A 144,179-nucleotide genomic window follows, 5' to 3' on the forward strand; every position below is an offset into this window, starting at 1 on the left:
AGCCACACAGTTGAACAGTGTACCAGAATTTCCTGTTTCCTTAGGAAACTGAGAAAAAAAAATATGTCAGTGTGAAAAGGTTCTTGATTGGTTTAAGGAAGAAATTTTGTTTTCTTGTCCTATGCTTCTTCTTGGTTATGAATCTTCAAAAATGAAATTGTGTGCCAGACCTCAAAACAGAAATTTGTTGAACAGCTAGCAAACTCAACTCCAATGGTAACAACCTGAACAGTTGTTAAAATATCTATTTTAGTACATAATTACATATAATTTTTTCCACCTCTCATCATTCAATATAAAGGTGTTACCATTATGCAGTTTTGTATCTGAAAAGTGGAGTATCAAGCTAATGTATGGTACAAAAACAATTGTCACACTGAAGCCACACAACCTCACAAATCAAACAGTGTATAAAAAAAAAAGTTAAAAAAAAAGACAAGAATTGGCCAAAATAGTCAATTAGATTTATTTTTCCCTTAAAACTGCAGAAAAATAATTATTAAAAGAATGTAACCTAACTTGAATTTGAATTGCATTAGATCAGAGTCTGTCAAAGTTGACCACTGTATTTTGAACATATGCATTTTATCCCTTCTGGGCCAAAGATTGAGTGTTGTGATGTCACATTTGGCATAGATCCCCTTGTACTGTGCTCTATCTAGGACTAGCATATAGATACACCAATTAGTCCATTCCAATTGAATACACACATTAAGGGATTATTTAACTGCCTCACTCCACCCATTTCCAGTGATCAAGGTATAAAATACCTTACAATGAGGCTGAGCAAATTTTAGTGGAGAACAAAATATGTATTTAGGGTAGATTTTAATGTGCATGAGGTACATTGCTTCAATAATGAAAAAGTACAGTGTTCAATTTGATTCAATTATGGAGAAAGAATTTAAGTCTGATGGGATTTACAGAGTATGAAAATGGGAATCAATAGGGCTAACTGTGGAGAGAGTGTCAGAGGAAAAACTATACTAGTTTTCAAAGGAAACACAATTCTTTTCAAAATGGCTTAGTATGAAAGTAAAGGGGAAGCTGGTTTAGATTTTGTGTGTGCAAAATTGTCAGGATTAACCCAAAGCAGACACATGGGGCATGACAAAATTGGCCACTGCAAGCAACCTTGTCACCAGAAGTGAGGTGAAACAGGATTTGTACAGTAGAAAACAGAGAAGGGCCTGGGAAGTTGATACATAAATTTGTCAGAAAGTGAAATCAAAACAGGCTGTAATTTCCTTTCGAGGTCCCTCAGTAATATCAAAAGCTTTCAACTACTCCTCTGATTACTGTAGCTCAGATCTCAATGTAAGGGGTCTGGATTATTAAAGAAACCAGTCCAGGGAAAATTCACACCCTTGCACAGTTGTCAGAAGCATTTGTTATCAACCACCATTTGTCCTGAGTGTGTTTAAAGTCAATAAAACAAAACCCAAGGCATTTGCACTGGGTTATATATAAAACCGGTAGAATTTCTGCTGCTTGACTCTAACTTCTAAGCAAAAAGAAATATCATTTTCATGTATTTTCTCTTTGGTAGTCTTTCCTGTTTTCAGTGATTGTATTTACTTTCTCAGGAATAAATTATGGTAGTGGTTCAAACTGGATTTTCACTGTCTTCAGTTTGTTTTAATCTTACCAAGAATGACTTGGACAAAGTCTCTAGTTCTAATTACTTCTGTCTCCTTTGATTAACTTTTCCTTTCTAAGATAAACTACCATGGGCTATTGTTATTTTTTTTTACAGAATTAGAGAAGTTATTGCAAAAAACACAAATGAAAATCCCCGTATTTTCTGTAGTGTAATGTATATTAAGCATTGGAAACACATAACTAAGGGTAAGGGGATGTACAAGACCATCCTGATGGGATCATCTGGAAGTGCTGTCTTGCTGTGGGACAGGACAACCTCGAAAATCTTTTCATACAAAGAATGTCCCATCTTTTGTTTATTCTCCCAGTTACATTCTTCTTGCCTAATATATATAATGTAGAAAGAAGTATTACCCATTTCCCAAATTTTTTTTTAATTTCTGTGAAGTGACTTCTTGGAAGAAATATTGTATTGTTTCTGTCTGACATGACAGAATTTGAAAGAAGTCTTTGAAAGCCTAAATATTGCCAACTCCAACAATTAAAAAACTCTTAATTTAATTTAAAAAAAACCAAGCTTTTTTTAAATTTTATTTTTTACTTGGGGATATTTTTATTTACTTTCAGTTTAAAAAAGTTCAGACATGATGGGGATGAAAAACTGTCATTTCAGCTAAAAGAAATATTAGAAAAGTGTTAATTATTGAAATATATTTTTTATTATAGACACTATAAGCACCTTGGCACCTTGTTATTTACTTTATATCTATCCAGACAGAACACCTTTGTTGCAGTGTCTCTATTTATTTCAAACCTTGTAAGCTTTCCAGAGTTGGGATATTTTGGTAGTACAGTATGTATTTTATAAATTTATAAATTTATAAAATTACTAGTGAAGGTAGAAATATATACCTAAGCATTAATAACGTGAATGTTAATGTTATGATTCATGATTGTTATAAGAAAAACGGAGATTTCCTTGACCCTTAATATGAGAAGATTTCCTCAACTCTTAGTGATTTATGTCTGTCAGTGCCCCAGGGAAACCAAGACCCTTGTGCCTGACCAGTCTGTCAGCATTCTGTTATGGGAACCCTTCACCTAACAGTTCTGTTGGATCAGAGAGTGATTTGACTGCCCTTTTCAGGAGGCTAAGCCAACAGCATAAGGAAGGCACCTCAGCTGATCTTCCCACTTTATCTGAGTGTGTTACATGCTGTCGGCAACCGCTAGTGCCTGTGAAGGACTCACACTAACAGTTTAAAGAATAACACTTTTTATTAATATAAACCTGTGGCAGGTTAAGGTTTAAAGATTGCCAGTGATAATATCTGACTGCAAAAATGTATTTAAAGCAAGACAAAGCTCTAAAGACAAGCTCTAATCCCAATAAAAGTATACAGCACACACGGAGAGCACAATTCTTACCCAATAGGTGTCCCTATGAGGAAGAGGACAGGTTCAGCCTGTCAGCTGATCCCAGCAGTTATGATGCTGTCTTCCCTCACTTTCCCCTCATTCTTGACTTACTTTTATACTATTTCTTTATGTGTAGGTGGAACCTGAGTGACCTTAGTCATAAATACTTTTGGTTTTGATTAGTGTAAAATTCTCTTGCTTTGCTTTTAAAGATACAATCATAAAAGTGTGGAGCATGTGCCCAGTGTGGGGTGGTCATACCTTAGAGGCAGGTAACTTTGGGATAGAAGCATATATTAATATTACAACTAAGCTTTAAGGAATCAAGTTCATCTGAGGAGAATGATTTCGCCACCACTGTTGGCTCAGCAGCAGGACATCTCCTCCTATCTTCCTTGGTTGACCAGTGCTATGCCGGTAATCATCTGCAAAGTACCATGCAAGGGTTTCCACAGAGCCTGACTCTGGTGTGTCCACTCTGCTCCAGCCTTCATTCCATCTCCCTTAGCAGGTGCTTACTGTCGTATGGAGGATCATTGTGGCGAATTTCAACCGGATACTACCCAGTGAGTAGCAGCTGCATTTTACCCTATAATTTCCATACTGTTATAACTTCTCTTAGGATGGGAATATAACTTCTCCATTTACTCTCTGTATAGTACTTGGTGATTTCTGTACTTTGAAAATAACTACTGTTGCAGTAATTAACTTCCAATATTACTTACATGGCATACATATTTTCAAGATAATTGAGAAGACGAGTTAATGATTTCTGCCAATATACATAGTTTGATGTCAGTCTCCTTGTTTATGATATCATTATAACTGATATTTCTAGATTAAGACTACTGGAGGTGTGTCCAAAAGATATAGCCTTTAAGAATTATGAATTTAGGAGCAATTTGAAAGTCTTTAATTTTTATCAATTTTTTAAAAACAACACATTTGGATCAGAGAGAATTATGACAGAAATTAATTTCTACAGTGTGTTATGAATTGGAATAAAAAAAAAACAAAGCTGAGAAAACATCAATAAAGTTTTGGTTTGGTTTGGTTTTAAATGGGAACAAATAATGATAAATATTTTCTTTTTCTTTTCAGAAGCAAACCAAAAAATAAAGCAATTCCTGTTGCTTTCAGCTATAAACTGAATGTTATTTTAAATAAAGAGTGAAGTATTCCTAAATAACTATTTTCAAATTTGCCTTCTGTTTCAATATCATATGCTCTGCATGTGATTGTGGTCAATGTGACTGTGTCAGTTCTACAAAAACCCTTCAGGTAGACCCAGACTGTTTTGTAATGCTAAATCTCAAATAAAGGGGATCAAGATGAGCACATATTCCTGATTGTCCACACTGTTCAACTGTTTAGCCTACACCACCACTCTCCTTTCCTATGTAATTTCAGAACAAATCTGCTTAAAGGTACTTTATCTAAACTTTATCTAAGATGTTCCATTGCTTCCTTATATGAAAGAAAACATACCTGTATATGTTGACAGTTTAAACCCTTTCCATGCTGGAAAGTGAGTATTTTCCTTGATAGAGAAATATAAAAGAGGTATAATGTTTGTGAAGTAATGAAATCTGTCACGAAATATATACAAGTTTTATTAGGATGCGACTTAATTGCACCATAAATTCTCAATTTTCTCAACTAAGGAGTCACAAAATTTTAATGGAATGTGAAAAAAAATCATTTAATGAAACTCATAAGAAAGATAGCATTTCCCTGTCTAGAATTTCTTTTGGTGAAATTGCTTTGAGGTCTCTGTATGGTGGCCTTAATATGAGAGGCCAACTCACCTAAGTACAATAAGAAATTTAATTCAGAATTTTTAAAGTTTTGTTTTGATTTTATAGTTTTCTTGATGAAGTATACCTAAAGCAATACCTACATCCAGTATCAGGGGCTTTTCTCTCATTGTTTTATCTGTCCTGATGCCAGTGGACTAGTCCCTTTTTTGTTTGTTTGTTTTCCCAAAGGATTTGAAACATAATTGTTTCCTTCATACTAAAAAAAGAAAAAATATATTCCCTTCTTTACATTCATATCCTGTTACTACTTTCATAAAAACTTTGAATGTACAGTTGTGATGTATTTTACCAGTTATGCAATACTGTAAGTGTACTGCACAATAAGAAATATTTGAAACAGAAGCCAGAAAACTAAGTCATCCACTCAGTTGCTCCTCTCTTCGCAAATAATCTCCAGTTGCAAAGAGAAAGTGGTGTCAATTTCAGTACATCACTAGGACAATTTCACTGTTTACAAGTACATGTTTTATTAGATTTTATTTATAGTTCATTACATTGTCTATTTTAAATGGTCTTGTTCTTAAAAGAAGACAAAATTTAAAGTACAATATATCTCAGAGACTGTTCACATCTCCCATATTTTCATATTAGAGATTTTCCTATTACAAAAAATCAGAACTGGACCTCTGGTGACAACAGTCAGAGTTAGCTTACCAAAACGTGGAAGTAACGTCAAATGAGCTAGCAATTGTCAAGTACCCTTTCAGAAAAGCTTCACTCATTTGTTACTGATTCAAGATTTGAAGAAGTACACTTCAGTTCTCTTTGCAAGTCTTTGAGAAAATTTTTGGTTTGCATTGTTACTTTGATATATTATTATGCTCAAGCAGATGATTAATAGTTCTGGATATTCCTCTTAAAATGAATTATCATTAAATGTCATGAAGTCGATGAATTATGGTGAAGTAAACTTGTCAGATGTGAATAGGACTCAATAGTGCTTTTGGAACTGTTGCTCACTAAAGTGCAAATAAGGAAACAGGGAAAACAGTCAGAAATGTAGGAAACTCTTTATCCTTACAGAATATGTTTTACTTGTTTGAACTTAAGATGCCACTTAAGAAAAAAAAAACTTTCTTTTTGCATTTAGGAACATGGAATGAGATTCTGTTTTTGTTTAGTTTTCTTTATTTTCATTTGTTACCCCAAGTAGTCCTCTCTAAGAACAGGAGTTGTCTTACATCAAGTAACATACCAACATTCCAATAAATAAACTAAAACAAAACAAAAAACCACAACACTGAATATATTCTATTTGAAGATTATATATACTAAACAAAGTTCAGCCTACCCTTCCAAAATTTCATAACAGAAGGATATTAATCTTCATTAAGACTTCATTTAATCATTAGTGGTGACCTATTACAGGTCATAATTTCCTCTCCTAAATATTTAACTCTGATTTTATCTTGAGTACTCCCTAATAATATGACTACACAAAATCCATGAAAGGTTTTCAGGAAGTCAGAGAGGGAAAGTGAGCATAACATTTCAAAAAAATTCTTCAAAATACCTAAGTTGAGGCAAAGATGATCTCTTGCTCTTTTCAGTAGCTAGCTATAGTTCACATCTGGGAATACAGTTCACAGTATAATTTTTATAGGTTATCTGCCTCCCTGCAATGTCTGAAAAAGAAGTCAGAGTGACCAAACTTCACTTGAAATGTATTTTACCTCCAGTTGCCCATCTGCAAGATCAAGCATCTCCCATAGGTCCTTGTTTGTTAGGCTCATGTGGTTGTTTTAGGTACCCAGGTCACCTCAACTGGTATTGGGCATTTTAATGTAGCGTATTAATTGAATCCTCAAACTTACTTTAGTATTACAGGACCTTAGACCTTAATCCTGTCTGTGAACACCTATTGTAAAGACACCTGAAAGTACTTCTCTCAGTCTGAATGAACACAGGACTGAATTGTTCAAACATACATCCTACTGGAGTGTTATACCTTTCTGGAGAGAAAACTGGAGTTCAAGTAGAATACTTTTAAATGGCTTTTGTGCATGACCAGACAGACAGAAGAAGAACATACATAACAGTATTTTCAAATGTTGTTATTTTTGTTATTTTACTGAATATTTTCTGAAAATTTGTTTCTTAGCTTTTTTCTAAAAGAAAAACACTTTCTCTTCCACTAAGAAACACAGATAGTTATGAAAGGAAGAAAGGAGCTAAGTCATGTCTTGAAGCTGAGCTATTTGTGCATTTAAAAAGAGGAGAGGGACTGTATAGAACTATTCAAGATAATCAAACAGATCAATGGCTCACTTCAGCAGAACAAAAACCTTATAATGAGTGTAACTATAATATAATCTGCATTGTGTATACTATGTCATATTTATTTAGTATAATATAAAAATATTTCACCATATCTTGTTTTGAATAATAAAATTAATATGATTATCTTTCCATAACTTAGAAGCCTCCTACTATAAATAAATAACTTTAAATAAATATTTGCTAAGTAAAAAACCTAGAAACTCTTAGTCTTGAGTTTTGTTTAGGAACTACAAGCAACATATATATTATTAGATGAACATTTTTACAGATCTTATTAGCATAGAAATGAATGTTTTATTCATGACTGAATGTGCAGGTCTGTAAAAACCCAACATGACTTCATTGATTTTTATAATGGAGGTAAGCAAAGCTTTTCTTCAGGATGCATTTATAACATAAATGATTCATATGTCATATTTCCAGCATAACTGTGAAAAGGTGTTACACTTCAGTGCCTTTATTGGAACCTTAGAAAATTTTATCTTCCTGTATGACTATCACTTGTACATTTATCTGATTTACTGCGACATCTTTTTCTTATCTACCTTCTCCCCCATCTGGCTTAAACCCCATCTTGTTGCTAAACAAAGGTCAGTTTGCTGCGATCATGCACTGGTGGTGAGTGAACACCCCTTCTGCACCGGGCTGTTCTTATGCAGATTAGAGATTTCACCATCACACACTCAAAAGCTCTCCTCCTCCCATTTGACTGAGGGGTGCAAACCTAGTCTCAGCAAAGCACCCTGCCGCTTTTGCAAATGGCTGATTGTTTGAGTCATTAACCTTTAACATTTCAGTCTCTCACAATAAATCAAAAATTGTCAAGGGTAACTTCACAAGAACATCCCAGCACTTACAGGTAAATCCTTTCAGGGCCCAAGTCTCGTTTGCTTAAGTATACCCTGATCTCTTCCTCTTTCTCTGATGGTACATCTTCCTTGCTCCAACCTTTCCCCTATTCTTTAGGATTCCTAAAGGCTGGTCTTGATGGATTGTTTATGCTCTGCTGTATTGTCCATCCAAAAGATATAAGGGGAACTGAAGTCTGACAATGAGGACCAATGAGAATCTGTGAAAAGGAGACTCTTTCCATCTGCCTGTACAAGGTCTCATCCACTTATTCTTTGTGATTCAGTGTCCTACAGCAGACTCCCACTACAATGCCACATCTCCCTGTCCTCTCTTTAATGCTAACTCATAAATTCTGTCAGCTCTTCTCCAACCGCAGGCAGAGCTCCAGCTTCTCTCTCACATAACGGGCAATACCACTGAGGTGTGCTAATTTATTCTACCCTCATAACTGCATATAGTTCACCACTAAATCATATTCTAAATGGTTTTTTTCTCTGAAAGTATCCTTCACTTATACTGGGTCTGGCTGGGACAGAGTTAATTTTTTCTATAGTAGGCTGTGCATGGCACTGTTTTGGTTTTGTGCAGAAAACAGTATTGATATTACAGGAATGTTTTCCAATTGCAGTCAGGGAATAGGAGACAATAGCTAATCATACAGTCTACTCAATGATTATGTAGGAGGAGGAATTTTCCTTAACTTCATAAGCTCTCTGTATATAGACCCTGTGTACAATTCATATATTCTTTTTTCCACTGGAATGAGGATGTGTGGAGATCTCTTTTCTCTCAAGTATTTTCTTTCATTCCATATTACAGCTGTTTTAAAAAGACTAGATGGAGAGTACAGAGACTGGATAAGGTTATCCTTAGTATATTGCCACTCAGGAGTCCATGATACATGAAAATAGACAGAAAATTTAAGTTTCATTGGTAAGTATTACTCCTTTATTTCTTATTACAATATTTCCACATCAGAATGAAGTATATTATTGGCAAAATTGAATGCCAAAGAGCAGAGTAAGAAGGGTGCCCGGAGTCTCTACTGGGGCATATTTACCAGGGCAACAGGCGGTGTCACTCACTCCTATAATGAGAGGAGAGGAGAGGAGAGAGCATACTAGCTTTCTGGTTCCAGACCACAAAGATATTGCAGTGTTTATTAACAAATATGAGTCATAAAATCTCTGTGGTGATATTTTCAATATTCCTGTTTCCTTGTATGTATTTTCCTTGGCATATATACTGGCTTCTTTTTTTTAAAGAATTGCATTTTGCGTTCCTGACACAGGTGTGAAAATAACTGGGTTTCATAGAACTGAAATAGGAGTTTATTGTAATTATATGAAAGCATGTGGCTTTAATCAAAAGTTACTGCAAGTTCTTCAATTACTTCTGTTTTGAAGCATATATAAGGATTTATGTTTCATATTAAACAGCACAGGGCTTTTCTGGCAAGCAAAGCATGGGAAGGGATCAAAAGCAATTTTGTATTCAAACCAAACATTGAAATTGATAATTTCCATATATTTCCAGATTTCACATATCTAGATTTCAGATGATAAGCAAATACAGTAACAGACTGAGAAACTTAGATGTAAAAAATTGCTTTATATGAATAATTAGAGATAATGAGTTCATGTTGCTTCAGACGTGTCTGTTCATGTTCTACCTTTGTGCTGATAGAAGTGAAATAAAAAAATTAAATACTGTACAGCTCCTTGCCTTCCCAAAGGCTAGAAACTGCTATATTTTTACTAAAAGAAATATGCCACCAGGGTATATGCAATTTAAATATATCGTCATAAAGTTTCTGACTTCTATGAAGTGTTAACAAAGTCAAATCCATTGTTTTGACAGTACATCATGTATGATAGCTATAGATCTCAGTCCTTTTGTAATTAGCAAGTTTATGAGGAAGTAATGGGCCATTATTCTCTACTGAATTGTTTGAAATTTGTCCTGACTTTAGAAAGGGTGACTTTCAAATTCACAGTATATTGGTAGGTGTGTTTTGAATTAGGATGTTCTGAAATCAACCAAGGTGATAGTAACAGTAGAACAAAACACAACAAAACTCACCTTACAATCTTTACAATAATTCAGATTTTTAAATAATTTTAAATCTTTTAAATTATGAAACTTTTCCCTCAGCTCCTTAAGGTAAATAACTTTTTTTTCTCTTTCAAGTGTTCTTTTTCTCTTTTGCTTTCTATTGCAGAAACTAAAAAAAAAAAAAAACAACCTGCATTTGATTTTAGTGATTTTACATACATATAAAGTGCTGTTGAGAAAGTATACTAACAAAGAACTACAATTTTTTAAAATGTGAAGAAAGATCTGATGGTTTGACATGAAAACATATGAACTGAAACTGGAAATATGGATTTTTAAAGACAGTGTGATTATATTTCAAAATTACAACACTCAAAGACAAATTGTAGCCAGTAAGGAGAAATTGTTGGGTTCAGCCGACATAATTCACTGACTTGAAAAAAAACCCCATATTAGTACTACTTAGGTATGTTATTTACCTGCATGTAAATGACACGTTGCATCCAGATTTTTTTTCTGGTATTATATAATAGGGTTCCACTGCCTTTGCCATCTTCATGATCACATTCTCATAATTGATTTTTTCCAGTGTCCACATTCTAAAATTCCTAATATATTGCTGTTGCTTCATTCATATCACCCTCAGGCCAGATTCAGTTCCTTTTGAACTGTTACTGAAAAAGAATGTTGAAATAGAGACGAAATTTGCCTATATGTTAATCAAAAGCACAGGAATTTTGTTATCTATGTGTACCACATTCAGTTACAATGTTATTTTATATTCAAGGTAATGTAAAAATCAGATTGGGAAGAATTTTCAAATAAATCTTTTATTTATGTTGTGGTTAGTGTTTTTACCAATGGACAGTAGTTAGCATTTTTGCTGCTTTTGGAATTCTATTTAATTTCTTTGTATTAGAATTCATGTTTGTTTACTTAATTCAAGCAGATTATTTCCTCCTAAAAACCTGTTATAATTACTGGAAACAATATATGTGTACATTATATACAGTAAATTTCATTTTTTCAGCCTGGAGAAGAAAAGACTCCAAGGACACCTTGTTGTGGCCTTTCAGTTCAAATGAAAAAAGGAGAAAAACTTTTCATCAGGGTCTATAGCAAAAGGGAAGTGTCAGAGGTTTTAAATTGAAATAGGTTAGGTTTGGAATGGACATACAGAATACCTTTTTTTTATTATTATTATGAGGGTAGTGAGACACTGGGAAAGATTTCCCAGAGAAACTATCATAAGTAGTTCTGGGTCATGTTGGATGTGGTGTTGAGTAACCTTATCTATTGGAAGATGTTACTGCAAAGGGGGTTAAAATAGATGATATTTAAGGTCCCCTCCAATCAAAATCCTCCTATGATTATGTGATTCTAAGATTACAGTCTCACTTTCTCACATTCTTCAGCTGTATAGTTTCATTAGATAATTTCAGCAGTTTGGTTCATAAGTTAAATAAACCAGCTGTTTTTAAATATAAGAAACTGATAAGCTTTGAGTGAGTGACCAGATTTGAATGGACAATATATGCCCATATATATTATTCTCCAAGGGCAGTACATGGCATTTCTTGCAGTTGAACTTTATGAGATTCTACTTAACCCATTTCCTCAGCCTGTTCAGGTCCTTCTAGATGGCAATATACTCATCTGACATATCTACACTGAGTTTTGTAGTGCTTGCCATCTTACTGAGGGTGCAGTTTGTCCTGTCACCCAGGTCATTAATGATGACATTAAACAGTGCCAAATTATTGATCCCTGGGACACATCACTAGTGACTGGGATCCAACTGGACTTGATGTTGCTGATCACAGCCATCTGAGCTTATCAGTTCTGATAATTTCCAATCTAAGACTGAAACTTTGATCTAAGACAGTGATATTCATTGTCTATTTTCCTATTTTTAAATAACACATGGATGATAACAGTAGAAAACTTCTTATTGATCTCCTGGCTTGAGCTATTTAACACTGGTTAGGGACAACAGCTAAGTTGCTAGAAAATGGTCTAGGCTTATTGGGAATATAGTTTTGTTTAACCTTCTTAGCCTGATGAAAATGGAAATGCAATTGAAGTAAGATTTATATTAATCAGAAACATTCAAATTATTTTTATTTTTTACTATTGCAAAAGATGATTTCCTCGAGTCTTAGAATTTTTTCTAGTTATTTGACTAGAAGTTATTTGACTAGTAGTTAAGATCATCATTCTATAGAGATGAATTTTTAAATTGTGTGATTTCTGATTTCTTGCATGAGTCATATAGAAAAAAGCTAAATCAAGTATAAGTGTCTAATAGTAATTGTGTCTAGATTCAAAATGTTTGTACATCAGCTTGTTTATGTTACTCCCTGCACATTTTGTTCTCATTAAAATGTCTCACAGAATCTACTTCGAATAAAACAAACTAAACAACAAAGCCATGCTTGAGATTAATCCTTCTTTTGGAAGAAACACTTAATAGGGATACACATATGAAATCTACTCAGTCTGTCCACAATAATATTCGTGATCCTTATTAAGAATATGAAAATATAAAGGTATGAAATATAGTTTGCATTTTACTTTCCATAAATTAGTGCAACATTTAATGAGTTACGAAACTCCCTCAAAATTTACATCAGTTTAAAAGGTAAGTTTGAAGAAGTTGAGCTTCACTGCTGACAGTAAACAAATTCATACAGAAGAAATTCTGCACTTGACTAATATGGTGAATTACGTTTCAGTCTCACAGACATTTATTTGCCTATTTAAATTTTCAAATAACTTAAAACCAATCTTATTAAAATACCAGAGAATTCTGACAGTATTTTTAAAAGATCTTTTAAACCAAAAGCTGATCATATATATAAAAGTATATACATACAGACTGCCTTGATACTTCATAGCAATTATGGTGCTTTTACTGCATAGATGTGCTGATGATGTCTCCTCTGTTACTTGCCCTGGGCTAGTGCCAATTCTGAGTACCTTATCAGGGTAAACCCTGAACATGCCAGAAAATCAGGTGTATGGCTGGAATTACAGTACAGATGATTAGTGAAATCTGGTGTGTAATCTGCTATGTTTTAAGAAAAATGACCCTAGATGTACTAAAACCAGAGAGGTACCTTTAATTTAATCTCCTCCTCTTCTGAAAGTGTAGAGCACATCTCAGAGGACACTGGTGGTCTCAGCAAACTGGCTTCTGATAATTCAATATCAACCTTGAATATAGCAGGCAAATGCAGAACAAAACTTATCTCAAATGTCAAAATCCAAGACACTTTGAAGGAGTCTTAACTTAGAATTAAGGTAATAAAGACATTTTGGGAAGGAAGATTTCTTCGCCCTAGGATGAGACAGTGATTATCAGTCTGGATGATATAAAAACAGAAATCCTATGGTCTGAGTGATTTTTTCCTGTCAGTAGATGATTTAGGTAGTAAATACTGTGAATGAACTTACTCCAGGTAAATTATAAGCAATTTTGAACATAAAACTAAATGTTGGCTGCTTGCCTTGATCAAAAAGTTTTAGGGGTGTAGACTATTTCAGAGATTATAATTGAATCAGAACTACTTAATGTTCACCTAGTTCTAACAAGAAATATTTTGAAAGACACTTGTCATGAGAATTTAGCAAGATGATTAGAAACAGAAAAAGAAAATAATTTGCAAAGTCATCTGATATCTATAAAATAACATGCAACAGAGAACAATATGCAATATTCCAATTTTGTTCATTTCTGAAGTAAAGACCCATCAGCTGAAAGTCCTTTACAGTTTCACTTTCTCCTGTCTTCTTGCTCAAACCCTTGTTCAAAGATAAACAACTAATGTAATGTGACAACTGTTTGAACTGGAAAGTACAGAGTGTATCTAGATCATGACATTCCTCACTGAATCAAAGAAAAAATGTCCTTTTTGAAAATCAGAGACATTATTCAGTGGAAAGGAAGCAAAAAGAAATAAACCAGGCAGCTTAATCTACATTCATCCTGCATTAATTGAGCACCAGTTGATGTACTTAAATTATGAGCTTAGCTCATTTACACTTTCCTAACCTCACAAAAGAGGTATCTCCAGAGGACAATTCAGGTTTTAAATTTAAAACATTTTTTGTAAAAAATAAGGCTGGATTAACTCTGTTCCTTGGTTAACTTTTTTTGATATTTACCTAAAACACCTTTAGATTCCTTTTTTTCCCCCAGTATCTTTTATGTCATAATTATAGTTTCAAAATTTATTTAAGTTATCATTACCTTCATTAAAAGTTGTAGACAAGAAATTTCTCTTGCCCAAGCATAACTTACATTGGTTTCCAATTCCTATGAAAGAAATATATATGGAAATTTGAAACTATTTTTCACCACTTTCGGATGTATACATGTACTCTGTTCTTGTTTTTGATCATATAACTGAATTTACATGTCTTGTGCAAATGGAATTTTAATTTCTGGGGTTTAATGAGAATTTGAAGTATAAACAAATTATAAGAAATATAATATTTCAGTTAGTTGCCAGTTTAATAATAGTTAAGTAGTGAGTAATTTACAGGAATTTCTTTGTTTAAATGACACTTTTTGGAAGTCTTGGTCCTATGTATACCAGCGCTCAGTAATGATTTGTGTACTAACATGTAGCTCTAAAACGATATAATCAGGTCCTTTTAGATTAAGTGCTTGAAGACATAGACTGTGAAGTAGACTTTTATCAATCTGCCTCTAAATGTTTATGAATCACTTATTATGTCAAAACAGTTCTATTATATTTGAGAATGTCTTGCCTGATTCATGGAAATGACAAACTCTTATGCTTCACATGTGATCCAGAGTTGTGCGTGAAGCAGCCATCCAGCGGCAACCACCATCCTGAGGTGGAACGTAAGCAGCTATACCTTGTGTTCTTGTCTCACTTTGCAGACTCAACAAACACAATAATGTTTCCATCTCTCCCGTTATTTCCTCAGGACACAATTTACTCCCTGTGATGAGCCAATGGAGGAGTGAGAGTGCAACTTGAATACTCCTCTAAATACAGTATCTGCGATTGCCCCCTTGATTGTGCAAACACCCTTCCTGTAAGTAAGATTTATAAAGCTACAAAAGACCCAAGGAAAGGTAACATTGGTAAAGCTTGCTGTGGAGATAAGTCCAGATTCATTCTTCCCTACTGTCCACATTCTTCTATATTTAAATTGTGAGGCAAGAAAGTATGAGTTATGATTGGGAAGAGATATTTTCATTAAAAGTGCACCTTCCTGAGAGGTGGACCACTGGTAAAGGGGGAAAAAAAAAAAATTAAAAATCAGTCATTTTTAAAATCCAAACCATCTTGTCTAGCCTGTGCTTTAGACAAGAAAGTTTGAACCTAATGACCCTCGGTAGCCTACATGGTATTCTATGATTTTAGGAATACTTAGCTTCACTCAGTTGAATCTAAACCTTTTTTTTTTTTTTTTTTTATCTCACATTATTTATGTCACAAATTTTGCATACTGTGTCAAAAGTTATTAAAAAGTGCCATTTTTCTGGGCATTTAACAATGAGTTTTCAGGGTAGTTCAGCTATAGTGCCTGTCATGATTCTCCAGATCTTGTGAGTCTTGTGAGTTTCGGACAGGCTACATTTATAGCAGAGAGCATTCCAAAATGCACCTTAATCGAGCCTGGGACAGAAACAGGCTTACAGAATGCTTGTATTTCAAGTTGTCAATAAACATCAGTTCTCACACCAGAGACAACTCACCAGCCTTCATATTTGGCTTTTTGAGAGTTGACTCTTCCTGTTCAGGTAGTTTTAAGCTACACCATCAGTTTCTGTATGTCTGTGAATTATTTTAATAGCTGTTCTAGCAGCTACTTTCATCTTGGTTGGTGTGGAAATGATATGACTACAAAATAGATGTACTTTTTGTTATACTAAGTAAGTTCTAACCAGCCTTTCCTAATAACATTTATCTACTTATATTTTGAATGCTGCAGCTTTGAAAGAAGCATAAAAAAGAGTACAACTGAAGGAGACTTAGTGTATAAACATGGTTTTTCTCTTATCTTTCCTTCATCACACTGTACACTTCCTCCAAGATGGGAGAATGTAATATAGTTTGCAAAACGAAAGACTCAAAAGATTGGAAAAGCTGAAATGGAGCTTGTGCATTTTCATCCTGATACTCTCTGGAGCTGATTAATTTTCTGGCATTTTTCCAGTGACATCTGCCATTAAATGTCTATATTTAATATCAATACTATACATTAGTTCACATTTTAATCTACATGCTATGCAATATAAAATTGCAGTTCTTAAAAAGCATGGTGTAAACTTCACCTGCACGTTTAGAAACCTAGGTGACCATCACTAATTAGACTTTAAAACCTTTAAGCTGCAGATGGAACCTAAATCTTTCTTTGACAGCTATTGAAATGGCACGGTGCTCAAGATTTCTTTTTTAGGTAAGACTGAAGTTATCATGTGATTCATGAATTTTTTGAACAGCTTTTTCTAGAAAGATTAATCATATCTGCTTGTGTTACAAAGAGCAAAAGGACTTGAAGGACTCCATGTATGTCTCCTTGACATAGGTAATTTTCTAGGAATGCAACAAAAATAAATTGTTTTCATCTTTAATGGAATGCAAAATAAAAAATACATGAGTAAAATAATACAGTGGAATTTAACTCTGCACAATAAAAATAGACCATATTATATCTAAAAGTAGACACTAAAAGAGTTAGGTCACAGGAGATGTAAGAATGATATAATTTTTAAAATGAAGACATAAGGATTGGGATAGTGCTAGATGGAGGTGTTATAGTAACATTAGAATTCAGGGAAAATGCAAAGACTTCAGCAAACTAGGAAAAGACAAGGTCAAATATGTTTGTTACAAGACACAGTAAAAAGAACAAGAGACATAGTTTATTTTTCTGTTAATTTTAAAATTATATTGTGAAGTGATAAAAAACTCTTTGAGTTGTGTCCTCATTTATATTTGTATTGCATGCATGCATTTGCTTATGTGTATCTGTGATGAGCATAGGTAATGTAATTCAAATCTACCTTTTCTGAATTCTCTGATTTTTATTCACTTTAAAAATTTCTTGGTAACAATTGTGCTTTTTGTTATATTTTAATTTAAAAAAAAGTTACTGCTATAGCTTATTGTCAAGATTGATTTGAAAAAAAACCTTAATTTATTTTTATGCCCCCCAAAATTTTGTTATTTCTGTCTTCATTTTACAGCCTGTTTTAGGAAGTTATTAAGAACTACAGATTGACCAAAAAATCCTGATGAGAAACAATCCTCAAGAAACAAATAATAATTCTCTCTCAAAAAATGTAGTGTGGGAAAAAAACCCAAGACAATCTAACAACTATAAAACAAAAAAAACCCCCAAACAAACAAACACACAAAAACAAAACTAAAAGTCGTAAAGTCTGAATGAAAACTGATTTAGAAGTAGGAATTTACATATGTTATTGCCTAACAGTCCAAATCCTCACTTATTTTAGTGCATAAAAAAGTCAGAAAATGTTGCATTCAGATATTATGAAATTCACAAGCATCAAAATATACCAATGAATTGTAAAATGTTGCTGAATAAGCACAAAAGAAGACAAAACTGAAAAAATCCATATTAATCAGATATTACTGTATTAATCAAATGCTATTAGCTGTTAATTAGATAGTATTCAGCATGGGAAAAAGTTTTAAGCAGTATATGTGAAATACATTTATTTTTTCTTCACTTATGATATCCTATAATTTGTCTTTGCAGGGAGCAGAAGTATCATTGCAACCTGTGCTATCTGCAACATTAACTGAAAGCTGCACTCAGGGATGTCATCAATGATCAAGGAAATATTAAGACAGTTTTGCAGAAAGAAAAGGTAATTAATGAAAAGCTAGTTATATCTTGGTTTCTTTCTGACTGTACTTGACTAGTTGTTCAGGCTTTTCAACACAATTCAAAATAATTGTGGTTTTGGTTTTGTTTTTTTCTTTTTTTGCTTAGGGTTTCAACGTTCTTGGAAGATCATTAAACTCTGTTCTTCAAAGACTCAAATATTCTCTTCTCTTCAGGAGGTTTGCTCAAGTATAAATACCTATATGTCACACTCTAACTAATTAAAAGTTTGTATTCCAGTTATTTGTGCTAAGCAGCAACCTTTGAAAACTAGACCTCTTTTAACTTACATGGAAATAAAAAATGTAAAAACACATAAATAAAAAATTACCATTTTATTTTTATTCTTGAATATTTTAGCAACTGGTAGAGCTTATGGAAATGTCCATTCAGAAAGGAATGTTTTATGTTTGTCTCAATATAAGAAATAAAACCAAGCTGAGTAATGCTGTCTTTGACTGAAATAAATTACTCATAAGAATTAGATTGACTAACTCTTGACAAAATTAACATTTCCCAGCTCTACTTTCAGTAATGGTGCAATGTTGTTTTTTAATCTTAATGGAAGCACACACTTGTATATTCCAGATATATATAACAATTGTGCAGAACATTTGAATGCACAGGATCCAATGTGAATAACCTTTGAGCAGCAAAGAAGTCAAATTGTGAAATATATTTGGTTTGATGAATATTATTTTAGTAAATTTTGGCAACAAAATTAGAATGTCTGCCCAAAGACACATATAAGTGAATATCATTGATGAAATTTGATTATTTTTTCCTTGAAACAAAGACAATGAATTTTTACCAAAGACTGTGAACTTTTGCTTTATGTAACTTTTTCTCCACATGACTGATAAATTTATATATAAATCTACAATCATTAAAAATATTTTTACTTCTCAAAACTTCAGTGTGAAAAAATATTTTCAAATTATGATAATCATGAAGACAATTGTAATGGATGTAGGGCTGTTTCCTTGCAATGCACAAACACCATCATTGATTTCCATGGAACTAAGGGGAAGAATAGAAGGCCAAGATTAATGTTTTATTTTGCTTTCTTTGTTTTGTTGAACTACATTGTATGCCAAAAAAAGGTATATCCAGTTCAGATGGGTATGGAAACTTTAGCCTTGAGTACACTAGGGAAACATCTTAAATGCAAAAAGAAATCCATGTGATGTTCTTATTACTGCCACCACTGCTTCAGTTCAGTGATGTGTGAGGATACACAACAGTGCATTCACTGGTCAGAGAGAGCACAGCTTTTGAATGGAAAGTCCTGCTTATCAAGCCTGATTTCCTCTTATGGCAAGGTAACCCACCTAGCTGATCAAGGGAGGCCAGATGATGTAATTGGTTTGGATTTCAGTAAAGCTTTTGATATTGTCTCTCACAGGATCCTTCTGGACAAAATGTCCAGCACATAGCTGGATAAATATATCATACAGTGGGTGAGCAATTGCCTCACGGGTGGAGCACAGAGGGTAATAGTGAATGGGATAACATCAAACTGGTAAACTGCCCCTAGTGGGGTTCTGCAAGGCTCCATTTTGGGCCCTGTGCTCTTCAACAGCTTCATAAATGACTTGGATGCAGGACTGGAAAGGACACTAAGCAAGTTTGCAGATGGCATAAAACTGGGAGAAGCTGTTGATTCCCTCAAAGGCAGGGAGACCCCGAAGAGAGACCTCAACAAATTAGAGGACTGGCAATTGCCAACCATATGAAGTGATGGATTCTGCACCAGGAGTGGGGCAGCCCATCCCAGGAGCAGAATACAGTTCATACAGACTGGGGAATGAGACGCTCGAAATTAGTGCCATGGAAAGGGACCTGGGAATTCTGACTGATGGCAAGCTGAATCTGAGTCAGCAGTACCCTGGCAGCCAGGAGAGCCAACTATGTCTTGGGGGACAACAGCAAAGCATTGCCAGACATTCAAGGGAGGAGATTGTCTCGCTGTGCTCTGCACTGGTGCGGCCTCACCTTGAATATTGTGTGCAGTTTGGGGCACTGCAATATAAGAAAGGTATTCAGCTCTTAGAGAGTGTCCAAAGGAGGGCGGCAGAGATGGTGAACGGCCTTGACATGAAGCCATATGAGGAGCAGCTGAGGTCGCTTGGTCTGTTCAGCCTAGAGGAGACTGAGGGGAGAACTCATCACAATCTACAACTTCCTCTTGAGGAGCAGGCACTGATCTCTTCTCTGAAGCGACTAGTGACAGAACCCCAGGGAATGGCCTGAAGTTTTATTATGAGAACTTGAAGCTGGACATTAGAAAAAAGTCTTTCACCCAGAGGGTGGTTGGGCACTGGAATAGGCTCCTCAGGGAAGTGGTCAAAGCATCAAGCCTGACAAGAGTTCAAGAATGGATGATACTATTAGGCACATGGTGCTGTGCTGAGCCAGGAGCTGGAGTCAATGATCCTGGTGGATTCCTTCCAATTCAGCATATTCTGTGATTTTGTGATTCTGTAATAATGGAGCAGAAGTCAGTTAATGTGACACTTTTGCAAACTACCATTTTTTCTGTTACTTTCCAGGTTGCCTAGAGATGATCCAAAATGAAGAAAGCCAAAATTAGCAGCATCTTCAGTAGATCACTCTTACCCAGGAGACCATAAGTTGTGAAACAGAAGCTATTTACACAGTATGTCTTGAATTCTGTGTGATTGCACTCCACTGATTTACATCAGAATGATGACTCTTCTAATACAACTTGGACTATGACTTGAACTATGTATGTCTTAGATGGTTTCTAGCTCCTGAAAGTCAAAGAATGGTGCTATGTTTAATCCTGTGCTTCATGTTGATCTGATTTGGAATACTAAGCTAGAGGAGACATTTTTAAATGATCACAGCAGTTGTTTCAGAAGATAGCATCTGTCAGAAAAACAAAGGGAAACAGCTTACTTTGTAATTTTCCACTAAATGCCACAAAAATACCTAAATCTCAGGAAACATTTTCAAAGTGCCAGATTTTTTCTTCTTTTTTTGCTTTATTTCACAACTGAATATATATTTATACATATAAATATTTTAAGGTTTTCTTTTCCGGGCTGGGAAATGCATAAAAAACTTTGACCTCTTAAAGCTGCTTGTGGTTGCCATATTCAATCTAGACCATCAAAAAAATATCCTGAAATCGCTGATCTTCTATGTAAGCATGAAGGAAGAAAGCTATCTGCCTTCCAAAAATCCTTTCACAAACCATCTTTGCATAGACAGTGTACAATAATGTCATAGGGATAGACAAAAATTTGGTTTATAGCAGTAAAACAGAGAAAAGATTCTCAAATTATTACTTGCTGAAGCTTGCAGGGGAAAACAATATCAAGAAGCTAAAAAAGCAAGCCAGAAATAAAGAGATAAAAGGTACAAGTAATTTTTTAAGTCTTATCTGTGATGTCTACAGCAGAAAAATTTATGTCCCATTACTTTGGTGTTGATGTTGTGGTTATGGGGGAGAAGGGTGGAGAAAGAAACAGAGAGATTTGTGTTGTATTTCAACTTCCTAAGAAAAACATTACATAAAACAATAGGAAGTTGTTTTATCTCTGCAGACTAGTAAATGTATATTACCATTACTGGTAGCAGGCCAGAGGTTGGTATTTAGCTGCAGGGTGCCAAAGAATTTGTCATCTATGATTTGCCTAATTTGTGAAATAGCCTGGAGTTCTTTTTATCTTTTTTCTTACCGGTAACAACAATTGTCTAACCAACAGAAGACTGATGATTTTTGTTTAATTCATTTTAGTTCTACTTAGCTTTGAGTGACTGTGTGGTGTAACACATTGTTATACACTTATGATATAGTTATGTAATTAATTGATAATGAAATGGGACTCTTCTGTGTAGCGGAAACAGTGAACTGTTTGTTCATTGTAAGTGTAAAGGAATGAAATGTAAAGGACTGAAAACACAGAATGACTGCAGAGGCTTCAAAAGCATGAATGGAAGAGTCAATTGCTGGTTTTTTTTAAAGTAATGTAACTTCAGGAGCTGGGTAAAATTATTTTTATGAAGGACAAGGACAAAATAAAAAAGCAACAGGCATAAACCACAACATGTGAATTCTAGTAAAACCCACAACTGCAGGCCAGTGAATAAAAAACAATGCATAGTGTATGCCATAACATTTGAAAAATTATTCTAAGAAGGCCATAGGATGAAAAAGAAACCACCACCATCACTATCAGTATCATGCTCCTCTTGGTGAAGGTCTCCAAAAGGTAATGACTCACCATAACCTTCCTTCTTTCTGAGGAAGAGTACAACCATCAGTCTTAGATGCACTGAAACTGCAAAAATACCTAATGGATGAGTATAAAAGCAGAAAAGGCAATACATACTATTTTTTCCATCCTGATCAGGAATTCTATTCATGGCAAAACTGCTGTTTGATTTCCACAGAATATTTCGTTTTTGCTGAAATAGTTTTCCAAACTTTTTTGCTGAATAGTTTTCCAAAGCTCTTAAAATCAATAAACAAAAGTATTTGCAAAGTTGCTCCTGGAATGAGTCCAACAGAGGGCTACAAAGTTGATGAAGGAACTGGACCATCTCTCTTATGCTGATAGGCTGAGAGAGCTGGGCCTGTTCAGCCTTGAGAAGACTGAGAGGGAATGTTATCAATGTCTATAGGTATCTGAATGGAGGGTACCAAAAGGATGGAGCCAGCCCCTTCTTGGTGCTACCAAGTAGTAAGACAAAAGGTAACCAGCAAAAACTGATGCACAGGAAGTTCCACCAGAATTCAAGAATGAACTTCTTTACTGTGAATGTGGAGGCACACTGAACAGAGGGCAAGATTCTGGGAGGGGACCCAAGTAGACCAGCTTACCCAAACTGTCCAAAGGAATATTCCGGACCATATGACATCAGCTCAGATATAAAGACTAAGGCAAGGAGCAGGAAGGCAGGCATTCATTGTCTCCAATGCCTGCCTGCTGAGGAAACGTCACATGTGCTGAAGCCCTGCTGCTTGGGAGTGGTCAGCCATGGCTGTTGCTGGGAAGTAGGGTGTTAACTTTCTCTTCACTTTTACACAGGCATGTAGGGGGTGGACCAGAAGAGGCCTACAGAGAGTGGAGAGAGATGCAAAAGAGCTACAAAGAAGGCTCAGAAGAAGAGATCTCTCTCGAAGTCTCCTAGTAACTGCAGCTGCACAGAACTGCTTGGGACTGAACTACAAGGCCATAGCCTTGTAGCTTCTGCAGATTCCCATGTCTCTGCCCCCAGGACAATCCTTCCATTCTTCCCTAAGCTCTCCCTTCCCCCTGCATGACCAGACATATTCCAGGCAGCCTATCCCTCCAAGTTCACTTATCACTGGCTCTCAGGATTCGAGATTCCCTAGCAAGAAACCCACCTCTGTTCCTGAACCTTCTGTATCCCCCTGTATATAAACTGTCATCTTGTTTTAATAAACACCATTTTGTGGGTCACAACTCGTCTTGTCCTGTCTCCCACACAAGATGTGCCACTGGGTCTGTCGCGGGACCAAACCCCACCCGCGATACATGCAAGCTTCCACTTTGCTTCTGCTTTAATAAACTGCCTTATCCCAACCCATGAGTGGTTTTCCCACCTTACTCTCTCCCCCATCTGACTGGGAAGCAGAGTGATAGAGCAGCTGGGTGGGCAACTGGCATCCAGCCAAGGTCAACCCACACAGTGAGGTGCGTATTAAAAACCAGTAAGAAAAACCTCTCACATTGAATTTTAGAGTGGGGACATCTACAGCTGAAGTAATCATTCTACGTGGTCTTTAGAGACAATGAAAAGAGATAGATGCTTTTAGGCTTCCTCTTATCCTAAAGTATATGTTTAAAATAGGTCAATTAAATCTTGGCCCAGAAGACACATTTCTTTCCTCTTTAAACTACAAAGGATATCTAATGTGACCACTGAGAAGTGGAAACTTACGCTGTAGATGGCTGAAGCTATTCAAGATGAATTTTGTTACTCTCGACTAATCATCTTTTCTCAAGCATTTTCTATATTTTCTGCAATGAATAGACAAATAGCATCTTGCTAGGCTGTGCCAGCAGATGACAGGATTTTCCACTTTCTGTGTCCATCTCTGTGCCTTTCTTCAAAGGCTAGGTTTATAACCCAACTCTTTCAATGGACATGTTTTATTATAAAATTAGTCTAATTTAGAATTTTTAAAAAATTAAACTCACACTATCTTAAGGAGGAAAAAAGGCAAAAAAATATTCTTCATTGATTTTGCAAAGAACGGTAAACTGAACTGCAGTAAACAAGAATCCAATTATAAGCAGAGAGTTAAAATTATAGTACTTAAATAAAGGTGAAAAGAAAATATAGTAACTGATGCCTATTAAAAAACTAGGAATATAAAAATTTTTTAAAAGTTATAAAATTTTTTTAATTACAAAATTACGGAAAAAATTGTAAGTTCAAGAAAGCAAAGAATATTAAAACTTTAGAATTGCCCTTCTAAATACTTTTTATAGCAACATTAACAGCCATAACAAAGGCAATTTAAAGTATTTTTATAATATAAAAGCATAGTACTGTAGAAAGCTACAGTACATTAAGTTAGAAGACAAGGATGGAATACTCTTTCCTGTTCAACAGATACATGAACCACCTGAATTAGTACCCTGTTTCTAACGGTGACCGTAAATGGATGCCAGGAAAGAGGAACAGTAGGGTAAATATCTCTCCTAAGAATACATCTCCTAGGAACATTCCAGTCTTAATCTAATTTCACCTCCGGTGATTTCTGCAGATATACTGCTTACTTAGTAGGTTAGTAAAAGTTTATTCGTTCTGAACCTGGTTTTTATTACTTCTATTTGACAGTCCATAGTTCTATATTCTGTCTCTTGAGACGACTTCTGGCTTCCCTGAGACAGCCAGGTCAGTAAAAGTGCTACAGCAAGAAGCAACACACATTTTAAAAGTCTAACCATAATTATTTTGCAGCTGGTGATCTGAAAAGGTTTCCTAATGTGAGTGATGTGAGAGTAGAGAGCAGATTTTTGAAGCAGGTAGGGGTAAAAACACTTGGTGTTGTAGGTATTGGAGGAGGGGGTACAATCCCAACAAATTCCTCTATGTCATACTCAGTGCCTGTCAATTTACCCCAGGGACTGTGTATTTTTTATTCAGTAAGATGGCAGACATGTAAGGAAAAAAAAATTTATAAACCAAAAGTTTATGCCTGCAATAACTGCATCTTTCAGGCACAGAATAAATTATCAAAGACATAACATCTGATAGATTTCAACAATATCTCCATATGTACCTTAACAAACTAAGATTTTCTTTTGTGGCCTTCCCAGAAAACTAGTGATATTTTGAAGTTCTGCAGTGTATTTTCAGACTAAAGCTTTACTTTAATAGATTGCTACCTCAGGGAAGGTGGAAAGATAATTAATCAGATAAAAGTATGACCTGAAAGAATGTAAGAGAGGGAAGCTGACAGTAAGTCTTAATTAAAGGCTAAAATCCAAGATAAGATTTAGATTCAAACTGTTTCTCTATGGCGAATAAGACCACCATTTGGTCCATATTATCTTTTTGAAAATTAGATTCTTACCTATATTCGTTGTCTGTGTTTCCACTAAGGGCTACATTCTACTGAACATAGTGGCCAATATTCAATTTATTCCTCATATAATTTAAATACTGCTTCTCAAATCAGAAACTGACCTTTAACGGTCACACCTGAAGGAATGTAACTCACACATTGTAGTGTGATGTCTGCTATAAACAAGCTATACAAGCAAGATCCTGAATGCACTGTAAGCAGGTACTGTATTGTGCTTCATATCCAGAAGTTATCTTTTTTCAAAAGCTGTTGTTCATCTTCCTCTCCCAAATTCCCACAGCAGAGTAATGTGAACATAGAGGTCTGGATTTGCCTGACCATGAGATTATAAACTCCAGCTAGCCTAGATAGATCTAGAGGATCTGTCTTAAATGAGATGTGAGGAAGAATGGAACTAATAAGAAATTGTGATTTTCCAGCTTGGAGAAGACAGCTGTCTATGAGAAGTTAAATTTGGCATGAACGTTAGAAAGAAAATAAACTGGCACTTAAAATGAAATCTAACTGCATAATGGAACTGTGTTATTAAACAATGTAATTACCCCCTCCAGACAGTGAGACAAGAGTGTGTTGAAGATCTCCTTTGTGATTCTAGTTGTACTATAAAGGAGGGCATGATCTGTTATGATTCATTAATTCCCTGATGCTCTGGACTTTGGATTTTAAAAGAAAAATCAGTGTTCTTTATCTAAGAGCTAATTTAGGAATGTTCAGTTGTGCTTTGAGTTTGGTATAATTAATACACTTGAACTACAAATTTTATTTCATGCAGTAGTCTTTATACTATAAGGCATCCCCTAGAAATGTAAAAAAAATAAATCCAGGGACAAGTATTTCTGAAATTATTAGCAATAATTTCATTGATCAGGTATATGTCAAAGGTTATGAGTTTCATTTTAATGCTGTAATAATGAAGACTTTTTCACTGACATATTTTCCAGCACATTCTCACTTGAAAGTGAGAATTTAAACTTTACAGTTGTTCAAAAAGAACCATATTTTCTAAGAATGGGCAGGCTGTGTTTTAAATGACAATTATTTTCATTGGGCAGCAGTACAACAGCAGTCCGAAACAAAGCAGATAATTATTTCCAACAATGATCTGTAATACTAGTTATCCATCAGGACTTCCATTGACAGACTCCTCTTATGATTTCACTGTTGAGATTCTGTACTCCGTAGTCTCTGAAGTTCATTTATTTCACTATATATTAGTATGCCTGCTCCTCATCAAAACTTCAGGATGTCATTTGTCAAAGCTTTCCAAGACTGGCAAAATAAGAACTAGTTGATAGCAAAATTTTATCTCAGTGGAAGTTCATGTGTACTGCTACTGTATGCTTCAAAAATGTTTGCTATAAATATGAATATTTTTCATATTTTTTATCCAATACCAATCCATAGCTTTTCTCTAACTCTTTTAGAAGTTTCCAGGACACTGAGCAGAAGGAATGATGCAACAGAATCTGACACAAAAATTTAGAAGGGAGTTTATGGGGTGAAAAAATCTGTGGCCTCTGTTGCACACTGGAACCTTTTATAAAACCAAAATAAAAAGGAAAAAAAAGGTCAGTATATTTGAAGTGCCTCCAAGCTCTGATGTTATTGCTCCCAGACTGATGCTAGTAGTCCATAACATTAAAGACACTTGAGAAGACTTGTAGTACATACTTAGTTCACCACTAACAAGAAGAAATCAATCAGACCTGCCATTAAATAATAATACAGAGGTCTGAAAATAGATTTGCTAGCACTCTGGAGCGCTTGAGGACTCTGTGTACTTCCAGAGTGGTTTGTGACAAACTTCTCCATGTATGTCTACACTCCCAGAAGGACCCTTTTTTCAAGTGGTTTTAGCTTTCAGCATCCACAGCTCCGACAGTAAGCCTAACTCCATATTGAATCAAGAACTCCTGTCTGTTTTGAACCAATGACCTCTCTTAATATCGTCTGTTTCACTCTGCTTCTAGTGCTAGAAAAATGATTCTCTGTTCATCTTTGGCATTTTGCAGCTCTCATGGGTTGGGCCTTGTTTCAAAAACAGGGGAGTAGTTTAAGGGTAAGTGATCCAGGATAAATCTGAAAGGGACCCTGCAAGACAGCCTGTAGAGAGAACAGAGAGGACTCTATAAGCCGGTCCTGGGACCACATGTAGCACTCTTGTGCTGACCTATCTGACCACATTGTCACCCATGAAAGACAGAGGAATCATGTCTCTCCAATCATGTCTCTCCTGAACATTGAACTCACCTGTGATTAAGCATTTTGATATTTGAGCATTGTAGTCTTCACACTGTCAATTTAGTCCAAAACTGTGACAGGTACACAGGATTTCAGTTTCTTTTATATCCCACTTCAGTCATCTCTTTGTCATGCTGAACTGTCCTAGTCTGTTGCTGTTACACATATGAAACCATTTATTTATGTCTGGTTTATTTATGTGTGGTTAATGACAGGTTTTTTTGTTTTGTTTTGCTTTTGAGTGAATTTTCTCACTGAAACCTAACTGATCACTCACACACAATCTGTAATATGCATATAACCTGTAATCTTTCAATGTTAGTATGAAGTTCTTGAAGTTTTCCAATAATTACTGAAAATTATTAAGCATAGGTAATAGGTAAATCAAAGAATTTGCAAAATTTCTAATCCTAACCATATGCTTTGTATCTTATTCCTTGTTTTCTTACCCATGATTGAATTTATTTCTACTTGAGAGCTGGTAATTGACAAAAATGTCTTTTTGGGTTAAAACATATAGCTCTGATTTTAGTCTTAAAATGACTGTAGCATATAATAACTATTTAAGCCAATTATCTCTGAACTATTAAAATAATATATACTGAAGAACTATATGAAATACCGATAGTAAACTCACAACTGTGAAACCTGGATATACACCGAATTCTAGGTTGCACTCTGGAAATCTTGCTTCATATACATTTAAAATGCAAAATCACAAGGTATGCTATCATACCTTAAAATATGTAGTGATGAGTTGAAAGGTTTAGTTTTCTGGCCACTGTCTCAACACAAATGTAGGTAAATTTGGCTCTTCAATGCAAACTAGAATACAGTCTTCCTCATATAATAACCAATCACTAATGGTATGATGCTCTGGACAATTAGTTTCACTAATATGGTAGAACATAGTCAAGGTCATGCCTAAAAACTAGATTGATGAGGCAGTAATGTAAACAAGAGGTATTCTTTCAGTTAATGAGGAAAATGCATTATTATCTGGAGCAGTGTAGAGGAAGGTAAGATTTAGTAATATAATTATTACATATTTCAAAGGGATCAGAAATGAAGGAGCATAAAATTACCCAGTTATTTTGAACTTTTTATTTGTGTCTGGATTGTAGGTTGACAGTGTGATTTAATTAATGATGACTTCAATTTTATTTCTCTTCATACAGTAAAGAAGGGTTTTAAAAAAATCACCTTCTTAAAATTTGCATTGTCACACCCTATAAATATTATTCAAAAATCTCCCCTATTTACTTCATAGATTATTCCTGTTCATAGTTGATGTTTAAACTAGAAAAATTCCTTGTTTCAAATAACTTTACCTAATTGTTGAGTTTATATCACATCCTTTATCAAATGCATTGCGTCATTGTCACTAAATGTCTTTGTAGAACTCAAGAATAAAACTAGAAGTAATACCCCTACTTAGAGAGGCTTATAGGCTGAATTAGAAAGAACAGACAATGAGAAATGGCAGCAAACCATGGAGGGAATGAAGAAACAAAATAGAAGGAAGCAAACTGAATGAAGAAAATTACCTTGAGAATTTTATTTAAGAAAATAGAAGTAGTTCCTAATTTTTCTTCATTTCAACAATTTTTCCACCTTATTTTGCTCTTGTTCTTTCACTCTTTGTAAACATGTAAATTCGGGACAAAAAGGGCTCATGCCATCAACTGGAAGATTCTCTCTCCCTCCCCCTTCATCCCATTAATCTAATCTATTACAATTATTTATTCCAAAAATTTAGAAGAATGGAGGTAAAGTTCCAGAATTCCTATGAGAGTAAACATTACATAGATATGGACTTAAATATGAAAAAAAAATGCGTATGAAATATTGGATGTGATCTGTTTCCAAGTTAAGGTTGTTGAGCCTAGTGAACAAGAACTCAGGAAAACCCTCCATACCTTTTGCTCCCAAGGATGAACAGCGTCATGCACAGTGCATACATACACTGCATGCACTTGCAGATCACACTGGATCACTATAGGTCCGGATTCTTCCCTGACTTGACTTAACAGAAACGTAGGTACCTCTACACTATTTCCATTATCAGGAACTGTGAATGTCTCACAGCAATCCCAGAGACAGATGGCATAGATAAGTTTTTCTCTTTATACTTAGCTGTAGTGCAGACTATCCTCTGTTATGAAATTGTTTTACCACAAAGAAAGCTATTTTTACTCTGAGTACAAATTAATGCACATGCTGCCAATTCTAAGAGTCATGCACTAGAATGAAACAGGAGGCAAAGCTACATTTTCAGTATGAACATGCCAATAGGAAATTAATCTACTTTTCAAAACTGCACAGAAGCTTGTCCTCTCTTAATGTTGGGTTGTTAGCTCCATCTGTGCCTGATAAGCATGGTATTTATTAAGTATTTGATGTTTGGGTTATTCAAAGGCTGACTTTAGAAACAGTGAGTTTACAGAATACCAGAATATGCTAAGCTGGAAGGAACCCACAAGGATCATCTGGTCCAACTCTTAAGTGAATGGCCTATATACAGGGTTTGAACCCACAACCTTGGTGTTAGTAGCACCATGTTTAACCAGCTGAGCTAATATCAGGGCTTTGGGAGACAGTGGACAGTATCATTTAAAATTACTGTTTCTATCTATTTCCTTCTATTATTTTTCAGACTTTAAAATAATTTTACTGGTAATTCAAAAAAGCACTTATGCTGCACTTGCTTAATCTTCAAGATATAACAATTTTTAACTGGATAAGTATGGACTAAGCATGTTACACTTACACTAGTTTTATATAAAAATTAAGTGAATTTCCAAATTCCAAGATCTCTAACAAAGTAATTATAGACTAGGATTATTCAACATCATAAAGTAATGTCAGTAACACAGAAATTCAAACTGTTAGAACAATCAGATAAGTTTTTGTTTCCACTTTGTTTTAAAGTATCTTATTCCTATTTACAGGAGTCATGTTTGTTGGGGAAAGTACTATAGTATCGTGTAAACTCTGTTAAATACTATAACATGCAAATCAGTTTCATGTAAGCTAAAGAAAGGTAAAAATATGTCTTAAGCAGTAAGATGTGAGAAATAGAATAGCCCTTTTAAGAACTCAGAAAAGTCTGGATCACAGTCCTACAATCCTACTGGTGTTATCTGAGGAGTTATTTTTTTGATGGACAACAAAGATGAATAGTAATTTCTTTTTCCTTTTTGTTTCTGTCTCTGGCTCCAAATTCATGGTAACTTTCTTTGTGACACCAATGATTTTCATCAGAAGGATTGGCAAGGGGATAAGTATAATAATTCCTCCCTTTTTCTATTGAAATTCTCCAAATAATTATAGTTTTCAGAAATAAACCCTATAAATTTATAAACTAATTATTAAGTAAAATTATTAAATTAATAATAAATCCATAATATTTACTTTATAAGATTTTATTTTGGCTTATTGTTCACATATTCGTTTAGTAAAGCCTAGCCCATCACGGAGTCATTAGCACTCTGGAACTAGAGAAAAGACAGATGTGTTCAAGTTCCACTTTTCAATCAAGCAAAACAACACTTAAAGCACTTACTAAATGCAGTGCCATAATTGCAATAATTTAGTGATAAAGACCTGATATTTCTAACTAAATTTAGTATTTTGATCTGTTTTCTGACAAAAGCTTTTTTAACTGTCATGCTTTTCTGTACTAGGTTTCAGTTTGAGTTTCAATGGTAATTAAAATAATTACAGTTTTTGCTAGCTTTAGCTGGCTCTTAAACTATAATTAAGACAGAAGGAAATTAGTGTTGTACTACCAAAGCGCACAGAGAAATATCTTGATATGAAGGCCAGGTTGGATGGGGTTTTGAGCAACCTGGTCTAGTGGAAGGTATCCCCCATGATAGGGCGTTTGAAACTAAATGATCTTTAAGGTCCCTTCCAACACAAACCATTGTATGACTCTATCATTCTATAATGTTATTTTAATATTATAGAGAGCATTTTTTTTCTAATAAGAACTAGAGAGTAAACAGTAATGAGTGGTGTACCTCCACAGTCTGTGCAGGGACCAACACTATTTAAGATCTTCATCAATGACATGTACAGTGGGATCAAGTGCACCCTCAGCAAGTTTGCAGATGACACCAAGTGAAGTGGTCGATGCTTTAGATGGCCAGGATGCCATCCAGAGGGACCTTAACAGACTTGAGGAGTGGACCGATGTAAACCTCATGAAGCTCAACAACTGGGGATGAAATGGATTGAAAGCAGCCCTGCCAAAAAGGACTTGGGGGTGCTGGTGAATGAAAAGCTGGACATAATCCATCAGTGTGCTCTCACTGCCCAGAAAGCCAATTGTATACTGGGCTACATCAAAAGAAGTGTGGCTAGTAGGCCAAGGGAGGTGATTCTTTCCCTCTGCTTCACTCTTGTAAGACTACAACTTTAGTACTCCATTCAGCTCTAGGGCCACCAATACAAGAAAGCATGTTAGACTGTGGCCAGAGGTGGGTCAGGAAGATGATTAGAGGCCTGGAACACCTCTCCTATGAAGAAAGGCTATGAGAGTTGGGTCTGTTACTCCTGCACAAGACAAGACTCTTGGGAGACTTTATTGTTGCCTTCCAATAATTAAAGGGATCTTGTAAGATATAGACTTTTTTACCAGTCATAGAATCATTCCCTATTTTTCATCTTCTTCACTGGCATATCTCTTCAATTTTATGAAATAGCTAAGTGAAGTAATACTGCCTACATTGCAGTGACAATACAAAATGTCTTTGAAAGATCTAAATCTCATTCATTTAAACCATGGACTCAGGATTCATTAATATATTCAGAAGTTCTTTGGATGACAGGACTGAGATTAATTTCAAGACTGTGACATTTAATTTTAGATGTCTGCTTCCGTTATCATCAGTGGAGATCAATGGAACTCACAGAACAAACACCATGTGAGGGTCAAGTCAGTTAGTGAGTTGTCCGTAGATAACTGATAATACCTTTTGAAAGGCACCAGGATATGCTAGAAATTCACAGAGATGGCAGATATAACACTCAGGACACCAGTATTACTGGAGGACAGTATTAGTTGGAAGACAGCCAATATTTGCTAGGGCATCACTCATCTCCCTGGACAACTCTGTTGAGGCATTCGAACAGAGTCCAGTGTATCTGTTAAATGTCTTCATGGAAGGCCGGTAAAGAATTACAGTTGACAAGACTGAACTTTAAAATTAATTTAGTGGTTCATTTGCACTCTATGGGCAATTTTCTTAATGAAAAGTTTTGACTGATCACCATGACTGGATGTCAGAAAAGCGTAAAACACAACAAAGACATAAAGAAAAGAGTTAGGTGCACAAAAACTTACTCGAACATAAGAATCCAAAATAATCACACACCAAACACTTTCAAAAATACTGCCAAGTCCAAATATCTGCTGATGCAAGGAGTTTCTCAGAGAGAAATAAATAAATAAACTTAGACCTGTTAATAAGTTTTTAGTACTGAAGTATTTTAACATTTTGTCACTCCACTGAAAAGACTAAAAATTCAATATTCTAATTTTTCATATGGATAGATGATAAAATTATGAAATGTCATATATATGTTACAACATCAATGAAAGTGTGATATTTAGTTTCTTATCTACAATTTCATTTTTCTCTCCATAATATCTATTATGCCATCAAGAACCAGTGTAATTTGTTGTAAATATGATGTATCAGCAATTTTATGTACATAGATCATTTTTTATAATAACAGAAAAATAAAGATCGTGTTTTTTATTATATCTTTGACAAAGATATAGGTAGTTACATATAAAAGATTTGCTGTTCATCTGTTGGTCAGATATTTTATAATAAAGGTACCACTAAAATGTGAGTCTCATTGCATTGAAGCAAAATGAGTCCATCTGATTTCTATTTTTTTGCCAATGGTTATTATTGAAATGATGATCAACTTTCAATATCTTGCTATTTATTGTCCTTAAAATATTTGGTAACTCTTTTTTTAAAAAGTTTGTTCTGTGTGCTTATATAATTACACATATCTGAGTGTGTGTATATATATACATATATATACATATATACATTATATATATATACATATATACATGTGTGTGTGTATATATATATATATATATGAGTGTATTTCTACATTATCAGATAATTTAGCCCAGTTTTCTCGTTTTCTCCTGGGTTGTTTTTTTCTGTCATCTCTTTCAAAGGAAAAAAGAAAGTAACTATTTTCTGATCTGTCTTTTGGAATGAATGCATTTTCCTTGAACTAATTCCTGCATACAGGTTTGGGTATAGAACTCTCCAAGAATTTTTCTCAAAATGCTGTCTGGACATCACTGTTTCGGTTTCCTCTGTCCTATGCAATTATCCAGCATGCTCTGAAACCTTCTCACCTCAAGATACCTCACAAAAATTCCCTTCAGATAACAGTTTTCCACAAAAATATTAAGTCTTTCCAGTTATTTCTGTGATAGACTCTTCAAACTCTATATGGTCATACTACCTATTAAATTCTTCCTTGTTTTTGAAATTCTAGGAGTTCCTTTTGTAAACCAACAAATATATTTGAAGCATTTAATAAATTCTGTCATTGAAGGATGCTTCAGAATCTCAGTCATTCTTTGGATTTACATTTGTTTATTATCAACAATGAAGGAATGGGACTGCATACACACAATTCGGTTTTAGGAATTCTCTGCAGATCTCTCTCTGTGTTTCCCTTTTATTAGTGTTATTTGATAAACAAAAGCTGGTGTTGTCATTCAGACAACCAGAATTTCCAGGATTTTGCTAAACTGATGTTTTGACTTCACATGCTATCATTCTGTGACTGTTTTCACCATGGTAAACCATGCACACTATCAAGTACTTTTCTGCTTTGAGAACACAGCACTCTCCTTGTCAAAACACCAGTTAAGGTCAAAACACTCCTTTTTGGTTCTAATTAACTGAACTGCAGGTGCAGGCTGGCTCAGTTTGTTCCCACCATTTATCTTTTGCATACACTTTAGTTACATATGATTTTCTTAGGATCTGTTACTTGGACCCATTTTCACAGTTTTATGGCCTGTCTACCATACTAAGAAGTTTTCCTGTTGTGTGCTCTAATTTTGTGTCAAAGTTCTTAAATCCTGGGAAAGCTCTTTACTTTGAGAATGAGCACTATACTAACTCGTTAAGACAGAGATTTTCATTTTTCACATTGTAGACCTACATGGAAGACAAAGAAAACCAAACAATAGCTAGGAGTAATGAAAGTCCTGCCATGTTTTGTCAGAGGTACCTGGAGAGGAATGAACTCAGATATAAATCATATAATAGAGTCTTCTATTTTTTAAAAGTTTTGAATCAATGGTATTGCAAGCATGCTAATTGAAGTACAGTTTGGGAATCCATGCTGTGAAAAACAAAGCAGCTGTTTTTCTTACTATTGCTAGTTACAAATTGGACACTTGAGGCTATTTGAATTGGCAGAATCAAGGTTTCTGTAAGGCCTACTGCAGAAATTTTTAGAAACGTCACTTCAGGTACTTTCAAATTCTAATTTGCTCATTAAAGGAGAAATGAAAGTGAATAATTTAAAAGTATCTGCAGGCCAAGCAGTTTTACCACTCCTTAGGGATGAAGAAAAATTTAAGAATGTCATCTGTCTGAAACTGTGTTCAGAGATGACAGTTTGATTTTTGAGATCCAGTACCATCTGAGACACTGTATAGATATCTAGTAGACTGTCAGACTTATTCCATATGTTACCTCTTAGTTGCCTCACTGACACCAGATTCTCTGTTTAGGTGGTGGGGCAATTACAGATGTGTTAATACAGACAAAGGGTTTTTGTTTCTATGACCATCCATATCATACTAAAATCATGCCATCAAATATCATTCATGTCTCTTAAAATTACTCATTTCAGCTAGAATAATAACAAATTTTTTATATATAATATGTATTATAACAATTAATTAAGAAATTAAAATAGATAACTGTTAGGTTTAATTTTATTTAGATTCTGAAGCTCAGTAGAAAGACTTCTGCTGCTGCTTTCTGAGAGTACAGTATAAGGCACTAATGTTTTCGTTATCCTCAAATCTAAATGAACTGAACTAACATGATACAACCATATCAGTCTTGACCTCTTCTGTAGATTGGAGATGTACGCCATTCCCCTAATTTTTACTCTATACACATATACAGTATTATAATGCAATTACCTATCTCTAGCAGGAGATGATTATGCTGAAATATTAGGAAACAAGCAATTACAAAAAAAGGCAGAAAAAGAAAAGTCAATAAAAGGAAAGACTAAATGTTCTTCTAACCAAATACACACTTTGGAGAGCAAGATGTGGAATTCATTTGCATAGCTTCTGGGGAATAATTTAATTTAATTATCTATTCTCTTAGCCTTGAAATTCAAATTATTCATTATTTACCTGATAAAAAGAAAGACAAATATCACAGCAAAGTAGATAATTATTTTAGTTTGGAATGCTGAGTAAATAAGAGTAGAATGACACAGACAAGTGAAGTAATATGGTTATTTAAGCTGAAGGAAACTGAAGAAGAGATTCTTATTCTGCAGTGTACATATTATACTCAGAGGGGGCTGTTCTTTGTATTGTCAGACTGTCTTCCCAGCAACAGGACTGGGTAAAATTAATAATAATTTTATTAAAAGTTAAAGGAAACATTCCTTGATGTTATATTTCTAAAATGGAAGACATAACCCTTCTGATGAGAGCAAAATTTAAGATTATCCAAAAGAAACTTCAAAATAATGAAAAAATCCTAAGCTATATATATAACATATTTTGTACTAATTTGTAGTATTTTCCTTAAATATGAAAAAGATGAGAATCCATGCTACAGATCAGGTGGATAATTGATACAAGCTATTGTAAGTCCATTGACTTCACAAAAAATGCATTGAACCAGTGGAAAAGTTGATCTGAGAGTAGAAAAAAGCAACAAAACTCTTCCTGCTGGTTTGTTTTTTTCCCAAAAAAAATATAACAGGTGAATACAGTAATAAATGATGAACATAAGCATACATTTTAATTACTTATTATTGAGTCTTTATTATGCAGTTCTAAATTATGGCAGTGTTGCATCTTAATTAGAGGGCAGGACAGATGGTGAAAATTTAGTCTGTTTTGAAATAACCTCAGGTGTCCACTGACTATACCACTCAACTAACATTTCATGATAAAAGAGCTAATTGTCCAACCAAAATACTTAAGATGTTTTATGGAAATTTTTAGTACAAAAAGTCATTGAAACTATGTCGCTTCTCCATATTTTTTTTCCAGAAGAGTCTAAAGGCAACTGTTCTACCCTCTGCCATGCACGATTGTAAAGATGTGCATTCACTCATGCAAAGTTTATAGCTTTATGCAAAAAATTTTTTGTCTTGAATATCATATGGATAGACTTAATGCCTTAGGTGTCAGGTTAGTAATGGTTCTTTCCTCTGCTCAGAAAACTGATGAATGAACTTATGAAACAACAGGTTTTAGAAAAACAGTACCAAGACCACCACAACAATAAACTGTCCTGTGGCCCACTAGGATACTAAGTACAAACTCTGGTATAACTGCATCAAATATGAGACAGGGAAATGCTGTCTAGCTCCCATATCTCAGTGAACTTAATAATCATGTCACAACAGCTGTGGACGGGATATCTAAATGGCATTGTTATCCTAGTGTAATGGGTTCCTTGCAGAAGAAAATTTCTATATATGAGCTAGAATGAACTGCATGGTATTTTGATATCCCAGTCCAGATGATATTGTAAGATACACTGTGATATTTACCCAACTCAACAATACGGGACTTTGTTTTAAACCAGTTTGACTGTTTCACAAGTACTTTTCTATTATTTCTATATTCTTATGCTGCTATATATTAACAACCCTTTAATTATTTATTATGTGAAAGTAATTATGGGAATTTATGAGAACAAGTCTTGTGAAGGGTCTTATGAGTTTGTGTGTTTAATTTCAAGCCAAGACATCTATGATTCTAAGATAGATGAACCATACTCTAGAATAAGTTTTAAATAACAGCCATGATCTGGATTACTTCAGAAAAAAAATCCAGTCTGATATATTTTTTTAGAAACCAAATCTAGCCTTCAATTATTCTAACAGTTTACATACAGTATACAATGAAATGTTGCTCCAGTGGGGCCTAAACCCCAGATTTACAGTAAAAAATACAAGCAGTTAAAAAACTAGATTATATAAAGGTCAATCAGTCCTGATTAAGCCTATAAGTCAATAAACCTCTCATGCTTCTTTATGTTGAGCAGGCAAAAGTTATTTAAGCATTTTCTGCATGTTGAACATATGCTGCAGCTCTTAGAAGGTCTTGTGCTAATTTTGCTCACTGACAAACAACATTTTTCAAATACGCCTCTGAGGACAATATTCTCCATTTTAAGGAAAGTGAGGTTGCAAATGCAAGTTCAGAACAGCAACATTCATATAACAGCATTTATCACCAAGCAGTTAGAATAGATTCAAATATGCATATTTCCTAACATACATTTCCCAACAGAGTAACAGTAAAAAGCTTTTACAAATTACTTCCCCCACACCATTGTTTTTTTGTATTGTAAATACATAGTGCTTTTTCTAACAGGTTTGTTTGTTTTCTTCATCTACAGGAAATATCTCCCACACTCTCTGCAAGTACAAACAAGTGTAGCAATTCTGAACCATGTGGAGTGCTGGGGAAAAGAAACACAAGAAAACCCCAACAAAGAACCCCAAAGAAAGCAATAATAATAAATATACAGATCACCAGAAAATGGAACTAGACTAACAGATTTATTATTCTTATCTTTACCTCCTTAGCCCCTAGAGATGTGAACTAAGACTGGTGGTGTGCAAACACAGCTGCAGGCAGGCATGTCCTTTAAAACATGGTTTTGTGATAATGGCTCCCCAGTGAGAAGGGATGCCTGTGCCTTATAAATCTCATCATAAGGTGGAGAAATTAAATTACAGAAACAGAGATTGTAACTGAAAGGAACACCTGAGTCATATGAAATTCATATTGAAGTACAAATGACAAAATTTGAAAACAACTAATATGCAGGGAACAATATGCCATTTTGATTCAGCTCAGTGAGGAGATCAGGATGCTGTTTTACAGCTGCTAGGGAAGCCACACAAAGAGTATCTGAACAGTCAACGTGTACTTCCTCATCCTATTAGCAAGAGGGTATTTCTAGGGATGATGCAGCATCAGTTTTAAATATCATTGGTAGAGTTAAACTGATATGCATATAGTGTGATTACTAAAATCAGTGGTCTATACTCAGACAGGGATGATATTCTATGGAATGTTGGCTGTTTAGTTACTGTATACGTATGAAGTTTACAGTTTCTTGAATGTCTAAACAAGGACACTCTTTACAAATTTATAAGTATTCCTCCCTTATGAAGCAAATGCCTACTATCCTCTTATGTCAAAATAGCAGGCTTTGTTTGCAGAATCCAGCTCTCCATAGTTATGTTAATTCCAAGCCTACCACTGATATTACCCATTTCAAATCATAGAATCATTTATATTGGAAAAGATCCTTAAGATCATCAAGTCCTAGGATAAATCTAACACTGCCAAGACCACTAAATGAAAAATTAATTGCAATTGAAGTAAATATAAGACAGATAGAACATGGCCTGAGACTGACACAAACAAATAAGTAGAAGTGCTACATATTAGAAGTTATTTATTATCAGAAGACCATGCTCATGAGATAGAGTATTACATAGAATTAAATTAATCTAGCCCAGATAAAGATGCTCTCTTATGGTAAGACAGATGAGTTTTGATCCTTAATTGATTAATAAGTCAAGAAGTCAATTTTTCTTAACATTTAATTGTCAAAAGCATGTCAGTTCTGTCTGGCATACCACAGAGCTGATGACTAACAGGTGGTTATGAGCAAACTGAAAACAGCTTTCAGCTGTTTATGACTATCTAAGTAGTTCTGATATCCAAATCTCAGGGCCAGAAACCTTCACAGGTTTGGGTTTTTCTTTTCTCTACATTTATAGACTATTTAGATGAGCTCACAGGTGTGTGACAAAAGTTAGGGTTTCCTTTTTCAGCCAGGCTTGCTTACTTGCACAGCATTATTTATGTGGATAAAAGAAGTATTCAGGAACTGGCAATCTCAAAACCATTGGAAGTAGTACAGGTATGTAGGCAGGAAGAAAGATTGATATGCAGGTGGAGGGTTAGAAACGCAGACAGAGACTGGGATAGAATGATACCTACTTCACTAGTACTGTAACAGTTAAAACCTCATTCTTGTTATTGTGTGAAATTAGGGCTATTAAGTGGTTACTGATTTACTGTTTTCATTATAAGAACTCTATTTTATCTCCTATCTTGAAAAAGTTCTGCTTCTGTTACTTTTAATTAGCTTTTTTTCTTCAATCTCCTTGTTCCTTATGCATTTGCTACTCTTCTCCACCCTTAGGATACTAGTTAGAAGATCATAGATCTTCATATAAGCATGAAGGAAGAACCTTAGAAGAATTCAAAAATATTTATATTGAATGAAAGTTATTCTTATAAGGCAAACTCAAAGTGTCTGGTTGAAATTATTATTCTGCCTGGCACAACAGGACTTTTCCCTAAATTAATATCTCTCCTAGGGTGTTAGTCTAGTACTATCTCTTTACACAGGTGTGAAGTGCATATACTTAGCTAGCCTATCTCTCTGACATTGGTACTGTGTTTGTGCATAACTGTTTAAGAACATAGACATAAAGCTTTGGTGCAAAACTGACCTTCTTATTTTTTTTGTTTTTGCTGAGAAATAGTTTGTTCTGGTTAAAGGTCACTGAATCATACCTGCTAGTGTGAGACTTTTTGTGCTCTAATGTTGCAATAGCTGGAAAAGAGAGCATGACTTTTCGAAAGAAAAAGAATAAGGCTACCTTAAAAACAAATCAGACAAGATCATCTGAAAGAAACATAACAGAAAAAAGAGTAAATTATTTTTGGTGTAGATTTGAGGTGGGATGCGATGTCTTTCTTGTATTTGTATTTATTTCCATTAACTGGAGCATGTGCTTTTTTTTATGTCAATGGAAAAAATTCTATTGATTTCCACAGAAACAAAAAAATCTCATAGACTTTTTGGTTTTGTAGTTGTTTTTCATGCTAAGTGAAAGTAACCCTTTTGAGTAGAACATAAATGGCTTTTGAAGAAAATTATAAGTCTTGGGAAAATTAGTGGTATGTTAGTTTCAGAGAACATTTGTGGATGTCTCCATGATAAAGGTTAACTGCATTAGTAGAGACATGAAATCTTATGCATTAACAGATTCACATGACCGCAAGCCATTGATTAGTTATGAAGATGTCATGATCCACACCAGATCAAAAACCACAGATTATACATATACATAAAACTTTCAGCTTTTTTATGTCTGTAAAAACTAGCATAAGACTATAATAGAGCAAAAAGAATGGGTAAAAAAACTCAAACAAACAAACAAAACCGAAACAGCAAAACAACAAAACCCACAAAACAGAAGAAATATTTTTTCTTATTGCTAAAATACATTTTCATTGTGTTAGTTGATTCAGCTGTTATGCACTTGAGTTGGTAAGAAAAAAATTTTTTACTTATACCAAAGTATCACTCATATTAGAAAAATAAGCTCAATTCTTTTTAATATTACTTTTTAAAGATCTATTGTATTAGGATGGACCAAATTTTCAGATTACGTGATTTTCCTATAGTGTCTCCACACACAAATTATTAATATTATTATTCCATTCATGGCATTTAATTTAAGGCCTGATTATCTTATATTTTCAATTTTTATGTCAATTTTATTACCAATTTTGCAAAACAGAAGAACAAAGTCCATGGTGAAACACACTCCCTCAATTAGCTCTTTATTTTATAGCTACCATTGCTGCTCATCCTGCATGTAATTAGTGAAAACAATCTGATAGTAAAATTCAGTAATGCTTTATAGTCTTCCTTTGTACTATTTTATCTGGTGCATACCAGTGCTATTTGCCTCTTTCACACTGTCCATAATTCTAAAAGATTAGTCAGTGCACAATACTGCCAACTGTGTAATATTTTATATTAATCTCTACCCAACCTGCTATAATAATATATAATTCAACTCCTAGCATCTGGACAGCATCCCATCTCCTCTATTTAGTCCTTATATCTATGTTATTTTCTACTTTTTAATATATCTTATGTAAATGAGATAATCCTGATTTCATAAGACCTTTTTTTATCACCTCATTTTGACGAAATATTTCTCGATTACCACTATTGAGCGAATTTTCACCAGAAAATATTCATCCATTCATTTTTTTTTCTTCTTGAATAGTTTGCTATCACCATCTGTTTATGGTCCAAAGTATCCTCAGCTTCTCTGAGTCCTTTTCTTCAATCCTGTCCTGTCACTTCTTTCTTTCCGAACTTCCTATTCAGCTTCCTATGACTACACTTTTTCAGGTTTCTGCTGCAGTAGAATACTGTAATAAGAGAGAAACTTAGATGCTGATTATATTAGTTCAGTGAACTTCGATTTTGAAAGATTTATGAATCTCTCCACTGATTTATATTTCTTTAACATCTATAGCTTTTTCCTGCGTTTTCATTCCAAGCCTTTTTATTTTTGAAAATACTTGCATAGTTAAAATGTTTGTTGCTATTTCTAGGTCTATTATTTCTTATAATAGAAATCCCTCCAACTTAGATAGAGGGATGAAATTCATCCTTATTTCAACTGTTCAACTTTATGCCTATAAAAACAATCATTAAGTAGCTTCTCCTTTTACTTATCAGACATTTAGTCATACAGGTCTTTCTAGGTCTTGACATTGAGGGTACTAGAAGTCTGACATAACAGTAAAGAAAGATAATAAAGGGTCACCTGTGGAATCATTTCTACTTAGAATTTGAATCATAATTGTACTATTGTATTTTTCATTTTTTACCATGAATTATATGCATTTGCCAAATCTCTCTGATCAAATACTCTTACAGTTCCTTTATTTGACACAGCATTCATATGACAAATCTATTCTACCACAAATATACTATACAAGAATGCTCTTGAATATTTCTTTGTATCCTTCACTCTTTTTTCCTTCCCATTCCATTATTTTTAATTCAGCACTGAATAACAGTAATACTATGTTCATCAGATAGTTATTCTCTTGTCCTAGCTCAAGAAAATATATGTTTAATTTTTACTTACTTATTTCATTATATTTCTGACTCTAGCATGGAATCACAGTTATATATGTCATGTATGTCATTAGGGTTTTGCATTGTCTCTTTTCTTTGCTGTAGGCAAAGTAGTCTCATCCTGTATGCTATTGATTTAGCAGAATATATGTATACATGTACTACTCATGTATACACCTATATAAATACACCAGTAAAGGAATTAGAGATCACTGTGATGGGAGAGTTTAACAGGCTAACAAGTCAAGACAATTTCAAACTTTAAAACAAGATCAGATGGACATTTTGTAACAGCACACCTCATGCAAAGGATCATTTTTATGCATTTATTTTATGCATACTTATTACTATGTGGACAAAACTGTTTGTCCATAACCTCCTACCCTCATAAGCTCATCAGATGTGAGTATTCAATGCTGTGGAACTGGTGACATGTCATTACCCTTCTTGGCTAGAGTCCCGAGTCAACAAGGGCAAAGTGATCAGACCAGAGAGATCTTTCTTTCACTGCAGACCCAGAGTGAGCTTGTCTTTATTTCTCCACAGTTTTCTCTCATTCACGGTAGTTTTTGTTGCATACTCTAGTTTATTTTTCCCAGTCCTCCTTATATTTCAGGTAGAACATCCTTCCTAATTGTAGTCTATCATGTTTATCTTGGGTTTTGTTCTTTATTCTTTATCTAGTCAATTCTATTACTTGGGTTGCTATTTTTCCACAGCTCCTAATTTCAACAACACAGTTTTTTGTTTGCCAAATTGGTGATCACCTTGAAAACATCTGCGTGAAATGATTTTACATTGTGTCTCACAAGTGCTACAAAATGCTTATGTGATGTTATTGATTACATTATTTTATTATGCTTATATTCAAGCTCAAGACAAATTAATATTATCTATATCCTCATTAGTGCAACTACAATCTTTAGGTGTCACAGGCCTTCACTTTAGCAGAAAAGGCAGAGAGCTCTGACTATAAGCCAGTAATTCACCCCTGCACCAAAGACAAATAGTTTCCTGGGCTGCATTATGGAAAGCATTGCTGGCTGATCAAGGGAAGCTCCTTCCCCTCTATTCAATACTGATGAGGCCACCTGGTCCAGGCTTGCTAGTAGGACAGAGACATGGACACGCAGTTGGTCCAAAGGAGGGCTATGAAGATGATCAAAAGCCTGGAAAATTTGCCCTGTGAGGAATAACTGAAGAACTTAAGGCTGGCCTCTCCTGCAAAATAGGAGGCTCAGAGGAGACCTCGTCATAGTATTCCTGTACTTTAAGGGAGCTTCAAAGAAGATGGAGGCTCTCTCTTCACTATGAGCCACATGGAGCTCTCCAAAAGCAGGTATTGGAGAAATGTTTAGGATGAGTGTGTAAATTCAGTCTTTCTCTCTCATTCCTTTGTTGTCTTCTTCATATGGCCCCTTGTGGAGGAGAGAGCAAAGGTCAAGAGGTGCAGGTTGCATCAGGAGAGGTTTCATCTCAATATAGGAAAGATATGTATTACAGTGAAAGTTATCAACCACTGGAAAAACTTCCCCAGAGACATGATAGAATCCCCATGGTTGGATTTTTCAAATTGTGATGGGACAAGGTCCTAGATAATCTCATCTAGGCTCACTTGGCCATGAAAGGTTGGACCACATGATCTTTTGAGGTCCCTTCCACCCTGTGCTATTCTATGATACAAAAGCAAGACTGGCAAAGGACCACAAAGATGATTACAGAAACACAGAGTAGTTGAACTCAGAAGGGACCGCTGGAGATCATCTAGTCCAGCACCCTTGCATGGCCAGATTAAGCAGGTTGCCCAGTATGGTGTCCAGTCAGGTTTTGAATATCTTTGTAGGCAGACTTGACAATCTCCCTGGGCAACCTATTCCTATGTTTGACAATCCTTGAAGTAAAGGTGTTGTTTTCCTGATTAAGGGATTGGGAATGAGCAGGGAATTGAAGAATCTGTCATATGAAAAGAGGCTGAGAGAGCTGGGACTGTTCAGCCTGAAGAAGAGAAGGCTCAGGGGGGGATCTTATCAATGTGTGTAAATAACCAAAAGGAGGATAAGCAAAGAAGATAAAGCTAGACTCAGCCCAGCAGTGCTGAGAGATTATAGGCACAAACCGGAATACAGTGTACTGAAATTTACCTATCCTTTAATTTCACCTGCCAGTTTTGTTATTTCTACCTTTAGAAACATGTCTTCCCTCTAATAAAACATTGTACTCACGCATTTAATGAATGCTTTTACAGTTTTCTATACATCTTGATGAGTTGCTCATTAAGCTCCTTCATTTAAAAAGTGCTTGTTTGTTGGTTTGTCTTTTTTTCTTCTGCCAGGAATTTGATAACAATTTGTGTTTGTTATTGCAATGGATAGTTCATTATACTTGCTAAGTGGAGCAGTACCCATAGCCTGCAGTTTCTAATTCTATATATTCAGAGCTGTCCATTCTTTGAAAGGTAAATTTTTTAATACACAGACTAGACACCTCACGTCAGCCATATAAGTTTGAGGTTACTGAAAAAGTTCCCTAGCAATTCTTCAGCAAGCACTTTAATTTTTAAGGTACATAAGTCAATCCAGGCGACCACTACCTTGCTTTAAGAAATAGAAAGTTTAATCTCATGAAAATTCAAGGAAGAAATATGTTCTTATCTTTATGAAAAATGTTATATAAATATTTATTCACATAAACAGCTATTATTCTTTACTGTAATACCTTGACATATAAAGGAAATAAGTAACTAAAAAAAATCTAGATGAATATGATAAAACCTATATCTCTGAGGCACCAAAATTTTCTTTCATTTCACTGTAACATAACGAGAAGTCTTAGGTAAACACAGGGTAAATGAAAATTGGAAACTGTTACCTTTTTCATTACAAAGCATTTTTATTTAAATATTACTACAGAGAAGGAGCCCCTGGTGGTCTAGTGGTAAGGGCGCGGCGCTGTCACCACCGAGGCCCGGGTTCGATTCCCGGTCAGGGCCACTCCCGGGTAGATGGAGCTCGTTAGCCCTTAAAGCAACCCATCTACGTCCTGAGGACCTCGCTGCCACCGTCCAAACTCGCTTGGCCCTGGTAGATGAACCTTAGGATTAAAGGGTGGGCTCAGTTCCGCGCACACTGTGTCTCACCTAAAAAATCCAATGCGCAGGCTGGAAGGTGTAAAGACCTTCCCCGGATCTTCGCTCTCGAAGACTGGCCATTATTACTACAGAGAACAAGAAAGACAGAATTAAACAACCAAAAATTATCTGAAAGAAAAAATTATTTGTAATATTACAGAACAGGGTTGATTGAACTAAAAGTGAGTTTCACTGCCTTTGTTTTTTATTTCTGTTTCAAACTTCTATCCTAGTCTGAATCAGCTCAGTTTCAAGTCCAGCAGAATATAATTCAGCCTTCTCTGGAGATCCAAGAAAGAGTAGTTATAGAGTTATTCCTGTGGAAATACATATTTATTTATTTATGTTTTAATTCCCCTGAGATTTGCACAGAGCCTTGATCTCTCTGCCTTTTTTCCTTTTTAATATTGTCTTGCACCTTGAAATATAACTGAAGTTTTCCATCTTTATTAATATACCACTGTGGAAAAGGGAAAGGAGGAAAAGATAGCTTCTTGCTCGTTTATTCATGTAACTCTCACAGAGGATTGGATGGAAAACTGAGTGTTCAGCAAAGTAAGTATTTATAAACAAAGGATGACATAGACAAAATAAGTACACACTAGTATAGTTTTACCAAGTAAACCCTGTTAATTCCTACTACATTAAAGTACAGATGAAAGAGGCTATAGGACACACCTTATTGCCTAATACTTGCCAGAAATATCATCTGTAATATTCAGGGCTCAAATAGCATTTATCGTGGGTGGGGTTTCGTCCCGTGACAGACCCAGTGGCACATCTTGTATGGGAGACGGAGCACATGAGTGTGACCCACAAAACGGTATTTATTAAAACAAGATGACAGTTTATATACAGGGGGATACAGAAGGTTCAGGAACAGAGGTGGGTTTCTTGCTAGGGAACATCGAATCCTGCGAGTCAGTGATAAGTGAACTTGGAGGGATAGGCTGCCTGGAATATGTCTGGTCACGCCAGGGGAAGGGAGAGCTTAGGGAAGAATGGAAGGAGTGACCTGGGGGCAGAGACAGGGCAATCTGCAAGGCTGCGGCCTTTTAGCTGGGTCCCAAGCAGTTCTGCACAGCTGTAGTTACTAGGAGACTTCGAGAGAAATCTCTTCTTCTGAGCCTTCCTTGTAGCTCTTTTGCATCTCTCTCCACCCTCTGTAGGCCTCTTCTGGTCCACCCCCGACAAGCATCCGGTTGAAAAACGCTTCAGAAAATAACATATATCTCTCTATATAATTGGTAACACTGGGCATCACAAATGGTATTTTATATATCCGACTGTACCATTTGTCAAGCCTGTATGTCACAAGTCTTTATTTAGATATTTAAAAGTAAAAATTACAGTCTTGAGCTGAAACCTGCCCAGAGTACTGAACTAGCAAGAACTTAGACTGTCAGAAAATTTTTTTCTACTGTATTAACATTCATGCTAAATGCTTTTACTAAACTGAGAGAAATGTGGTTCTTTATTCATGTCTGATCTTTATGAGAATTTTGTATACAGTTGATCCAGATGTTTATAGATCCCTAAATGTGTCACAACAGTGTTTTGATCACTTTTTGCAAAGTTTAGTAATGCAGCCTAAGATCATAGTAGTCAGAAAGATGCCGTTAGTTTTGAACCCTATAGAAAGAGACACCCACCTATCATGATAAATAAACCTGCCTATGAAAACTTTTGAAGTTCATATTTAAGTAAACATACTTACATTAACCATAAAACAAAAGTCCCACATTGGAGCAGGTTTACCCTGAGGGATTGCAGACTGTGGAGAGGAACCATGCTGGAGCAGAGGACAAATGTGAGGAAGAAGTAGTTGAGCAACTGTTATGCATTGACGACAAACTCCTGTCTCTCATCCCACCCTACGCCACTTAGAACAGTAGGAGGCAGGGGATGTATGAGAGTTATAAAATAAGAGAAGTTGAGCCTGGGTAGTGTCTGTATTTTTTCACTATCCAACTCCATTTTATTTGGCAAAAAACTACATTAATTTTCCCCAGGCCAATGTTTTCCCCATGGCTGTGATTAATTAGTTACCTTTATCTCAGCCTACAAGGTCTTTCACCTTATTTTCTTCCTCTGTTGAGGATATGGTGTAGTTTAACCTTAGTAGGCTGCTAAACACCACATATTTGCTTCCTCCCACCATGGAGGAAAACAATAAAGGCAATAAAACTTCCGGGTCAAGATTAAACAAATAAACAAATAGTTTAAGAAGTGGAAGAAGAGAGAAGAAAACAAAACAGGGAAGATAAAGGCAATCACTCATCACCTTTCATAGGTAGATCAATACCCAGTCATTTTCAAAGAAACGGATGTTTAATCCTCTTATACCCTTCTATTTTTTCTTTTATTGCAAAGGATGATATTATGGAGGTATGGAATATGTCTTTCGTTTGTTGGAGTAATCTGCCCACCTGTGTTCCCTCCCAATCTATTGTATCTTATTGTGTGTATTTATAGATAATGAGAAGATAAATGAGGTGTTTATAGATAATGGGATGATAATGAGTTCTTTTAAGATGTTTTGGTGTTTTGTTTTGATTTTTTTTTTCCCTTTCAGAGCTAGTTTACAGCAACTTCCCTCTCTTAGTTGTTGTAATAATTCACTACATTTTCTGTTTTTCTATTAAGGTAATAGGAATAATCCTTCCATAAATCTAGCAACACTTTCACTTTTGGCATATTTCCTAAACCGTTTTAAAAATACTTCACTCACATTTCTCTCAGAAAATATTTCTTGTGTGTCTGTGTGTGAGAGAGTGAAATTTACCATGAAAGGATCTAAAAAGCATTCTTTTCAATACAACAATCATGTTTTTTAACGTGTACTTTAAACAGTGTCACACAGCTTTAAAATTCCATATCTCTTCTCATAAGAAAAGATATTATTTTTATTTTTTTAATCAAATTCACTGCTTCTTAATAAAAAAATTTGCAGGCATATATATTTGAATTATTCACCACATAAAAGAAACCTTTGTCTCACCACTAAAACCAGAAGTTGGTAATCGTTTCTGAAAAACTCACTCTCACCATTTGAGTTAAGAGAAGTGTTAAAAAGGACATTCTTGAGAAGTAGATTAGAAAAAAGCATAGAAAGGGGAAAATAAAAAAAAAAAAAGGAAAAGAATGAATTTGTTGTCATGTTTTGTGTTGTGTCAACAATTAACATTTTTGTCATTGAAGGTAGAAAAAAGGATATTCTGACCTTATTTGGACACTGTGGTGGCTACCTATTCTCTGAGAGGTAGGAGAAAATATTTGTTTTATCACACAATAGGTTTTATCAATCAGTTTTACTTGCATTTTGATTGACTGTAAATCCAGCAGTATAGCTTCAAGACATCCAGACTCAGCAGCTGGTAAATATTTGTCAATGTTTCATCGTTGAAGACATTCAAAGTCAGGTTGAACACTGCTCTGAGCAACCTGATCTAGATGAATATGTCCCTGATCATTACAGGGAGGTTGGACTAGGTGACCTTTAAAGGTCCCTTCCAATGCAAACTATTGTATGATTCTGTTACAAACCAAATGTAGAAGGAAATTTGGGTTAGAGTTTTTAAGAATGCTTGTGACTAATGAAGATTCTTCAAATATCTGGCAGAATGATGGAGACAGAATTTCTGGAAAAGCCTCTCGTCTTATTTGAACAAAAAAGGGAGGGTCTGCAGCTATCTAGGCACTAAATGTGATTTCTCAAATGTTCATATGGTTATGCAGCATGCCAAAATTTTTATGTAGATATAACATCCATGATCAGGTTGTGGTATTGTTCTACATCAATTACTAAAAAGACCTTTCGAGGTGTTTTGTATATTTTTTAATTTTTTCTAAAGTATCAAAGTAGAACTACAAGATATAGAGAACAGTCAAACATTAATAACTTGTATATTTTTTCTGTGGTTTATGGTAAAGTTCTTTTTAAATTTATAAAAGTATATTACCTTAGATGCTATATGATATTCAACATTGCTCAGAAATGAAGATATTTGCTGTTGGACAATAGAGATTTAAAAAGGAAACAAAAACCCCTTTCTATACTTTGTGATCTTATAAAGTTTATTGTTCTATACTGTATTTTATATCAGAATTTAGCTAAATCCAATATGGTAGTCAACAAGATTTTCTGTTACATTATTTTGGCATCAAAGTCCATTTTTCACTATCTCTTTATGCAATGTGCATGTACAGATAAACTATCATTCACATGAAGCTGAATATATATAGGCACTGAAGGAGAAAATGAGGTTGCACACACAGAGTGTGTCCACCGACACTTTTTGGCGTTCCCTTTTATTCATATTCTCTTGTAAACAGCACCTGGTGTTTTTCTTTTAGTCAACCGGAATTCCCAGATCGTCCCAAAAGTGACCCAATCCCACACATTCACACTCTCATCATGTGGTGGCTATGTTCAGCCACGAGAGAAAAACACACGCTTATCAAGCAGGCTGTTTAAAGTGATTTTCCACTTTAAGGCATAACATTCTCTCTCTCAAAGCCCTTAGGTCCTCAGGACGTAGATGGATTACCTTACATGGCTAACGAGCTCCATCTTCCCAGGGAGTGTCCCTAACCAGGAATCGAACCTGGGCCTCGGCGGTGACAGCGCCGCGCCCTTAACCACTAGACCACCAGGGGCTCGACTTTACAGTCAACAGAAAACAAGAATGAACTGTATCTTCTCCACTAGATACTTCACAAAGATTTTGAAGAAGATACATTGATATTTTCCAAAACACTGCTAGAATTGTGTTAGTAGTCTAAAATATTTTGTAAATAGATGGAATTACTTTGTGTAGTCTACTTTTGTGTAAAGTGACGTCTGAAATTTATAAATATACACACATGTTTTAATAGAAAATTCCTAATATAATTTAACAAATCATAACATTTTGATTTGAAGCATGAAAATGTAAGTCGCTTAATTAAAACTAAAGAAATTATGAAAAGCATGCTAAGCATTCCTAACAGATGTTCAGAATGTAATGATACACCATTCAGACAAGTCAGCATTAAAGCTCAAGTCTTTGAAATAAAAATCTGGAAAAGCATTTTGGGTCATTTGTAAAGATTCTTTACATATTACACAGCTGCTGTAATTTCCTAGCTTTATTGGAAGTAGGTTGGTGAAATGAAAATTGTTTTTAAGAAGACCCAAGAATGGAGGAAGAAAACAAGACATGAATAAAATAGTGCTGCAGTTTAATCCAAGAATTAACTGGTATTCCTCCTACTTGCAACCCTCTAGACTTGGCAGCCTGAGCTCCTCAGTTATGTAATTACCTCTCACTACATGGATTGGCATTGGTAACAGACCAATAAATCATAATAAATTTAAGGAAGATTTTTTTTTCCCAGATGCAAACTATGTTTTGCTTGGTAGCTTTTCTTTATTTAAATCTGACACTTCAGCATCTGTAAATTATTCTTTGAATAGCTGAACATATTTTTGTTGATGTAGTCTATCAACATATTCTTACTACATCCTAGTACATGAAAGAGATGAAAAATGTCTAAATAGATTTCAGTTCCACACAATGCTCTTAAATTATTAGGTTGGGGTTTTTTTTATTTCTAATGTAGAACAATAAAAAATTCTCTGTAAATCAGAAAGTGTGAAATGCTTCATTATTTTCTCATAGAAAATGTCTTAAGGTAAATTTTTAACAAATGTTAACAGATGTTATATATAGATTTTGTGAGACTGTACACCTGAGTTTGCAAAAGTTTTCAAATACATTTGAACTATTTTATTGTATTACATAACAACAACAACAACAAACAAACTAACTAACTAACAAAACCACCAAAATATGTCTTGAGGAATTCTTTTCTTCCAAGACATTCCCAGATAAGAAGAAAACTTTACTTCAGCTTGCTGAAACAATTAACCTACTTGAACAAGTATTTTTTATGCTGGCACACAGAGATCAAAGGCTTTAGGGCTCAAACATTTGTTTAAAATCACAGAAGAAAACCATTTCTGAGGCTGGAAAGGACTTCTACAGCTCATTTGATCAAATCACCCTGCTAAAGCGAGAACACTAGGAACCATTTACAGAGCACCATGTCCAGATATATTTTGAATATCTCAAAAGAGGGATACCCTGCAACCTCCATGGGTAACTTGTGCTGGTGTTTGGTCAGCCACACCAGGCTATAGTTTTCTGGGTCCTCCTCTTTGACATTTTTTTAAGCCAAAAGAAGAGTGACATTTGACTTCTCCCAGTCCTCAAGCACTTTTCCCAGTAGTCACGATCATTATAAAGTTATAAAAGGAGTTGCGTATCCAGCACAAAACCTGTGTTAAAACAAATCTTCCACTTGTTACAAAGTGAGGGAAGGACTGACTTCCTAGTACATGCTTGCCTGTTGGTAGAAATTTCGGTATAAACATTACTCTTGACTGTGGTCTCCGGGACCTGGTGTTCATCCAGTGTCAGTTGCCAAAGGATATCCCAAAGGGATAACCACAGGCCAGAGCAAGTCAGATGATGTACAGCTCTACAAGACAATATACAGTCTTGTAAATGAGTTCTTATATGAGTTTCCAAATGTGTGCTTCCTTTTCATGAGGCTATTGTCGGCAACATACTGGAGAGGATGTTGACTGTGCCCCTTCTGGGAGCAGCATGTTGAAAGGTCAGCAAGATGATATAGACAGCATTGCAAGACTTAATTCATGGCACTTGTAGTATAACTTTTGTAGAGAAACAAAGTCCTGAGAGGTACACTTCTGGATGTGTCAAATAGACTTCACAGATACCTTGTGATGTGGATGTCATATTTCATTAGGCACATTGCTCTAGGATATCTCTTATTTTTCTGCACTCCTTCTTTATTAACCAAGTAAATTAATAATAATTATCTTGGATATCTGGGTTGAAGTAGAGGGTGCAAATCTTCTAGTCTAAATGAACTAAGATACAGTAGTAGCTTTAATAATCTGAACAACTACAGACATAAAGGCATATTCTACATATTGAGATTCTTTAGTAATCTAGCTATGTTTATACCAGGTACTTGACTTTGTATTTCTCTGATCAACTACATACTTCTCTTAGTATATTGGTCACCTTAGGCTCCCTTTGAAACTAGTAGGAAGATACATACAGAAACATTAAGAAGTTAATAAATAAAACATGTATGTATATGTATATACATAATTTACAAATTGAGTAGCTATTAATGCTACAGGTTGTTGCTATAATTTTTTTAAACTTCTGCAGCAAGTATAACTCTTCTGTGTTCTTTCCCAACCATTTCATTCCATATTTGAAGGAAAAAAATAGTATTTCCTACAAAATCTCCTAAAGCTTTCTATAAAAACAGTGCCTAGTTGTTAAAAACATTTTATTCTAACATTTCCATCTCTCAATATACAGTGTTCAGAGGTGGTGATCAGCAAGAAATCAGAGCATGGAGCTGTGATATACCTTTAGTAGTTAGTACAAGAACAAATGTTTCAGTAATGTAAAACAAAAGCTAATAAGTGGAAACATAATGGGTTTATGTGTCAAGCTGCTAATACCAGCTTTTCCTAGTATAAAATAATTGGTTGAACTAGAATGTATTACACAGTATTGCATTTCTGAAAGGATCAGTTGTCCTTGCACAGGCATACCTGAGTGCATGCATTACTCTTCTCAATAAGTGGTGTTCTAAATAATTAGTGATCTATTGGATCTAAACAAAGAAGAACTTTCAAAATAATGAGTCAAATTCATTAACTTCCAACACTTTTAATCCCAGTATTAATAGTAAATTAATATTTGTCTTCTTCATTTGTTAGTTTAGTTCCTGCTGTATTTCAATACTTTGTTCTGTTCTACTTACTTTCCTAAATTATTGGCTTGTATCCTAAGTCGTTTAAAATCACACTTCTCTTTGAAGCCAATAGACTTCAAAAGTGGGAATAGTCCCAAAAGAAATTCTTAATTTCATTCATTCAAAGAGCCAGACACAAGTTCAAAAAACATAGAAGAGTACTGATATAAAATTCTTTATATTTGAGTATTCAACATCTAGAATGTAATTTTTTATCATTTATAATAGCCAACTCTCAACTTATGCATATGTAAATGCAATAGAAGAGGGAAATAAAGTCATTAAAAACATCATATAAGGAGGCAAATTGCACATGAAACATCTCCGATCTTTTTTTTTTTTTATATATATTAATATTTTAATCTGAAAATTGTGAAAATCCAGAAGATACTTCAAAATGGCAAACTGTTACAAGTTAGGCATCTGGAAACTCAATTTTCAGTTTCTGACTTCAATACACTAGTACTGAACTACTACACTAGTCTTTAGAACTAATGTACTCAAGAAAACTGTTTATAAACACCACAGAAGTATAGAAATATTTGTATACAAAATTTTACACTATATGGAAAACATCTTTTTTGATGTACTTTACTTTTATATTTCTAAGGAAAACTTTATTACAGAAAAAATGTTTTTAACTGCATTGTTTAGGATTTTATTTCTATCATAAATGATGTAATGTTATGTTAAAACTCCCCATTCTTTTACATAGACAGCTTTGAAAGTATGCTTTATATCTGACCAGATACATTCTGCTTTTTTTTTTTTTTTTTTCAGTTTAGCTCTATCATGTTAAAATGCAGCACATAAAGCACAGCATCCTAATTAGGTTGCCTAACTATAGACATCTGTTGTCATTTGAGACCCTCTTGTCTCTGGTACCTGGCCTACACCTTCTCTTGTATGTTGGTGTAGGTTTACCATTGGTTCCACACCATATCTGTCAGCTCCCAAGGGAACAGAGATATTGGACATATCAGAGATAGGCTGAGGAGTTTTAGATGACAATTCATGGAAGTCTAGAGTCAGTCACATTGAGTCCCTCTTACCCAAACTCTCATTTGTGCTCAATGAAGAGTAGGCAAGTATCAAGTGGATTAAAAGTGGATATCTAGTGAAGCTGATAATTTCTACAGTACACAAGATATCAGCCTGAGGCTCACAGATAAGACCTACAAAAACTCGAACCTTTCTGAAAAGAAAGCTGCATACCAGATAGGAAATCTCTGATAGCAACAAATACCTGTGGATGAGCTCCTTAAACTGTAGAAATCCACACTACGTTATTTGAAACCCACCTTAAATGTCATTTATATCTCCAGGAGAGTCTTATGTAGCTTTGATATCTATATAAGAAGTTCTATCAATTAACAATGAGTATATTTTTGCCTAAGTAACAATTAACATTTTTAAATGTGAACCAAAGAACTAAGGCATATTTCCAGAAACAAAGCAAACTTGGCTAGCCATGGGTTTTATAAACACGTTTTACTGACAAATGTTTTGATTTTCTTATAATCAAAGCCTTAAACTTGTATCCATTAATTCATAATGAAAAATATCCAGATTCTTGTGGAGTGAGAACTCTATGCAAAAAATACCTCATTTTGGTTTTATTTTAATTTTTTAATTACAGTTCTTAAATATCCTGAGTGTATTAGCTATTTTTTTTTCAATTCTCAAACATCAAACTAAACATTTTAGCATGTCATTATTGAAATAGAAATATTAACTTCAAGAAATATCTCAATTTTAAATGGACGTTTGTTATTACCCTTTGAAATATGACAGATGTTCTTGATCTGATGCCTGCTATAAGATATAAAGCAGAAGGGCTACAAAATCAACCTGTGTTATTTTTTTCTTCAGTGCTATCTTAACAAACACATTGCATCAAGTCATTCTTTGACACTATGAATGCATCAGTTCCAAAGTATACTTATTATACAGCTTCTCTGTATATTCTTTATTTTATTTTTCTGATCAACCAAGAAGCTTTGACAGCTGTAAGAGAAAAGAAAATACAGTATTTTCTGCACAAACGTATTTGATTTCTTTTTTGATATAGCAAGTAAAGATGGAATGTCCACATGAGAAGATCAAGGTTCAGTAAGAAATTGAGTTTCAAAAATAATAAACAACATTTCCCTATAGACTACAGAGAGAAAGAGAAAAATATAACTAGTTTATCTATGTCTGAGGTGTTTCTCAGACAGCTAGAAAACCCTAATCTAATCTGGATCAAGCTACTCAGCTGAGCCCAGGTTCTCATTTACTCACTTAGGTTTATCCAGTCTCAAATACAGAATAGGACTGATGCTGATGAATCATTCAGTTATTTAGTATGAGAGATTTTGAGGCTTCTTACTTCTGAGAAAAAAAAAAAAAGAAACAAAACAAACAACATACCCACTGTAACTTGTATTACTTTTCTTTTTTACTATCATGACTATGTGTAAAAATGTACTTTTTCACAATTATTGTGGTTTCTTTCTGGGTTGTTAGTTAAGGCCTGGACAATGTACCAGTATTTAAACACTACTGTTCATAAGAAGACTATTTAAAATGTGAAAGGCTATATGAAACTACAGAAGGTATCATATGATTTTTACTGTTTAAATATACAACAGACTTCATTTTAAAGATGTCAATGAAAAAACCTGACTGGTATTTTCAAGGTAGAAAAGATTGGACACATTGTGCTCCATTTTATTCTTTTTATTTTACTCATCTAGTGGGATATAGAACTCAAACTTGTCACTGAACAATGTGTTGTATACATTTAGAATCTCCTCGAGAAAGAGCTTCTCAGATGTTTTCACTTTTTGTTCTGAGATGGACATGGTTAGCAAAGGGCCTTGAATGTTCTAAGATATACCCTCCATAATAATAGAAAGTTTCCAGTAAGAAATCAGGATGCTATTAAGCATTGGTTTTGGGGGTGCTTCTCTATGGACACATTTATTTTACAGATTGTTGTGGGGTTTTATACATTTATGATTTTAAGCTTTCTTTATAAGTTTTTGATTACCGCAAAAGAGTAATTTCATATTACATTCTTCAGTTATGAAACCTGAACTTGTTTCTGGATTTCTATGAAATCAGAGAACTTGTGTATCTCTCCACTAACTCTTCTCTTCTTGTCCTCCTGCCATGAAGCAGGCACCTTACACTTTTACCAAGCAGCAGCACTTCTCTTCAGTCTGGGAGTTGTCCTTCTGACACAGCTGGTTAGCCCAATGACCAGCAGGTGGGGCTCGGAGGAGAGAGGAGTTTTGTACCACTGTGGGGAAACACAGGCCTCTGCCCAGCTGAAACCCCATAGGGATTGCATGGTCTGACCTGTAATTGTGCCTCCTGGTTGCTTTAAGGAGCTACACTCTCTCAACTGCACCTCCCACCGACAGACTGCACCAGCAACTTTTATGGTGACATGGTAGATATAAGGGATGATCAGAAGCAATGATCATCACTGTAGCAGCTGAGCAACGTGGGCCATTTAATAATAAAAAGTTTTCAGGTGGTAAGTAAAAATTTTTTGAGATTAACTATATTACCCCAAAAATGGAACTAAGGAACTGCCATTACTTTGATTACTTTGCTTATTCTACTCCAACTTGCCAAATAATGTATTTCAGTGCATTAAAAATTCCTTTCATTAAACCCTTCTCTCACCTTTAAAGATAAGTGCCTTTTGGACTGTGAGCTCTCAGGGCAGGGACTATGTAATTTTATTGCGTGTGACTGTAGGGCTTTTTACACTATGAGCCCTCCTTGGAAATTGACTTTAATCAGTAGTGCTGCCCAAATTCTTAACATTTAGTTTTACTGGAAAGTTTCCACTACAAGGAAAATGACAAGTGAAACTTGCCCTGATGAATAACAGCAACACAGAAAAGCATCAGAATAATTGTAATGCCTAAGTTCTGCTGGCTGCTGTGTAATGTAATGAAGTCAGTGCCTGCTGTGACCAGATAAATGAAGTATTGCTTTATAGTATTCAGCTGGACTTTTTACTCAGATTACTCATAACAGTGCTACTCTCATCATGGCCATTATGAACAGCACATTGAAAAATTAAATAAATACACAATATGCTAATGTAATTTTGTGATGGTTTAATAGCAGCATGAGAAATGTTCCCAGTTATTACTGTGCTAGGCAGAGGAAATCTTACTGTTGGCTGGAACACAATGATCTATCAATCTTTATACTGCAGTTACCCAAGGTCAAAATAAGAATCTTATCAGAATTTTTTTCTCCTTCTGTGATCTTTGGGCTCAATACACAAAGGTGGGAAACATTTGACAGTGTTCATAATGCAAATGAAACAATGCTATAAGTGCAGTAGGAAGACTGCCATTTTAGCACACACAGAGGCTTTCGGCTCATTTAGGACAAGTAAACTCTTTCTACAAACTTCTTAGGGCACAGTTTCCTCTAACTAAGATAAATGTCCTCATTTTTGATAGTGAAGCTTAGAGTCTGACACAAATGTCATATCTACTTGTCTTGCTATCATTTGAGTCTAGGAGTCTCTAAGTAATACAGCAATAAAGATAGCAGGCAGAATACTGTGACAAGCAATGATAGGACTTAACCCAAACTCCAACTCAGTCATCCATTTGCATACAATACACCATGTGTTTAGAAGGTATTTATACTTGGCTGTCATAATTCATCTGCATATTTGAAAGACTTTTACCTTTACTGATGTTTTATTTACTGAGAAACATTAAAACAGAAAAAAAGCTTTCAACAATATGGTTAAAAAGCTTTTTTTTTTTTTTTTTTTAATCAATCCACCCTGCATATATAATGATAATGGCCAGAAAAAAACCCCAGACCAACACCTTTCTGAGCTTGTCAAAAGCTGATATCTGAGCTTTCTGTTCCCAAGAAGGAACAGGTGCCTAACGAGCATTTGTTCTTTAGCAAACAGCGTTGGAAACTTAGTTTTCTTGCCTGGATAACAATCCAAGTGGAAAAATATTTTTGTTGTTGTACCTTCAATGAAAGTTACCAACTAAAATGGGGGCCAGGATGGAAAATTAATGTGTCCTAAAGCCCACTCTCTTGTGACCTTATAAATAGTCATTCAAAGTAACTCTTCATGCTTGCAATTATAAGGGGCTGGGACTTGTAAGCCCATCTCTAATGACCCTATAAACAGCAGTCAAAAGAGAGATCCTTCTGAGCTCTCAATTCTCAGAAGATAAGGGTCTAATGTGTATGTCTCAAACAAGGATAACCAGATAGCCGTGGAGCTAACCAAGGACTGTTAGTAATAAAAGACAAAAATTGTTGGTAATAAGCAAAGAGTATTGGTATTAACATGAGGAAGAACAAGATTTGGTTAGAGAAGGGGGGTTAGTCACAGGCAGGGCAGCACTTTTCTGTGAGAAAGAACCACAACACAGTACAGCACAAGCATAGGAATGAGTGGCAGAAAGTGAGAATGGGTGGGATTAAGACCAGCAAAGACCCTAAAGCCCTTCTGCCCATTTCCACAAAGACCTCGGAGAACAGACTGTGCATGATAACTAGTATACACAGAAAGTGAGAAAACTGTCATGGGACAGAGAAACCTGTCCATAAAAAGGTACATTCCCAAGTTTGGCCAGCACCCTCAGGACCCTTGTCATCTCATCTGCAGGACCAAGGCAGCTGGATCAACTCTGGAACCAGAACTCTTATCCTCCCTCTCTCTTTCTTTCTGTAATCCTTGCTTTTCCTCTCCCTTTGATTTTTCTTCCTCTCTAATTCCTCTTTTCCCTTTCACCCTACTCCTATATCCAAAATCCATTATCATGCGCTTATATAGCAGATTAGGGACTAATATACCAATTTCCATGCCAAGTGTGTAATTTACTGATAAAAATTTCTGATTGTTTGCATACCCTCTGAGTTTTGTGGTACCTTTCGACCAATAAGCATTTATGAATCTGAGGTGTTTTCTTCCCCTTGAGTGTGGGTCATCACGGTGGGGAAGTTAAGTATACACAAATTAGCATTTTTTGGAGGACAGGTAAACTTTATGATCTGCCAATAGATATGTTTAGGCTTGAAATTTGCATGCAATCTGACCTATTTTTTAAGCATTTTGTATAGAATTTAGCTAGATCCTATCTGCTGGTTTGGTACTTAGTTGCCTACACAGATGTGTTTGGAACTACTTAGCAATAAGTTCCCTAGAGGAAAAATGAGCTCTTCTGAAGCAGCATCAGTGGTTAGAAAAGATACCCAAGGACACCGTATAAGAAGTAAGAAGTGTTTGTCTTCCATTAAGTAACTCTCACCCTCAAACCACACAACTAACAAAACAATTCACTAAATCTTCCTTACTGTCTTTCTAGTATATAACATATTGATCTGTTTAGATTTTATTTGGAATCTATATGTTTGGATCAACTATTCTTTTAAGAGTAAATAATTTTATCTTTTAGTATAAACTTTCAGTTAACATAAACATCTTACAAAGAGATTTGCTCTGTTGCTACATAGTACAAAATGTAGATTTTCAGGCAGTCAGAACCTCACATCTCTAGTAGTTGAAAAGGATTAGGTTTTGATGTTCTGTATCAGCAAACTGTGCTTCACTTGAAGGACTCAACCTAAAGAAAATAATTTTGATAATGAAGAAACTGTTAATGTTCTAGTACATGCTTATTTTTACTGGGATTTTTTTCAGGAAAATTATGTTTTTCTGTATTTCCTAATTTTGCATTAAATGTGAATATGTGATTTTATCAATAGTCCAGTGAATTAATTGTAAAAAAACTCCACTGATACCAGTGTAGTTTGGATCAAGTAATATTCTTCTGCTGAGAAGACTTCTTCTAATTATTTATTTCCTTGCAGTACTAGATCTGCTTAAACTAATTTGTTCATGTGGGGTTAAGGTGCTGTGTGATATATAATAAAACATATGACAAGAAAATGTCATGTATGCTTTACCATTTATGGCAATTCTCCAGACATTTATGATATTAGATTATTTAACTCCCTTCACCCACCCGTGCTGTATTTTCACTTGCATTTGTCCTCTTTTTGACTAAATAATTGTTCTTCTGTTGGTTATTATTTGTGTTTTCCACTCTTTGTTGGCCAAAGTTTTGCTTTCTTGATGTTTAGATGTGATGTGTGTCTGAAAGGAAAGGGAGTTTATAAAATTACACTATCCATCAGCCTGTCCATCTGTCACTTTGACTTGTGAATCCATCAGTCACTGCAGACAAATATCACAAGAGGGCTACAAACCTTAAAGATATGGAATTACTACAAATTTTGTGAGACTGTAGATGAACACCAGTATTTTCAATGTATCCAGTAAAAAAGTAGTTGTATCTCAGCTTATTACCAAACAGGCTGCAATCAGATGGCCAGGCAGCACCTGCTTCTTGCTCTTAGGCTAGTACAGGCATATCTCCAAACCATTCACATAATATATTGCCATTTGTTCAAAAACGGAATATAAAAAGAATTGTGTTTTCTCAGTTTTTAAAAGGCAAGATACTTATTGACATCTAAGCCACACTCAAGGGTCCGTTGTTCGAAATCCTGTATAGCATATTGTTACTAATGGTGTGTACTCCTAAATTTAGATAGAGCTAATCTCATTAATATGGTTTATGTGTAGTTTCCAGTGCTAAGTAATGTAAAATGATAGAGACCTGAACCTTTGTAATTTCTTGCCTAGGATCTAATGACAAAACGTTGGTGTAGTGTAAACCACTCCTACTTCTAATAGTAGCATTGTTATATGAGTGAGTTTTCTTTTACATAGATGTAAAATGAGAATCGGTTCTTGTCCTGTGTTCACCTTTGCAGGAACAGGATCACTATTCTAATATTCCTCTTTTAAATTTAACAAACTTGAGTAGTCCTAAAACACTTTCAAATATTTAGAACTGCTAAATTCCTTCCACAGATTACCCTTGAGAGCCCATACTTACAACCACTGTCCATATTGGAAAGACTCAATGTTTTGATCAACACGTTTATTCTATTTTCTTTGAATAGAAAGAAGAAGAGAGCATTGAATGGGAAAATTTAAACAAAGAAATGCTTGTGCTTCTGTCAATTATTCTTACTAGCTGAAAAAACACTGAGATGGAAGCCTCCTTTTCTTGAAGCTCTCTCAGCTTTTCTTTCTCCTGAGTTTGAGTTTCATTTAGTACCTATGACTGCCAAAATGCTTATGTACAAAGATATCCGCTTTTGATCTGCAGGAGGTGTTTTTCTTGGTGTAATCTTGCACTACTGTTGCATTTCATGTACTTTTTCTCTGGATCCAATCATTCCTTCTGGATCACCAGGTGATTCACAGTTCCCTCTGTGAATATCAAGTTTAAGTCTGACCTCCATGAACCTTATTTGGTTATAGTGATTTTATCTTGCTGGTGCTGGATAAAAGCACATCAGTTCATGTGTCTCCAGAGTTCATTCAGCTCTCTCATTGACTTGTGAATTTTTATTGCCAACAGTCCAATTCTCAATGTTGTCTGTACTTCAGTAGGGTCAGGCTAACTTTCACTACTACAGTTGAAAGTAGGTCAGTGCAGTAGTAAGAATTACCAAAAGCTGAAAAGTGTCAAGAGAAGGAGAGATGACATATGGGGCCATTATCGTTTGACGGAAGGAAAGGCAGAAGAGGTATTCTGAATAAATGGAGCAACTGTTACTGTTATGGGGGCAGTTACCACTTTCATTGAGCCCAGGAAAGTGCTTGGAACAATGTCCCAGGTCCTGAGAAAAGAGCACTTAGGAAATAAAAAGCTAAGAGTTCAGTGTTATGTCTAGCTTTCCAGAAAACATCTTTTGTTAGGTGTGAAGTTTGTTTTGGAAAAAATTTTCCCAGAGAAACTGTGAAACATCCCAAATAACATTACTTTCTGCTATGTGTTGGTAGTTGCTATCTTTGCTGCAGAGACTTTGTCTCCGCAATTTACATTGTATCTCCACTATGTACAATAATAAACAGATGATAAAGTTCATGTCTGCCTGTAAAATGTTGAAAATAATAGCCCAAAACAACGGCATTTCAAACATATCTGAGAAGAGAATGACAGAACTTGCACTCCACAGATGTTACTCCTGCCTTTAATGCACTGCTTCCCAGATGCAGACACGATGAGCACCATAAAAAACTTGCACAGGATGCAGTTAGAATATTCTCTAGTGGAATAGAATCCCATTCAGAAATGCAAAACAAAACCCATGCTCCATTTAACCTCCAGTAGAACCCTAAGAATATGACTGAAGTAGAGCTTGAATGGTATACATGAAAGTGTTTTGTCTCTCTGTCGCAGACTAAATTTTACCCGTGGTAATTCACCGACAGGTCTAGCCTATTGTCATTCATAGTGAAGTGACTAATAATTTCTTCATAACAGTTCCACTTGTAAATTGAAGTGCCTCTTGCTCACAAAGATAAATAGCAAATCATAATCAGTCATGTATTTCCACATAAAGAAGATACATTTTAACTTGGTTATATTCTTCTCTGTTTTCTGCCTGTAAAGAAAAGCTATCTCATATACAGTAGTGCCATAACTGCTTGATATATTTTCATTTATTCTGATGTTGATATTCATTGCATTTTTTTTACTCTGTTTACTACTGAAAATAATTTTTAAAAAAAAAGTAGGGGAAAAATGTGAAAATAAAACATCTATAGTTCTGGTGATTTTGACAGCCTTGACAAATCACAATGAGAAAAGACATTAAACTGTCATGCTGAAGTTTGCACAAGAAATAATGAAGAAAATTCAACAGGGAATAAGACTATTGTTTTACTCTTTCACTTCTGTTCATAAAACAGAATACTGAGAATAGTATATAAAAATAAGTGTTCAAAAACATTTTCTTGATATTTTGCATGTGACTATATTTTGTCCTGGATTTTTGGAGCTATATTTATACTTTTGGTTCTAGCTAATGGAACAACCTGTAACCAAATCAGAAGCCTTTAAAAGACCAATTCAACCTTAAATTATTTTACTGTTTTCAGTTACAGAGTCATTCTTGGGGAAAAAAACCAACCAAAACAAAACAAAACAACCCCAGACCTGAAGGAAAAAAAAATAATATATTCAGCTTTTCATTCACCAGTACTACAAGTTGTTTTCTGCAGGATTGTTCTCATGCCACTAATTACCCAACCTGTATCCATGTTTGGGATTACCACAACCTATATTCATGATTTTATGCTTGGCTTTGTTGAACTTGGACCCATCCCTGAAGTGTATCAAGGTCTGTCTCAATGGCATCCCTTCCCTCTAGAGTACCAACCACACTACTTTACTTGATGCCATCCAGAAATCTGTAGAGAATGCATTCAGTTCTACTGTCCACATTCTCAACAAAGATATTAAAGAACACTTGCCCTGTTAGAAATCCTTGAAGGACACATCTCATCATTGATCTCAATACAAACACTGAGTTGACCACAACTCTTTGAGTTTGAGGATTCCTTATCCAATGAGTGGTTCATCTGTGTCTTGGTTTCTACTACGATAGAGTTAATTTCTTCTCAACAACTGTTATAATGCTGTGTTTTGGATTTGGAATGAGGCTGGTGTTGATAACACACTGATGTTTTGGTTTTTTGCTAAGTCGTGTTTATCCTAACTCAAGGACCACTCTTTTCCTTGTCTCATGCTCTTCCAGTGAAGATGTATGCAAAAGAAACTGAGATGAAGCATAGCCAGGATATGACCAAAGGGCTATTCCATACCACGGAATATCATGCTCAGTATATAAACTGAGAGCAGTTACCTGGAGGGGGAGCCAATCTGGGTCTGGAAAGGTGGGTCTGGCACCAGTCAGTGGATGGTGAGCAATTACATTCTGCATCACTTGTTTTTCCCTTTTTACTGTAATTATTATTATCATTTACTACTATTACTGTATTATACTTTATTTTCAATTATTAAATTGTCCTTATTTCAACATAGAAGTTTTACTTTGATTGTCCTCCTGATTCTACTGGGATGGGAGACGAGACAGGAGTGTTGGTGTGGGATTCTTACATTCCAGCTGGGCTTAAACCGCCACAGTCTGTCAAATCCATGTCTCTATTTCATAGACAAACGTCTGTGGGAACAGTATCAAATATTTTACTTCTAGTCTCTTTGACTTATAGGAAACTGTCCAAACTCTTTTTTAAGATTTAGTTGTACTTAATGAGACAAATATGAGAAAGATAATGTCTTTATCTTAAGGTGAATGGTTATTCTTGTTGAGATCTATGACATAGCTTTTGTCTGAAGTAAAATATCCTGTCATAAAATAAGTTTCTTTACTTCTCTACATCAATTTCTAAGAAAATTTCTCTGAAAGGGTACTTTCATCCTTAAACTTTTTCTTATAAATGAAATTTTAATAAAGCATCTATAAAACAACAATGTTATAAAAATGCACATTATAAGAGCAGGCAAAACAGTCAGCAAAACCATTGCAGGTTGGTTTTTTTTTTCTTAGCTTTTTTTTTTTTTTAAATTATAACAGAAATTATAGTAAAGTTGTTTGGTGATTAATAAACCACTCTCTAAATTCTTCAGTGAAATGAGAAGTGAAAGTAATTTAAGTTTATGTCCTCTGCAGACTGTGCTGACAGGTAAAAATCCAATAACAGAAATTAAAAGGACACATAACCAAAATTTTTTCATATTTTAGAGTTTATGAAGAAAGCTGAAAGTATTGACTTATCATTGAGTGAAATAATGCTTCAATGCCTCAAAACGTTTTATTTTAACCCTGCAATTTGTAAACTGTAGATGGATTTGTAGATAGGATTTAAATGAAGTTTCATCTGTAATTCATTGCTAAACTTCTCTGTAATCTTTTGATCAATTAAGATATTCTAGAGTCCCCAGTATGCCAACACTGTATTCTGGAGATGGAATTTCTAGCTTTTATGCAAACTGAAATCATACTTACTTGTTGAAATTCATATTGAAAGTTCAAAATAAATCATGTGTTTAATGCAAATTTCTGACATTCTCTATGAAGTCATGTTGTTTTTTGGTCAGAATATGTCGCATTGTGTCATGTCCCAAACTGTCCTCAATGGTTTTACTGTAAGAAGGCATGACAAAACAATGAGACATACTAAAAGAAATGAAGTATTTTTAAGACTATTTCACAATCACTGAAATCACAAGTATCCAGTCTGAATATTACACATCAAACAGATGAGTGTAATTTTAGATGCACTTGAGCCTAACTATCAAGTTAAATCTCCCTTCTTTACGCAGAATTATCCTTCATGTATTTGCAGGTATATAAATGCACGTGTGTGTTTATATATATTTTGGTCTCTGTAACTTTTGTAGTGAATCTTAGTAGCAAGGTGTCCCAACTCTGTCAGTGAATAAGTGTTAAAATTCACAGCAAATGAGTTAATTCTATAGACAATGAAGAAGTGAGGCTACACAGTTTTTGGGACACTTCGTAGAGCTCTTTCTGCATTTCCCTTTGTTAGGGTTATTTGATAAATAGGACTCGGTGTTTTCATTCAGTTAACTAAAATTCTCAGAGCTTTTTGCAAACTCAGTGTTTTGATTCATACACTCCTTCTCAGCTCCAAGGTCAAAACACTCCCTTTTGATTCTAATTAACTGAACGCAGGTGCTGCTGGCTTGACATGGTCCCACAAATTCTAATGGGTAGAGTTATATATGGATATATATATCTATATATCTATATCTCAGACCTTCTATGTGAAGGTTTATCTATTTCCATGTTAGAAGTACCATCCTGTGGTCTTCATACCCCATTCTTTCTTCTCTGGGACAAGGACAAAAGAACTTGTTTAAAAGGTTCATTTCAACCACAAGTAAGCAACTCATTTATATTTTGAGGTTTTTATTTTTTTTAATTTGTGTATTATATGGCTGATACATAAAATATAATATGTGGCTGATATATAAAATATAATGGCATATTTTATTCTAATATACAGATAATCATTATCTTATGTATTAGATCTCTAAAAATAAAAACAATAAATTACTGTAGATGCTTTTTAAGAAACAATATGTAACTATACCAGATTTTCTTTTAAATCACTATAATTTTTGTGCATTGATTTCTTCTAAATTTTTTTTTGAAAAATTATGCTCTCTTAACCAGTTACCAGTACTCACTCTCTTTTAGTACACTATGAATAAGACAATTCTTCATCTTTTTGAGATATTTTAATAGGAAACCTACGGGATTATCATTCTAACTTATTATAAACAATTCAATTATTCCCATTCCAATAAACCAGATGAGTGTAAATTGTCAAGTACCAACATGGAAAGTCATATTAATAAGAGAATTCATGTTTGTGTCATGCACACCTATTGAAGATAGTTTTATTTTCTAGCATAAATTCAAGAGAATTTGGGAAAAAATGGCAGTAGGTTTCTTCTGAAATGTTTTTAGAGGTTTAAATTGAATTTCTTATCATGACAAAAGTTAAAGATAAAAATATGCATCCTTTTTACCATAAATGATCATCAGCTATTTTTGTAAATGGCATTTTATGTTATAAAAATATTGTTATTTTCATTTAGAATTGGAATGCAGGTTAAATTAAGATACGCATGCTGTGAGGCATTCTAGGCTAATCATGTCAAGGTCATTCTGTGTAAAGCTGAAGAACAGGATCTCAAAGGGACTTTGTTTGCTTTGGGGTAGGTACTTTCCATAATGCAGTCCCTAAGTCTTGGTTTCCTACACATATCCTGCTTAGGATATAAAAAAAAGAGTACATCTTTGAGCAAATTGCCAGCCTCCAGAAAAAAAAAAAAAAAAAAAAAGACACAAAAAACCAAGTTCAGGACAGATATTTCCATTTTAACATTAACCACACTGAGCTGATAGACAAAAACTAAATCAAACTAAGAATAGTATCTTCAAGACCATGTTTTCATAGATGTTTATTAGGATTAAAGTGTTTGTGCAAGCCAGTGTCTTTCTGTTTCCTTTAAAATTTCTCTGCAGTTACCTTAATTAGAGCTTTTGAAGACTGTTTAAACTGATACTTTGTTCCTGCTGCATCTCTGGTCACATGATGTTGATAATTGGACTAGCAAGCTGGAAAAGTCAACAGGAAATTCAGACATATGATCTAGGATCTATATCTAAAAATGCCCAGAACAGGGATCAAAGGTGGTTTACCATTTCTGTTTAAAAGGCTCAGAGATATGAATGTTTAGATACAGCTATCATCTTTTTGATTCCCTTTCTTAGCAGGTATCTTGAGAGCATAAGCAAAAGATGATAGTAAAAGCCTTGAAGTTTCACATAGATGTTTACATTAAATGCCCCAAGGGTACAGAAATAGTGTTTTACTGGTTACTAAAGAAATGTAGCTTTGGGAACTGGGTAAAACCAGTTTCAGATCTTGAATAGGTATAACGTTCTGTAGGAATCTATTTGAGTTTCCCATGATTGAAAACATAGGCATAGATATCTTTACATTGTGCTTTAGATTTGAAACAAGCTGCAGGTACGTATCTTCAGAATTCAGAAGGCAGAATGGATCAGTAGGATATCCCATATTTTTACCTTTTAGTTAAATGGAAATACACAGCAATGCTTTGAGTGCCTGCATGTAAGGTATGGATGCAATTCTTGCTTCTCCATCTCTAGAATGAACATACAGATGCATACCTACAAGAATAACACATGAATGGAGAAAAGGAAGTGTACATGAAGTGGAACCAGGAACATGTATCCTAGGAATAATATGGTGACATTGCCTGGATGTGTAGGGTTGTGATCAGGAAAGCTAAGGCACAGATGGAGCTGAGTTTAGCAAAGGAGGGCTTCTACAATTATGTTGAACAGGAAAGGAAGATTTGAGAAAAAATGTACCCTCTTTATAAATAAGACAGGAGATCTAGTGACAAACCATGCAGAGAAGGCTGAGGTTAATTTTTGCAGTAGCCAGAAGGGTGCATGGCTAGGACCTGGAGGATATTCTATATCACCTCACCTCATTTTCTGGAAACAGGAAGGGTTCGCTTCTGGGTCAGGGTAGCATGGCGGAGGGAGCAGTTGGACTCCACAGAGAGCTTTTTGGATATGAATCACTCTCCTCTTTGTTGTATACTTTTGTCATTAATATTGTAGCTGTTACTGTTCATTTTCTTATCTCATTAGTGTTTCCAGTAATTGTTCTTGTCTCAACGCATGATTTTACCTTTTGTGCCTTCAGTTCTCCTCTCCATCCTGCTGCAGGGGGAGTGAGAGGGGGAAAGGGAAGTGAAGGAGCAGCACATGGTTTCAGTGAGAACATTAAATTGGAGGATATTATTCCTAAACCACAACACAGGTGCATGGTTTCAGTGGGAACACTAAATTGGAGAATCTCATTCCTAAACCATGACAGGTACTCTAAATTTTTTTGCCTCGCTTTTGACTGGTGATCACTCATCTCACATCTTCAAAGCCTAGGAACATCCAGTTCCCATCCAGTTCCAGTTCTTTATTCCCCAACAACTTGGGGAATAAAGTCCCTCCCATCATAGGAGAAGATCAGCTTTGAGACCACTTGAAGTATCTGAATGTACACAAGTCCATAGGACCCAACGCATCTCAAGATCCTGAGAGAACTGGCTGATGTATTTACAAAGCCACTCTCCATCTTACTTCAAAAGCCATATCTGTCAATACTTAAGGGGAGCTTATAAGATATTTGGAAAGAGACTTTATACAGGTGTTTGTAGTGACAGGACCAAGGGCAACAGTTTTAAACTTAGATTGGACATAAGGAAGACATAAGGAAAAATTTTTTTTTTAGAAGGAGAGAGGTGAGACAGAAGAACAGATTGCCTGGAGAAGTTGTGGATGTCCCGTCCCTGGAGGTGTTCAAGGTCATGTTGGATAGTGCCCTGAGAAACCTGGTCTAGTGGGAGGTGTCCCTGTTCATGGCAAGGGGTTTGGAACTAGATGGTCTTTAAGCTCCGTTCTAGCACACTGTTCTATGTTGTTCTATTCTATGTTTTTAACAGTGAGAAAATACTTTGAGTTCCTTATGCGAAAGATTTCGAGCTCAAAGTTCTATAAGGAACGTGACTTACATTTCATAGCTTCCTATCCTCCTGATAAGGCACAGCATGCTGTATAGTATACACACATTCTCACTCATTTCACCTCTGAATTGCAGAGATGAATGGCTAGAAGCTCAGAAGTAGCATTACAGCCCACAACAATTTTCAGCTAACCTGAGCTGATGCTGATATCAGATTCTTTAATTTTGAGTTTTCTACTGATAAAGAAAAATGGAAATAAAAAAAGTGTCATTACAAAAGGGAGATATTCACAAAACGTATAAAGGTTGAGAATATAGATAGAAAATATTTTTAGGAAAAATAAATAAACAAACAATCAATGCACCCCCAGAGAAACAATCCCCTTTCATATGAAACAATGTCTGTTTCAATTCAGTGTCTTCCTCTATGTTGTACGGAAAATGTAGCATGGCAAAAGTTAGCATGGTGGCAATAGTATTTTAATTAATACTCTAATTTTATTTATTTTAAAGTAGCTATATGGTTATGTAAACTTCAGTTTCATTCATATAAAATATTAAATAATGAATGTGGAATTTGTATAAAATCTTATCCTGAAGGTATATTAAATAATCCTGTTATGCCATGTATAAGATTCTCACTGGGATAAAACTCAAACTGCACTCCACTCCACTGAACAGAAAAAAAAAAAAATTCGCCTTAAAATCTTGTTTCCTAAAAGCAGAATTATAAAAATCAGTAAATAGGAGGCAGACTGTGAAATCACAGTAAGACCACACAGATGTGCAGACATATAACCGGAATATTAAATTTTATAAGCAGAGTTTGAGGAGTCATTTTGTTGTATTTGAGTCAGAAACAGCCATTTCAGTGCATTCAAGGGACAAGAAGAGAAATCTCCATCAACCCAAAGGCTAGCAGAAAATTTTCTTTAGGGAAAACATGCCCTCTTCTCATGTCTCCCATTTTAGTATTTAGTTTAATGCACATCATGTATTTGGCTTCTGTCTGTGTTTTTCTTTCCCAGAATATTTTTCACAACAGATTTGCCCTGCAGCATTAACTACCCTTGATAGTTTTCTCTCTTACTGTGTGATTACTTGCTTAGCATAATGACTTTTCTGCTTTTTTAAATTAGTGTGGTGTCACAGGAATTACTGTGTAAAAAGTTGACTTTAACACAATATGATAATATCAGTAATGGCAAGAACATATAGAAAGTTAATGTAACTACATTTCAGATGTCCTTAATAACCTTTCAGAATTTCTGTGTTTTATTTTAGACAGTTACATCTTGAAAAGTCATTTTAAAAATTCATAGTATGAAATATGAGATCTAGAATATAAAAATACCAAAATACAAAAGAACAAAATTTCCCACCAAAACATTTTATTCTCATTAGAAAGAGTTGTACAACCCCCCAATATCTCATTAAAAATACTAATTTTTTCCTGTGTTATTCTACCGTCAACCTGATTTACTTATGATTATCTTCACTTATAAACCATATAATAATATGCATTATATTTCAGCAACGTAACTCATAATTCTTTTATAGCCTTCATTATGCTTATATTATAAACTATGCATAATTTTATACATTTTAAAAATAGAATTATTTTATATTCAAGAATACTTTTTTCAAGAAACATATTTATTTGCAGATTTTTAAGATTTTACTTTTAGTTCAAATACATGACACACTTATTTTTTTTAACTGGAATTTGAAGTGACCAAAATTCCAATTGCTGATGAATTATTATGTGACTTAGTAGCACAATAATGTTGAACATTGCTATAGGACCGCTTTTTTGATTTTATTCATGTATTAAAACTGTGAAAGAATTCTGGAACATGGATGATTTTTGAATCAATAACTACATTTGACAGTGAAGAAGTTTTACTGTTAGGTTTTTACTGTTCTGGGTAGTGAAAAGTTTAAGCAATATTATAGCAAAAATGAACCAACATAATATTTATGTTCCCTTCTTTCCTATTGATTCATGTTAAAAATAATGCTGTGAGAAAACTACTGAAGGACAGAAAGACAAAGCTTTTTCTTTTAAAAAGATTGAGCAGTTAAATTATATAACCCCACTTAATGTTTTGAGTAAATCCCCACACAAATTCAGACATTAACTGATAAACAAGTGGACCTATGAATATTTTTGTTTTATTCTCTTGTCAATAGCAAATATTTCCTCAACATATGCTACACAAGAATACAAAGAGTACTTCTCATAAGCAAACCACTGAAATTCTGTTCTTTTGCATAATAGAACTGGATTAGTTCTGTTCTGGTTAGTCTCCAAGCCCAGGGAAATGCAAATGCATGTGTGGGTGTCTAGCTCATAAACTATACTTAACTGTATTTAAGAGGTCATATAAATGCTGTTAAAATATCAGCAGCTTTTACCATTTAATACCATATTATGCATATAAATCCTGATAATCTCAAACAATTTTTTTCCTAATATCAGAAAGAATCCAAAAACATTTATATATGTCACAATATTTCAGTGTTAAACTAGCTAATGTAGTTCAACTTTATTGAAATTATCACTAACTTTCAAGCACAGGGGATATTTAATATGATAATTGTAAGGCCTTGAAAGAAGTTTGGAACAGCTTGTGATCTCAAAGAAAAATAAAATCCACTCTTAAAATAACTAACACGAATGAGGTTTTTTATACTTGGTAAGGATAATGAAGTTCTCGGTATATACACTATCTACTTTATTAATTATGCAAAATTCTGTAGTCTCTTTTCAAAAAGCTATTCAACTGGAATGTTATTTAAAATATAATAGCTGAGAACAAATGTAAATGTTTCTGGAAGTATGAGATTAATAATTTGGCATTGGTTAGCCATTATTTGGAATATATTGGTACATTTTTCATATACAGCTTGGCCACTGCATTTCATTTCTGATCTACAAGACTCCTGCTATTATTGTGTTGTAACTGTGTCATGTGCAAACAGATTCAAATAGCTATTTCAGATATTAAGCAAATATTGCCTAATTTACCTTAAACGACTGAAAGCCTTGACCCAGGATTTCTGAGGTAATCATAGTGTTCTTGGGGTTTCTGTCCCTTTCTATATTAGCAAAAAAATAGATCTAGTTGAATGTTGTTTGTTATATTTCCCTTGGGTCTGGATGATTTATACAAAGGTATTCCATTATTTACCACGTTGTCCTTTCTGTTAACTAATTTGAATATTTCTCTTTAATTTTTCATTATATAAATCTTAGTGTAGACATATGGGTGCTTTAAGGCTTTTATACACCTCATAAAAATCCTTCAATTTTTTTTTTTCACAGTGTAACATCCAAAATTCTCCACCACACCCTGCGGCTGGATCTGCATTTCAGTACATCCTGCTCTAGGCAGATTGGACTTGCTGGCCTTATTTCATTTGCGATGAAAATATGCTCCAATTATCTCCATGAAGAGAGCTGCTAGAACATATTTTTTTATTTCCTCCCTCTGGAAGGAAATTTGCATGTGCAGTGGAGTGGTGAACTAACAAGTTCCCCACAACATGGAGCTGAAACTGCAACAAAATACATGTCAGAATTGAAAGATGCACTGCAGGGCATGCTCACCTCATAGGTACAGCCTTTTACTCTATAATACGTATTGGATGTTACATGTCACCATCCTGTTAGATTTTTTCAAGTGCCAGGTCCTCATGGATTGTAAACTTTACTAATAAATTAATTGATTTTAGGTCATGAGGTAAACAGACAAGAAATTATAAAACAAACCCCCCAAAATAGAGAAAAACAAGTGTTTTTATGGTTGAATTCTCTTACTTTCCAAAGAGTGGAAATATATAGAATTAATTGCCTCTGGTCAATGCTAATGCTCAAACGATGATTTGGAATTTTCTGAGAGAAGACCAGCTAGCACAGGCTAAACTGTTCAAGGGATCAATGCAACCATTTAATAGTGTAGTTGATTGAATTCCAGTACCAGGGAACTTTATTTCTGTACAATTTTTTAATAGAGAATTGGATTCTATTTCTGAATTCTATTTTAATTTATTGTTACTCTGGCATATCTAGCTTGCTCAGAATAATACTCTGCTTTTCTCCACTTGCCTATGTAAGAATTTTCTGATGATCTGATGAGCGTTAATTTTTGTTTTATAGAAACCTAATTCACAAAATGTTATGCAGAAATAAAGGAATATGGAGGAAAGCAGGTGTTTGATCCCACAGAGCTCCTTCCACTAGGGGGAGATGAAACTGCATTTGAATGACTTTCAAACACTATGGTCAAATTAAAAGGCTTTATTTAATAAAGTACCACTACTTTCCCTGCTCTATTTTGGAATTAACAATTGACTTGCTCTTTAAGGTTAATGCTATCTTCTGATGCTATCTTTGCAAAGGTTTTCACCCTTTAATGAACATTTTGCCTATGACCAGGCAACAGATTGTATGCAGAATATAGTCAATATTTATATATATAGTCAACATATATATAGCTAATATTGTGTGATTTCAACAATGGTATGTTAACATGCAAGATGCTATAAAGAAATTTAATTCTATCCCAGCCAAAGCTAGTACAATCTTTACCCTTTGTTCCATACTGACTATGTTACGCTCAGGTCCCAAGCTATCTAATACATCCTCATTAGTCATGACCCCCTTCTCATCCTTTGGTATATATATAATGATATTCCTCCCTTAGTTTGCAGGCAAGCACTGAAAAACGTCTTGTGAGTTCACTTAGCCTGTGACTTTGAAATCCATCTGTTTTGGCAGTCACTCAGGACAGAAAAGGTGGTGTGTTGCATGGAGTTACTGGGCACCAAAACCAGCTCAGGCTGCACCACTGCATTTATACCACTTTACTTATTCCCGTCTGTGTACAGCACTTCATCTAGAATAAGAAAACAAAATTGCACTCCTTATTTACTTCCTTTAAATCTTTCTTAAACTAAAAGGAAGACAATCTATAAGCTTTTTATTCTAGAATCAGTAGTATCAGATAGCTACCTAGACAGGACTTCAAAACCGTGCATTGAATGATATAAATTGTTTATCTAATATTCTTTAAAACTCTGTAAAATTATTTGGCCTTTCCTATCTCCTTTTATTTCATCCAATATTCTTAGTATAATGAACATCTTAAATGCAAATGTTCATGTTTTCTAATTTTTAATAAGGTATTATCTTGTTCTATGCAAAGTAATTTTTTTCTTCACAAAAAATGTATGTTACAGAAAATATTGTCAAGTGTTCAAGCAGTTCTATTCACATCTTCTAGCAAAAACAACTGATTTAAGGAAAGGATAATCATCCATTTTAATTTTTTTTATTCTAAAATACACAGGTTATAGGTTGCTATAAGTGTTCACTCATGGGCACTTGAAATAGAAAGATATATAGAATTTAATCAAGCTTACTGATTTTTGAGAAACATTTAAACTTTTTGCTTTCTGTATAATCAGTGTTCATCTTCAAAATTAAATTTATTACACTCTTTCACTGCAACAACTTGGCAGCAGTATTTAATTCCTGATGTTCATTAATTCTACAATCAATACGTTTTATTCACACAGACATTTAATTATTGGATATCTCAAAAAATCACAAAATATGCCAAGCTGGAAGGGACCTGCAAGGATCATCAAGTCCAACTCCTGGCCCTGCACAGAACCATCCCTAAGAGTCACACCATGTGCCCAAGGGTACTGTCCAAATGCTTCTTGAACTCTGCCAGGCTTGGTGCTGCAATCACTTCCCTGCAGAGACTATTCCAGTGCTCAGTCACCCTCTGGGTGAAGAACTGTTTTTTATAATATCCAGCCTAATCCTCCTCTGACACAACTTTAGGCCATTTCCTCCAATCATGTCACCACAAAGAAGAGATCAGTGTCTGCTCTCCTCTTCCCCTCAAGAGGAAGTTGTAGACTGTAATGAGCTCTGCCATCAGTTTCTTCTTTTCCAGGCTGAACAGACCAGCTGCTCCTCATACAGCTTCCCCTCAAGGCCCTTCACCATCTCTGTTGCCCTGCTTTGGGCACTCTCTAACAGCCTAATCTCTTTATTATATTGCAGTGCCCCAAACTGCACACAATATTCAAGGTGAGGCCTTCACCAGTGCAGAGCAGAGCGGGACAATCCTCTCCCTCGACCGGCTGGCGATGCTTTGCCTGATGGCCCCCAGGACACAGTTGGCCCTCCTGGTTGCCAGAGCACTGCTGACTCAGATTCAACTTACCATCAACCAGGACCTCCAAACCCCTTTCCATGGCACTGCTTTCCAGTGTCTCATTCCCCTGTCTGTATGTATATCCAGCGTAGTCCCATCCCAGGTGCAGAATCCATCACTTTCGCTTGTTGAACTTCATATGGTTGGTGATTGCCCAGTCCTCTACTTTGTCAAGGTCTCTCTTCAGGGCCTCCCCACATTCAAGGGAGTCAACAGCTCCTCCCAGATTTGTGTTGTCTGCAAACTTGCTTAGCATCCCTTCCAGTCCTGCGTCCAAGTAATTTATGAAGATGCTGAAGAGCACAGGGCTTAAGATGGAGCCCAGCAGAACCCCGCTAGTGACAGGGTCACCAGTCTGATATTCACTATTACCCTTTGTGATCAACCTGTGAGCCAATTGCTTACCCACCACATGATGATCCAGCTATGTGCTGGACATTTTGTCCAGAAGGATCCTGTGAGAGACAATATCGAAAAAATTACATCAGCTTTCATCCCCTGATCAGCTAGGTGAGTTGCCTCATTATAAAAGGAAATCAGGTTGGACAGGCAGGACTTTCCTCTCATGAAGCTGTGCTGGCTGTGACCAATGACTATGTTGTCTTTCAGGTGTTTTTCAATACTTCTCAGAATAATCTTCTCCATAACTTTACCGCACCTGGAGTGTTTCTACATCAATGCACGCAGTATGAGGAACAAACAAAAAAGAAGCTCGAAGCTTTGTCCCAGTCCCAGAGATCTGATGTCACTGACATGAGTAAAACCTGATGGTCACCTGATGTCACTGGAGTGCCCTGTTGGATGGTTACAGGTTCTTCAGGAGGGATAGGCAGGGCAGAAGAGGTGGAAGGGTGGTACTGTGTGTAATAGAAGGGTTAGAATGTATGGAGCTCACAGTTGGCAATGGCACAGTTAAGAGTCTCTGGGTAAGAATCAAGGGGCAAACAAATAACGTGTATGTTCTCATGAGAGTCTGCTACAGACCTCCCAGCAAGGACAATGATGCCTATGAATAATTCATTGAGGAACTAAGACTTCCAAGTAAACTGCCCTTGTCTTTATGGGGGAGTTCAGCTTGTCAGAAATTAACTGGGACCACCACACAACAGGTAGCACCTAGGCCAGAAGATTCCTAAAAAACCCGGATGGCAACTGTATTGGACAGGTCCTGAGGGAGCTGGTTCAGAAAGATGCCCTCATTGATCTGCTGCTTGTCAACAGAGTGGATCTCGTGAATGAAGTGGAGATTGGTGGCTGCCTTGGCCACAGTGAACATGAAGCGATCAAGTTTAAACTCTCTGTTGACAGGAGGAAAGTGCCAGCAAAACTTCTGCTCTGGACATGAGGAGAGCAGAGTTCAGGCTGCTCAGGGAATTAGTAAGTAAGGTCTCCTGGGAAAATGTTTTTGCAGGTGCTGGGGTCCATCAGTGCTGCTCACTTTTCAAACATCACCTCTTAAGGACACAGGAGCAGGCAATTCCTAAATGTCAGAATTCAAGAAGACAAGGTAGAAGGTCGGCTTGGCTGAGCAGAGATCTCTTGGAAATAAGGCAAAAAATGAAGGTGTATGACTGGTGGAAATGAGGTCAAGTGACATAAGAAAAATACAGAGATGCTGCTTTTCACTGCAGGGAGAAAATTCATGTGGCCAAAGCTCAGCTGGACTTGAAGCTGCCAGAAATGTGGGAGACAATAAAAAGAGTTTTTTCAAATGGCAATAGGCAGTGTAAAAATATCATTTACACATTACAAGACGAGGATGGTCACCTCACAAATAGGGACAGAGACAAGGCAGAGATCTTTAATGCTTTCTTTGCCTCTACCTTCAACACGGATGACAGATCAAGGGGGTCTCAGTGCCCTGAGCTGGAGGGCCTTGACTGTGAACGTGATCAACTCCCAGTCAACCCTGAAATTCTGTGGGATCTGCTGCTCCAACTGAATCCCTAAAGATCTATGAGGCCTGATGGAATTCATCTCAGAATCCTCAAAGAGCTAGCTGATGTCACCACAAATCTCTCTCAATTGTTTTTGAGCAGTCTTGGGAATCTGGAGAGGTCCCAGCTGACTGGAAGCTGGCAAGTGTTGTCCTGATTTTCAAGAAGGGCAAGGAGGACCCTGGAAACTACAGGCCTGTCAGTCTCACTTGAGTACCTGGTAAAGTTATGGAGAAGATTATTCTGAGAAGTGTTGAAAAACACCTGAAAGACAACACTGTCATCTGATAACTTGGACACATTTGTGCCCGTGTGTCTGTGAGTACATGCTTGTGTGTATAAAAGTATGCATATTAAGATTATATATTATAAAAATAACAATTGGAGTAATTTTTAAAAATATCAGCCTGAAGGTCAAGCTTCATAAATAATTTCCAGAGGAGATTAAAGTACAATAGGCTTTGACTACCTCTGGGAAACAGTAAAACCTTCCTGCTTTGAGTTTCACTCTAAACAGAGCAACAGTCATAGCCTAAATAAAGACTACTGATTTTCCCTAAATGTTCAAAACTGCAGACCAATCTCTTTATAAGCTTTAAAAAAACAACCCCCCACAAAAAACCAAACCCACAACATGACCATGACTGCAGCATGTTTACATTTTCCAAAAACAGAGTACACTCTCATCTTTAAAATCCACTAAGGATGTGGAAGTCACCATTATTCATTACATAGGAGGAGCAAGTACTGAGTAGCAGAAAAAACAAAACAAACAAAAGCAGGAAGATAGCCTTGCCATTGGAGCTGGATTACTCATGTGTAAATTAAGCACATACATAAATGAGAGTTTTCAGGTCTAGGGCCCTAGGTTACCATTTGTGATGTCTGATTTGCAAGAAAATTATTTTCTTCATTGTGCCAATTACTTTCTGCTCAACTTACAATGGCTTCCAAATAGATCATTAGCCAAATAGCAATTACCTTGGGCAAAGAACACCTCTTAACAATGCCCAAATTGTTTGGTTATGGAAGCAGTGATACTTGTGAAATTAAACTGCAGCTAAAAAAGAGAGTTTTAACAGGAGACTTACAATTTTAAATAATTTCAAACGCAATTTTTTCAAGGATAATTTTTGGTTCCAGGCATGTTATAATATCAGTATTAGCAAAATGAGATTTGCACTACGTTTGAATCATTTGTTTTGGAAAAATCTGCTATCCTGTAAACTGAATGTACCAGCTGCTGGCTACCTTCATATTTTGTTTTATTAAGACCATTAATTATAAGCCAAGGCAAGTGCTAAAATTTCACAATCTTAAATTAAAAAGGAACAAACAATAGAACTGCTGAGTATACACCTGCCACATTCATCTAAATTTATGAATATTTTACCATTCAATTATAGGCAATTATTACATACAATAATTCTACAGTAATGTATAACTTAGAGAGGAACAGAAAATTTTCTGTAGTCTTTATTAAGAGCAGGACCAATTCTTTCTGTATTAAAACTACAGTTACTTTTCTACTGAATACAGTGAAGACTAAAATTAGACTAAACTTTACCTAAGCAGAGCCAGGAAAAAATTATTACATGATTTTGTTTCCTTTATTTTATTTTTCATATATACTAAAGGATGTGGATTAATTGTTGAGGAGCCACTGCCAGTAGACTTTTTAAACCACTGACCTTAGGTGTCCATAAGAGCAATGAAGGAACAATTCCCTTTGATCGAGGAAAATGGATATTAAAAAAACCTCATAAACTGGTCATCTGTTAATTCAAAATTAAGACGGAAAAGTCATAGTCTAATGAAGCTCAGTCACTTGAATTCTTTGAGTGAGATTCCAGAAAATAAATCCTTAAACTTTTCATTTTTCTTAGACTATTCTGGAAGCCAGGAATATCTTCCTCCTGAAATTATTATCAGCCTGTTTCTCTGAGTACACTCCTGACCCTCCTACCCTGGCAGATTATGGGATGAGACTATGAAGTGGCACCCTCAAGCAAGGGGGAAAAGAATATGCATTCTTCTCCTGAGGACCTGTCTGCCTGCAATACTTTAAGTACAAGGCAGTAACAGAACCTCTGCCCATCCCACCCCTTCAGGCCTGTGTAGGGTGTACTTGTCTCACAGAGACGGAAGTAGGGAGGTTATGAGTCATGGGAAGAGACACTGCACTATCTCACCGTGGTATGTTGAGTCTCAGATTACATTTATTTCTATACTGAGGGAAATGGACACCTAGGACTTACTGTAATGATCCTTCAAATACATTTCTTCAACACTGTGCAATTACCCCACATGATATTTAAGGTTTAAGTAGAATCTAGGTAAAAAGAGGTGTCCAGATAGGGTTTCTTGGTTTGGTTTTGTTTTGTTTTTGCTGTCCTGTTGATGTCAGAAAGGTCAAGCATTCAAATTTGTTTAATAAACAAATACCATTTGATTATTTATGTCTTATATTCCTTTTACTGGTTCACACAGATGAAAACCCATTCTTGCTTTTGATTATTCTGATGGTTCTGTGTCAGCAGACCCTTGTAAAAAACCAAAAAAAAACAAACAGAAAAACCACATATGATCATGTAAGTGAAAACTAAATTATTTTATGCTTCCTCAATGGAAATGGAAATGTTTGCTGTTATTATTCTTTACACAGTTTGGTCTTGAAGTTGAACAATGAGAAAACCTTCAAAAGTGAATCGAAATGCAGACATGTTCTGAGGTAGCTTTTATTTTGAGCAGTTACATTTGGCAAGTTGCAATTGACTGAGAACATATCACCACTGTAAATGCATATTATCACCATAAAATGGTAGATGTATTTTAAAAAGTCTAGTGATAATTTTCAAATGAATACTTCTTGACCTTATATATAATCTTTTTAAGAATTGTAACTAACAGAATTTTCTGGTATAAAGTTGGTATAATTGAAAAAATTAGTGGGGTGAATAGATCAGTGACATCAATCCACTTATCTATAGTACAATTGGGACAGTAAAGTTTAGGTGTTGTACTATAAGTACATCTTTGTGTTGAGTTTAGTCCAGTTAAGTAAGTAATGGGAATATCACTACTGAATTAAACTGCCTTTTCATTAAAAAATGGTTATATATTAACAATCACCTTTAAGAAGTGTTATTTGATCCTTCCTCAGTGCTTTTCACAAGTGTATTTTCACTACTGTCTAATACCAGAAGAAATATATGGTAATCTAAAAGAAAAAGTAAAAAAATAAGATATGTAGGTACATTCTCTTTGTTTACTTTTCTTTTGTGTAATCAGTTGCACCTAATAGAGAAGCCATTCAAGGAAAAATGTGGAGACAAATCTAAATTGTTGTTCCAACAGAAACAACACTTGCTACATTGGAGATCTGTCTGCTGGCTCAACTTTATCATTTTGAAGAGAACTGTAGTGCAATATTTTTCATTAAAAATGGTGTTCTGGACAACACTGAGTTTTTTTGAACGTGTTTGAGAGTCTGTTGTGAGATATCTTCTGACACCAGCTGCGTCAACCATCTGCCAATACTATGATCAGTGATAGCTTTCTGCAACACAGGCATCCTCTTCCATATCACTTGCAGAAAACCAGGAAGAGCAGGGACTTACCATGTTATCTAGAGCAGATGACTGGTGGCACCCTGCCTATTAGGGGTGGTAGCTCTTGTGTTCTGCTGAGATTGAATAACCAGTAATTTTTTCCTGTTTCCCCTTTCACTATCTTCCCATCACTAGCAGTTGTTAGACTGTGTACCTCAGGATGGTAAAGTCTTCATAATCTGAAGTGTTTGCTACATATAAATATGTACTGCAGGTCATGTGTCAACTGACTATTGCAAAAATTTAATAAAAAAGATTATATTAATTATATAATATATATAGTATATATTATATATAATATATTAATAATTATATTAATTTCAAAAGAGTATATTGAAATTAGAAACTGAGAGAAGAAATGTATCACAAAAATACAACGTCAAGTGGATTATACTTTGTGTTTTCTTCAGGTTTTAAAATTTATTTTCTGCTTAAAAAGCTAGATAGTAAGTATAAAATGCACCATCATCTTTCTTTCAGAAGATACATGAGAAGAAAATACAAAAGTTAGCAGTCATGGAGTTGGTACCTTGATGACTATGCAATATGGATGCCCTTCCCCCTGCCCTCCCCAAAACAAAGTAGATAGTTATTAGATATTTTACAAGCTATGTTGATATTTATACTCGTTATTCAACATTAGAATATTAAAAAAAGAACATACTTAAATATCTCTACATGTACTTTAAATATATTTGCAATGCTTGTAATGTTTGTTCTTCCCATTGTTAGTTCAGTGTAGTTTTGTTGTGTTTTTTTTTTAAACCAAAAGCAACCAAGTATCTTTATTGCTAACACAATAAATAATACAGAAATTAAAAAGGTCATTTAATTTAAAATGGGAATACCAAGTACATCAGCAATTTACGTATCTGTGTTTACTGTTTGGGTAAAGCTAGCAACTCTAATACAAACAACTTCAAAATAATGTGGTAGGAACTTTTTCTAAACATTATAAACTTTTACAGGTTATCTTCAGGATGTCAAGGAATTAGTTTTTTCCTTTTATATTTTTCTCTTTCCAGAAGGTTTGGCTATGAGGCTAAAATAAGGAAAATTGCATAATGAATTGACATATTCAGTCTACTGGGAGGAAAAATCATCTCTGTTATGTTCAGTAAGATATACTTCATACAAATATATTGGATTACATAGACACATTTGTCTAAAAACATTTTTGAATTCATATTACTTTTCGTAGTAAATTTTCATTTTCAATTATGTGTCATTAATGTCATATCAGAAACAAAATGTTTTACCTTTTTTATTGTGACACTGCCTTCATTATTTTATTCTCCCCTGTGCCTTTTGTTGGTCTCTGAAATCAGAGCTGTTAAGTAGAATTTGATAAGAAAGAAATTAACTTTTAAAGAGAATTGCCTGAGAAACAAAACTAATTTCTGAAAAAAGACATAAATAAAACATGTTATAGTGTAAGGTTTATCAAGATTTCAACCAACACTGATGTACTTCACTAAGATGATGTATGCCTAGTTTTCGTGCTCTGACATAGTATATGAAGAAACAGTAATGAAAAAAGAAAGTTTGAGTGCATGAGAACTATATATATTGACATCATTAGTAAAGGTAATAAAAAATAAAAAAGGTAACAGTTATAAATATATTTAAATCAGTAATCAAGTGTGTGTGACAAACATACTAAAATGTAAATGGTCTAAGTACATGCACCTGCTTTTTTTTCAGGGAGGAAATTATAGCCGTGAAAAAATAAAGCATAGTATTTGATTACTTTTCAAGTTCAGCCTAATCACACTTTTTAATTAAACAAAATCAACATAGAAGACTTGCGTATAATGATCATGAACTGAGGCAAGACTAAATTCCTTAAATTCCTTAAAAGATTCCCATAGACTTTTAAAAAAAATTTTATTTTATTGTTATTGTTACTAAGTCTCATGTTAATTTATGACAAAATTTAAGTCCTTGTTCATTGCTAGCATTTTTTTCCAATTGCATTTTTTTTCCTCGGGAGAAAATTGCTTGTTCTTTGTTAAATGAACGTAATTTAAGGATCCATACAGGCCAATATCATACAGTGCAAATATGAATACATGTCTAGCAAAAGCTGAAGACAAGAAATAGTCTTACTAATATGTTAGATATTTTCTTTAAAAATAGTTTAACTCAAAAAATATGTTTTAAACCAATTATATTTAGAATTTACAGTTTAAAATTAATTTTTTAATTAAAATAAAATAGCAGCTCACATTTCCAGTACTCTGGATGCATAATAGTCATAGCATAAGAGATTATATGCAATTTCCTGTTTCTTAAAAAAAAAAAACCAACAACAAAAACCTCCACAAAAAAAAAAACCCACAAACAAACCAAAACCAACATTTTATCTTGTTTATATTGAAGAAAATAAGTTACCGTAGAGTGAAGTTCTATATTCCCTGAACAGTTTTGAAAGAATCCTGCCTGGTATTGGAATCTGAGCTCATAAAGGATGATACAAAAACTAAGTCCCCATCAACTCCTGTAGTCTTTTTGTAACAGTCTTGAGTTTCTTCTGACTGCCAAAAGCTGTGAGAATTTACTAAAGTAGATCTGTTATAGGCTGTGAACACAGCTTAAATAGTTAGTATTAGCATCAGTGGTTAGTATTACTACAAAGATTATATTTTCCAGTTCCTATGAGAAAACATACTTGTGATTTCTCATATCAAAAATGAGTGTGCAACACTGCAGAACTACCATAACGTTTTTTTTCCAATCAGTCTAGTAGAAATATCTGTAGATCAGAAACCTTGATTCATGGCAAAAATACTTAAATCCGTGTGCAGTTTATTCTAAGATGTGATATATTCTTTAAAGAATAATATGACAGTTGTCCTTGGAAATTTGAACATAATGAATTTGTAGAAATCCAAAGCTTTAATGATTTTTTTTTTTGGAGGTATTTTGCAATATTTTTAACATTCTTTCTTATAACTTAAAGTTAACAAATGAAAATGATTGGACTTCTTTCCATTCACTAATGAATCAAGTATACTCTGAAAGACACTAAGACAGAAGGCAGACAGTAGTTTCAAGTAATCTCTAAGCTTTATTTTATGCATAGAGACATAGACAAAAAATAGCAAAAAAATACCTATAAATTATTCATAATAATTTCATAAGAGCTTGTGAAAGCTTTCTATTCAAATATTTGTCTCAACAACTTTAGGAATACTATGTTCAAATATCATGACCTAGTCAATGGAATATAGAAAACTGTTCATCTTAACAGTCATTCCTCCTTTAATGTCTGTAAGGGGAATTTCCATGCGTAATGCATTGTACAGACTGTCATAGAGAGTCCTAAATTTGCATGTTTTAGTCTATAACCCCAGATAAAGCCAAAACCACTACTAGTAGGTCTCTCAGGACAGATACTAGACAGATATATACAAAACACTGTATGTCCCAGGTTTGTACTTCACTTCCAAAACCAGAGAGAAAATCACTAAAAAAGTTTCTGTTGCTATTTTGCTAAATAAAAGGAAAATGTAGGCACAGGAAGAAATTGAAACATTAATATACCAACAATTTATGTAATCGGACAATAAAATCACATCTGCAATTATTTTTACAATCTTAGTCCCCAAACATAGAAATTATGCAACAATCTGAGGGCAATACATTCTAGGGAAATTTCAAGATAGGCAGGGTTACTTTTTTCCCTTCACAGATTTTGGGCTTTTGTTACCCTTAGGTTTCCACAAATAAAAAGAGGGTAATAACTCTTACACTATGTTGCTGTTATTTTTCTTTCATAGTTCTGGTTTGGTTCCTTTCTTAGCGCATTGGTTGATCAAAGATTCTGTGCTACATTTCTGATTTTTTTAAAAAAATGTTTCTTTGTCTGCTTCTAAGGCATTTAATGAGGTTTTCTTGGCCTTTTGGGTTCATTGAGCTTGTGAAAGTTGCAGCAATGTCAGTTTCCAATCTTATGCCTTGGAAAGCAGAGGGAATTGGAGAGGTTAGGGGCTGCTGAGCAGCAGTCAGCTATTACAGTATAAAAAGTAATAATAGTCATGGCTCACTAAAGAATGCAGCAAGAGAACACAGAACTGAGCTCACAACAGAGCAAAGAAATGCTGATTATGGAAAAGAAAACACTATATATAGAATACAGGATCTTTCTCAAAGTAGTATAGAGATTAGGTCAGACCTCAACCAATTTACTGCAAACCAACGAAATTAACTACATGAGATTATTTCTTTCCTGTACCATTTAAGGATATTAGGCTCTAAATAACTTGTTCTTTGATTCCTTTTCACTATGTTACCCTTGAAACCTGTACAATGTTATTTAAAAAGCTAGTCATATGCTGTCTAAAACCTGGTACATTATTTGAGAGACTGTATTTGCTGGTTAATTATTAAAAAAATAATGTAATTTTAAAAGTCAGGAGAGGTATAATCAGTAAAATATTTTGGGATTAAATTAAACATAATCACAGGGAGAAGGTCTGAAAAGGAAGAAAAAATATCTTAAAAATATTTTGGTTTTTTAGAACATGCAATTGTTTTTATCAAAGAATTGGCTACTCTGTTATCAATTGTTAGATATAGTCACAGCATCAAAATGAGGACAGATCACTCATTCTAAATGCCTACTAGGACACTGTGCAGAGTACAAGCTTCACCACATAGAAATCTGACAGACACCTCAGTTTGACACCCAGTGTTGCTTTTTTACTAGCAAAAAGAATTTGTGCCCTTAGAAAGAACTATGTCAGTCAGGAACTTAAAATAATACAAATTTCCTAATCTTGTTGCTTTTTATATTATTGTGGAAAAAAACCCATAAGATTTTCAATTCTAATTACAGAAATGATTGCCTGTGATAGCTATGAGGTAAAGGGAGCACAGTGTACCATAATCCACTGTTTCAAGATAGGAAAACCCCTGACTGTAATACAACCTAATGCAGAGTTCAGAATTCCAGTTTATATCCCATATCATTACCTGTTCCCAGAACAAAATACTTAATTTTAGAGCAAAATACTTAATTTTGACTGAATGAAAATTAACTGTGATTTGCAGTGTTTTCCACACAGAATTCTGGTGCTGACTTGGCATCCTAACAGGATAGTTTTCCTTTGTGTGATTTGGGCAAATTCTGCCAGGTCAACCTTTACTTTTCAATGCCTTCAACTGCTCAGCATTGGCATTCCAGACATGCTGTTCAAATGTGTTTCACAAGCACAAAAGAGGGCATTTTGAGTGCTGTAAATATGAACCTGAATAGTGACCTACTGAGTAAATCACTCTCCTTAGAGGAACAGTTACTAGCACCTCTCCTTCCCAAGTTTGGGAGAAGTGTTTCATAAGGCACCATGCTGAATGCTTGTGCGACATTGTTTCCTTTGTGATAATGCTGCACAGGGTGTCAGTATGTGACTTAATTTGATATGAATCTGGCAGTAAAGATGATCTTCCTGTCTCCTGATTTTCCTTTATCTTTGCCTGTCGGTTGCTTCAGTCTTTTCTTTGATAAAGTCCTTTTCTATTTATCAAGGAGTAACTGCTGGCTATGACAAGCAAGAGAAGAAGGGAGATGTAGACTGTTCCAATTACTACTAGAAGGCCAGGTGAGCAAATTTTGTTTTAAGGAAATGAGAATGTCAGATGTATCATGGTGATACGGACTCTGGGTGTGAAAGTGGTAATTTTGGAACCAGTGATTTACTTGTTTATTTTGACATATTGTTTTAAACTTCTAAATCATAATAAGGGATTTTGTCACCCTTGAAAACATGACATTTTAATTTTCTTTGGTCAGATCTTCCACTGATGTTACAGTGTACCCAGCATACTGCTATCTTTAGTGGCTGAATGTTTCCTCTTATTGCAATTTATGTCAATGCTAAGTAAGAAAATCAGTGTGAGTGGACACTATAACACCATAATGGTCACCCTAATGAATCTGCTGCACACAGTTAACAGAAAAAAAAAAAAAAAGTGTTACCCTGATGATTATTAAAAAGGGTCAAAACTTTGCCTTTTATTCCATTAACATTTCTTCAACTACTTTCTAGATTCTGCTTAACATGCCACTATAAAAATGTTTTCCCCCAGAAGAAATGTCTCTTCTCATTCTGTTGCAGCTCCCAGTTTACCTTGCTTTGGACATTTGACTATAATACACTTTTTCAGTTCCTCTGGAGCTATTCTAATTTTATACTTAAAGCTGGAAAAGCAATGATTTCTTCTCTTTAGTAGTCTAGAGGTTTTGTGTGGTGGTTTGGTTTACTTGGTTTGTTTTGGGGTTTGGTGGTATTTTTGGGTTTGTTTTTTGTTTTAGTTTGGATCGGTTTTGTTGTTTGGTTTGGTTTTCTTTTTTGATTGTTTGTTTTGTTTTGTTTTCAGTGAATAAATCTTACCTGCACTTATATAATTGTCAAATATTACTTGCTGTTATAACTATCTCATTTCTAATTCAGTGATCAATGAAAAATCAGTCTGTTTCAAAATCCTCTAAATTTTCCTACCCAGTGCTATCCTACTCTATATTTTACTACTGCAACTAAAAAAACCAAGGCTATATATCTCTACCATTGTGGAGGAAAACAAGCTTCAGTACCATTCTGATAAATGTTGAGATGTAGCTCTCCTTGAAGGGATGAGACACACAGAGACATTTTTTTCCTGAGTGCTTATTCTGCCCTGTTTGTGAATTATGTTGGGTTTATCCTGGTCATCCAACAAGTTCAAATACTTAACTAAACTTTGGATGCTTGGTCACAGCTTACCTGAACATCTTGCTGTGAAAAACTGACATAAATTGTGTTCCACTTTAGATTCTCACTACACTTCTGATTTTGGGCAAGTCAAATGTGCTTTACAACATTGTTTAAAGTGTATCAAACATACAGTATAAAAAACACTAACAGAATTCTTGCAAAGCAAGAAGTCATTCTGACTCCCTTAGACTTAAGGGAAAAGAATAAGAACATGCAGAGGAGTTACTGGAATGATGTCTTGAAAATGTTTGCTGTATGACCACAGTGTAGGTTCTTAGACATAGGCTTCATTTCCATGGATGTTTTGTTAAATTTTACCATTGCTTCAGAGCATTTATTTCTTTTGTATATTATCTATTGCTCTGATGTAGCCTAATGTTTCTTTCCATGCATACAGATTGGAGTGTGAGAGAGACTAAGGTAAAACTAGGTATCTTCTTAAAAAGATTTAGGCTTGAATACATAACTGCATACTGGAACAGGTATTGCCTAGACAAGAACTAGAGGGATGACAAACTTCCAGGTTTGACTTGAATCTCCTTCCCTTAACATCAGATAAACTAATTTCATGCATTTGTTTTGTTACTTCTCAGGAAATATACCCTTTGTTTGATTTCTTTTTTCCTCTGTCCCCCATATGGACATCAAGCTTAGATTTGACAGACAAACAATCCCAACATATGAGAAACGAATGTTTCTTTGCTCTTTATTGGATTATCTTTAAACAGACTTTATTCATTATTTTTTTTTTCAGTGTTCCTCTATAAAGCATATAACATGATTGGAAGTTTCTCCATTTTAATGCTACGGACAATACATTTAGTAAAGCAAATACTATTGGGACATTACATGAGCAAAAAAATAGCATTTTTTCCATTCTTCATTCACTTGCATTGTTTCTTTTGAAAATAAATCTCTGTGGAGCAAAAAAAGGAGAGCATAGGAAAGGTGAAATCTATAGCATTTGAAGTTTAATTTTAAAATTATCTAAGTCTTTAAGTTAAATCCACAGAGTCAGCCTGCCTTGTGCAAACTTTAATAATGTTTCAAAATAAATCCATTAGTTCACAGGTACATAACCAGACAGGATTGTACAATAGGGCTTTTCTGTGTCATTATGAGAGTGCATAGTCATGTTTTCTAAACATCAATCAATAACAAACTATGAGGAAAAATAAAAGAGAAATGGGTAAAAATTTCAAATTATTAAACAATCAAGCATGAAGAGGGACAATAAATGATCAGCAAATCAATCACATTTTTATTTAAACTACATCCTATTCCATCTCATCTTTCTAATACAGAAGCATTAACTTTATATGAGACACCAGATATATTTAGAATTCCATACCAGATGTTGATGCTCTCTAGATAGCACAACATTTCTGATATTTTGATTACATCTCAGATGTTAGGTAAGACTTTACTACTTTAAGAAAGCAAAGGCACATTAAGAGATTCCAGAGATAAGAATAGGTATGCTTAGATATGCTATTGCTTGTGGTTTTTTAGTGGTGTGACAAAGTTCACAGAAGATAGAGAAAAAATAGGAAAAAAATGGATTGTTTTATTCTACAAATCAAAACTAACAGGTACATACTTTATAAGATTTTTTGTCTTCAAAATATTTTTCACATAATCTTGAAAGAGTTTACTGTTTTTTCTTTCTTACTTATTTTTCTTTCTTCTCTTTTTTACACTGTAGTTCTGTATAACAATATATGAACAACACACAGTTTAAACACTTTCATGTCTTTATGACAGTATGACTACTGAGTTCCTCTATGCATTAAAACAAAAAGTTGTCACAATTTGTGAGCATACAATATTTTATACAACAGGTTCATAGTTAAAAGCAGTGTCATATTTTTCCTTTATCTTTCCAAATAGCACATTTGAGCTGGCTTTAGCACCTAGCTAATCAGTTTTTATACAAGATTCTTCTGAATAATCTTCTTTTCCTATAATAAGCAGTATGCTTTCCTTTGCTCCATCTCCCCTCTTTTTCTTTTTGGTTTTTTTCAGCATGTCATATATTTCTTTCTGCTATAATCATAAACCTGGTTTTTTATTTAGATTTAACTTATTCCCTCCTGTCCTATCATCTTTTCTTCTATCATTATGCAACATGGTTTGATGGCTGCTCTTCTACCCTATTATATTTCTCCTGTCACCTCAGGTCTTTATTTCATCATTTCTTTCCTACCCTTTATACTTCCACTTTCATCTTCTATTTTCTCTTTCTAAAGGAATATTTCACTACTTTGTACTGCTGCCTGCAACTCTCTTCCCCCCCCCCAAATAAAAAGCCTGCACTATGGCTCTACATTCATGAGAGCATTCTGTCATTTACCTTTCTCTTCTATTTCTTGCCTTTATTTTTTCTGCTTACTGTCTTCTTATACTGATAAATAATATTTTAAAATATATTTTAAAAAGTATGTCTGACAAGGACATCTCTGGTCCATTCATCCAATCTATTTCATATTCTACAATGTAAATATCTGTACAGTTTTTGGTCACTCTACAGATAGAAGCCAACGCTATAAAGAAATACTGTAATAGATAAGTCAGATACAAACACCCATAATTATGCTTCATTTTCTCTAGGAGAAAATATGTGGTTAGCCTCCTGCTTTCAGAAAACGGTATCAGAGATGAGGAGAAACATCCAACACATCCATACTACATGAATAAACATTTGAGTGAGTGGACAGCTCTGCATAAGATTATTTATAATTAAAGCCATATCTGTGAAACATTTTCCATGAAATTAAGTAGTACTATCATGAGTATATCCACACAGCATAGTAGATATTTAGTCTCATTATTTGTGTCTGCTTTTCATGCCAGATTGCACAGAGTACTCTTGATCCACTGACCTTGGCACCTAACTGATGAGGACACCACATTTTTCTAGACTGCTTATATTTTCTTTCATTTTTGTCTTAAAATGTGTTAGAGGAAGTCATGATCTGGTATGTTCCTGTGCTGTAGTTGTATTCTCACACAAAATGAAGATGTGGTCACATTATATTTGTTTAGAGGCACTACCAATCCCAGTATCACAGGTATCTTTCATGCAGAGTACAATTGTTCTGAATTTTTTGTAAATTTCCTAAGTTTAGGAAAAGAAGCATTATAATTCCATCTTGGAACTGGTTTGCAATGGAACTTAGCCAGCAATTAGATAAACAAAATCTATGTAAGGTTCAGGGAATTTACAGTAAATATTGCTTGTATCATGAATTAAGTTCTCAGACTCTTTCAGATATATATATCCTGCTCCACTCTTTTGAGTGTCAAAGAATTAGCAGAAGAGTGCTGTAAGGTGAGAGGAATTATTTCAAACTTCAACTCAATTAGTTTAGGTGCTACTTTTAATTGATCATGCATTTCTTTATATTTTTACTCGTTAATTAATCATGAAATTATGCAATAAGGATTAGAAGATATCTCCTTTTGCATATAGACAAAAGGACATATTTTCTGGTTTATAACTACAGCTCTTAGAAAAGTATTCCTATGTGCTACTAATTAGGAAAAAAGTTATTTTCTATTTCCTTAAGATGTTTAGTGAACATGTGCATTTAAGTGTCATATATATGTACATATTTAAGCATGATTAATAGCAGGCAACCTGAGACTGTCAACTGAGTTGTCTAGCTTACTGATTTATCCTGTATTACTGATGCTCAAGAAATAGGTAAATAAATGTCTACACCATAATATGGCTATAGTAAGATTCTAGTATGCCCTATTAACCGGTGTCTGCCCTTGAGTGGGTTGCAGTAAGTCACTGTTTGAATACTGGTCCATTTTGATAAAAAAAGAAGTCATTTTAGTTTTATAATAGTCAGGTACCACACATTTCTAAAATGGCGAAAAGACAAAGAAGATGACAACTGAGGCTGAGGTACAAACAAGAAAGTATTGACTTAGACAGTAGAACACAAACTTGTAAGCACAAGGTTAAATATCCCTGTTGGTATAGATCATACTTCATCCTAGCTACAACAGAAAGGTGTAGTTTTACAGTGTCTTTATGCAGCCAGAGTTGAAATGAATGTCAGTACTTCAAATGAAATTATATATAAGAAATGAAGAAGACTGTAAGGAGTATTTTGACTTAATACTAGTCAACAGGCTTATTTTATAATTTATAAAGATGCAGTTGCTAGAGTTTGGGCACTAATTAAACAAAGAGTAGCTACAACCTTCCAATCATATCAGAAAAAAACCACAACCAACTAACTTAAAATTAGCAGCTTTAGACATTATAAGGTCAGCATAAACCTAGGCCATGACTCCTTTGGGAAGCTGAGTGGTTGGAGTCAATTTGTAATGCAAAACAGATTTTGCTTAGTATCAACAAAATTTTTGCTTTTGCAACTGGCAAATCAACTATAAAATAAAACTGACAACGACTGTCCATATTATATGATACTTTCTGACAGTTTTTCAAGATTATTTAACTTCTGTTGCCATTTATGTGAAAGCTTAAGGAACAGTTACTAAAAAGCTGCCAGTCTGTTCCTTGTCACAAGAAACCTATATTTACTTCTCTGAAAGGGAGAAATTCACTGAAGACTAAAATTAATGGTTGTAGAGTTTATACAGGGAATATACAAGAAAATAGGGGTGTGTTATTTGTTGTGGGTAAATAAAGTAATTTCTTTAGGAACCTATTTAAAAATGTATTTTTTTATCACATTGAGGTGCTGCAAACTTTTACAGAACAAAAAAAAACTTACAGGTTCTTTTGACAAGTACACAACAATTCCTCTTTTAAAATTATTTTTTCAAAAGGGAAGTATTTAATAGAACATTGTAAAAAAATCCTTTAATGAGACTATAAATTGCAGATGATAACAATTTTATTTTCTTGAAAGAATCCACCTTTCTCCCCTCAACTAACTTGTGCTGAACCTGTCTTTATTAATATCATTCAACTATATTTTTAGAATATATCTTGAAGGATGATTTGAATACAGAAGTGTGGAAATAAGCATCTTCCCTGAAAAGAAAGGTGATATATTATCATAGTATATCTTACAATCATAATAGTTCAAAGAAACCCTGAGATTCCAGTTTAAATTTATTAAATAGTTTCTAATGTGTCCATAATTTTATTCCTCATTTACAATAGAAGTCCCACACTGTAAAATTTTAACAATTCTTACCTCTGAACAATAGTAAATAGTAAAGCCAGTCTTGACATTGATTTCCATTAATTAGTGAGATTTTCCGGCATGATTTAATTTTCTAAAATATTTAACTATACACTTTCACATATATGCAAGAAATAATTTCAATATACATTTTAATATATTTATATATTTTTATATTGTATATATTCTATGAAATATCATAATGACAAAGTCTCTATTATCTGACAAAATTTAGCACTGTACTATGAGCCACAGTATAAAACAGTTTCTATATGAAGATAAGTTTTCTGGAAAAACCATGATCCTGCTGGAACCTTGTAGCCCCTTTTTGCAATTTTAGAAGATACAAAAGTTATGATTTTTTTGCTTTCTTTCTTTAACCACTTTAAAAAAGGAAAAGAACGAATGAGATTTACCAAACCCCCAAATTATAAATACAATAACATTTCCACTTTTTTCACACAGTGAAAAATCTTTTAAACTCATAAGCTCTGTTTTAAGTCACATTTCCAAATATCAAGACTGCTTTTTGTCCTTTATTAATAGGACTTGAAAGCCTTAATCATATAGATAGTAATAACATTAAAGAAATATGGTTTTATAAATGAATAGAATAATATTACAACACAGTTAAATGTTAATTATGGCGGAAGAATAGGAAGGAAATGGCATCAAGGAAAAGGATTTGTTTTGTTAAAATGAGATAAAGTAGAAAAAATGTCAAACAGGGAGGGCCGACATATTCTTACCAACCAGACTGGCAGGTGGGCTGCCTTAGAACATTTTTATGACTCACCGGTGCATTAGTATTACTGCTAAAGGCAGATGGATGAAAATGCCAAGCATATGTGAAGAAGGTCAACAACAAAGATGCTAAGAGAAAGAAAATACAACACTCTTTTAAATATTTTTATAGCACTCTGTGATACAGCTAAAGGAACTTAGCTTCGCAAGATGACTAGGAAGAAAAAGCTGAATACAATGTCATTTTTCTGATTTATGTCATAAAGATAAGCTAACTGTGTATTAGCTCTTCTATCTTTTCCCCTTCTCTAAATTAGTATTTCTGAATAGAATTGCAAAAGCTACAAGAAGAGATTTATTTGTAGATATCCATGTTACAGGTGTCAAGCATGGATTTCTGAAAATATGCAATAATGAAATCTGGTGGAATTCCTACACTACATTACAGTACTTCTATGAAAAGCCATCTTACCACGATATGGTTTCTTATTTTACCAAATTGATGTGTGTACATTTTGTGTACAAATAAAATGTTTTAGTAGGTTGACCCTGGCTGGATGCCACATACCCATAAAAGTTCCCCTCTGCTACTGGACAGAGGACAGAAAATATAACAAAAGATTCATGAGTTGAGATAAGGACTGGGAGAGAGATCACTTACTGATTACTGTCACAGGTAAAACAGACTCATAGTGGGGATATGAATTAAATTTGTTACTAACAAAATCAGTGCAGAAGAATAAGAAGCAAAATAAATCTTAAAAACACCTTCCTCCCACCCCTCCCTGCTTCCCAAGTTCTATCTCCCCCCACTGGCTCAGAGAGAGGAGTCCTCCCCTGCTTCAGTGTGGGGTCCCTCCATAGGAGACAGACCTTCACAAATTCTCCAACAGTTCTCCATCCCACGGGCAATAGTTCTCCATGAACTGCTGCAATGTTGGTTACTTTTCCATGGGGTGCAATCTTTCAGGCACAGGCTACTGGAAAATCTGCTCCAGCATGCGCTCCTCTCTCCATGGGTCAGCAGGTCCCTGACAGGAGCCTGATCCAACATGAGCCTCTCATGGGCTCACAGCCTCCTTTGGGCATTTCCTCTGCTCCGGTGTGGGTCTCCTCCACAGGCTGCAGGTGGATCTCTGCAAACCCCTGGTCCTCCATGGGCTGAAGGAGCACAGCTGCCTCACCATCTCACGTGTAGTAACCTGACCAGCTGCCTTTTACTTTTTTCTTATTTATACTCTGAATGACCTTGCTCTTCCACACTTTTGTTTTTTTTTTATTTTGATGTAAGTTTTTTTCAGGAGCAAGAAGGTACTTTTGGCATGAAGTTAATTATTTAGCATGAAGTTAATAGGTTAGTTAATTATTTATCTAGTATAAGTTATGATCTCCAATACCAGCAGGTGGATGTGCTCCTTATCATGTTGTGTAACCCTTGTACATATACAAAATCTTGCCAGAGAGCTATAAAGTTCCTGTACTTTCTACAGAATGAGCCAATTTGTGAAGCAGGCATGTGCAGCACACATCCTCCTGGGTTTTGGCTGATTCTGGTTATAACATATGGTTCTTCTTCCTATACCAGGGAGTTCAGGAGTGTTTTGAAGTATCTTTGTCTAGATATATCTCTGGGACAACTCAGTTGCTAAGCTCCTAAAGAATTTTTTATTCCAGTTGTAGGAATAACCTCGACATGGGCTTGAGAAATACTTCAGTGGCATACAAAGTTGCTTTCTGACCAGAAAGAGTTGCCTTTAACTAGTTGTAGTTTATTAGGTAGTTCAGTAAGAATCATACAAGGGAAAGTCTGCCATTGTACTGGAGTGTGGCTTGTCTATATTATAATGTTGCATTAATTACTGCATTTGCTACTGAGTAGACAAATTCTGCCAGCTGTAGGCCTGCGTTTCTCTGTGACATGAAATAACGAGGTTTGGGAGAGAGATTGTTCTACACTGACCTAACCCACAACATTAGCAGAATTATTAAATTTGAACTGGGACAAGAGGGAAATCTCTATTGAGTTTTCCTTGTCGTACCAGTTTACTAATGGATTGTGGTGAAACTTCAACATCTCAGTCATCAGAGTAAAATGAAGGAAGCTCAATAAGACATCTTTGTACTATTCTCATCTCAGTGTGTCAATATGCAGAAGTATTTGTCTGCTGCAAAACCAACATATTTTTCCAGATTATATTTAAGATGTCTATTGTGTTTTCATCTGTGCAAGCATTTTATGCTAAAAACCGAAGTCTTGCAAAAGGCTGAAAAAGGGAATTGTTTAAGGAAGAAATTACTGTGTACTTTGGGATTTGCCAGGAGAGACAATCACAAAGACCACTTTCTACCTTATATATTCCATTATAAATGGAATAAATGCCTGAATGATGCATTGTAATGCAAACCATCCTACATTCATGAGATTTTACCCTGATGCTTCAATTTTCTATATGATTTTAGGGCAGAAAAAGGTGATGAATGTCCCCTAATAATTTTTAGTCTCATAATATAGTTTTATTATTCATTATAGTGTTTTATAAGAAATTTATGCAGTGTCCCAAAGGAGACATTGTCACTTTAAACAAATTAGTGGTTCTTACCAAACCTTCCTAAGATACCTTACAAAATGAAATTCCTTGAGGCAGTAATTCATAGCATAGTGGTTTTTAATCCTAAAAATACTATAAAACAGATTATGTTCTGTAACGTGATGAAATAAATGCCTTTTGTTAGTCCAGAACAGTTCTCCTGAAAAAATGTGTGTTGTCAATAATCATTTAATAAAAACACACATATAAAATCATTCTTTTAAACTTTATGGCTTCAGATTCTGTACTTCTCAGCTTTCATGTCTAGACAGAGAGGTTTAGGTGTGAGATCATTAAACCAGCATGCTCAAGGTTGTGTTATTGATCATTCAGTGGATAACAGTATTTGTTTTAAGCTAGTAAGAGACTTTATTTCAGGAAATACACCTACCTCTTTTTATATTTTTTTGTTTCTCAATTATTCTTTAAATGTGAATATAAATATTTAATTAATCCTTGAGTCTTTTTCTTTTTTTTTTTAAGCACCTATTTATATTTTCTTTCTTTCACATCCTGTTTCCCACAAGTTTTCTAGGATTAATTCTCAGAAAGGTGGTAACATAGGAGACAAATTTTAGTGTGCACTGTGGTGGAGGACATCTAAGACAGGAAATTTATACCAAAAAGTGGGTTAAAATCTGACCTTTGTTGCCTTTTATCTGCTATTTGCTGGAGCTGCTATAAGGTACTTTATGCACAATTGCATGTCAAAAGGAGTTCATGGTCACTGAGAGGGGCTGTCACTTCTTTGACGTTCTCTCAGAGGTTTTTCAACAACATTTAGAAAGTCCATTGAGGTTATTTGATTAAAAAAAACCCCACCTTGAACATTTCAAGAGATGAGCAAGAGCCTGATAACAGGGTGATCATGAAACTAGGTGCCAAAGCTCTGTGTTAAGTTTGAAAGTAATAGGTGAGCCCTTTTGATTGATAGACCCATTTATGCCCATTAAGATTTAAGAGTAATCTTTAGAATTGAGGAAATTAACAATACACCAAAGATAAATACTTGAAGGAGAAACTTACAACAGCAAAAATTCCCTGCAAAACATATATATGTAATGTATATATAAACTACAAAGTTTTCAGAATCTTTGGAGAGGAAAGAAAAGGAAGAATAGAGGCTCTTGAATGAGGATCAAAGAAAGAAATATTTAAGAATATTAAACACTAAGAAAAATCATTACTCTGTAAAAAAACACACATGTATTTACCTAGGGATTTTGTGAGACTGTGATTCTGACTACAGAAAACTTGCAAATCTACAAATCAAATGATTTATTAGACAGAGCTTATCTCCTGATGTGTAACACTGTGTTAACAAAGTAACACAAATTCTTGACTGAGCCTTGCTCACATCTGCCAAATGAACACAGTGAGTTTACCTACATCTTCTGTACATAAATGCATTTGACTACTTTGCACTCTTCCTGGTTCTTTCAAATATAAATATAACTAATATTCAAGGTTATAGGAAACGCATTGGTAATAACGGTAGGCTGTGGTTTGTGATACTTGTATATGTATATGAAAATAATGTGCATTCATTGCATATATTGTGGAATACATTTTAGAGAAGTGTCTGATTCAGTATTAACTAGAAAACCCATATGTTCTTTAATGTTTTGGGATTTTAAGAAAGAATGGGTGCCATAGATTCCAAAGGTAAATATTCCTGTAATTATTTTGACTGAATGAATTCAGTGTGGTAGAGTTTCTCCCACAGAAAACAAAAAGGTGTCCACCTATTTCTTCTCAACCATGCAGATGCTGCCATGAAAAAATTTATCCTCAGAGCCTGTCTACTCCTAGTTCTCACCATTAAGTATCAATTCACTTAGTTAGTAGCTGTCTGTTTCTAAGTGGCTTTGTGTGTAAAACTTAATTCTGTATACAGAGAATGAGAAAATATCAGTCAGGTCTCTATATTTGGATACTTCAAAGAAAGAACGTTAAAACAACAGAAGGCAGAGAAAGAGATATTTGAAATCCCTCCAAGAGTCATATGCTTAATTTCCGGTCAGCTTCCAGAGGCTGGAACTTCTTCCTGGATTTAGAACGTAAGTCTTATAAGCATAACTACTCTTCCCTTTTCCTCGCTTCAGGACTTACTGAAGGAAAAAATGGACCTTTGTTCTCCTACATACTAGAGAAGTAACTTAATTATTATAAAGAAAACTGAACTTAGGAACAAAAGAATAAGGTAATATCCAGCCTTGTTGGGTGCTAGAGAAAGAAGGAACTTTTACTTTGATTTGATTTAAATTTAACAGTTGTTTTTCAGGGCACAATATCTCAAGTAGAGTATCACCGAGTGAATAACACGTGTAGAGACTTGGGGGGGACTTTTTCCCCATTTTCTAGCTTTTAGTGGAATCTCAACAAGAATGTTGGCTGTTGGTAGCTGTTTCTAAGTATCCTGTTGGTCCTCGTTGACATTCGAAGTATGACGGATGTATCCCCATATGATTTACAACAAAACTCTAAGCTCTAATATTGAGTTTTGGATTCTAGCCTGGGGAAAACAATATTGCAAAATTCATCTTTACTTGAGTTCTTATAGGTGTTTAACACCTATGTCATTCTAACATCACCTAACACCCTAAGATAAATGGGAACAAAAATTGTAGGAAGAGTTGAAAATGCCACTTGATTTTTGCACTCAATAAACTGATGCTTGTGATGCAAAACTGTGATGCTTGAAGCTTGATTGTTTCACTCTACACTGCAGTGTTCCAGTCCCACCATATTTATATATATTATGCATAATATAATATTATCTATCTAAATATATAATGCGATGATAAACTGCTATTACTTTGGAAAATTTTTTCTCCATTAGTAGATACATGGTTTACTAAAAAGTTCAGAGGAGTGAGGAGGAGGGAGGTGTTTGTGTTGTTTTATTTTTCAAGTAACAAACTTGTATAAGTTTGACCTGGACATAAAAAAAGTAGTAGTAAAACCATGTAAACCTTTAGAGTCGCAGAACCACTAAATTACCTTTCTGGATAGGAGCAAATTTTAAGACTAAACATTCTGATAGTGTTTGGTTGTCAGAAGAGGGAGCTCTTGAACTGTGGCACAATGTTTCTAATAGATTATAAAGAGTACACCTTTATTCTTTGCATTATTAAAATTTAATTCCCCAATGCTTAAAATATTTTAAAGTAGCCCTCTCAGTCAGAATGGTATATCCAAGATGTTAGTTAAAGGCACCTTTTAAATACATAAAAATATATTAAGAAAAGAGATATAAGTGGCAAAACAACAAAACCTGAAACCAAAATTAAAGCATAAATAGTTTGTAGCTCCTAGTAAATAAAAATCACATAAATGCATTTAAACAGCATAAAATGAGATATGCATTTCATTATGCATATGATAATAGAAAATATTCACATATTTGATTAAAAGTTTCTGCAAGGCATTTCTGAGAAAATGTATTGCTTTTACATAATAATAATAATTAAAAACCAAAGCTTATGACATATTCTCTCTATGTTATTTATCTTCAATCAATCAATTAATAAATCTTGTTCGCCTATTTAGATATAGACAAAAATTGTTAACATAAATACATCCATAACACAAGCTGAATCTGGTAGTGTCATTTCTCAAGAAGATTTTTAAAAGTCATGGATAGATAGGACTTAAGTAAGTGTTACAGATGTATGTAGGTCATATAGGATGGGATCTAATTTACCTGTCCCAGCCATCTAGGAGTTAGGCAGTGTAAGGAAATCTATTAATGATTTACCCATCCTGACACAGGTTCCAAGAAAAGAAAAGAAAAATTTTTATGTGAACTCAATTCCTTTAATTCCTTAGATATCTAGCTCTAAAAACTTAAGTTTTAACCTGGTAAATTAGCCTGAATACAATACCTTTTTGTTGCTGACTAGACAGGAGCTCATCCTTATATTATCCAAGCTATCCACAAAGGACTGCAGTACATTATAAGACTTAACAGAGACACGTTTCTCTGGCTGATGGAGACAGGTCTCAGGTCTAGGGCATATCAAATGATATCAGATGCCACAGTTACTGAATTGTACACCTGAATTTTGTTATCTGAATCATGAATAAAGTGTTAACATAAAGATATAGTGAGCTTTAAAGCAGGTGGTGACATACAACATACAAGAAATTATTAAAAGCTTAGCTGTTCAGGATTCTAGGCCATCCGATCTACTTCTGAAGTTTGCTCTTGCTTAGAGGAAGGAATTGAAGCATGGTACCTCCAGAGGTGTTTTCTAATCTCAATTATTTTTCATTTTTATCATTTTATAAAGACCTTGAGGATTTATTCTGAACCTGTCAAGATACTTATAGTCTACTTAAACTTCTGTATGGTTTCTCTGATTTTTGCTAGCAGAAACAGGGAAAATTAGGGTTGGAAAAATATCTGCCCTGTATTTTTCAGTATTCTCAGCTGAGAACATGGCAGATGGATATGTTTACTTATTTGTAAGTACATGAGCACAGCAGGGATGGAAAGGGCTTGCTATAACAGCTAGCCACGTAATTCAAGTCACTATGTACTTCTGCAAGGATCTATTTACAATATAACTTTTGTACCAGTGCCAGGATCAGGACCAGGCACACTAACCTCTTTTCAAAGATGTTAGTAAAAGATTTAATTTATTACTAGACTTGAAGTAGACATATCTTTTCTTGAAACAAAATGATTATAAGGACAATTTCCCAAAGGAAGAAAAATACTCTAAGGTTATATAATGAAGGAGTCTTTTAAGTTCAACAAGAAATGCTCTTGAGCAGGAAAACAATCAGTCAGCTAGATTCAGAATCTATGTCCAGTCTCCTGGAATATTGTGCCATTTGTGTTACATATTATGGCTTAAAATGTAATAATATATGCAATATTCTCACAATGGATGATAAATAAATTTCAGGAGGAAATCCTTTAATGTAGTTAAATAATATATTCAAATGATTGACCTGCATGATGATAAAATGTGAACAAAATTATGTCAGAAGTATATATTATCAAAAAGAATTTCCTCAGTGAGGTGGCTTCCTTGTAGCAAGCTATCTTGTAGTGGGTTGCTAAAAAAGAAGTAATTTCTTTAAAAAAGGACACATCTACCTAATCAGTTTTCTACTAGACTTCATAAGAATTAAAAAACCCTGAAAGCTTTTGTTCCTGGAGCTACCAAACTTTGCACCAGATGTCACTCAGCTATTCATATGTGTTAAAATGACATATACATATCGTTCATTATAATATGAAATCACTAGATTAATTAAAGCACTGCTTACTAGTAAAACATTTTTAGCAATTAAAGCAATCTGAGAATAGCGAAGAGATAAGTTAGCAAATTTGATCAGCCATGTCTCCAGTGACCATGAAGCACAGTGTGAGAACCACTATACTGAACTGCATTAACATTTTTTCTGATCTTTTTGTTTACACTCCAATGCTATTTCATCTAGGATCTTCTTGGTGTTAGAAGGATGAATTAATTCTTCATTTATCAAACAAAAATTCTCTTTCTTGCAAATGTCTACCTGTCCCTTGAAAAGTTCAGAAATGTCTTTTAATTTTAAGACTTAACTTAAAGGTCAAATTGCTATGATTTTAATCTTCAGTAGTTACATTCTGACAGATAAATACTTAAAAAATGTAAACACCATTCCCCTACCCCCCAATCAAAATAATTTTTTTATACATCTCTAATATTTGGAGAAATTATTCTGAAAAGGACTAAGTGTGTCATTCCCTTATCTGTTTTATCTTTGACTTTCTTAACATAAAAAATCTTTACCAAACCAAGTTCATTTTCATATATATTCCTCTCTCTCATACAAAATCCTCATTATGCAGCACAGATGGGGAATCTAATAGATTAACTAGAGAAATACTGACTTCCTATATGGCACTATCAGTTTATATTAAGGGATGAAACAATGGTAAGTCACCGTGAACAACAATGAAAGAAGTAGAACACTTCAAAAAATACTCTTGGTTTTCATAATCAGCTATTTGTGTGCAGCAGTAGAGGTGACTGGTAAAACTCACCCACCAAGCAAGACAGAATAATCTCTGTGAAACTATGAGGTGGACAAGTGGCAAACCACAAGTACATGAACATGTAAAAGACATGTTTTAAGTCAATTAGAGCTTCATATCTATTTTTTATTAGTTTAGTATGCTTAAGTAAGCCAAAACACTTAAGAAGCTTATTCATATATATATATATATATATAATTATTTAATTCACAAGATTTAATGGAATCCACAATCCATTGAAGGGAATTAAGAATAAGTATCAAGTAAGAAATTGCAATAAGTTTCTAGAGGAATTGAAACAAATGGATTAAATATTCATATCTTGTGTTTGTCCGTATTCATGCCTTTTATATCTTCGTAGAATATATGGTTCACTAGAAAGATTTTCCTAGTCTTGACTGGGTTAAAGATTTTCTGTAATCTCATTATTTCTAAAGAAGGATTTATCTACAGAAGATGATGATGAATTCTTCCTAAGCAAGACTGAATGTTCAAGTTAATTTTCTATTTTTAAAATTTTAATAATGTTATAAAACATGCAATAAATATGTACTGCAATAATTTTTAAAAATACACAACCTACTTTTCATAACATTTCTATACATGAATCCCAGAAAATTTTCATACAGTAAAATTGAAAACCTATATATTTTTAAAATATTTGAACTAGAAGGGTATTTATATCTAAAGGGAGAGGAAAGAACTATATATAGAAATTATATTTAAATTGTATTTAATAAAATAAAGAACATTAAAAAAGTTCTCAACTGCTTTACACATTCCAAATATAGCTGAGAAGAAAAAGCTATTAGTGCTTCAACATTTGTATATGTAAGTCCTTTATAATCAAGAGAGTACTATAATAAATTTGGTTTGCATCAATTTCCAATGAAAAATAGTGTAATCACTCATATTCAGATAAGGTTGTATTCTCAGACACTTCTTTATTTCCTTGTACTCAACAAGGAAGTTTCTTTTTTGTGTGTGTAATTGAAATGACAAAGAACCATTAGACTAATCATAGTCACAGAAGAAGAGCTCTTGGCAAGTTTAGTTAATCACAATTTCATAGCAAGTATAATAAAAAAATATAGACTGAAAGATCAAAGGGAAAATTATCTTTCTTTTTGACTAAGTCATTGAACTATATTCAAGAACCCTGTTCACTCTCTGTGGGTTGGACCGTTCATGACAGATTTGCCCCATCCATTATGAACTGAGAAATTTCTCCATGATATCCATTCAGTTTTAAAAGCTGGATTATACATCTATACAGTAGAAGATGTGAAAGAAAAAATGTGGTTTTGCATCAGAATCTGGACATTTTCCTACCAAGCAGTGGTTACTGGAAAATTTTTCTCTCAGCAAAGGTAGGATTTAGCATGGTCATCACAGCAACCCCTGACTTTGCTTATTGAAAACTGCATTTTCACATTATATTTTAAGCTAGGGGATAAGAAAATGTATCAAAATTAAGTGTAACAGTTACTGTATACAGTATTCCAATGCATCCCAACACATCTCGATATTTTGGTATGGTTTTTTTGCAATTATCTCATAACAATGTACTTTTGTCAGTGTCAAAAGTATTGTGAGCTATTACTCCTGATTTTCTAATTTCTGTTAATTACAATTTTATTTTTCTAAAGTAATTTCTGTTTACAAATAGTGATGTCATACAACATTTGAAGGTATTAAAAAGAGGGGGATTGCAGCATGAGAGAAAAAGAAACAATATAATTAACTGCTGTGAATTTAACGTTTCTAATCTTAAATATCTTGAAGAGCAGGGCAAAAGAAATTTAGATATGTATACATTAAAGTGTAGTATAAGACTTTAATTTATCTTCAAAAGAAGTTAGTTAGTAGTTCCTAATAAAGCCACATAAAAATTACACAAAGTATATTTGATAGATTCAGTTTAATTAATTTTAGACATTTAAAAATGTATGCATAAACTGAAGTAGATTTTCAAGTTAGCAATAAATTTTTCATTTCATTAATGTTTGTTCAGTTCCTTTATCTCCTCATGAGGTAAGGCTTTACAATCATAGGCCATATTTTAAGGGGAAAAAGAGAATGTATACATACAGGACCCTTGTTTGATTGTTTTGGTTTGGTGGCTTTTTTGGTTTGTTTTTAGGTTTGCTTGGACATGCAAAGTCAATTTTAACTTATCATTTAGTGTACATGTTATAAATTAATTTAGATGGGAGGTGTGCTCAGTGACACTTATTACCCTTCAGTGCCTCAATGCCTCAGTAGGTACTGTGTGCATACTTTAGGAGTATTACTTCATTAAGCATGTCAAAATTTTTAGGGCTCTGGAGTAGACAGATTAGACTGCACTTTAAATTTGAAACTCCTGCCAAATGAGTGATACTAGAAGGCAAGAAAATAATCCAGAATACCTCAGGAAGTTAATAAAAAAGGAAAGTAAAAATCTGGAAAAGTATACTAGCGTGTGTTGAACTGAATAAATTCCATCACTTAAGCTAATGACAAATTAATTGAAACTCATAACTTTGAATTCCAGGCTTCCCAAGCACATGCATAGGCTGGAAAGAAATGGATAAAAAGAAGCACTGAGAAAAAGGACTTTGAGTTGTTGGTGGTTAAGGAGCTTGACAGGATCCAGCTATGTGCACTTGCAGCACAGAAGCCAAAGTTGTCCTGGACTACATCAAAAGCAGGGGGGCCACCAGGGCGAGGGAGGTGATTCTGCCCCTCTGCTCTGCTCTGGTGAGACCCCACTTGTGCATCCCCAGCACAGGAAGGACTTCGACCAGTTAGAGAGAGTCCACAGGAGGGCCACCAAGATGATTAGAGGGATGGAGCACCACAGGTTGAGAGATTTGGGGTTGTTCAGCCTGGAGAAGAGGAGGCTCCAGGGACAACTTATAGAAGCCTTCTAGTACCTAAAGGGAGGCCTACAGGAAAACTAGAGAGGGAGTTTTTACAAGGGCATGAATGATAGGACAAGGGCAAATGGTTTAAAATTGAGACAGGATGCACTTAGAGAGACTGGAATAGGTTCCTCAGAGAAGTTGTGGATGCCTCATCCCTGGAAGTGTTCAAGGCCAGGCTGGATGGAGCTTTGAGCAACTTGATCTAGTGGAAAGTATCCCTGCCCTTGACAGGGAGGGTGGAACTACGTGATCTTTAATGTCCCTTCCAACCCAAGTTTCTATGATTACTTGCAGATTGAGAGTCTTGAAATAAGTCAGACACTTATTCTCACCAAAGGCAAAGCCCATAACTGTAAATTTTAAGAGACAGTGGCTTTGAATGATGTGTTTTAATACAATATATTTTTCATGAACAAACAACTCTAGCAGAAACATATATATAGCCTTTCCCAATTTAACAAACACAATCAAAATGTCTTATTGAAATATATTCTTCAAACTAAGAAACAACAAATCAGAACAAATTTGTCTAGAAATACTTTTACAAAAGATTAGGGTAAAAATAAAATATTTTTATTAAAAACATTGAATTTTTCTTTCTGTAATAAAGAAATAAGGAATGTAAGTGTCAATGAAAATATGCCTGAATGTTACTTTGAATGTTTATATGTTTTTAGGCCATAGTGTTATCTTTTTAAACTAATGTTACACAACTGCTATTCTTCGAAAGTTCAAAATGATTACTCTTGTCACTGGCCACTGTGAATAAGGAGGGACTGGTTACAGATACTTTACATATGAACTTTTGATGTGCATGATTTCAGAATTATTCATGAGTACAGAAGCATATCTGAAAGGAAAACTCCTCTTAAAAAGTAAGTTGGTCTTTACTAAAATTTTATTTGTAGGTGAGATGATGAAACTTATATGCACTAGTTGTCTGATCCATTATTTGTCTGAAGTAGTAGAAGCCATAAATAAAATAATCATAGCATATATTCTTGGAAGGTACTAGAAAAAAATAATAACAACATAATAAAACCACCTTTTTTATCTATTAGGGTATTCCCTATGGTAATACTCTTGGAAGGAAATTTAAATAATAATAAAGCCAGTCTTCCATCAAGATTTTCAGTTTAATGTTTGACATCAGTCACTGAGATGCTTTACTTAATCTCTGAGTTTGTTTCTTGAGTTACCCTGGCAGTAAAGCATATACTTTCCTTCTGGGTATAAAAAAAGTAAAGTGTCAAAAACTTGCCAGAAATAAGAGTAAAAACTGCTTTATATAGTAAACCATGATAAGGTTTATTGAACTGGGATTTGTGCAGATTTAGGTGTCTTTTGCTAAATACTTTAAGGTCACATGGAAGTATAAAAGGGTTTTTACCCCTCTGATGTGACTAACATTTTTATTTGCTTTACATTAAACATCCATTCTGTTTTCTGAAAAGGTGTTTTAATAACCAAAGTAAAAAATCATGGTAAAACAATTTTTTTTCATTTTTATTTTCTTTTAGTGTATAAGAATACTCTCACTTTAACTCTGTGTTTTGGTTTGTAACATCAAATATTACCAAGCATTTGTGAGCAAAGGGGACAGGGAAGTGAGATTGGGAGCAAGACTTAACAGGAGTCCAGGGAATAGACAAGTAAAAGAAAACAGGACTTGAGCAGGGAATGCACAAAAGATAGACAAACAACGAGTAGTGTGAGGGAAGTGAATGGGCATTACCAAACTCATGGAAAGGCAGAGAAAAGGATAATTCAGTAATGAATTAAAAATAAATTAGAAAACTTCAGACAAAGTCTGAAGGTCAAAGAGAAGAACTTGTAATACAACAAATATAAGTAGAATTGTAAAGAACATTAGAAATAACATCTAAAGTTTAAAAAAAAAAATGTCCTTTTTGGGTGTATTTTCTCCAAAAGCTTTGGACTTAAGCATAGAGCATATGAATTATGGTGGGGCGGAAGGGAAGGGGAAAAGTTTATGGCCTTTAAACCTCTTCCCCACTCTTAACTCTGGTGAATAGGTTTCTGTGATTTTGAACAGGTGATCACACTGAGGAAAAGAAAACAGCACTTCAGGCCTTCCATGGCAATTTTTGCTAAGAACCCACCCTATGAAGAGCACTGCTTTGGAGTGTTTAAGCACAGTTGATCTCAATAAAAGTGAGACTCACAGTATGAAGCCTTCTCTAGCTTTTGCTGCAGACAGACCATTTTCAGTCTTTTCTCAAGTTCAATGACTTTCCAATTTTTATTTTTTCACAGAGACTTATTATCTAGTAATTTGTTTTTATTAAGTATTCAATCTGTCTCCTATAACAAGGTTAGGATGGCATAAAGCCATAGTAGCCCTTGAATGTAAAGTAAGAGAGTTTTGAGTCACCAGTGGCACTGTTCAAGGGAACTCAAGGGAACTTAGTACATCTGTATATTTTTTCTTATATAATGAGGCAATTATACTAAACTAAACTCATATTTCTATGGTACTGCTTTCAAACCAGACAGACAGTCATGGACTTGGGAAAAAAGTTCAGTTTAAATAATTTGTTCTTTTTTCCAGTCGTATACTGCCACTTTTTCAAGTTGGTTTCATTGTTTCACAAGTTCACAAAAAAATATATGTTCTGGGTATATTTCGTAACTGTCCTTACATGGTACTGAGCAGAAAGTCATGTGTGAAACAACTGATAATTACTGAAAAGCACTAATTGCTTTATTTAAAGAAGCAATTGTTTTCAGCATTCTCCTGGCTAGTAGTAAGTGTCCTCTTTGTCTCCGCACTATGACACTACTTCAAGTTGTTCTTTATTATGTCACATACACTAAGCAAGATGAAGTCTTGCCTGGGAATTGGTGCAAGCACTGTGCAAGAAATCTAGAGTACAACAGGAAATTATGTCACTGCATTTTGGTCGAATAAACTGACATCTTCACCAAAACCAATGCCTTCATTGGAATAATGTGGGAAATTCCAATGGCATAAATACATTTTTTTCCAGACATTTCAACATTTTTTACTGTTACTAATATGTAATTTCCAGCTAGACTGAAACTATACTTGTACCACCTGCACCACAGTTACATAGACTGTTCAGCATTTTGAATGTACTCTTACAAGTAAAAGAGTCTTTCTTATGCTTTGCCATTTCTTCCCTTTTCATGTGTGTGTGTTTATAATAATATTTTAATAATGAATAAGTCTGAATGTTTCGAGGAGATCTACAGAATGGTCAGTATAATCCCACACCTTGACTTCTCCCCTGTCCCCCCAAATACCAGCCTATTTTTATATTATTTTGTCTGCCTGTTTTCTTATACTCAAAAGAGGCCATTTTTTTTTCACTATAATTCACCATCAATTATTGTTTTAAGGGGATGGAAGAGTTTAGAAAAGGAAATGATTGTCACAAGTGAAAGAAAAGTAAGTTTTTGGATTGGATTAAATTTTATTTAAGTGCCAGCTAAATCCCTAGCTAATTTATGATGTTGGGTTAAGTATGTTCGGAAGGAAGGATTCAGTTATTTGGGGAATGTTGTTGATAGAAACTTAGGCATAGCATAAGTATTTTTTTTATTATTATTTCTAGTAAATGTGTGCTTTTAAACATAGTTCTCTGGTCTTGCATTCTCTGAATTCATCACTGATATTGCAATATTGAATTTTTAAATTTTTGCATTATACTTGTTAAAATACTTTGATATAAAATTATACCAAAACCAGGACCACAACAGGAAGTGAAAAGTAGGTACAAGGTAGAGTTAAACAGAAAGATTCAAGTACAATGCAACCCATAAGTACAAAGAAGTGTTAGGCTTACATCCACCTTCTGATAAATACTTAATTAAATAATTGCAGAATTAAGTGCCTTTTTACTTGCAATTACTAATCATTCTTGTCATGAGCATTGAGGCCATGCTGCTGAGAACACAGCTGCACTGGGCAGGGCACGTCTCCAGGATGCAGGACTACCGCCTCCCTAAGATCGTGCTTTACGGGGAACTTGCCACTGGCTGCCACAAGAGAGGAGCCCTGAAGAGGAGATACAAGGACTGCCTGAAACAATCCCTCAGCCTTGGCCATATTGATCACCACCATTGGTCTACCCTGGCCTCTAATTGGGAGGCCTGGAGACACACCATCTATAACGCTGCTGCTGCTTTTGAGAACACACGCAGGATCACTCTCGAGGAGAAAAGACAACGCAGAAAGAATTGCGTCGTGTCGATATCACCTGGGGAGTCTTTCTGCTGTGCCTTCTGCAACCGGACTTGTCTATCTCACATTGGCCTTTTTAGCCATCAGTGCGCTTGTAGCAAACATGGGTAGAGCCCTTCTAAAATCTTCATTCGTGAAGCCTAGCCATGATGACTAATCATTCTAAATTCTGGAATTTGCCTTAAAGCCAGTTTGGGGTCAGGAGAGAAGACATTGGGAAGACAGGGTAGTGATAGCAAATGTATGCAAATAACTAAACTTCAGATGTGGTCAGAACAAGAGGCAAAGAATCTTCTTGAAAAGAAGATTCTATACCTTCTATACCTTCATTTGTGACTTAGGAGACAGTAAGCCAAATGTCTTTATGTCTACTTCAAAAAAATTAAAATCCACTGGCAAGAAGCAAAAAGATCTATTTGTTGGGCTTATTTTGTTCTGTTTTTCTAATCAGGACATAAGTAATGGTGTAGGTGGTATGTTCTAGAACTTTTTACAGATGTGTCTCACTTTTGGTGCTCAATCTTCTATAATCATGCTGACAGTTTTTCTCTCACTGAGGAGTGAGTTCAGACATAAACTTATACTGGAAATATCTGGTTCAAATAAACAAATCTGAAAATATCTGACACAGTATATAACTACTTATATAGTTATACACATATGAATGTGTAGTTATGTATATATATACTATATGTATATAGTTAAATACTTCTGTATAAGGGACTGTCTTGAAGACTGATAACACCAGACTGAAACTACTTACACAAGTAATCCCATAAACATTGTTAACATTAATAACATCACCAATAGATTTTTTTAAGTGATCATAGAAGTGAAGTGAAAAAAAATTAGATAACACAATGATCTTGAAGTGACTGATTTCGAGCTGCAAAAAAAAAAAAAACCACAAACAAAACAAACAAAAAACCCCAAACCAACATAAAAACACAACCAAACAAAAAAAGTCCCACAACTCTACAAGACCAGTCTAAAAAGTTTATTCAGTCTCATCTGATAGAGATCTGATAAAGTTGTCTGTTTAAAAAGGTTGGAAAATCTTTGGAGTAGCAATTAAGTGGTTCCACTGACAAGACCTACCAGGAAAATGGTAATCATAACAAAATGTTTAAAGTAGAAAGATGTACCTTAAATTTTATTGAGCAAAAGGAAAATGTTTAATTTGTCTATAATGTCAAGGAGTAGATATTTATTGAGTCAGACTATTAATTAACTATGTTTACCAAGAGAAATTTATGCAGCTGAAGAAATGGCCAGCTGTAATTGGTCCCCTACCTCAGGGGAATCAGGGACAAATCTTGTTAGACTGGAATGACACAAATCTGGATCCTGACCAGCTGGAGTAGACTTTCTTCTTCCAATATGTCCATATTTCCCTGCTGAGAAACCTTCTGCCAAAATAGGCCCCTGTCAAAGTTTTAAATGTGGCTTGTCCATCACCATCATGAATCAACATTTTATTCTGCAACAGGTTTGTAATGAAAAATTTGTTATTTATCTGCTTTCATCTTTAATGAAGAATGATATGCATAATCATATAAAATCAAATTGGATTCTAATTAGCTTGTTTAGGGACCTTCAAAACAGAAATCAATGTTTCTTATAATACCTTCTTGCATATGTTAGACATCTACCTTAAAGAGAAACTTCATACCAGGTTCTATAAGGGAAAAACTGTGCATTTTTTATAAATAAAATCTGTTTATGTTAATAGAAGAGTGTTATTAAAATATAAACAAAGAAAAATCATATAGTAGCCAGAAATAACATAAATTGAATGTTATTTTTTCATGAAAAATAATCCAGTTTGTAACCACTTAAAGATATTTTTTCTATATCATTTTCTATTTAGAAATTTATTTACTCCAAGTTATTCCTATTTCCAGGTATCCTCATATCTGTGTGGTTAGATTAATGTAATTACTTTATCATCAGTTTCTCCTAAGATCATAGCATTAAAAAAAAAAAGAAGGAAGCTGTAACACAATATCTTATTTTCATTTTAATGAGAATATTATGTAAAAGCTAAAACTTCCCACACATAGAGCTAATGAGCATTCATACATCCTTTATTAGATACCAGAAAGAGATAATTAAATTTTGTGATTTTTTTGACAGAAGTTAATTTCTCTTCCCAAATTATAAACAATTTTGTTATTGTTACCTTCCTTCCTTTAAATTCTTTATGATGTGATTTATATTGCAGTTCCCAATGCTGTAGATGGCATTTTGACTTACTCTGTCTCTTTTCTTATCTTCATTTGTTTATTCTTTCCTTGAGTTTGTACCTGTTCCTTCTAAACACTCAGGATTTTGGTTGGTTTTGTGTGTTTTGTTTTTTTTACACGAGAATGTTTAATTTCTTTCAATTCTGTAGATGGCTGAAATAAACTGCCTGATTCTGTTTCTGCAATATTTATGGTAAAGGATAAAGGGAAATAGCTTCTTAGGATAGTTTCCTCTTGCAATGCTTCTCCACTGCTAGGACACAGCATCTGCTATGTACTACATGTCACTTGAAAGCTCCAGATCTTATCCATCCCCCTAGTGCATTCCTAATATCACAAGGAAATTGTGGGAGGCATGTCTGCAAGAACAGGTATTTAATCTAACATTTAGTAAATAAGCAGGGTGAGTGGAGAGTGGAGAATGATTTCTAGCTTAAGAAGGATTTCTAGTTTAAGATTTCAATTCAAACAGATATACACTGTCTCTCTTTCACACACACCCCCACACCCCCACTTCACTCCTTGTGCCCCTTCAGTCCATTTGGTCCAGGTTGGACCTCACTCTGACCACTAAGTAAAACTGAATCCAGGTCTCAACATACAGCTTTTCCACCTTGGGCTTCATCTTCAGGGTGGAGTTGAAAAACCAAGTATAGAGTTTACATGACAAGGGGTGATTGTCTTCACTCCTTATTGGTTTCTGAATTAGGCTGTTAGTGTAAGCCTTTGAATCTACCAAGTTCCCAGGGCAACTTCTTTATCTAAGGCAAATTACAGTTGTTACCGGGGCTCTAATAACCCCTTGGTCTCCATCTTCAAATCTGTGACAAGTCTGTGAAGCTGACAACAGTTGCATAACAAAGTTCACTTCTTGACTTGCAAGGAGACACTGGATTAATCTAGTCAGCTCAAACTGTGACGTTTTGTGTAGTCCAGGCTTCGTTTGTCTCACTGGTGATTTCGGTTATGCATCAGCCTGTAATGATATGTACTCTCTTGCCTTATTCTGTCACACACATCTTTCTAAATTTCCCAACCTTCCTCCCTGGTAACCTATTGGCCTCTACTAGAGAATGGAAAAGATTATGTGTACACAATCTAGAGCCTGAGTCTACTCCTGTTCCAAAAGCTCCTCCATCTTTATGTTTGGAGAACCCCACATAGAGACATATTTCCCACTATAAGATGACTTTTCCAGTCTTCAATATGGTTGGATTTATTGTATATTCATTTTGACTGGCTTTGCAACCTCTTCTGATTTTTTTTGTAAATATCTGTGAAAAAGAATATTTTTTTGAGCATTTAGACAAATGCCAAATGTGTAGCTGTGATTCATTTAATTACATACATGCATTTCAGGTGGAAGAATGTATTAGACAGATGGAACATCAGCTCTTGAATACAGAACACCTAAGAAGGATAGTTAACTAGCAAACGATAAGGTGTTTGTTTTGTGTTTGTTTTGTTCTTTCACACAAACTCCTTGTCAAGTAAAGTCAAACATACTTGACAACAAGAGCTTCATAACAAATTCTGTCAATAGAAACAAGAACAAATTAAATAATTAAACTGTACGTGAAAAGTGTTCTTCCAGATGTACCTAATCCTTAATGATACTGACTTCACAAATAATAATCAGACATCCAAATTATAGGTCTAAATAAATAAATATTTAGTATACCCCTTTCTGTTGTATAGAAAATCTATTTTTAATTTATAATATATATATCTCTGTGTGCGTCCATTTTAAAAATAATTTTATCATATTAACAAAATTACAGAAAGTAAGATTTCAGAACTTTAGGGACAGCCTAAAAAACATTTTGTAGTTGCCTTCCTTTATACTTTTCTCTCCAGAGAAAAAAAACTGTCACATGCTTTAAAGAAAGGTTTGGTAACCTTAAAACCATCACAGACTAAATTAATTAACTGGATTCTAGAGAAATAGCCATGGTAATGAAAAATATTTCTGGAATCCATAAATCATAGAATCAATCAAGTTTGAAGGGAACCCAGAAGCTGTCTAGACTTGAATCTCCTTCTCAAAGCACAGTTGACACTGAAATGAAACAGTTGTTCAGGGCTTTGTGCAACACTTTTGCTTCAATGTACAACCAAAAACCTAGGAAAGATAGTGCTTCAAAGGCTGAAGAAATTCCTCAAAATACCTATCTGTTTTTCTTAATGTATAATTTTCCTCAGAGTTATAGTTGAGCAATGTCGCAAATATCTTTCATTTAAAATAAAAAGTGTCTGGTTTTCTAAACAGAATCACAGGATTACAGAATTGGTAAATTAAGAAGGGATCCCAGTGGGTCATCTGGTCCAAACTCTCTGGCTGGAGGTGGATTATCCTAGAGCACATTGTGCAGGATTGTGTCCAGATGGGGACAGTCCACAACCTCTCTGGGCAATCTTTTCCATTGTGTGGTCACCTGCACAGTACAGTTCTTCCTCATATTCAGGTGGAATTTCCTGGGTATTTGTTTCTGCCCATTGCCTCTTGTCCTATTGCTTGGCACCACTAAGAAGAACCTGGCTCCATCCTCTTGGCATTCTCCCTTCAGATACTTGCCTATATTGATAAAGTCCCTCTCAGTTGTCTCTTCTTGAGGCTGAACAGGCCCATCTTCCTCAGCCCTTCCTTGTAAGAGAGATGGGCCAGTCTCTTAATCATCTTTGTAGGCCTCCACCAGACCTGTTTCAGGAGCTCCTTGTCTCTCTTGTACTGAGAAAGACTCCTCTTAAACAGAGGTTAAAGACATGCCTGTGATTTCTGTAAAATTCAAGAAAGCAAAATAAGGAGGTTATAAAGAATTACTTAATTTCTGAATGGAGATGTAATGAACAATGACCTCTATGAAAGTTGGCAAAAAATGAAGGAAGGATGACATAAATACTTAAATAGAAATATAAATTATACAGAGTAATATAATGAGGAAAACAACTATTTTGTACCCATCTTTATGGCTGTCATATTTTGCTGCTCTTGTATATGTAGTTTCTTTTTTATCACTTATATCTGCTGTTGGTTGCTGTGTTCCATTTAGTAAGAGATTTGTTTCACTATATAACTCATTAATATCACAGTGTGACAAGTGATTTACTATGCTTTCAGGAAGATGGGGAAATCAAAGAATGTTCACTAGCTCAAAACATATGTTTTACTTAAAGGAAACATTTTATGGTACTGTAAATATTTTGCTTGTTTATTTTTTACCTTAAATTGTGCATTAAATCCTCAGACAAATCCTGTAACTTGTTATTTGTACAGAGTAAGGTAAATACCTTCTGCTCTGCATTATAGGAGCCAGCATCCCACTTTTCTCATCTGTATCTGTTAAAAGAACAGGTGCAAGGCATTTGTATACCAATAAGGCTCCCATGATACCTTCAGTTTGAATGTATGAATTGATGGAAGCTTTCCTGAGTTGCAAACAGCTTTTTGTCTAATGTGCTTTGGCAGGGAGCTAGCATCGTGTCATGTAGCTGTGCCACATCATATTATTCTGTACAATGTAGTATTTTAGAAAAAAAATGTGCTCATGTTAAATCTTACAATTTTTCTGAGACTAGACAATGCTATAAGCAAAATCCCAGTATTGGCCCTTAAACATACCATGTTCTCCAAGTACTTCTTGATACAGTGCAGCTGTACAACCACGACTGAGAAGGGCTGGATGAGAAGGAGCTGAAGCAAACCTGTCTGGCACCTTGTCTGCTTTGTGTGGGAACAGCATTTCCAAGCATGCGTTTACTCCAAGTCATAGGTGGAGGTGGGTTACCTTCCTGGTCCTGGTCCCTGGGCAGAGACTTCCACATTGCTTTAGGGATGTCCGGTCACTGACAACTTGCCTGGCTATCAGACATCCTGGACATTATCCCTGTCCCAGCCCTTATCTCTTGGTTGGATACTGTGAGATTGTGCCTCTTGATGAGCTTCTCCTCTGCTGGCTTCTCTCGCTCTCAGCTCCCAGCTTCCTACATCTGAGGTCATGTGCAAGTTCTGTCTTTAAAACAGGAAAAAAAAAATGTTTCAAAATGTTTGGTCTGTGGTCTAACGTCAAAGTTGAAGGTAAGAACTGATAAATAACATAACCATTTTTTACTTCCATGAGGCAAAACTCTGTAGTAATAATTTCATTTTTAACTTATGAGAAAAGTAGTTTTTAATTAGAAAACACTGATGCAGAACCACTCAAGTAATATCCCAAAATAACTTTATCTTGCTACATTAAGTAAGCCAAGTTTGTTCACTGAATAGTGAAGAACAAAGATGACTGAAAATGATGTACTGGTTCCTAATCCTATGGAGACATACTTTTATAGTTTACTTAAATTCGTCCATGTTATGGTTTAACCCCAGATGGCAGTGAAGCACCACACAGATGCTCATTTACTCCCTCCAGGGTGGGATGCAGGAGAGAATCAGAACAGAGAGAAAGAGACAGTTTAATAGGTGAGAGGAAAAGACAGTTTAAGAGGTAAAGCAAGAGCTACACACATGCAAAGTAAAAAAAGGAACTCATTAATCACTTCCCATAAGTGAGTAGGTATTCAGTCATCCCAAAAAAAAGCTGGAAACCGTCATGCATAATGGTTACTTGGAAATGGAAAAGCCATCATGCTGAATGTCCCCCTCTTCATTCTTTTCCCCCCAGCTTTATATACTGATTACGACATCATATGGTTTGGATATCCCTTTGGTCAGCTTGGGTCAGCTGTCCTGGCTGTGTCCTCTCCTCAGTTTGTGTGCTCCCCCAGCCTCCTCAATGGTGGGGTGGGGTGAGAGACAGAAAAGACCTTGACTCTGTAAACACTGCTCAGCAATAATGAAAACATTCCTGTGTTATCGACATTGTTTTCATCACAAATCCAGAACATAAACCCATCACAGCTATTGTAAAGAAAATTAACTGTATACTAACAAAACCAGCCCAGTCCATTACTTATAAAGGTATATGGCATATTAAGGAGTTATGTAAAGTCCCAGTTATACTCACATTCCATATCTGAAAAATGCCAGTTTAATTAAAAATGCCAAATCAGAAGTTCATCTGTTATACTAATAACTGAGCACTGCGTTAAACAATAGACAATAAAGTTAAAATGTCTTTTGAAATTATCAGCTCAAGAAGGAATTTAGGAATTCTTAATGCATTAACCATTGTCTTCTCTACATTCTGAATACTGCTTGTTTAATTATTCATAAAAACTTCTGGGAGTTCCAAGTTAAGAAAGGAGTGGAAATAAAATGGGAACAAGGGAATCATGTTGGACAGACAGAACATCTGATATTTTAAAGCTGATAAAATGGTCAAATAATAAGGTATGTCCAATTAGTATTGCTTCCTGGGGATGAGGGGGCAGAGGGGAGGAGTTCTGATACTGACCTTGTTAATTAAACAATAAAAAAAAAATTGACACTTAAGCCTACCTGTAGATAATGAATTCATAATAAATATATCTTGTTACACTAATGTACTGCCATTTTTCATTGGATTAATCCTACCATTAACAAAAATAATTATGTTGGTGAAATAAACTTCTGTTAAACAGTGCAAATGTTTTCACACAACTATTTGACTTCAAAAAAAAAGTAGCAAATACATGAAATCAATGTAGTGCACACAATGCAACTTAAATATGTAGCTCAGACACCAAAGAACTCTGCTGGAAAAGAAACACTATTTTTTTTTTTTTTTTCGGAAAAATTACTTTTTTAGATCTATTTAAAGAAGTAGTTTTTATTTGTGTTTCAAAGAAAGCATTGTACATTTGCATGATATTGATGTTTAAAATGAAAATATCTTGCAAATCCAGAATGCAGTTCTGGACACAGGAACATATATTGGTACAGCCCACATAACTTCAGTTGTCTAAGAACAAAGTGTGTAAGTCTTATAAGATGTTGAATACTGATTTAAGAATTGATTTTGAAAATCTCACAGGTATAATAATAAATTGCAAATCAGTGGAGGACAGGGAAATTAAAGGCAATATGACTGTATTGACTTGATGAGGTTATCGGATATTGCTTTGGAATTAATGAAAAAGAAAACTCAGCAGCTCCTTCAGAAATTATTAAAAGACGTTAAAGTAATATGTTGCTGTATTGTTTAATATCTAGCAGGTCCAGAAGTTCATCTGTAAAATAACCTTAGTAATTTATTATCTGAAATAACAGTAATGGAACATAAGAATCCAAAAACCAGATTCTGCACCTGGGACAGAGTAATGCTGGGCACAAGTATATACTACAAGGAGAGAGGCTGGAGACCACCCTGCAGAGAGGGATCTGGGGTTGCTGATCAACAGCAGGTACAATGGGAGTCAGAAGCATGCCTGGAAGCCATAAGAGCAAACTGCATCCTGTGATGCATCAAACACAGCATCACCAGCTACCCAAAAAAGATTATTAACCCACTGTATTATGTGCTGGTGAAGCCTGTGTGAAGTTCTGGGCCCCGCAGTTTAAGATATGAACATATTTGGATGCATCCAGAGGAGGGCAAGAAAGCTAGTGAAAGTGCTGGAGAAAGAATGTCCAGTGAGGAGAACATAACCCTGGGATTTTCTAGTTTGGAGGGAGGAAGGCTGAAGAGTGATGTCATTGCTCTCTACAGCTTCCAAAGGATGTGAAGTGGAGAGGGAGGTGTTGGTCTTTTCTCCTTGGTATTAAGTGATAGGATGCACGGGAATTGTTCAAAGCTGCATCAGGGGAGGTTCAGACTTGGAATTAGGAAGCATTTTTTTACCAAGAGGGTGGTCAAACAGCAGAACTGGCTTTCTGGAGAGGTTTTTGATGCCCCAAGCCTGTCAGTGTTTAAGAGGCATTGGGACAATTTGCTTTAGCTTTTGGTCAACCCTGAATTTGTCAGGCAGTTGGTACCAGAATTAACAAAAACTTTATTGCTGAAAAAGGATAATATGCTGATGAATGAGTGTATTAATGTTTCAGCTTCATATTATTGGTCTAAATTCGTTATTGTTATTAACAAATTTTTTTCCTCGTGGTAGATGTAAGACCTTTAACTAAGAATTTTTAGCCACTAGAAATTTTAACGTACATACTTGTATTTCCTAAAATAGTTAGCTCATCTAAGAGCTGCTGAGTTTAGAAAGATAGAGCATAAACAGGATTAATGGGAGCCAAAGAGAATTGATTGATGTATGTTTCTTCTGTTTCTCTTTTTCCCCAGAATGGATGATCTTTGAATGAAACAGCTGCATCTCAGATCTTTCTCACATATCTGTTTTGTATTTTTCAGATCTTCCACATCTTCAGATGCTTTAGTGATTCAGAGATCACTTAAACTCTCTCCAGGATTTCTTTTTTTTCTTTTGGGGAAAGTAGATTGTTGAGAGCAGCTGTTGTGGTTTAACCCTGGTATGCACATAAGCCCCACACAGCCCCTTGCTCAGGGGCAAATAGAATCAAAAGGGGAAAAGTGAGAAAACTAATGAGTTGAGATATAGACAGTTTTATAGGAAAAACAAAAGTGCACACAGGCAAAGCAAGATAAGGAATTCATTCACTAGGGTCCATGTATAGGTAGGTATTTAGTCATTTGGAGGAAAGCAGGTCTTCAAATAACCACAGAACAGTTAGTTTGGAAGATAAATGCTGCAACTCCAGACATCTCAACTTTTACTGCTGAACACGATGAGACATGGTATGAAACATTCCTTTTGTTCAGTTGGGATCAGCTGTCCCAGCTGTGTCCCCTCCCACGTTCTTGCACACTTTCAGCTTCCTCACTGGTGGGTTGGGGCTAGAGGTAGAAAAGGCCTTGACACTGTGTAAGCACTGCTCAGCAAAACCTGAAGCATCCCTGGATTATGAACACTGTTTTCATCACAAATCAAAAACACAGCCCCATGCTAGCTACTATTCCATCCAAAACCAGTACTGCTGCATAATTAGTCAGAAAGATGAATGGTATCTAGACCATGCCAACTAGAAAGATGTTTCTGCAGAAACAGATATGCTCAAACTTCATAGAGATTAAACACAAAGTGCTCCAGCATTTCACCAACCTAATTGTAATTTTTTTTCTTTTTCTTCATTTTCAGGGATTGCAATTCTGTAACTCTTCATGTTTAAAAGGTACAAAATACCAGTAAGAATGTTATTAAAGTCATTCAGTGTGGTATGAAATGCCATTCTTAGTGTATAGATGACAATCCAGTAAGCGCATCTTATCTAAGCCATTCATAGTAGCTCTGATATTATTAAAAGAGACAGGACATGCAAGACAGATGTTCTAAATAACTTTCCCCTTGGATAAATCTGAAAGGAGTATATACCAGTTATTCCAGACTTTTTGCGTCAAGGCTTTCTGGTTTTTTTTTCTAGGCCTTGAACACAGAGATGTATTCATGTCAAGGAAAGGAAAGTAGTTTATTCTCTACTGCTCTATTACTACTGCAATACAATAAAGAATATTTCTTGTTTGAATACTTATGTCATGTTGATCAGATCACCTATGTCTTGTGGTTTAACAGGTCTATCTAGATAACTTCTTAGACTAATTGTGTCCATCACTGTCTCAGTTGATACTGTAATTTAGGGTTGAAGTTATAAAACTGTTAATATAAAAAAGTTAGCATATAAACCCTTCAGATTAATTCTGACTTTGATATATTATGTTGGAAAAAGTAAAATAATCATTAATGATTAATCAAAATTGTTAAAATTTATGTTAAGTCTGGAATTTACCATGAATGCTTTACAGAAGTATGGTAATAGTCAAATGAGACTAGTCAAATAGTCTGACAAGTGCTCTTCAACTTAAATATATAACCAAAAATACCTTTGAAAATGTAGTACTGTAGTCTTTTTTTAACACCTCCCCCCCCCAAAAAAAAAAAGGTTGTGTTTATAGGATCAAAGGGCAATTCAGGCATGAAGGTACTTCAGGAAGCCTCTTGTCCAAATTCCCAGTCAAAGTAGGGGAAGCTGCAAGGGTAAGCCATGTCACTCAGCACTCTGTCTGGGTGTTTTGAAAGTTTCCAAAAGACAGAGACAATGTGATACCTCTGGGCAACTTGCTCTGCTGACCAGGCGTACTCAAGGGGAAAAAGGTTCTCTCTACACAGAGAAACTGCCCTGTTTCACATTATACCTGGTGACTCTTATTATCCTCCCTGTGTTGTGTGGCTTAGTGTTGACTCAGCAGTGCTAAGTTACCTATTGGACTTGATGATATCAGAGGTTTTTTCCAACCTAACTGATTCTATGGTTCTGAAAGACCTGCTATGTCTCCTTTCAGACTTTCCCTCAGGTAAAGATGTGCTTTTGTTAGGAACCCTGCAGGCAGCTCTTCGAAGGCTGAACAAACCCTGGTCCCAAAGACTCATCTCAAAAGGCAAGTGGTCCGGTCCTGACCACTGTGGTGGCTTATCTATGTCTTTCCTGTACAGGACACACTAATTAGATGCTGTGTGATCAGTTCTGAGTAAAGGCATGAATAATCAGTTCCCTGGCCCAGCTGACTGTGCTTCCACTAATTCTGCTGGCTGTCTTTGCTGTCAGGGCACATTGCTGGCTCATGTTCATCTCACTGTCCCCTGGGAGGGGGGCCTTTTTACCAGAGCTGCTCCTCAGTCTTTCAGTGCCCAGTCTATCAATGCCACGGTCTTCCTTACTTGAAATAGGACTTTGCATTTTGCCTCGTTGAACTTCATGAGGGTTCTCTCAGCCCATTTCTCCTGACTGTCAAGTTCTCTGGATGTAAGTCTCTGCATGACCTCCAGTATATTGACTGGTTCCATCCCCATACAAATTTAGCATCATCTTCATAAAAATGAATCAGAGTTTTTTGATTATAATAGTGTTGATTGAAGAATGAAAATTTATAGGGGGGGGAAAAAGGCAGCTAAAATATTTAAAATAGTTAATAAATTCCAACTTCAAGTATTATTCATTGACTTGCATTCTGCATAAGATCATGCTGTCAGACTGTTGCATTATCTATTGTGATCGGTAAATTAAATTGAAATGAAACTGAAGAAATGGGATTATACGGTATAGAAAATTCTGCACATTTTATGCATCGGATTGCTTTGCAAATGCATTCTTTACAGTCTCCCTTTAGGCAGCTGGAGTTGATAATATTCCTACTAACAGATGCTCTAGGCATAAAGAGACGGGAGGTAGACTTATACATACACTGCTCAGAAACAGAAAGTCTTTAATGTGATGCAAACTCCTGTACCATAGTTTTCCATAACCAGAAATAAATGTGACACAGAATGACTAGATCTGCAATGCCCTATGTTCTAGTTTAGTGATAAGAGGCACATCTTACTTTCTTTCCTTAAAGCCTTTGTAGCTTTCATGAAAAATTAAATGCTTTAGTAGAAAGGGGTTTGTAGTAGACATGTGGCAAGGACTCAAATTAAATTTGAAGATTGCAAACATAAGTGTTTAAGACTGTGAATACTCAGTTATTCACTCAGAAGAAGATCTTCCGGTATAATATGAACTGTATTAGTAAAAGTAAATATCATAGAATCATAGAATCATAGAATCATAGAATAGATTGGGTTGGAAAAGACCTCCAAGATCATCAAGTCCAACCCCTGATCCAACTCTAATTACTATATCATGGCACTAAGGGCCATGTCCAATCTCTTTTTAAAAACTTCCAGGGATGGTGAATCCACCACCTCTCTGGGCAAGCCGTTCCAACCCCCTAAAAGAACACAAACAAACAAAAAACCACAAACAAAGAAGCAAAACCAAAATGAAACAAAGAACCTCTCTCCCCCACACAAACATGAAAGTTACCTCCATTCACTAGGCTACACTAAGAATTTCAGTTTTGGACTTGAGAATCAGAGGTGAGAACGAGACTCCTGCTGACACTATCTAATGCCCTAGTAGAGGTTGGACTTCCTCACTGAGGTATGACAAAGATTTCCACACAAAAATTATTACCAAAAAAGTGTTTAAGCTCTCATAAATCTATCCTTAAAACAATTCTGTTTTGCTGGGAAAAGAGTGAAAAGTAAATGACTCAATGATTGTGTTTGTAAAGTAAATTTTCATATCTCAGAAAGGTATCTTCATTTTTCCACTACCTTGCTACCATTCCTTTATAAAAGATAGTAAAAACTGTAGGCCCTATACCATTGTCTTTACACAACTAACATTACTTGTATCTGGTCTTTAGGTCTAGGATAAAGACACTGATGATGGAAAGGCAATGTTGTCACAGTGTTTGTTTGGACTGTCAACAAGTGTTCAATCAGTGCTTAGTAGGGTGTGAATATCCTGTTATTAAAAATAGGCTTTCTGTAGTAGCTACTGTCACAGAGACCTTAAGAGGTCATGAACAGTTAATAAGTTTTTGCCAATATACATCCCAAATTGGGTTTGTAATAAATGACAATCATAATAAAACTTCTGCAGTGAGCATGAAGAATGACTTAACCTCCTAAAATCGAAGTATGTTCACTGATTTGTTTTGAGAATAACCTTCTACTTAGAGATATTTGAGGTCAACACTATATCTATTTCTAATCAGAATACTTAGAAGGAAAGGACCTTACTTTGTCTTGTCAACAGCAAAGTGACTACAGTTATATATTCAAGGAGAAAGGTAATATTTTCCATATTATAAACAGGACATATCACTGAAACCTGAAAACCAGTGATAAGAAAGAAGATAGTATTGTTTATCTTGTCTCCTCCTGAGCTGTTTGTTGTAATGAAAGGAGGCAGCAGACTTTGTTTTTAATGCTTGATTTGGTTTGTAGTGTCAAAATTCAATTAGAAATCCAGTTTATATTCAAATTATTTCAGTGGGCAGCTTTTCATATTGAATTAATTCCTTTTCTATACAAATGTATTTTATTGTATGCATTCTTGTATCTTTTTAATGTAAATTCAAACTTATCTCGTTTTTGTCACTGATTGTCGAGTTACCATAGGGCTGTAAAGGCTGATTCTAAAGTAATAAGTGCCAAATCATAGGTTATCCTTCTCCACTGCTGCACAACCCGTTATATTTACAAAGTTTTTCACTGTGAAGCTATTTGACCTATTTTGAAAACGTTTCAACTTTCAAAATCAAAACAGTGTATTTTCTAAGACTGTGAGTCTTCTCTGTATTCTCACTTCCTTGTCAAACAGTCACGTTCAGTGTAAAGATTTGGAATAAAGTTTCACAAATTTATTCAGCAATATACTTTCCAGGCTTGTAGTACGGTAGAAAGGACAGAAATGCCAAAGGTTTGACAAGGTATTAATAAACCATTTCCTTTTAAAAGGTTAACCTTTTGGTTTACTGCCTTCTAATACAGCCACTTCAGAGGGACATCACATACTTAAGAAACAGTGCAATTGCTTAAATTAATATCAATAATGACCACTAACTTCACCTGATATAAGTCCTTTTGCTTTGTTATGTCATTTGCAAGGCAAGTTAAGAGGGAGAACAAATTAGATTTCTTCTTAATTCAATCTAAATTGAAAAAGTGGAAAAAAAATATTGAGAAAAAACCCTCATTGCATAAAATTAGAAGCATATAAAGCATTAATTTTGGTAAGCCCATAACTAAAGAGATTCTGACTTTTGTTACATATGCCTTGCCAGTAAAATACATACTTCAGTAGCTAGAATCGTGGTATATGTTGTTTCATGTTAGAGTAATGAAAGCTGTGTTGCCAATCATAATTTATTTGATAGGAAGCAAATGCCAGTACAAACTGAGTGGTTATGTCCATGATCAGTTGTAAAATAAAATGTATTAAGAAAATCCAAGCTGTGCTTTATTTTTTAAATATCACATTACATTTGCAGACTCTTTAAATCTGAGAGTAACATCTCTCTGAGCAATAGTGTCCTTAGTAATGATATTGAGTAGATTATCATAGATATTCCAGAAGGCAGGTTTGCAAAATTCTTTCTATACACAAAAATTTGAATATGTTTCCTCATGAAAAAAAAAAAAAAAAAAAGAGAAGTCAAATAATATTAGAATCTAAAATATACCCTGTAGGTGAAGGTATAGCTTTAGTAAAGAATACGGTACAATTCAGCTATTTATACGGTTGGGAAGGAAAATGTTACCCATATTAATCCAATTTCTCAGGATCCTGGAGGTAAGAGATAGGAAAGACCTGTTATAATGTCTATACCAACCTTCTGTAAATGCAGAATTATTATCTCGTAGTAGGTATGATATGTTTTCCAGTAATTTTACTAGAGCTGCTTCAAATCACACAGAAAATTTTCCATTTCTCTCCATAAGATATTTCTCAGCTTCCCTCAAAGCTTATACTGCTCTCACAAGAAAATAGCTGCCGATCAGCGAGAAAGTCCACTGCAGGCACAGTTCTGACCTTGCTGGGACACTTGACCTCATCTTGGACCCTAACTGCAGGGCACCATGACATTGCTGTGGCCCACCCTTCAATATTCCCTTCCTGTGACACCAGACTTGGGAGGTAGGGCTGCTGCATGCCTGGTTGTCACACAGATAAAAAGTAAAGACTGAGCACCCATCAGGATTTAGGAACTTGAAGCTCTTACAGGACTGTCAATACAGACATATCAAGTTTCTTTCACAAGACACTCCTAGGCTTACAAATGTTGAAGGGGTCTGGGTTGTCCACAGATGTTGAAGAGGTCTTGGTGGTCAGTATGCCAGAGTGAAAACCTCCATGAGAACAAGCAGTCTTTGTGAGACATGTTCTCGAGTTTTGCTCTAAGACCTTTCCACAACCTTTGGTTCTTACTTCTCCATGTCCTAAATTAGAGTTGTGTTTACTTCACATTTAAAGGTGCAAAAATAATAATTGCATAATGGTACTGATTTAATCAAACTCTCAGCTGCTTACTTTCCAAAGTGCAGAGTGGTGACTCTGTGATTATATTAGCAATCGATGAAGCACTTGGTTTTAATTCCTTTTTATCACCTACATGACAGAACATCATTCACAGCAATTTTCTCTATTATTGCTGCCTTTTATGGGGGCTACAGTCCTTTTATGTTTTACAGTTTTACTAAATTGCTTTAAAAGGTTGAGTTTATTATGAAATAAATAATTTAATAGAAATAAAAAGTGCAATAGCTGTATAACAAAGAAGTTCTTAGAAATCTGTGGACATGAACCAACTACACATAATTTTCTAAGGGATTTTAAGTTAAGCATGTCTCCAGAATAGTGAGTTCTATCTAAATAATGGAGCTATTCTCTTCAAAACTTGCACCCACATGATATGTAGTTAGTACTTGAGGAACAGTCTACAGACAACCAGGACTCCGTCCTCAAAAAAACCCCAAACTTGAGTCTCAATGAAAATATTATTTGCCAGTGATGAATTATATAAGGAATTTTGGTTTAGGTTTGGTTGTTTGTTTTTTTTTTAATTTTCCATTCCAGAGATAAAATATCTCCTTAAAGAGCACAACACTTCCCTTAATCTTCTCTGTAGGTTGTGCATTTCACTTTATAAAATGGGTGGGTAAAAAATCAATCAGAGGAGAGGGTACCTTAAACATCCACCATATGTCTCCCTTTCCAGATTACGGAGAAAAAAGGTCTTCTTGTGCCTGGCTACCTGAGTCTTCTATACAAGCACTTCAACAGGGTAACTGGGGCATCCCTCTGGTCTGAATTCCCCTCCAGCCAGCTGATTATGGTGTTGTCTCCAAAAGTCAGTACTGTGGCTTTGAAACCACGCTGCTAAGAAAGGCCAAATTCTTGGTTCCCTGATTTGTAAGTGAGCCTTCACTTCATGGCAGTAGTTTAAAAAAGTGGGAGAGAAGAATGGCATACTGAAATTTCAGGTAGCTGGGAGTTTAGGAAAAAGGTCATAAGACTATTTAAAATCAGCCTTATTTCTTAAATTCCTAGCCAAGTAGTAGATCCACTAGCCACTGAATTACCTAACCTTTCATTTGGCACTATGGAAGGTTTTACAGTCTTCTGAATTTTGATCAGATAAGCTCATCTAATGCAGGCTTCACCTAAGTCTGCCAGTGCGAGTGACTGGCTAGATGGTGTGAGAAAAATTAAATTCTGGTCTGCATAATCATGAAATAACTTTTCTAAGAAATGAAAACTTCCTTTAAGATAAAGTTATTAACTCAGGTTTAGCAAAAACAAAGCCTTTCTTTTTTAGTGTCTGAGTCCATGAATCTGAGCTCTGCTGGGTTATGTGGATTTATCACCTTAACTGGCACTACCACAGAATTCACCAGGATTTGTTCAAGGCCAAACAGGAACTCTGGGATAGATCATGACAATAAATCCAGAGCTTAGAACCCTCTTTCTTTTTCTGACAGATAAACACCCCAAAAATCCCAAAGAAAACAAAACTTGTGCTACTAATATAAAAATGTACAAACCTGTATTACAGAGTAATTTAGTGTATTTTCATGCTTTTAAAGTGTTTGTTATTTAGTATTGTCAAGGACACTGAATTCTTTCAAGATACAATTAAATAACATTTTGAATGGTGAAATAAGAAACTGGGCCCCAACTAAAAATATCTGGTTTTGAAATCTGATCCTGCTAACTTTGAAATCAGTAGAGAAGGTGGTAGAACCTCTGCAGTAATCACAAGGGGTGTATTATATAGCCCTGGAGACACTGAACTGAGAAAATTCTGCTTCATCCGTGATATAGAAAGCTTTGCCTCTGTGACTATAAAGATTCAAGTTAATTGCTCTTTTATTAAAGGCTTGAAAAAGCCGATAGGTTTTCTTACTTCCTGTAAAGAAATAGAACACTTTTGTACAACAGCTCTCTCTTCCAGCTCTCAGCATGGCACTCTGCTAGTGAGAGAGACAACAATATTCTGCATAACCTCATTAAAAAAGAGTGAGAGTGACTTGCTTTTTTCTCCCCGTTGCTCCATTTTCTGCCTGGGTTCTGCAGAACTTATTGAAGAAGAGTCCTTAAAATGCCAAGAGTAGGTTTGAAATGCTACATACAGATTATTTTTATGAGTTAGTGTCCTTGATAAAATATTGCAATTCATGTATATGCAACATGTTAAGTATACTTCAGTGCTACAAGCTTGATTTACATTTGTAATAGATGATAATTAGTGTTCCAGGAGGAAAATAAAAGGAGAGGTGATTATGTGGTGAAGAACTTGATTAGTGATAACTCTGAAGAGGGTGAGACAAGAGGAGCAAGAGACACATCATCTTACAGTTTTCTTTTTTTTTGGACAAGGAAGAGAATATTGTTACCAAGGATGACGAAAAAGTTGAAGTACTTAATGCCTTTTTCACCTTAGTTTTTAACAGAAACACTGGTTATCCTCAGGCCAACCACCTCCCTGAGCTGGTAGACAGGGATGGGGAGTAGAATAGGCCCCTTGTAAACCAAAAGGAAATAGTGACACACTGTACCACTTAGGCATTCATAAGTGTATGGGGTTGGGTGGGATTCACATGATGGTACTGAGGCAAAGTAACAATGAAGAAAATGAGAATTTCTTTGCGAAAGGCGAGGAGTTCTGGGAGCTGGAAATGTAGGTGCTGAATGGAGGCTAATATTTGGAAAATTTCAGACAGTGAATACCAAGATGTTCTAAAACCAGGAAAAAGAGATTGGAAAAAAACCCTCACAGGATTTAAGAGTTATGTTAAAAGAAAGGAAAAGACTGTATGAATGGAGGTTGATATTAAAGAAAAATTAGCAAGATGGATAGAGAGAAAAGAAACACAGAGAGTTAAGAAGGAAAAATTATAAGATGAAACATAAGTAGAGAAGACACATGACAGAAGTAGTAAAACAATCCATAGTACATCCTTCATTTTGCACAATTTTTTAGGTTTCTCGACCAACTGGACAAAGATCACAGTAAATATGAAAGTACTCAAAATAATGAAGATTTAAGTGTTCCTCTGTGGATTTCCTGACCAGTAGAGGAAAAAGCAAAAAATCTGCTAAGAAAATGAAGGACAGCAAAGTGACTTGAGAGTGGATGCTGAGAGGGAATTTGCAGACCCATGACTTCAATGGCAGTTTCAAGAAAGATGTATGATTTTACCCTGGTGTCTGCAATCAAGGCTAACGCTATGAATAAAATAAATGTTGAGAAGGTGCATGTGAGAAGATCAGACACCTTTTTCTCTACTTTATTCATCCCCATGAATAACTATCTTATCTGAATTTGATTAGATAATACGAAATCCATAGGCATCTGTTTGTTGAGATTGCCTATGTTTATTGTATGAATGACTTCATGGTGCATGACGGGCAGAAAATCCTGCTTTCTGTCTCTGTCTTATTTTGATATAGGTTTACTATTTCTAGATCTGGGTTGCTACTGAGTATCTTTACCTGATTTTACTGGCCCTTCACTGCGGTTATACTCTGACATGGGTTTCTGTGAAGTTGTTACCAGGCCGTAAGTACGATACAATGGTCCAAGTGATGAATGTTCATTTGACTGAGTGTATTCAGTACTTAGGAACAACAGCTATGTTCCGCTTCTTGTGAGTCTTTAAAACACCTCTGATGCTGAAATCTGGTGAATAAGAATGTCACTGAAAAATCACCACCATAAATTTGGTTTGGTAGTGTAAAAACAGGGCAAAAGGGTTTTTTTAAGCGTGATTGTAATATATCTTTCCAATGTCACTTTATGAATTAGTTTATCAGTACTTTTCTAACTTCTGGCCAAAAAAAATCAAGAATTTAAGGTCAAATTATTGTGACTATCTGTCTGTGAGAGATACAGCAAATTTATGGGTTTCCTGGCACAGGAATATTTTTATCTGCCAACAGCTGTAAATTCAGACACTCACAGTACGACTATAAGCAAGAAAACAAGCACTTCTCATCTCAGTATTTGGTTTGACACATTAAAATAGGGTATTTGTTGTGTCGCATTATTTTCAACTTTTCATGTATAAAATGATTTACAATTTAACAGCCACAATTTTAGTAGACCTCCCTACAGAAGGTTACAAAAGTATGCATAAAGCATTACTCTGAAAACTCAACCACCAATTATTAATTTCCTGCACCTACAGTGGAAAATAGTGTCTGTGCATAATTTTCTTTTTTGTTTTTTTTGACACGTTGTTGAGCATTAAACTTTATTAGCAATCAAGATAATGAGCAAACAAAAAAAAAATCTTACCTATGCTCTTTATTGTGCCATGGTTTTGAAATAGATTGTCTTTTAAATTTTCTTCTAAGTAGCAAAACTCCTAAAAAAGTACTTTTTGGGTTTTTTTTTGTTTCATGTAATGTAATGTATATGAGAAGTAATCTTCCGATGTAGAGAACCTTCTTATTTAATAATTTTGTATGGCTTATAAAAAAATCCTTTTCTAAGCAGATTATTGATCTTTTTCTTGCACGTCCTGCACATCAAACAGATAGTGCCTTTCTTTTTGCATAAACATTTTCATTACATGAACATTTCTGAGACGAAGAGAGTCTTACGGTATCATATTAATTTCTATAAAATCTGGAAAATACTGGAATGATATTTTTGAACAAGGTTTAACACCTTTTTAAGTAAAATTTTTTTCTGTGTTAAAATATTTTTGACATTTCATATATACACAATTCCTCCCCTAAAGATGTTGTAAATCAATTTTGTTGTAATACCCTTAGTAAGGGTCATAAATCCTAACATGGTTACATGGATTCTTAACATGATATTTATAATTCTTTATGCTTCACTTAAAAGTACAAAGAAACAAAGGAAGACAATAAAAAAACCCTCAAAAACAATAATGCAAGTTGTGATATCCCTTGGCATCAGTTCTCTTTTAGTGTATTCTAAAGAATCCAAAACCACCTATTTAATTTATTTTTATCTACTATCAGCATCAAAATAACCTAAGTGTTTGTGAGAGAAGAAGAGAAGACAGTCCACCATGTGAGGGGAGAAAATAAAGGAAACAGAATCAGTACCATAAAGTAAGGTTTAACACTATATAATACAGACGTAACTCTCCAATTTTTGTCCTTTTGCTTTAAGAGTAATCCACAAAATTTGTCAAATGTAAAGGTTTCTTTTTTTTTTTTTAGTTCTTCTGCAAATTTATGTTATGGTTTTTCCTCTCTTCTCTTGATCTTCATTAATGGCCAGTCTTCGCGAGCGAAGATCAGGGAAGGTCTTTCCACCTTCCAGCCTGCGCATTGGATTTTTTTTTTAGGTGAGACACAGTGTGCGCGGAACTGAGCCCACCCTTTAATCCTAAGGTTCATCTGCCGGGGCCAAGCGAGCTTGGACGGTGGCAGTGAGGTCCTTAGGACGTAGGTGGGTTGCCTTTAAGGGCTAACGAGCCCCACCTGCCCGGGAGTGGCCCTGACCGGGAATCGAACCCGGGTCTCCGCGGTGATAGCGCGGCGCCTTTACCCCCTAGACCACCAGGGGCTCCTGATCTTCATTAATCAGAGAATATATCATGGTATGGTTCATTGAAACATTAAATTACTTAGCAGCTGTTTACCTTCTGCTATAGAGAGAAGCAAACGCTCCTAAAAGCATGAACCTTGTGGTCATTAGCATTGTTAGCTCTATGACGTACCCCAAAATTTTTTTATTCTATTTACTTTTCTTTTGATTCTTAGTATATTTGAGAATATAAATTGCTTATTTTGTTCCATAACTCAAGATGCCCTCATCACACATTAATACAGATGTTCAATTTTTAGTGTGTTTTCAATTTGTATATATATTTTACATCTCCTCACCCTTTTCCTCCTGCCTGTTGCCTTTCTTCCCCTCTCCTCCCCTGCAGCAGCAAAACCTCTATCAGCTCTGCAATCAGTTTGTGTGTCTCTTGTCAGCAGTATACTATCAGTCTGATTTTGCCCCCACCTTGGTTTGCAGGATTGTGTCTACTTAAGTTGAAAGAATGTTCCATAACCTTTGTCAGGTTATCTGATAACATGCTAGTTACATTAAACAAAGAACCTGGTCAATGGTCACAAAGACAATAACAGGTGGAGCAACCCGAATGACTTGCTCAGTGAAGTGAGGACACTGAATTGGCAGGTTCTTGGGGCACCCAAGGACAACGACCCAACCCACGGGAATAAGCTGCCTGTCTACAGCCTGCACTTAGGGATGGCAGCAGCCTCCCTTCCACCAGACTGGAGATGCAGAACTTGTCCCAGTACTGAAGATGTCTGGAGATGGCAATCTCCAGCAGCTTTGTCAAGCAATAATTCATTTTATTCCAAGGCTGTGTCCACTCTCCCTTAAGAAACTCTGTAAGTAACTTGCTATAGTCTTGTGTTTGGAGGCTTTTTTCACTGTAAGGGTTCCCATGCTGTTGAACTATTATGCAGTGTGAAATATTTTTTACATCTGCCAAATAATTTCTTTTACTTTTTCATTTTATATGTAAAAATCTGTGTGTAGTGTCATTCATCCCCTCCTTTATTCCTTCTTTTCCCTATGTGAAATCAAGCTTTATGTGCTGAATACTGGATTCTTTCCTGTTTCAGGTTCATTAGTTCATGGATTTTTTTTTTTTTCATTTTCTTTTTCATACACAGGGAAAAATCCATCAGAGTTATATTGGTTTTATCCTAGAAAATGCCTGTGTGGCAGTCTCTGCTACTCAATAAAAGGAACCCCCAAAGTAATTAATTTTCTGTAGGTGAAATACCAAGGTCTTGCTCATGCCAACACTGCTAATATTAGCTCTCTCTGTGGTACACTGAATGGATCTGTTGTACACAGCAGCTGGCTCTATCTGTTCTTCAGTTTTATGATGGTGTTCCTAACATCCCCAAATGCAATGAATATTTAGATTTTATTTCGGTCCAGTTTTGGTTTTGGTGTTTTTTGTTTGTTTGTTTGTTTTTAAATAGCTGTGTGAAGGTCTTTTTCTACTTTGTTTTCCCACTGAGGATAACTCCTTCACTCATTTTATTTCTGCTGTCATCAATCATGTAAGGTTTGGAGCAAAGGGTTGGAGTAGATCTAGGTTTTGTATAGGCTACTGGAGGACAGGGAGTGCTTCTAAGTCCATGGACTGTAACCTACTGAAAAGAAGTCAGATTAAAAAAATCTCTGGTTGAGATATATATGACTTATTTATCTATATAAGTACTTACATACATGCAGGTTCTTCTTGTAGTCAAAATGAACATAATTAAACACTTATCTTTTTGTAAAGTAAATACTAAATTACATAAGTCGTTGAATCTAAGAAAACCCTTCATATCCAGTGTCAATTACAAAGAGGCTTGACTACCTCATACACAGACATCTGTACTATGTAAGCCCAAGATTAAGTGGGATATAACCTTCCTCAGTTCCTGAATCCAAACTGATTGGAATTGTATAACTTTGACTTCTCCATGGTACAACTGTTTCCAAATTATTTATGACAAACCCTGTTAAATTACAATCCTCCATTTCCATTATCCATTTTTATATGGCATAGAATATGATGAGTCTGAAACTAATATTCTACTATAGATGCTGAGGAATCTTCAGAGGATTATGTCTAAGAGCTGTCCACCCCCCTTAAAATATGTTTACATTTTTACCATTTTTACCAACCATATTTCATGTCATAAAGTCCAGCCCTCTTCAAACAGTATATTGCAAGTAGTTCAACCTCCTTTTTCTTATCCAAAGCGATTCATTTGCTGTTGTATTGATCCACTAAAAGAAGTAATTCCAATAAGTCTTTAGAAATTTTATGTTCTCTCCTTGGTACAATACTGTCATATAAGAAATACTACTGTTCATGTCACAGTCTGGAGGTTAGTCCAGTTTGTGTGATAAATTGGTAATCAGTCATAAATTCCTTGAAAGAAAACTGACGATCATCTGGAAATGACAAAGAATACTTGTTAGACACCAAAACAGAAGTCAGAAGTATAGTAAAGACAACATTGTTTTTCAGTTGAGCTGGCCTACATATTCCTTTCCAATTTTTTAACATTTTTCACCTTTGGAGTCCTCTTCCACTACCCAATACAATATAATCCCTCTTTTACCAAACTGCTACTATAACATTCCAGTTACAGGAGATGCTAAAATGTCTTCATAATTAATACATAATTATTTACATTAAAAAAATTCATTGCACTGCAGATTTTGCATAAATATTAAATTCAGAATATTCCATAGATTTCAAGCACTTTAAACAAACCCTACTATGACAAATAGTCATATGAAGTAGGTATCCAATTCTTTCTCCATTACCTTTGACTTAGATCAGAGTTGCACTTTATGCCTAAGTAGTTTGAGTTCTTCTCTTCAGTGACAAATAAAATTAAATTTTCTAAATGTTTAATGTACACAGGAAGAGAACAGTCCTCAGCATAAAAGAACCTTTTCCAAGGAAATATAACGCAAACAATTAAAAATAAGAATACTGGAATATTAATAGTGCTCAAATAAGTCAGTATTACTTTAAGCTGGACTATTTTGCTAAGCTTTGCTGAGGGCAGTAGTAGAACTAATATATGTGGTACAACTGTGTATAAATCAAAAGTTTATAAATGTCTTAAATGTACAGTAACATTAGTAAAAAGCTGCAATGTAGAACAGTTGTTGCTTGTTGCCTTCAGCCTGGTTCATGCCGAGTAGGAATGATGTAGTTTAATTGCAATCCACTTGGAATACTCCAAGGTATAACTGAACTCACAATGTGATGAAAAATTTCTAGAAAGCCAGGTTAAGATTCCATAAAGTAATTTTTTATTTCTGTTGGCAAAATTGATTTAAGACAGCTCCATCTTCTTTGTTTTTCTTGCTTTTGCTAATCCTCAGGATGCAGGGCAGTACTCACCTGCCTACGAAAAACATACCTGTACATGTGCTTCAGGGAAGTGCTGCAACCCTGACCACTAAAGCAACAAGCATAAACAAACAAACAAAACCAAGAATTTAAACAAAATCTAAGAGTTATTATCTAGGCTACCAAATTTTAGCAAAAATAAATGAGATTAATTCCATTTTTGGTCAATAAGATATTTTGTTATTGAGTTTAAAGAGGCTTAAGTTTCTTCCATTTTATACATGTAGATGGAAGAACTGAAAACAGGATAAAATACATATGTACTTACCTAATTCTTAAGATTCATCAAGATTCATATCTACCAAGTAAACAAGCTCTGATCAATAGAGTTCCCCTTGGAATATCTATAACAAAACTATAGTACTGCATGAGGATTAGTCTCTTTCTACCTTCTAATATAAGCCAAGGATTTAAATCTGACTAATTCTGTGGTCTAAACTTCTTTGATACTAACTTTCTCCAATATTGTGAATGTTTGTTCATCCAACTTTTGCCAAGATTTTCTGCCTCTTTTTCCCTCCACCTTTGCTTCATTATTTCTCTTTTAAGAAGAATATTTAATAAAATCATTACATTTTAACAGCTTTTTATAATTCCACAAAGAGTAAAGTTCCTTGTCTGAAGTGATACACAGCCTGAAAAGCTTTCTAGAAATTGAATAAATGAATGAACATGAAGTAGTCAGTAAATAGATGGGAATAAAACAACGTTATTCTATTCCGTAATTCTTAAATTGTTATTGAATATATTTTATGTCAATACTAATACAACATCAATAAAAATACAATTGAATGATGAAAAATGAGAATATGTATAAAATTTACTATGTCTAGAAAGGCTAAATTATAATGATTTAAGTAATCTGTTGAAAAATTTTTCCACTGAACATTTTAGTACTGCTTATCAAATTAGGCTATGAAGGAAATAATCATTAAGTATGAAACACAGAAGGTACCATATCCTAAGGCATGAGAGAGGTTGAATAATTAAAACTAGATTTGCCCTCTATTATTAAAAAAAATAAATCATTTGGAGACTTTGCTTAGATATCAGATGAATTATGCAAAATAGAACTTACATGGCTAGCAACATCTTTTAAATGTCACTTCCCCTTCACTTTTCCTCTCCCCTTCCCCTTCCATTTCCTTTTCAGTAAGTTGCTTGGAGACAATATGAATAGATTTCTGTGTGATTTCTTTTTCGTATTTTGAATGTCATTACATAATTTTTTTGTAAATTAGTCCCCACTGGCATTTTAATTTTACTGTCACCATGATTAAAAACAGAATAAAAGAATTGCACCTCTGTTCCTGGTTCTAGTGGCTTTTAACATTATTTCACATTAAACGTTCATTAAAGTAATCCTGCAAAATATACAAAGAAAACTGATGCTTCATACAGCATGAAGTGTACAGAAAGTAAGAATTTTTACATTGAAAATTTTATCAGCAGTTTTGGACAATGGTATCCTGGGGTGCATCAGGAAGAGCACTGCAAAGAGGACAAGAGAGGTGATCCTGCCCCTCTACTCAGCCCTAGTGAGGCCACATCTGGAGTGGTATGTCCAGTAAGAAAGAGACATGGAGATCCTGGAGCGGATCCAGCAGAGACCGACAAAGATGTTTAGAGGAATGGAGCATCTCACAAGGACAGGTTGAGGCAACTGAGTCTGTTCAGGCTTGAGAAGAGAGAGATTATCAGTGCATACAAATATCACAAGGGTAGGTGTCGAGAGGATGGGCCCAGACTCTTTTCAGTGGGGCCCATTGAAGGGGTGATAAGGGGCAACGGACACAAACTGAAACAGGAAGATCCATCTGAATATGAGGAAAAACCTTTTTACTCTGAGGGTGAAAGAGCATTGGAACATGCTGCTCTGAGTGGTTGTGGAGTCTCCTTCACTGGAGACATTCAAAATCCTCCTGGATGTGAACCTGTGCAACCTGCTCCAGGCAAACTTGCTTTAGCAGGAGGGTTGGACTAGGTGACCTCCAGTGATCCTTTCAAGCCTTACGCATTCTGTGATTCTGTGATTACTTTTTGCTTCAAAACTCCTGTGGCTTTACTTTTTCTTTCTTTAATATTTATAAGCAGAAGCCTAGTTGATCCTTCACATACAAATAATATTGTATGCCTTCCAGACATAAACAGAAAAAAAAATGTTTTAAATGTTTTAAATCTTTCTCAGTCTTTGAAGTTAAGATTTTATCTTCAGAGTTATTTATCTCGATGATTAAAACTATTATTAATTTAAATAATAACAGTATAGGGGAAATAATTCCAATTAATCAGAAAAAAACACTCTTTGTTTCATTAATTAGATTACCTGTTAATGATCGGTGCTATAATATATGAAAGGATGTTAATTATATCTCTGATTAATCAGTGTGATTTGTCATCACAGCACTTCTGTATTTCACAGAAGCTACAGTGTAGAGTTTGTGTAGATAAGAAAAAAATTCCACACTAACACTGCTCTGCTGAAAATGTTATTTGCAGAGACTTTAAAAGTAATTTCCTGTTTACGCCAAAAAAGGGAAAAGATGACTTGAAAAGAGTAAGACCATATTTAAGTTCTCACATTGCTAAATGGAGTGGTTAATAACAGCAAAAGAAACTATTTCCAGATGATTTCAGATAACAAGCTCAGTGAGCATAATGGAAATGAAAAGAAAAACAATGCAGAGTGGATGTTAAAGTACCTTTTCATTTGTAGAAAAGCAAATGCATAAAACTGTCTAGCAGACAAGGATGTTTAATCAGAAATATTGGGATCAGTCAAGGAACAATTAGAATATAATCAGGGAATAAAAAAATTAATAAACCTGGTCATATAAAGGTCCACAGCTTTTCTACCCTGCTTCCCACATTTCTTCCATTTTTATTGTATTTTCTTCACCACACAGTTAACAATCCTGCCAACATTTGTGATTTTAATAGGCAAATTACTGATGCATTGCGTTTCTTCTTGGTTAAAAAACATATATAGAAAAAAATTAAAATTATTCTAACCACAAGTAAAATTTGCAATTAAATGAATCCTCTTATGCAGAACCAAGGAACACAAATTTTATGAAATTGATGAATATGAAAACTACTGTGATATTACGTGATGCAACTATATATTCACTGAGAAGATTCAAGTATGTTCTGACAGTATCACATATATTCAAAAACAATACTCTTCTGCAACAGTCTGAAGAGATACTCTTAGTAATTCCTATTTCTGTCTGTCCCTTTTACCAAATATCTAGCTTCTTTTTAGAATTTGCTTTTGTCAATTCAGACAGAATATTAAGAACTGGAAACATTATTTGGCATAATGATGTCTTAAATCGCACTATAATTTAAAAAAAATTGTCACATTAATTTCTTATAATATTCATATATCTATGGATGGAAGATTGTTTCTTTTGCTGCAATTTTTTAATTATTTTATTTTTCTTAGCCATTTAAAGATGTTTATGGAGTAGGATGATGCACTATAATTTTGATTCTATAATGACTTAAATCCCTGTTCTCTCTCTTGTGTAAGTACTTCAGACTATAAACACAGGCAAAGCTAAACATTCATGTATGGGAAGGGATCTTTTTGCCTTTTATATGTTTTTTTTCCCATGAATCAGGCCTCATAACTGTTTTAATTCATGATGATCTAAACCTTTCCAGAAACAAGTTATTTTCACATTTTCTCTCTGACTGTCAGGTTATGAACTCCTACTGACAAAATTATCCATGTAAAGAAAATGCAATAAAACAGATTTTCCTAAAACCCAGATTTTTAGTTATTTATTTTTACTCATCTCCAGGCAATAAAATCATACAATATCACTGGAAAAAAAAGTAGAATAATAATAAAAGCTAACATTATAATACAACATTAATGTGAAGTTTGTGTCATTGACAAATCAATGCAAACCACAGAGACAAAAGAAGGGGGAGGGCAAAAAAGTACAGCTTACAATACATGTATAAAAACAGGACTAGAAAAAGTAGGATGAATATGTTAAAATAGATATGTTTAATATTTCTATACATATATTTCATATACATATACATATATTTCTTAGCCACTTGAGGGACCAATTAAATGTTACATAAAACACCCTTAGATTTTACTCACATTTTTAGCAAAGAAACAGTAAAATGTCTGCTATATACTCCTCTTACACATTGTATAAGAATATAAAAATGTTTTTTACCAAATCAGTCAAGAGGATTGTCATGGTTTAACCCCAGACATCAACCAAGCCCCACACAGCCACTAGCTCACTCCCCTACTCTAAAGACCAGGGAGCCAATTAGAAGGGCAAAAGGCAGAAAAGTCATGGGTTGAGGTAAAGAGAGTTTAATAGGGAAATCAAAAGCCACACACATGCTAGCAAAGCAAAACAATTAATTAATTCACTGCTTCCCACAGGTAGGCAGGTGTTCAGCCATTTCCAGGAGAGCAAAGATCCATCATGCATAATGATTACTTGGGAAGACAAATGCCATCACTCTAAACCTACCCTTCCCTTCCTTCTTATACAAGCATTATGTCACATGGTCTGGAATATTCCTTTGGTCAGCTGAAGTCACCTGTCCTGGCTGTGTCTCCTCCCAGCCTCCCATGCATCCCCAAATCCCTTGCCAGTGTTTCAGGAGAAAAGGCCTTGGCTCTGGTAAGCACTGTTCAGCAATAACAAAAACATCTCTATGTTATCAACACTGTGTTCAGCACAAATCCAAAACACAGCCCCATAGTAGCCATTGTGATGACAATTAACTCTACTCCAGCTGAAACCAGAACAAAGACCTAGGTTCATGTCCCATTTCTAGATTAGCAGTGACGTCTGAGGAGTATCCAATCAAGGCAGGCCTCTAATGATTTCCATACTAGTACACTCTGCCAGCCTTAGGACAGCTTTCTGTGGCTCAGAAATAGCAGAAGCCAAATATTGTATATTCCTATGTGACTTTATTTAAGAAAATTTTTAACTCATGCAAAATTTTTATATCCAAAACTTCTTCTGGAAAGCTGTTCCCTAGGGGAAGCAGATACCTGAGCACCACCATGTAAGGGAATGCCTGCTCTGTTTTGTTCTAAGGAGACATATCCAAGCACCAGGGACATGTTCCATTTCAATACAGTTAGATCACAGCACTCAGAAAGGACAAATCATATCACTGAACATCCCAATGTGTTTACGGCTTGACACTTTTTATCAAAGTAAGTAATGCCCTAAGATATGTGATGTTCATCTTCTCTAGCCTCTAGTTCCCTTTGGAGGAACTAGCATCTGGAAGAATTCATTACTGAAATCTTGGCTGTTTTTAAGAAAAAAAGCACCATGAGTGATTGCCTTGTGATTATGTGAGCGAAAAGCGGGCTATGATAACTTGTAAGAGATGTATATTCTAATAATATTTAATGTCTCTACAGTTCAGGCAGTTATCATCAAAATCAGAAAAGAAAGATTTAAATTTCTTAGACCTCCTGATTCACACTTCATACTCAAGAATTTGGCTAAATTGGAAAGATACTTTCTGTGAATTTTCTCATCCTTATCATCAGGTACTGTAACCAGAAAAGAGTAATCCTATCTAAGGTGTCTTGTCACATCTGGCAAATTCTTTTTATCTTTGAATCAAATCTATATTTGTCACTAATATTTTTTTCTAAAAGTCTTCCAACCATGTGCACACTCTTTTGGTTTATTAATATAGTGATGAACATGATATTCAACTTGCAGATACATAGGGGACTTGCAGTGAAGTAATGCACTTCATTTGGTTTTGCTCCTTTCACATTAATGCTCTGAAACTTTTTTAAGCTATTTTTTTTAATATCCATTTAGACTGCTTTCCAGAATTCTTGTTAATAACTTTTTATAAGTAATACTATGATTCCTTTTGTTTCTTCAGAATAGTTCTTTAGGTATTTAGGATAAATGACACAAAAACAGCTTATGATTATGACCTTGTAGTAGATACTATTAGAGAATTAATTCTAATGAAAAACCTTGACATTTTAAAGTTCAAAAAATGAATATATAAAGTTATGAACATTAATATGAATACTATGTATGTATGTATGTCTGGACCAGTTTGAAAATAGTCACTCTCAAGTTTAGGAACTTTAAAATGGAAGACAATTATTTTTAGTTTAATTTGTCATGTGTTTCTAAGAGGTTTTTAAGCTTACCTGATACTATAGATTGCAGTTGAAATAGCTGTAACTCTATATATAAACAATCAAAAAAAAGGTACTTTGTAACAGTGGTAGCAACACTTCCAGTTACTTCTACAAAGACATCAAGTACTAATAATACCACCTTCAATACTTTTTTAAATAAAAATAATTTACCATCAGGAGAACAAATATCTGGTGCTCAGACCGACCAGATAGCTGCATTCTGAGGAAAATTAAACAATCCATTCTCCATTTTCCTAAGACCCTATACGACCCTATTGCAGAGACTATATGGAAAAGAATTTCCCATCAGCAGATGTTACCATTCCCTACACCATAAAGCAGGAAGAACAAATGTATCTAAAAGAATATTCTAAGAAGCATTTTCCTAAGCTTAATCCTTTATTGACATAAGGATATTGGTAGACTTCAGAGTGAATTCCTTGGTGTGTTGTATTAGTAATTAGGAATGCAAGCAACAGGAGTAGATAGAGATCTTTATTACTTATGCTAAAAATAAATTAATAAATAAAATGTAATACCACAACATCTACAGATGTTTAAGAGCCCTTAAAACTACTACTACACTATTGAGAAGTAAGTTAGTTGGACTTCATCACAGTATCTGTCACCTACCTTGATAATATATCATAGCTTCAAAACCTTAATAATGTAAAAAGTGTCATGAACTTTCTTAAGAGATAAATAACAGTTACTTTGTTTAAATTCTCTTCTTTGGTATTGATAGAGCTGCATGACCTATTTTTCATAAATGTTCCGCCTGGAGTGGGAGTAGCTAAAATGGAGATTGAATATCATGGATGATACCCTAAATTTTTCTAAGACATCTGGTGTCTGACAAAGTTATCTGTATTTCTGTTAGTTAATAAGAAAGAAAATCAACAGGAGAGAAATTTGAGAGGAAAATGCTCTGGGACCAGAGATGCTCCTATGTCATTACAGTATTGAAAACAAGGTGATCAGACCTCAAAAGTCCTGTACAGGAGCCACAGACAGAGTAGGCTGGGAAGAGATCCAGACCAAAGGATGGACCAGCCCTTTATGCTGAGAGTACTTTAAAAATGTGAAGAAATGCAATTTCTGAGATACACATAGATACAAGGTAAGTAACCCTAGAAATGTAAGTAGTGGGGAAAATAGACTAGGATCCTGGCTTCTATTTTCTTAGTTTGTGTTTTTGCTTACACAGGGAAAAGCCTGACTTGTTGTTTCAACTCTGTAGCAAGATGTCTGACTTTAACCACTGAATAATAAATCTTTTCTATACAGTTCTGTACTGCAGGGGAAAAACGAAACTAAAAAATGTTGAATCCACAGTGCATCTAGCAATTGCTACTCTAGAAGAGGCATTAAATCCTGGTAAAGAAGGACGTGCGTGTGCCCTTAAGAAAAATGTGCCTAGGGTGCTGGGGATTGATTCTTGCAAATTACTAGAGGAACTGTTTATCTTCTGATGATAAATTTTAGGTAGACGATTAGTAGCTTCTGTGCCTCTAAGTGAGACCTAAAATGTCATATATACTTAAGTAGAAATTCCAGAAAACTGATCATTTATACATATCCTACTGTAATTTCTAGGGATGGAAATGGCACAGTAGAGAAATACTTGGCATTAAAAGGGTATAGTCAGGTTAAAGTCTGTTCATCCCTGTTGAATCTGCACTTGATACATATATTTAATTGTGAATTTTTTCTTAATTGAGTTTCTTTTTCTTTTTACTGCTGTCATAAGACTCAGCCTTATAAATCATGTTGCAAAGTTGCTCCATGTTGAAGCCCTGAAATGCAATCGACGTGTATAGTCTGCAATGGTAAAGAAATTATACACAAGTAATTTTGCATTTTTGAGGGAAAAATTAAAACTGAGTAACAGCATAGATTATTTAAGGAGGAACTTTTGTAAAATATTTGAAAGCCAGATAGATTGAGATGTGTAAGGCCATTTCCTGATGACAGAATGAAGCAGTATACTAGAGGCTCTCAAGCTATTCTAGAATAAGCTGGGGTGTCTACTTTGTAAAATGTGGTCTTGGTGAAGTCTCAAATTAGTAGCTATGTTAGAAGTTAATTCAGTCTTTTTACCTCTACTTTCACACCACTTTGTATAGTCTAAAAACAATCCATTGTGCCTTTCCTTGGGAACTGTGTCTTGTGTTCTCCTACACAGGACAGTTAATGCTTGGCAGGTTGTTCTTCTGCAATTAATTACACCTCAGAAATGAAGGAAAAAAAATGAAGTTTTCTAATGCCTCCTCAAGACTGAAGACTTTCCTTTCAGTTATGATATTTTAACAAATATAATTTGTTTGTGTTGAAGAGGAAAGACTAGACGTGCAAATGTGATGATGGAAGAAAAAAAAAGCACAAAAAAACCCCAACACAAAACCACAACACAACTATTTTCAACACCTTTTCACCATCAGAAGACAATGTTTTACTGATGGTGCTTATTAGGTATGTGACAAACACCTGTGCTCTCACTCATGTTTTACATTGCAGGCAAAGTATACCACTGAGAGTCAGCCCTAGAGTGTTAAGCTTTACTGCCAAAGAAAGTCTGCCAGGACTTAAACTTTTTGTCTCAGAGCACCTACAGTCATATTTACCTCATAAAATTTCCTACTCACTCTAATCCAAGAACACTGCAGGAACCTTATGTCCTGGCTTCTTTCCCAGTTGTTGCTGCATGTCTGCTCAGGGAAAGTAATTTCCACAAGAAACAAAGTGCTGCAGCAC

Source organism: Myiozetetes cayanensis, unplaced genomic scaffold (assembly GCF_022539395.1).
Source record: "Myiozetetes cayanensis isolate MyiCay16 unplaced genomic scaffold, myiCay2020 scf5-8, whole genome shotgun sequence".
NCBI classification, from domain to species: Eukaryota; Metazoa; Chordata; class Aves; order Passeriformes; family Tyrannidae; genus Myiozetetes; species Myiozetetes cayanensis.